We start from the raw sequence: 144,179 nt of genomic DNA, 5'->3' as shown, positions 1-144,179 counted from the left end.
AGCAAGGCTTTTGGAGATACTTGTATAACCCTTTCCAGCTTTATGCAAGTCAACAATTCTTAATCATAGGTCTTCTGAGAGCTCTTTTGTGCGAGGCATCATTCACATCAGGCAATGCTTCTTGTGAAAAGCAAACCCAGAACTGGTGTGTGTTTTTGATAGGGCAGAGTAGCAGTAACCAACACCTCCAATCTCATCTCATTAATTGGACTCCAGTTGGCTGACACCTCACTCCAAATAGCTCTTGGAGATATCATTAGTCTAGGGGTTCACATACTTTTTCCACCTGCACTGTAAATGTTTACATGGTGTTTTCAATAAAAACATGGTAACATTTAATTCTTTGTGTGTTATTAGTTTAAGCAGACAGTGATTGTCTATTGTTGTGACTTAGATGAAGATCAGATCACATTTTATGACCAATTTGTGCAGAAATCCATATCATTCCAAAGGGTTCACATACTTTTACTTGCAACTGTATCCATGCAAGTAATATCACTATTATTGTAGCAGCAGATACAAAGGAAACATGCAGCTGATGTAAAATCAGCTGTTTCTTTGGGTCTCAAGTGCTAGGCCTGTGGTTCTCATATTCTGTTATGGGGGTGTAAAGAGTGGAAGGTGCACTCTACAGATTCTTTGCATGGTGAAGAAATAAGGCAGGCGGAGGCACATACGCTACATTTTTGCAGCAATCAAAACTTTACTGTTATTTACACTTCACTCTACAGGAGTGCACATACTTGAGACATTGCATAATACATATTCATAAGGTTGTGGTTGCAGTCTCTTAAACGCACATCACTCTTTACGGTTACTAATTTCAAGGCACAGTCCTGGCAACTATGTACAGTCCGTATTAACAGTACATAACACTAATCCCAAGAGGGACCTCCCTGATCCAGAGGTGATGTTTGACCTGTAATCCTCAAGTGCCCTAGCTCGGGATGTCTGTCCCCTTTGTGTTCCCATGAACGGAGGCATTGACCAGGGAGTAGGGCTCCTCTTTGGCCTGTCTGCACTAACCCTTCTGTCTCTTAATGCACCTAGCTTTCTCACTTGGCACTTTGACAGGGAGAGATGCTCCCTCTCCTCCCACACTTGGTGCTACATTCGCATCTGAGGCCATCTCATGCAGCTATCACCTCTGCAGGACCATCTCATCTTTAGTGGCTAACCTTATGGACTCATGAACTCTGTTGGTCACCTTTGGCATCTGTGTCATTCTTTGGGTCACCACAGCTGCGGTGACTGTTCCTCTACTTCCTAGTTAAAGACTAATGCTTGGCCTGGTCTCTGACCCTCCTTGTGCAACCCTGGGGGGATGTCATTATATTCATGATTTCTGACTCTAGTGTGCCATTTTCCTAAATGCACATGTGGAATGGACTCTCCCATAATGAGTGCAAATTAGTGAAATTTGTGGTGGAAATGCACATTGCAAGTCAGTTTACAGAGTGGTGTTTTTCAATTCTGAGACAAGATCTTCAGTACATCCATCACTGATTTTTTCCAAAAATATCTCCAGCTGTTGTTGTCCTATTCACATTCTTCAACCCCCTTCACATGTATAGCATGAAGAAATATCTGCCATGTGTTAACGTATCTGTTATGCTGGATATCTCATAGGCAAGTGGGTTGTGTCATGACGAGGTGTGGGAGGGAACACCACACCAAACACAAGAGGGGTGTGGTATCTGGCCTAGAAGCTAGGGAGGGGAAAAGGTCACCACCTAATAGGGTTGGGCGATATACCAGTGTTCACGATATACCGCGATATTAAAAAAACGGCGATATGGCGATATCGGTGTTTCCTAATTACCACAGTATTTTGTGACATCATCGAATCGGTCAAGTGCGCTGACCGCTTCTAAATCTGCGTCTGCCCGCCCCTGCATCTTGCATAGCGCTGAGTACAAACACATTACTTCCACTCGCTCCTGGCTCCTTCTTGCTCCGCCTCCCTTATTCAAATCTCCAGACTCCACCCACCATCTGACATCACTGTCCGTCACACACCCGTGCCGGTTCTATTGTATGTGGCGAACTCTGTGTGAGTAGGGTGTCTCTGGAGAGACTTTTCCTGCGGCTGCCTCGCTTGTGTGCTCTGATGACGAAATTACAAACGTATTACTTCCCGCAGCGGGCCGCTTCCGGCTCTCCCTCCTCCTTGCTCCCATATTCAAATCTCCGCCCACCGACATCTCATGTCAGAATCAGAGCACACAAGCGAGGCAGCAGCGGGAAAAGTATATCGTAAAGTATTATTGTATGTATGGTGGCCTGTGGCCACAAGACTTTATTATAACATCTCCTTGTGGCCCCTGCCCCCTACAGTATAACATCTCCTTGTGGCCTCCATACAGTGTAACGTCTCCTTGTGGCCCCCCATACAGTATAACGTCTCCTTGTGGCCCCCCATACGGTATAATATCTCCTTGTGGCCCCCATACAATATAACGTCTCCTTGTGGCCCCCATACAGTATAACGTCTCCTTGTGGCTGCCCCCATACAGTTGTCACGGATGTAGTAGGGGAGAACACCAAAAGACAACAAGAAGGAAGGGAAAAGACACTAGGCCTCACCGCTAGGGAAGGAAAAGGGTCACACCTATAAAACCCTGTTCCTGGCCCTAATTCCTGTCCGTATGGGTAACTCTCGATGGTAGAGATGCCCATACACAGGAACCTAGAAAACCCTGGTGGCCCTCGGATGCCCTAATGGTAATGACAGGGCAGAGACTATCCGCTCCTCCCCTGGTGAAGGAACCAGCGTCTCGCTGAGGCCTAGTAAACAAGAAAGGTGGGGGGGAATACAAAATACAACAAACGGAACACTTAACTTCTGAGGCTGATGGATGAACAGGACTTCAACTAGAACCACACTCCAGCTCTTCCAAAAACCAAATGAAGCTATCCAGAGCAAGGAGTGATGGGTAAAGTCAGACTAAATAGGGGGAGGTAAAGGTCACATGATCCAGACCTGAACAGGAGGTGTGGACATACAAGCAACACACAGACAAAGTGAAACCAAAACCAAAAGAGGCTGTCAGATCACTAATGTGCAGATAATCTTTCAGACCTTCTAAAACCTGTCACCGGTGTGACAACAGTATAGTGTCTCTTTGTGGCTGCCCCCATACAGTATAACGTCTCCTTGTGGCTGCCCCCATACAGTATAACGTCTCCTTGTGGCTGCCCCCATACAGTATATCGTCTCCTTGTGGCTGCCCCCATACAGTATATCGTCTCCTTGTGGCTGACCCCATACAGTATAACGTCTCCTTGTGGCCCCCTACAGTATAACGTATCCTTGTGGCTGCCCCCATACAGTATAGTGTCTCCTTGTGGCTGCCCCCATACAGTATAACGTCTCCTTGTGGCCCCTTACAGTATAACGTCTCCTTGTGGCCCCCATACAGTGTAATGACTCCTTGTGGCCCCCATACAGTATAATATCTACTTGTGGCCCCCATACAGTATAATGTCTCCTTGAGGCCCCCCCTACAGTATAACATCTCCTTGAGGCCCCCCTACAGTATAACATCCCCTTGTGGCCCCCATACAGTGTAACATCTCCTTGTGGCCCCCCATACAGTATAACGTCTCCTTGTGGCCCCCCCATACAGTATAATATCTCCTTGTGGCCCCCATACAGTATAACGTCTCCTTGTAGCCCCCATACAGTGTAACATCTCCTTGTGGCCCCCCATACAGTATAACGTCTCCTTGTGGCCCCCCATACAGTATAATATCTCCTTGTGGCCCCCATACAGTATAACGTCTCCTTGTGGCCCCCATACAGTATAACGTCTCCTTGTGGCTGCCCCCATACAGTATAGTGTCTCTTTATGGCTGCCCCCATACAGTATAATATCTCCTTGTGGCTGCCCCCATACAGTATAGTGTCTCTTTGTGGCTGCCCCCATACAGTATATCGTCTCCTTGTGGCTGACCCCATACAGTATAACGTCTCCTTGTGGCTGCCCCCATACAGTATAGTGTCTCCTTGTGGCTGCCCGCATACAGTATAACGTCTCCTTGTGGCTGCCCGCATACAGTATAACGTCTCCTTGTGGCTGACCCCATACAGTATAACGTCTCCTTGTGGCCCCCATACAGTATAATATCTCCTTGTGGCCCCAATACAGTATAATGTCTCCTTGAGGCCCCCCTATAGTATAACGTCTCCTTGAGGCCCTCCTACAGTATAACGTCTCCTTGTGGCCCCCATACAGTATAACGTCTCCTTGTGGCTGCCCCGATACAGTATAGCGTCTCCTTGTGGCTGCCCCCATACAGTATAACGTCTCCTTGTGGCTGCCCCCATACAGTATAATGTCTCCTTGTGGCTGCCCCCATACAGTATAATGTCTCCTTGTGTTTTTTTCTTTTAAACGGGTATTTATCGTGATATATATCGTTATCGCGATAAATTTTTTAATATCGTTATCGTCTGAATATTTTTTATATCGCCCAACCGTACCACCTAATGAATCCTAACATTAGCCCTGGCGGCTGACTGAATGAACAGACCTCAGTGGTAGGACCGGTCATTCACTGGAACCTAAAGCCTGACTTACCCTGTAAAGCCCTGAGGTAGTGATAGGGCCCAAAGACGACCTGTTCCTTAAGCAGAAGGAACAGGGGTCTTGACTCAGACCAGATACCAAAAGGCAGGGGAAACAACACAAAACAAATACAAAGGAATGAGACACTTAACTCCTGAAGTAGAAGAAAGAGAAGGAACACCAGAGGAGACAACACACACCAGCTCTTCCACTTGCAAATGAATACACCACAAGGAGTGAAAGGAGTAGCCAGACTTAAATAGCAATGACCACTATGCTGCACCTGACTAGTGAAATTAAAAGAGGCTGTCAGATGACATCACGTGCAGACAGCCTGTCTGACCTTCTAACACCTAGCCTGGGAGTGACCGTGACAGGGTGAGTATCACATGATTTTTTTATTTTAGAAAATTGGGGGGTTGGCTGAGATTTTTAATTATCTCGGACAATTCCTATAAGTTAGCATTTTTAAAGAGTAAGACACGACAAAAATAAATAAAAAATGTTCAGGGAACCTGTGTAAAATTTTGGTGTCATTTTTGTTATTTTCTTGAGCTGAATTGTTACTGTAACAAGCAGAACACGTGTTTTTTTCTCTCTAAATATTATGACTTAATATAACCGAGACAATAATGGTGGGCGAGGCTGATTGAAGCCAGAAAGGAAAGAACAACGTCAGCTCTCAGTCAAGTCCCGTTCTAGTACAATGTCTGGCATAGTCTACCACATGTTCCCATATTTCACCACACAGCATGAGCTCATTTATAAAGTAAAGTATGCGGTGCCAGCGGTTTTTAAACTTCTTCACTGGGCCCTGGAGACAGGAAGCTTTCCTATGTTTGCACATCCCATCCATGGTCAGCAGAAGACCTTACACCGAAGAACTAGGGTAAGGATTTAGAATGTTATGTGACACAATACTACATTTTATTGCATTTTAGAAACTTAACTGTTATAGTTTTGGTTTTCTGGTTCAGGAAACATAAATACCTTAGTAAACAGAGGTAGTCCTCCTTTCAGGACCTTCATCTATAAGCCAGGGTAGAGAACATTTACAAAGAGCATCACTCCTGAGGACCAAGTGGGTCCATTTATTACACAAACAGGCAATTTATTTTTGAAACTGTGTGATGCTTCTAGCTCATGCTGATGGTGGGGCCATCCCTTTAATGAATGTATTTTGGTTTGTTTCAAAAATCCTGCATCTGGACCTCACAGGCTTCATGCTGGGCTCTACAGAAAATGTAGCCTTTCTGTACTGCTCCTTTTAGGTTCAACATAAGTGGTGCTGCAAGACTATTGTACTAAATGTTCAAATTAATGGGGACATAGAAAAAAATAGAATGTGTCGGCAGATAAGATCCATTTGGCCCATCTAGTCTGCCCAATATACTGAATACTATGGATAGCCCCTGGCCCTATCTTATATGAAGGATGGCCTTATGCCTATCCCATGCATGCTTAAACTCCTCCACTGTATTTGCAGCTACCACTTCTGCAGGAAGGCTATTCCATGCATCCACTACTCTCTCAGTAAAGTAATACTTCCTGATATTACTTTTAAACTTTTGCCCCTCTAATTTAAAACGATGTTCTCTTGTAGCACTTTTTCTTCTTTTAAATATTCTCTTCTCCTCTTTTACCTTGTTGATTCCCTTTATGTATTTAAAAGTTTCTATCATATCCCCTCTGTCTCGTCTTTCTTCCAAGCTATACATGTTAAGGTCCTTTAATCTTTCCTGGTAAGTTTTATCCTGCAATCCATGTACCAGTTTAGTAGCTCTTCTCTGAACTCTCTCCAAAGTATCAATATCCTTCTGGAGATATGGTCTCCAGTACTGAGCACAATACTCCAAATGAGGTCTCACTAGTGCTCTGTAGAGCGGCATGAGCACCTCCCTCTTTCTACTGGTAATGCCTCTCCCTATACACCCAAGCATTCTGCTAGCATCTGGTGATACTTGATAATTGAAGATTTTCTTGACAGTTAAACATGGCGGCTAAGACAGGTGCTTATTCAGTCACATGAGCATTAATGAGATCAGCTACTGATATCAATCCATAAGTCTTCACTTGCCAATTAAGCCCAAACCTATTCAGGGAGGTTGAGGTCAAAGCTTTGTTCATGGGGAAAACCAAAAAATGATCTAGAATGGGATTGTATAATGTAAAATTAATGGTATGGCCACGCGTGGATTTTCCCAAATCTCATCCACACATTTCAGAAAATGTTCACCCTGGAATCCACACATAACTTGCAGTGCATATTTTTAATTTGCAGCATATCAGTTTATGTTGCATGTATATGCTACAGATGTCACCTTTTTTCCAGTGCAGAGGGTGAAATCTGTAACAAACTGCAGCGTTACGCACCGAAATCTGCACAATTTGGTCAAGATTTTGATGCTGTTGGACTTGCTACTTGTAGCCATACCCTTAGCCTTAGTAACAAGTAAGTTTAGTAATGAGAAGGTGTGGCCCAAATTTGTTAAATTAGTTTGTGTGTAATATAAACATTATAAACTATTACAAATTCATTTCTGATTCTCTTATAGTAAAAAAAATGTAACAAAATCTATGACGTGTAAGTTTGGGCATCCTATCAGTCACAACTTGGAACCCCACAATGTGCCTTGTATCTGGTTAAGAGTCTTTAAGGGAAATTTATCACACCCTAAATTCTAGAATCCTCCTATATATTAGGCTTCCTGACAGATAACAGAATTTCTAGTCTTGGCCTGGCCTTCTCTTTAGTATTCACTACTTTCACAGCTGCGGCATGAAGATCTGGCCACCTGATCCGGCAAAAGTGTCGAGAATCATCCAGACACAAACCACAGCATGCAGTGGTTTGTGTCCGGCCTATTCTCAGCACGTTTGCTAGAATGCAGCCAGATCTCTGTCTGGACCCCATTATACTAAATGGGGCCGGGTGCATTCCATTTTGCATCTGGCAGTGCCGGATCCGGAGAATTTCGACAGGCCGTTCTCTGCCAGTGTGAAATTAGCCTTATTAAACCAATAACAGCTCCGGGTAGAGGATTTAAACCCATGTGCCAACATATCTTTGTGGCTGTAGATAAGACTTATCGTTTATGAGAAAACTAACTGTGATCCATTAGAGGGCTGACCTCTAGCCAGAGGTTTTTCTGAAAAACCTGTCCGATGCCAACCCCTTTGTCTACATGAATGCCTCCACCATTCAGCGACATCACTGTCCTTGTCATTGAAATCTGACTGCAGAGCATGCACAGTGATGACATCTGGCTGTGGCACGTGTACAGTATGTTTATAAGGCCACTGGCCCCACAGCAGGGACAGTGCCGCGCATGTGCACAGTTCATGCCTACAGCCAGATTTCATTACTGCTCACGCACTGCAGCCCAATTTCCATGGCGAGGATAGTGACACCACCAGACCCCCCAACCCCCATCGGTGTCAGATCAGACCCCCCCAACCTCTATTGGTCTAAGATCAGCCCCCACCAGATCCCCCAACCTCCATCAGTCTCAGATCAGACCCCCCAGGCTCAGAGCAGCCCCATTTTCAGATTGGACCCCCAATCATACCTCAGATCAGACATTTAAAAAAAAATATATTAAATAAACTTACCTCTCCAGCAAAGGACGGCACTGCCACTTGGCAGATTCACTCACCCTCTCTGGTCTTCTTCCCACCGCACTGTACTGTGACCTGACGGCACACAGCATAAGATCATAATGCATGCCGGATGCTGTACGTATCAGGACACAGAGAGGAGCCTGGAAGAAGAACAGGGAAGGTGAGTACAGCCAGCGCAGCGCTGTTCTCACCTTCCTGTACCTCTCTCATGCTAATGACTGCTTCCATAATGGAAGCGGTCATTAGCATTCTTACTATATGCTCTGGCAGGAAGTCGGGAGCCACATAAAATGATACGGCCTGCGGGCCGGAGGTTCCCCACCCCTACTCTAGACAGTGTTGAAGAAAATTGTGGGGGCATGGAATACCACAGTGCATGGCCTGTGTGCACCATAATTTGTGTCTTTTCAAGCTTCTCAACACTTTTTTTAAAGTGGCAAGAAAAGGGGGCAGGGCTTAGTGGGAGGGCGTGGCTTATCACTGCCCACCAGATTTACTATAGCTTACTCCAGTTATAGCTGAAGTGTACGTCCGCCCCTGGTGGGCGTAGACTTTAGTTTCTGGCGCACAGACTGCCAGAGATACGCCTAATTTATAAAGAGGCATCAGCCTTTTAATAAATTAGGTGCATCTCACTCAGGCTCAGATGGATCAAGACTGGCGTATGGGAACGCCAGTCTTGATAAATGTCCCTCATAGTGTTATTTATTAGTAGAATTACTGGGGCTTTGTGTGAGGGACTATTTGCTATGCACGGGAGGAAGAGCGTAGAAAGAGCTGCTTGTAATGCACTCCTGGGAGATGCAGCTGCTTGATGGTCAGATGTAATGAGCTGCTGCCCACCCATAGAAATGGAGAGACAAGAGCTAGAGAGGGTGGAAAAGGGTTAGTAAGGGTGAAAATTACACTGAAAAGCAGCATTTTAGGCATTGATATAGTTAAAATAATGGCATGCATTAATCCAGATATTTTTCTGTAATGTGGGTATTTTATTGTCTGTTACTGTCAGAATTCCCAGTCAGAGAGCAAATTTAATGAACTGATATTACAGCATTATATATGCTGTGACACAGTGAAAGGTCTGTTGGTTGATGGGAGGTATTTTCCTCCCAGCATATGCTACAAAGACTGAGGTCAAGCACCAGGACGGATTTCACTTGCCGATCCGGGCTTTGCAGACGCCCAACTCTCATTAAAGGCAGCTAGAGTGTGGGATATGTCTCTCTGTGTAAGAAACAGTCATGTAATGTCTCTAAGTTTCATTATCCTGGTAAACTGTGTTAAGATTTAATGTAAAATGCCTGCAGTATTTGTTTGGTCAGTAGATGGCAGCATAGGACCAATTTACATTGGAGTTTACCATAGAGAAAGTGTATTAGTGACGCTGGTTCTTTAAGGCAGCAGCTAATTGTTGAAGTGACACGCCCCTTATGATGTCAGCCTGCCTCAGTGTGAGCAGGAAGAAGGAGGAAGAGACTTGAACTGCAGCTGCCATATTGGCAAGATAGAAAACAAGTTCTGCGCTGTGTAAGACGTGTGTGGAGATACTAAAGGACTTCCCTGTACAGCCAAGCTGTGTGAACTTCGGTCTAGAGACGGATGGAGTACAAAGAAACCGTGCATTTAGTGAAGCCAAGTTAAAAGGACTGTGTGCAGCAACTAACCTGTGGAGCCGACATTGGGCTGTGTGGATTGCCCCAAACAGTAAAGAAACTCACAGTGCTGTCGAGGTACCGGACAGTAACTGTAATAATCCTGGATTATATTCAACTGGTTTTCCGGCCTGCTGAGGAGGACTTCTTTGTTGCGGATCCTGCGCTGATTAAAGAAAAGGACGACATCGGGCCCCACCATGCACTTCCACAAACTGTAAGCAGTCCACTTGGACCACTGGGATAAGGGGGGTGCGCACCCGCTTGAAAGTTAGGGTCAGTTAGGGATAGTTTCTCAGACTATTATTTCTTTGTGTCCGCACTGCAAATACGGACACAGCAAAGGCGAAAATTGTTGTAGTGTTTAACTTGTATTGTTTATACTGTTTTGAATATTTTGCTTGTCTTTACCTTTGTAACTGCATTGTTAACCTGCTTTTATTAATTTATAGTAAATGGAATTTTATTGATCTTGACTTCTGCGTACGCACTCTTTTTTGGTTGCGGAGTCAAACCACCTGCCTTGCTCTCGGTTCACAAATTGGCGTAGTCGGCAGGATCCGCCTACCAGAATGGACGGCGACGCACCCGTTAGGAGGGATGGAGCTGGAGGAAGAATGCCAGGAGGGGCTGTAATGAGTCAGTTAGCAAAGTTTGATGCCAATAATATGTCTGTGAGTGTTTGGGCAGAGCAGATACGAATGGTACAGCGCATGTACCAGACCGCACCAGAAGTACTAGTAGAGGTAGCCATATTGACGTTACAAGGAGATGCTAAGACTACAGTGATATTGCGGCCATTTGAACAAAGACAGACATTTGAGCAAGTTGTCCAGATTCTAGAAATTATCTATGGAGAAACCGCATTGCTGGGGTCCCTGCAGGCACGGTTCTTCCAGAGGGTACAAAAGGAGAATGAAAGTCTCCCTCAGTATGCAAATGCCCTACAAGAACTGCTCCGAGATATTAAAGGGAAGGAAAGAGGGGGCTCACCAGCCTTCTGTAACCCTGATCGGACACTCCCTGACCAGTTTATTCTGGGGATTCGTGATGGCAGTTTGACTGTTGCTATGCAGGACTTTATACGACGGGAAACTGATGCTAAATTTCATGACATACAGGTAGAGGCCATCTCACGTGCCAATAGTATGATTCAGAAGCCTCAGACCGCAGTTGGAGTTACATTGTCACAGGGGGCTAGCTCTGGCCCAGAAACAGTGGAAAAAGGGACAGTTAAAGAGATACTTACAGTAATGCAGAAATTGCAAGAGCAAATGGAACACCTACAAACCAGTTGTAATGAGAATTCTATGAGAATTGCAGGCCTCCAGACAACTAGAGACGAAGGGGTGGACCGTTCACACCAAGAAGGTCAGAATCACCCACAACCCCGTAGGATAGGACCTACCGAAGGGGTGCCAATAATGTAGTACAACTCTCAGGAGAGACCGATGGGGCTTACCGAAGGGGCCCAAACCGATGGCCAGAGCGACGGGAAATACGCTGCTAGGAGTGTGGACGCGTGGGCCACATTGCTGCTAGATGTCCAGAGCAGCGACAAGCTTATCAGAGACCGCCGTTAAACTGAAATCCCCTGCTGCAGTAGGGCGGGCAGTAGGGGAAACTGAGAAGGAGACTATGAGGGGAGAATGCCCTGAAGAGGACCTAATCGCTGCAAGTCCCATCATACAGATGGAATTGGAAGGTATTCCGGTTACCGGGATGATTGACACGGGTTCCCAAGTAACGACCCTGAGTAGAGACCGTTACGAAAGGTACTTTCAGCAACATGTGAAATATGATCCCCATACATTCATACGAGTGGTTGCAGCTAATCAGTTACCAGTACCGGTGGTGGGAGTGGCCTGGATGAATGTCAGATTATGTGGCCAAGATCTAGGCCAGAAAGGCATTGTGGTGGTACAGGAGTCACATGAAGTAAAGGTCCCTGTCATCTTGGGGATGAATGTGTTAAAAGAATTGGATCAGATTCTCTATGAAAAGAAAGGTCACGGTTATTGGAGAGAAACCACTAGCCATCGGCCTACTCAAACGGCCTTCCAGCGGCTGTACCGAACATGTGGCTTACAGAAAAGTTCAGATGCACAGTGTCCTCTTGCTCGAGTTTCAGTCCCTCTGCACACAAAAGTTACGTTGCCAACCAGACGGGAGATGATAGTGTCCATGCCTGTAGGCACCTGTTGGAAACTAGAGGGCATAGCTGAGTTGATAGAACCACTGCCGACAGCCGGAAGAAGTGTTGATCCACTAGTAGCCCATTCCTTGGCAGTAGTCCGCAATGGGAGAGTACCCCTCCGATGTGTGAACACCCAGGATCAGAGTGTAGACCTAGCCCCAGGAAGGCTGCTGGCTAACCTCTATGTGACTCCGGAGGAAGTGAGGAAAGCGACCCCGATGCAGTTGAGGCCGGCTGAACGAGGTGAATGGACCGTAACCATGTCTTTGGGGGAAGGCGAGAACCCCACCCCTAAATGGAATGGCGGTGCAATTCGAGAACAGATGAAGATAGAGACTTCTTCGTGTTCTCTGGAACAGATCCGGAAGGTAGATGAACTGTTATGGGAAAACCGCACAACCTTTGCATGTCATGCTGAAGATTTTGGATGTACAACAGGGATCTACCATGAGATTCCCACAGGAGACACCCCTCCAATCAGAGAGCGCTACCGACAAATTCCTCCACAGATGTATCAGGAGGTGAAAGAACTGTTGACCCAGATGCTGCAGAGTGGGATCATTCAAGAAAGCCAAAGTCCCTGGGCAGCTCCAGTGGTACTAGTAAGGAAGAAAGATGGGTCCATTCGGTTTTACGTAGACTATCGAAAGTTGAACACCTGCACCGTACGAGATTCCTTCCCCTTACCTCGGATTGAGGAGTCTCTTTCGGCACTAGGAAGAGCCCGGTACTTCTCCTCGCTAGATCTGGCTAGTGGGTATTGGCAGGTGCCAATGGCCGAGAAAGATAAGGAAAAGACAGCCTTTATCTTGCCCATGGGACTATACGAATTTAACCGGATGCCCTTTGGGTTGACAAATGCACCTGGAACGTTTCAACGATTGATGGAGAAATGTCTTGGTGACTTCAACTTTGAGTTCACTCTCATCTACTTGGATGACATTATAGTGTACTCTGCAACCTTTGAGGACCATCTCCACCAGTTGGGACAAGTGTTTCAATGATTGCAGGAACATGGGCTCAAACTGAAACCCAGTAAATGTCGGTTGTTCCAATCTGAAATTGATTACTTGGGTCATCGTGTATCAGGAGAAGGGGTAAGGCCGTCGAGGGACAAGATAGCGGCTGTTCAAGATTGGCTGACACCGACTACCCTGTGAGAGGTGAGAGCGTTCCTGGGAGTAGCCGGCTACTATCGACGGTTTATTAAGGACTTTGCTAGGGTAGCAGCACCACTTAATGCTCTCCTACGAGGCACCTCCGGGGGTCCGAAGAACCGGTCTGTGAAATAGGGCCCTGAACAGGAACACGCCTTCCAGGCATTGAAGGATGCTCTTACAACGGCCCCAATCCTGGCGTATGCTGATTACCACTTGCCCTTCCAGCTATATACGGATGCAAGCCTGTATGGTCTCGGAGCAGTGCTCTCTCAGTTCCAGGATGGCCAAGAGTGTGTCATAGCGTATGCCAGCCGATCTTTGCGAGATTCTGAAAGAAACCCTGACAATTATAGTTCATTTAAGTTAGAACTGTTGGCACTGGTATGGGCCATAACTGAGAAATTCTCTGAGTATTTGACCGGAGCTGAAGTCTTAGTACTGACTGACAACAACCCATTAGCCCACCTGGAAAATGCCAAGCTCGGGGCTTTGGAGCAGAGGTGGATAGCCCGAATGTCTAAATTCAATTACCGAATTAAGTATCGGTCCAAGACAGAGAACCAAAATGCCGATGGACTCTCTAGGGTAACTACCCAGGCCCCCAGCGGAGACGTGGATCATGAGTTAGAGCATGTGGAGGTGCCTGACTTCAGCAGATTTTCACAAGTCTTGGTCATTGCTATGCAGTGTGCAGTGGAAGGGACCGAAACAGCTCCTTTCTTTGGCCCTTCACGACAGGAATGGGTGCAAATACAGCAGGCCCATGAGGGGCTGGCGAAAATGATCTAGTGTGTTGAGAAAGGCAAGAAGCCCTGTAAAGAGGAAAGAGAACAACTGACACGTGAAATGCTATCAGTCCTGAGTCAGTGGGAAAAGTTAGAGATGAAAAATGGAGTGCTATGCCGAAAGGTATATCTACCTTCTGAAATCGACATTCGTTACCAAATCGTAGTGCCTAGTGAACTGGCTCAATCATTGGCTCTTGAGGCTCATAATAAGAATGGACATTTTGGTCATGAGAAGACCTTTCGTTGGCTACAGCAACTGATTTACTGCCCAGGCCTCCGTCAAATGGTCGAAGAAGTATGTCATAGATGTCGAACTTGTGAGATCCATAAGGCGATAGAACAAAGAGCTCGCCTGCAGACCATAGTGACCCAGGAACCTTTGGAGATCATCATGATAGACTACCTAATGGTGGGCCCATCCAACAGTGGGCACCAGTACTGACTCGTAATGATGGACCACTTTACCAAATTTGTGGTGGTGACCGCCACCAAGGACCAGACCGCTGAGTCGGCAGCTCGAGCCCTATGCCAAGATTTCATCCGAGTGTACGGGTGTCCACAACGCATCCACTCTGACCAAGGGGCTTGCTTTGAGGGACATGTAATGAAAGAAGTTCAACGTATCTACGGGATACGTTCACAGGCTCCGTTTCCATCCCCAAGGAAATGGAGCCTGTGAACGATTCAATAGAACTCTGCTACAGATGGTGCGGACTTTGGAGGAGAACAAAAAGTTACAGTGGCCTCAGTTCTTGTCTGAGATGGTGTGGGCCTATAACAATCAGGTCCATTCTACAACAGGGTATTCTCCTTATACTCTCCTCTTTGGACGGTCTGGGCGAAGTGTCGGAGAGTTATAGTTAAATGATGTGGATGGGTTCCCTCCAAGAGATCCAGCCTCCTGGGTGCGGGCACACCGGCAGAGACTTGAGACAGTTCATCGATTGATGCAGCAGCGTCTGCAAGAAAATTCTCATCCTGATAAGACCCCGGTGCAAAGGGAACCATTGCAGCCAGGTGACCTGGTGCTGGGGCGTGTCAAGAAGCCTCAAGGAAAATTGGAAAGCAGGTGGGAGGCTGTGCCATATCGTCTAGTTGCCCGCAAGTATGCAAATGGGCCAGTGTACGAAGTCCAGAAGGAAGGAACTGATTGTGTCCGAGTACTTCACAGAAATATGTTGCGCCTGTGTCAATCTGAAGAAGCAAATTGTGATGGAACTGATAATGTCAACAAGCTCCCACAGTCAGAGGAATGGGCTTACGATGATGAGGATGATTGTTGGCCAATCCCTACTCCTGAGGATGTTCCACCTGTGACTACTGAGCCCCCAGCCTGTGCCCCCTCGGGTGCGGAGTCTGCTGGTCCTTCTCAGCCTATGGATACAGCACCCCAGAGTATACCAGTGGTTCTCAGACGCACCACTAGACAAAATGCTGGCAATCCCCCTGTTCGGTATGCGCAAGATGAGTTTATTTGGCCTGCCATACAACGGTACATTACCACTCTATGTATAAGAGTACAGCCCTCTGGATATTCAGTCATTGGCAGGGACTGCCAATCTTAAAGTGGGGGGGAATATGTAAGAAACAGTCATGTAATGTCTCTAAGTTTCATTATTTTGGTAAACTGTGTTAAGATTTAATGTAAAATGCCTGCAGTATTTGTTTGGTCAGTAGATGGCAGCATAGGACCAATTTACATTGGAGTTTACCATAGAGAAAGTGTATTACTGTGATACTAGTTCTTTAAGGCAGCAGCTAAGTGTTGAAGTGACACGCCCCTTATGATGTCACCCTGCCTCAGTGTGAGCAGAAAGAAGGAGGAAGAGAGGACTTGAACTGCAGCTGCCATATTGGCAAGATAGAAAACAAGTTCTGTGTTGTGTAAGACGTGTGTGGAGATACTAAAGGACTTCGGTGTACAGCCAAGCTGTGTGAACTTCGGTCTAGAGACGGATGGAGTACAAAGAAACCGTGCATTTAGTGAAGCCAAGTTAAAAGGACTGTGTGCAGCAACTAACCTGTGGAGCCGACATTGGGCTGTGTGGATTGCCCCAAACAGTAAAGAGACTCACAGTGCTGTCGAGATATCGGACAGTAACTGTAATAATCCTGGATTATATTCAACTGGTTTTCCGGCCTGCTGAGGAGGACTTCTTTGTTGCGGATCCTGCGCTGATTAAAGAAAAGGACGACATCGGGCCCCACCGTGCACTTCCACAAACTGTAAGCGGTCCACTTGGACCACTGGGATAAGGGGGGTGCGCACCCGCTTGAAAGTTAGGGTCAGTTAGGGATAGTTTCTCGGACTATTATTTCTTAGTGTCCGCACTGCAAATACGGACACAGCAAAGGCGAAAATTGTTGCAGTGTTTAACTTGTATTGTTTATACTGTTTTGAATATTTTGCTTGTCTTTACCTTTGTAACTGCATTGTTAACCTGCTTTTATTAATTTATAGTAAATGCAATTTTATTGATCTTGACTTCTGCGTACGCACTCTTTTCTGGTTGCGGAGTCAAACCACCTGCCTTGCTCTCGGTTCACATCTGTGTTAAGGTATGAGGTCTGTGCCTGGATGAATGCTTGCGACCTGTTTGGGGAAGACAGGTCGACTAAATCCTGGACTTAAACTTTGGTGTGGACCTGTCTACAAAGTGTGAACACACGCCTCGACTGGGACTCTTTATGCAGGACCTGCAGCATGGCGTGAATGAACACCAGGACTTTCAACTAAGACGAAGTTGTTTGCTGAGATGTTAGACCAGCTTGTGTGAATAAAACACTGCGGTTTGAGCAAGATCTGTTTTTGATGCCTCTGTTCTGTGTCCGCTCACCCTGCCTACCAGAGCGAATCCCCACAATGCATATGGTCATGGTACTAACATTTGGGCAGGAATCGTGTCTGTAATACGGCTTCTGAAATGCCGCCACATTACGGCCATCTAAATAAGCCCTTATCTCGAGAGTGCTGTGGTGAGGTACAGGGGTGTAGTTATAAGGGGTGCAGGGAGGCATCTGCATCCTAAGGATGCAAATACAGTTGTAGAAACAAGACAGGGAACAGTCACCATAGCAATTCGCTATTCCCGGTGGCAGTCCCTTTAGTATCCCCAGGGCACACTTAGTAAGTCTATAATACAAAGAGAGGTCTTACATAATATACAGTTTTGGCTATATATACCGTCTCCTGGAGAGCATGAGACATTATATATACCATTATTTTAGTAAGGGTCTAGTACAGTGGCGGCGAACCTATGGCACGGGTGCCAGAGGCGGCACTCAGAGCCCTCTCTGTGGGCACCCGCACCCTAGAAAAAAGTCTAAATGTAACAATCTGCCTTAGACTTTTTCTGCCATTCATCAGCGCAGGGCGCACTATGAATGGCACAGGCAGCGCATTGAATGTGAGCAGACTCTTATAGCTACATGATAAAGTACATGGAACATATACTATGCACTTTGCGATAAATAAGGGTTTTGGGTTGCATTTTGGCCACTCGGTCTGCAAAAGGTTCGCTATCACTGGTCTAGTATATATTTACAACACAGAGGCCTGGGATTGGTTGCTATATGTTAATGTCACCCCAGCCTAAACCCACCCTCATACATGACAATACTGGTACTAATACTTTTGGGCATATAGAGTAGCCATGCTCCTGACACCAAGTAGGTGTGAACGTGGAAATGGCTTGCAACATATCAGAAATTATTCTAGCATTGGCTAACAGGAAAAGATGACAGATGAGGCTAATGTTACAGATGTACAGATTTAGGGATGGTGTCGGAGATACGATAGAAGCTTGGTGACTCACACCTCACTAAAATCAACATGGAGAAGACAAAAGTAGGTCACAGCAGCGAGAGCGAGCACAGCAACAGAGCCAATACTCCTTTTACTAAGTGACTCAGAAATCAGCAGGCCATTTGGATAAATATATACATTGCTAGTTCTTAGGCTGTGCGTATATGTGTCACGAGGAGGTATGTGTGCGAACCGAGCTTCGGATCAGAGGTCCAAAGTAGATTTGTTCAAACACTGTCTGTACAGCATTAAACTTCAAGAAACTTCTGTGAATTAATTCTGTATTCATTTCTGCATCTTTAAAAACATTTAAAATTAGAAAACCAAAGTCAGGTTTAAAGCATTAAAATCAAAGTGTTTGACCAAATCGATGATTCTCTCAACACTAGTCATGAGGATGAGATGCTAAGTTCATATCATACAGTATATATATATATATATTTTTTTTTTTAATGAAACATTTAAATAAAGAAAATTATATTATGTGAATGCATAAAAGTGGGTGCACATGAATTTAATACAGAGGTACATCATATGAAAATGTTGCCAGTGAGAGCAGCTGCAGAGGAGTAGGTATGAGGAGGAGGTGACAGGCATACGTTAGTGGCTGTAAAGACACTCGCTAAGGCCCTGTTCTCGTTATTTGAGAATGCTTGGCATATGTGCCAGGCAACATCTTGACGCACATGCTTAAAGTATCCATCGGGCCCCATTTATCCGACACATATGAAAAGAGTGTCCTTTTGACATACAATGGGCCTTTACTGGTATAACCTTTTTTTACTGTATACATAGTAACATATTTTGTAATTCCCAAAAAAGACATACATCCACCCAGTTCAGCCTGTTATCCTGCAAAGTTGGTGAAGTAGAAACCAATTTTCCTAATTTATCAAAAGAAAAAAAACTTTACTGACTCCCGATTTGGCAATCAGAATAACTCCCTGGATCAACGACCGATCTCAAGAAATCTATTAACTGATTTGTAATATTTCAACACTCCAGAAATACATCCATAACCTCTTTGAACTCATTTAGTGAGTGACCACCTCCTCAGGCAGAGAGTTCCATAGTCTCACTGCTCTTACAGTAAAGAATCTCCTGAAACCGTCTTTCCTCTAGACGCAGAAGATGTCCCCTTTTCACAGTCCTGGTTATAGATTGTTAATGTAAGTGATCCCTGTACTGCCCCCTGACAATATGGAACAGAAGACCGGCACTTCACAGGTGGAATCTTCAAACTTTTATTTCAGCATAGGAGGAAATAGCACAGATGCGACACGTGTTTCGGCTCAGGTGTGAGCCTTTGTCAAGCATAATGAACTATTGCATGAAACACATTTAAATAGGCCGCCTACATGGGCGTCGAACGTGATGAAGTCACATCACCATGGGAACGGAGATACAAATCATAAGGTGCAACAATTCTCTACATTGTTGCAACAAGGTACTATGCTGTATGTGATACAATTACATCTTTAAGAGTATTACAGAAAAGAGAAATCAATAGTAGACATGGGATACAATAAATCTAGAAATTACAATAAACATATTCAATGTAATGATAATAATAATCATCTGAGAACTAAATAACCCACTGGCTGTCTCAAAATATCAACATATTAAATCTTGCTGCTCTTTTTTCTTTTTTCAGATGCTTCATTATTTTCATTTTCTCTGTGACTGAATGAATAAAGAATATATATAGTACATTAAAAATGTAATTACAGTAGAATTTCCTATTGGATCTTACAGGAATGCACTCAAATCATATTCTCGATTTAAACCTTTCGGTTCAATGGTCTGCAGGGTGTGAATCCAAAAACTTTCACGTTTTTTATATGTGATTATTAGATCTGCTCTCAGATGTCTTTTTTCTAAGTTAAAGGGGACCTGCTCTTATGTCCAGAACTGGGCCCTGAAGTAAACGGAAAGCAAGCCACACATCCATAGTCACCCTCATGCACACGACCGTTGATTTTGTGTGGGTCAGATGCAGACCCATTCACTTCAATGGGGCCGCAAAAGATGCGGACAGCACAGGGTGTGCTGTATGCAACTGTTTGTCCGTTCCGTTACATCCGCAAAAATATAGAACATGTCCTATTATTATCCAAAAAATGCAGAAAGCACACGACCAGTATCCGTGTTTTGCGGACCGCAAAAACAGCTATGGCCCTGTGCATTAGCTCTAATAAAACACACCATGGGGGGGAAAACACAAAAAAGGGCATCAGGGGAAGGCTGCAGAAGAGCCCCATAGATGTCTATCAGTGCCACACTGTGGTTCTGTACAACTTTGTAAGACCGTGATGTGCATGAGGCCTTAGAAAAAAGTAGTAGAAAGATCTTCCTCCATGCCACCACACTACATTCCTACGCTGCAGTTTTTTTTATTAAAACCAGGGATGCTAAACCTGAGGCCCTCCGGCTGTTGCAAAACTACAACTCCCAGCATGCCCTAATAGCTGTAGGCTGTCCAGGCATACTGGGAGTTGTAGTTTTGCAAAAACTGGAGGGCCGCAGGTTGGGGCTTAGAAATCTTCCAAGAGGATCTTGAAAATGGAGAAAAAAAAAGTCTCCTAAAAGCCCGGGACAATGAAAACATGACTCAGCTGAAATGTCTTCTGCAGACTTCACTTGCACAGTCAGTGTCATCTGCGCTGTACAGGAATGTGATGTGTGTATTCAAAAATAACATGCAAAGCGGCTTGACCACATGGCGCCCAGCATGGAGCAGAACGTTCTTAGAGACTGCTCCAGCTGATCCTGTGGTCTAGATCGCAGCATTCGGAGGTGTACACTGAGATGTTCAATATGAAACATCTGCATAAACCGGTCAGTATGGACCCGCTCAACGGGGGCACAAGAGTTACTTTGCGGCAAAGGATTTTGGCATGGATACAAACTAAGCAATAGCATCAAGTGACATGAGGAGAAACTCCAATGGAATAAGAGTTTCCCCATTGTGTTCATTGTATTGTTACCATTGCATGTATTGATTACCAAGTCCCTCAGACTCCATTATCATAACTTTGATTTTTCTCTGCTGTGCTAGGCGGTGCCCGAGTATGTTTATCCAGTACAGCCGGAGCAGTGATCGCCAAACTCCTGTGAAATTACGGGTCGCCACCCGCCGGGCTGCAGAAATGCTGAAGGCACATTTATTGCTTGTGTTAAAAATAGCCTTATTTTAATTTAAAAGAAATGTATAGTATTAGTAAAATATGCAGTTTTCAAAAAGTTTCTGTGGAACTCCATTTTTAAGTAATCTGCTATACTATGTCACTAAGGGTGGATTAGCCACAGACCAGGGGGCTTCCCAAGCCCTCCATCTGATGCTCTCAGCATTAATGCTAGGAGCATCAGGTACTGTACTTATGCTGCACCTGGCTGGTGACCTGTCCTCAGGACAGCCATACAGTTGAATACTGTGGCAAGGGCAGCAATATAGTGTGCTGCTGTGTGGTATTTGGTTCTATGAGGCAATATTTTGTGCCACTTTGTGGTATTTGGTTCTGCTGGGGCGGTATTTTGTGCTGTACTGTCAGGGGTGGATTGGCCATAGACCTTACAGGAGAATTTCCTGGTGGGCCAATGCTCTTGACCACCTTACGGCCGGCCAGAGGAAGTTTGGGGCTGTATTTTATGCTGCTGGCAGAATTTTGTGATGGACTGTGGTATTTGTCACTGTTTAGGTGGTATAATGTGCCACAATATGGTATTGATGGCCCTGCCTTCCATCAATTTGGACCCAACTACAAAATGGGGCCACTTTTAGTATTTTTTCCCAGTCCGTCCCTGTGTACTGTGGTATTTGGTTCTGCTGGGGCAGTATTTTGTGCTTCACTGTGGTATTTGGTTCTGCTGGGGCTGTATTTTGTGCTATACGGTGCTTCTCAGGCAGTATTTTGTGTTCCATTGTGGTATTTGGTTCTGCTGGGGTGGTATTTTGTGTTGCACTATGGTATTTGGTTCTCCTAGGGCGGTATTTTGTGCTTTGGTGGTATTTGGGTCTCCTGGGGCGGTATTTTGTGCTTTGGTGGTATTTGGTTCTCCTGGGGCAGTATTTTGTGCTTTGGTGGTATTTGGTTCTTCTGTGACCACAGCATCTGGGAGCTAAAAAACCTTTGAGCTCCCGAGCGAGCAGCGGCTCCCCATAGCGGCGATCGGGGAGCCGGATACTGTGCGCAGCAGCCACAGTCCTCATGAATGATCTGAAGCTGGCGCAGATATGTTCCTACATTTTAAAAATATAAACAAATATAAAAATTCAAATCACCTACCTTTCCCCAAAATCAAAATAGATAATGAAAAAAATAAACATTAGAGGCATCACCGTATGTGAAAATGCCCATACTATTAAAATATAAAAATATTTATCCCATACGAGAAAAAAATAAAAAATAAAAATAAATTGCCCATTCGCCATTTTTTGGTCGCTTCACCTTCCCGAAAATTAAATAAAAAGTGATCAAAAAATCATACACACCTCAAAATGAAAAGTACAGATCGCCCCATAAAAAAATGAGCCCTCGCAGAACTCCACACCCATAACTACAAAAAAGTTATAGGGGTCAGAATATGGCAATGAAAAGAAAAAATTTACGTAGAGATGTCTGGTACAAAAAAAGTGTATATCTTGTTCTCAGCATGTGTGCCTATGGTGGATGGATGCCAGTTAGTAGCATCCGTTTTAAGGGTCTGTTTAGAAGATGTGCTGGAAGCTTTACCGGCACATACAGCAGACTGACACTCCAGACAGGGTTTGAAAACAGCCCCAGCCGCTGGGCCAGGCATGATGTCGGCATGAGGCAGATGAGTCTTCTTTGTCTGTAGTATTAGACTGTGAGATGAATTTTGAATATATTTTACTGTTCAAGGTTAATATAGACACCAAATGTGGACCAAAGGCGCCACCTACTTGCAGACCTGAATAGTTCCTGAAATAGCATAAAAGTACAGGAATTCCAAAGAATCTCTAAAATCATCTTTTCTATGGTGTCAACACTCCTTCCATTTGGCCCAGGTCTCAGTTTGTAGGTCCCGAGACCTCATGGAAAGGTGAGGGTTTGATATCTGTTCACATGGTGCGGTGCTGCATGGCGACTGTTGTTGCTGTGCTGCTGTGTCGGTGGGTTGGTGATGCCCAGTTCCATGGGTGATTAGTCTGAGATCAGGGGTGCTGTTGGACCGCTGGAATGTGCTGCCTGCTGGCGTGGTGTTGCAGCGGTGGTGGTCACCATGTAGCGCTGCACCCATTTAGAGTAGTCAACCAATATTAACCGGACAGAATAATATCAAAAACATCGGACCCCCAAGGAGTCATGATAATCACCAAAAAAATGAATAAAACTAACTTACATATGTATGAAGATCCAAAAAACTTTATTGTAAGTATATATAAACATATAAACAATACATACATATATAATAAAACAGGCAGCACAAGGCGGGACACACAGATGAGTAGCAGGACCCAAGGAGAGGCCGGGAGATCAGTGCACGAAATAACAGGGAAAAAAGAATGCTAGCTGAAAGAGCATACCTCAAAACCTCATAGCAGCAACGCCCCAAACAAAGTGCAAAGGAGGCAATTGTGGAGATTGAGGTTGGAATGAAAAGGACAAAGTATAAACATACCCTGACTGGTGCAAAGATCTCTCGGCCGACTCCTGACCCAACGCCGTTTCGCCAGTAGATCTGGCTTCTTCCGGGTATCTGGCTTCTTTTGTAACTGCATATAATAAAAAATTTAGTATAACCACTAAGCTCTTCAATAAAATGCATCTGTACTGCGTCACCTGCTGTTTATTCTTTTCCTTACTTTTTGCCCATCTCACTTTGCTGATCAATTGTGCTCAGTTTAAATCTTCAACTGCCACCAGCCATATGTTCTGTTAGACGCTGTGGCAGCTACAGGGAGAGAGCCGCAGCAGGAAGGACACACCCTCTGAGCTGCCAGGCTGAAAATATTTTAGCAGAGCAACTGGAGCAGTGAATGTGGAGATCTCGGGACCCATGTGTGGTACAGTTTGGGTTCTAGCTTTGTTAGAAAAGTATTCTCATGTAATATATAATGTCTGATTTTCATTTTTACATCAATCATGGCATAACCCCTTCAAATTGAGTCAATTTTACTTTCATGCATACCGGACAAGTGAGGAAAATTTTGAATTAAAAGCCTTGCACACTGACAAAACAATAACTATAAAACCAGCCCTACAAGGGGAGTGCTATAGTAATGGACACCAACTACTAGATTAAAGAGCTCTACATATGAACAGGTAATATACAATCCGACCCCCACGATTTTGATGAATATTTATAATTGATAAAAAAATATACACCTACTTACTGAAAAAGGGTCCAAACTTTTTGCTCACCACACTGGATGTAAACAGCCAGTATACATTGATAGGACATGACAAAGGCGATAGTAGACTTACTAGCAACTTCTACACTAGAGATGGCAGAACAGAACTTCTGCCTGGAGCTTTTAAAACTGGTCTTGCGTAAGAATTTTTACTTTTCGGTGATTATTATATTCAGAAAAAAAGGAGCTGCTATGGGCTCCAGTGTGGCGCCACCATATGCCAACTGCTTCATGCACATATAAAGAAAAGTCAGTGTATACAAATGCTTATAGAAATGATATATCGATAATATATTCTGCTTTTGGAGTGGGGACCTACAGTTGTTTGGAGAATTTTGTAACAACCTGAATTCAGTTGACAATCTGTTTACTGCCCATGGCAACACTTAATGCATTCATTTTTTGTATACATTCGTTTCTAAAAGTGAGATAGCTGAACTCTCCAGAGACACTGACCGCAATGGACGTCTACGGTATTATATAACAGTAACCTTCCCAGAGCGACCAGAAATTCTCCAGCACGATCGTAGTATAAAAGAGTTACCTGAATAGTCAGCAATGAGAAACTAAGATCAGAGATTATGTGACATGAACTGAAAGAGGATAACCGCATCATCTGCTTGCTAGAGTAAAAAACCGAAGCTAAGAGGGTACCTGACAATTATCCTCGCTTACCGTTTGCCACGTAGTATTTTACCACCAAAAATTCAGAACATTATCCCGAAACTTTGGCCCTTGTTGGACAAGTTGTATCCTGAGGTAGCAGAATGTAAAAGAAGAATCAGTATGGGCTATTAATACCCGAGAAATGTTAGGAATGCACTTGAGAAAGCGGATGTCAGGAGCCTCAACAATTTACTACACCAGACGAACATATCCATGTCTATGTTGTGTACATTGCTCTAGTGTGATGAAGGGTAAGGGACACTTTTGTGTTTCGCAGTGTTTTAAAGAGTTAATGGCCAATTCGTAGTGTTCTGGCCAGCTGAAGACTTCCTGTTGGGTTGTGGCCTCACATTCCTGCTCTAAAACTGGGCAAGGAGAGTGGAGGATTGTGGGACTGTTGGGCTCTATCTTGACTGTGTTTGAAGGGACTGAAAATGAGCATGGGACCATCTAGTTCCGATGACCTAAGGGACTGGCTGTAGGGCAGGACACATCTGATTGGGTAAAGGAAATATAGGGTATGTTTGCCCAGGGAAAGTTTTCAAACCCCACCTGGATATGTGTGGTTAAGAGTCTGTGTGAGTGGAGGTCTGCTATAACATCGCACCACAGCTCCCTAGATAAAGAACCACAGGAACTGAATGTCAAGCTCCACTAGCAGGAATACCTGAACTGCATAGTTTAGGGATGTGAGTTTAGTTTTTATATTTTAATCGTCTTTGTTTTACCCACCTATGTATCGCCTTTCTGTTAACAGTATGCACTGCTGTAAAATCATATTAAACCGTTAAGTTTAATAGCTGCTGTGTTGTCCTGTTGATGCAACCTGGTTATATTCTGTGTACAGCAGTGTATTAGATTAGGTGAGAATATTCCTAACATAGGTAGGAGTTCCAGCAGGTAAGAGTACTGTATCAGACAGCAAGAAAGCGGTCTTACATTTGGACTGACACAGGATACGCCAAAGTTATGCAGAGGCTCGCGCCTCTTCATAACTTCAGCGGATCCGCCGCTAGCTATAGGGGTTATTAAGAACGGCATCTAAAACCGGTCTTAATAAATGACCCCCTACATCTTTTGTGGTGTACCTTACCAAGTGGTCAGTATCAAGTGCATTTCTAAACATAAATGTACCATATGCTATGGGAAAATGGAATTGCTGATCTCTTATGTTTTAACACCTTTCAACACCATATAAGTCCATTACAATTCCAAGTACCGGTACCAAGAAGAGCAGGCAATTGAATACTCAACTTAAAAATAAATGTGACTCCTACTAGACCCATGAATTACAAACATTGCCATCACACTGCCTTAAATGGGAATTCGATATGTGTCTCTGATTGAAATTCTCAAACATGCTGATGGTTTCCACCTACTTGTGCTGCCCCAGTTTCCTGTTTTTTTTTTTTTTTTAGACACGTCAAATACTCCAGGTATTGAGTTTATTGCATGTACTTAATACATCTATGTAACCATTAACCCTGGACTGTGGATAGGTATGTACTGTTATTTACTACATAACCATGCTCATGGTAGGTATCCTTCTTGAAAGGACCAGGTGGACGCAGCTAGTTATTATGGTCCTGTATATATGTACATACATACTGTGGCCAGTGCTTATATATACTGGGATCACACATTTCAGGGACCAGGTTTATATAATGTACATTTTACAGTATCCTACACTGTATGTATCACCAATACAGCAAGTTTATGGGTGACATGTCTCTAGTACATGGCAGTGACCAATTGAAACCAAGTCTGCTCAAGATCTACATTGCACAGCTGTAGAAAGCTGCCATGTTGGGCTCCTGTGACTTGGGGTGTACATAGTACAGGCGCCAGACACTTGGCACGCTTGGCAAGCACTTCCCTGAAACTAGTATCTCTTCACCATAATAACTGTGCACTGTGCAAGCGCTGCTTATATGCGCAGTGATCATAAGATGCCGCTGACCCCTAATTCTCTTCCAGCCGCGCTACACATGCTCCTGTCTTGCAAATAAGGTAATGACTGTTTACCTGTACTCATGTCTGGAGTCAACATTTCATCTTTCTTATTATATGCACAATGTATGTTATGTATAGGCTGATAGTATACTCCAAATGTGGTAGTTTATCATCTATAGCCTGAGATATACTTGTGTGGTTTTTAGCTTTTATGGAGGAAGCTGATCGGTCACCATCTGGGATAGCTTTAACAGCCTTAAAGGGGTTGTCCGAGTTTTTTTTTTTGTTCTTTGGATGTTTCCAAAAAGAAACACACATACCTCCCAACCATCCTGGATCCGGCGGGACAGTCCAGGATTGCAGTGGCTGTCCCGGTATGGGGGAACTATGTCCCGCTTTCTGGCAGCTGTCTGCTTCCATAGGAAGCAGAGAAAGTTGCCTGTGTATTATGATGAAGCAGAGAGCCGGCATCAGCTCCGTGCTTCATCATTCTGCCGACTCTCCACACCTCTAGTATGTACGGGGGGCGGGGCCGGACGGCAGTCAGCTTTGGCTCCGCCTACTCCACGGACCAGAGCAGCCGATGTCCTGCTGCTGCTAGGAACAAGGTAAGTATGTGGTGTTTATTTTTTTTTTACTCTCTGTGAGGGGCACATAAAAGGCATATTACTGGGGGCACATAACAGGGCATATTATTGGGGGCATAGCTGGGCATATTACTAGGGGCACATCTGGGCATATTACTAGGGGCACATCTGGGCATATTACTAGGGGCACATCTGGGCATATTACTAGGGGCACATAACTTGGCATATTACTGGGGGCACATCTGGGCATATTAATGAGGGCACATAACTGGGCATATTACTGGGGGCACAGCTGGGCATAATTCTGTGAGGGGGCACAATATGGGCATAAATACTGTTTGGTGGCATAAAGGGGGAATAATTACTATGTGGGGGCATTAAGAGGACTGGTTGGCATAAGGTGTATAGTTATGTTTTGGGTGGATTTTTAAAGGTATGGCCTAGTGCAGAAAAAAATTGCACAATGTGTTCCTCTTTGTTCATTTAGAAAGTTGGGAGGTATGGACACAGGATCCTCTTCCTGCAGACAAACTGGAGGAGTACTGCAGAGCACTGCACAAGAACAGGTAGGGGGAAGATCCTGTATGTATCAGCAGTGTCATTGTACAGCTGGGACTTGTAGTCCTACACATACAACATGCTGCTAAGTATCCTAGCAGGCAGACCTGTCACTCAGGGCAGCACTTGTATTCACTCCCTTTGCAGAGCAGGGGAAGGGGCACAAATATTCATGAGGAAACCTCAGAGATTGTTGTTATTGCAGGTAATCAAAGGCCAGAAGAGAACCAGGGAAATTAGGAAATAGAATTGTTTTGCCTAAAACTTGCTTAGCTTAGTTACATATTGCTGACCATCAGATTTACAGTGCTATATTTTTTTTATTCACAACTCGGACAATCCCTTTAAATCTATTTAGATGGAAATAGCTTTGATAAGCTTCTCAGTATCGTATGTATATGTCTGTTATGTACATTACATCCACTGTTATCATTTGTATATTTACCTTGGTTGTCAACAAGGTCCAATAAGGGTCAAAACATTAGGTGAATATTGTGTGTTGCTGGATGGATGGATGAATGAATAAATAAAGGAAATGCATGTTGACTTAAAGGGGTTGTCTCACTTCAGCAAGTGGACTTTATCACGTAGAGAAGGTTAATACAAGGCCCTTACTAATGTATAGTGATTGTCCATATTGCTTCCTTTGCTGGCTGGAGTCATTTTTCCATCATTTAACACACTGCTCATATCCATGGGTTAAGACCATCCTGCAATCCAGCTGCGCTGGGCCGTGTTTGCACACTATAGGAAAAAGAGCCAGCCTCTCTGGCCAGGACCATGCGCAACAGCTCTGCTCCAGCCACCTCGTATCTGTGCTGCAGCGGTGGCTGTAACCCCTTGAAGCTTGGAGTGGATAATGCGATGGAAAAATGAATCAAGCCAGCAAAGGAAGCAATATGGACATACAATACACTTAATTAGAAACTGCCTTATATTAAATTTGTCTACATGATAAATGCCATTTGCTGAAGTAAGACAACCCCTTAAAGCATTTAATGGAGTGCTGTGGTTATTGCTACTAAATGTGGATTATATTCTACCCATTGAGCACCAGTTTATTTACCTAGTTTGCCGACCAAGACCCTGCATTTGTCACTAGGCCAGTCCAGAGATGTATTTTGATCTTCTCGGTCTGTTTAGATGTAGACTGGGGGGCACATTTATTAAGACCGGCGTTTTAGACACCCGTCTTAATAAGCCCTATACCAGCAGTGGATCTGCCGGAGTTATGAAGAGGCGCTGGCCTCTATATAACTTCAGTGGATCCTCCACCGCTTATAAATATAAGACAGCTGTCTTACATTTAGATAATTTGATACGCCTAAACTTGCTTAGAAATGGTCTAAGCAGGGAGAAGTCGCAGATTGCGTCGCAAAGGATCTTTGTGCCGCAATCTGCGCCAGAAATCCGCCTAATTTAGGAGTATTTCTGTGTGACAAATGACCCCCTTAGTTCTGCGCTTCGGTTGATGCACACCCTAGTGACATTTGTTGCAAAATTAAAGGCTGTATTAAGCCTCATTCACAAGTCAGTGTTTTGGTCATTGATTTCCATCAGTGATTGTGAGCCAAAACCAGGTTTGGAGCCTCCACAGACATAAGGTATAAAAGGGAAAGCTCTGCACCTGTTCTGTGATTAGAGCCGCACCTGGTTTTGGCTCAAAATCACCGACAGAACACTGACGTGTGAATGAGGCATTACACTGGCAGTCTGCCAGATCATCACTAACAAGCTTTCGTAGTAACACTCGTTAGCGATGATCTGGCAGTGTAATACTGTCGTTGATTCCCACTGTACAGTGATAAATTACTTAAATGTGTTTCAGAATAGATTCCTCTCAAAATGAACCTCCTGACATCATCCCCCGTAAATCGACAGTGCCGGCACTATGTAGTTAGTGTCAAGCACCATAAATGTATAGCATGGGGATGGTACGAAAGCTGACTCTGCTGCAGTGTCTGGGATCAGAGATAACTCCAATCCCAGCAGTTTAACCACTCAGATGGAGCGACTGCTGCATTTAAGAGGTCAGATACAGGGAGAGAGGGATTCCCCTTGTCACCCCATCGGGGCTCAGATTACACTGCCCACACACCGATAGACAACCTTCTCTGAAAGAAAAGTTGTCAAATCATCCTGGGTGGGCAGGGTAATCAGGACTCTCACCTTCTCTCCTAGGAGTCCTGTCAATATTCACTCAGTTTATTACTCAGAAATCATACCAAATCATATAAACTTATACATGTACAGGGTGGGCCATTTATATGGATACACCTTAATAAAATGGGAATGGTTGGTGATATTAACTTCATGTTTGTGGCACATTAGTATATGTGAGGGGGGAAACTTTTCAAGATGGGTGGTGACCATGGTGGCCATTTTGAAGTCGGCCATTTTGAATCCAACTTTTGTTTTTTCAATAGGAAAAGGGTCATTTGACACATCATTTTTTCTGCCCCCTGGAGTACCCCTGACTGCGGACCACTATATGGAGAGATCTCAGGATGGGATAAGTACAACATATACATGAGTTCTATCGTTATTACTCTGTCCATTCCTGTACTATTGTTATGGTCTACTAAAGTGGAACACCGCCTCGGGGTGCTCCAGCTATTTTGGTTCTTTTCTTTCATCTTTTTATGAAAAGGGCCATGTAGCCGCTTCATTCTAGCAGCAACTTATTTTCTTTTTACCTCTTAATACAGTCTCCTGATGAACCTTTTGAATTAAGGGGAAACGCGTTGAGACTTTGTATGGAGTGTTATACTCCATGTCATGAGATTTTTTACTGAGTGTAACAAACAATTTTTTGATAGAGAGTTACCCATTGGTATAATACGTCTTTATCATTCTATTGCACATTCAGCATTTTCTGACATGGTGGATTATCAATTTACACCACTGTGACTATCATTTCTGAGATTTTGAAATTGACTGCTGTAGAATAACCGTTGTTACTACATGTCTTTCTCCACCAATGTAAATGTATTGCCATCCATCTTGATTAAGTGTGCGTACATTGATTTTCAGCAATTGACGCGACAATCAGCCCTGGCGTGATTTTTTATCCACTGACTGCTGTTTGGTCGTTGCTCTTGCCTTGGAATAACCGTATCCTTCATATTCTTGTGTAACCAATGTTGATGTATGATCTGGATACTTACATGCTGTGAGAAATATCTTTACCTTGACCGCTGTAGAATAACCGTTACGTCTGCTTGTTTATTTTTAAACTACTTTTGATGCATGACCCGGACATCCATATGGGTCTTCTCGCTACAAGGGCCTTCTAAGGACAGACAGACTAGGCACGGGGACGGAGTGTTCCCACCATCAGGGTGCATCTCCGGGCTGAGAGAAGTCCAGGGACACCTTAGGGATACACCAGAGACCCAGATGGTTTGTCGTGTGGTTGTACTATCAATACGAGCCACCCTGTCTGTCACTTTCATCTGGCCTCCAGTGTTTGTTTGTGAGTGTTGTATGTTTATTAGTCCCCAGGTGAGGGATTGTGTAATATTTTAAACGTGATATTAAAAGTTATATTTTAGGTAGTTGGCCCCTGTGATTCGTTTTTCTATGTGCAACTACCCTTTACGCATTTAATTTAGCTTCGATCCTTTATTGGGAATTTCACAAGAAAAACAATGGTGTGCTTGGTTTTAACGTAACTTTATTCTTTCATGAGTTATTTACAAGTTTCTGACCACTTATAAAATGTGTTCAATGTGCTGCCCATTGTGTTGGATTGTAAATGCAACCCTCTTCTCCCACTCTTCACACACTGATAGCAACACTGCAGGAGAAATGCTAGCACAGGCTTCCAGTATCCGTAGTTTCAGGTGCTGCACATCTCGTATCTTCACAGCATAGACGATTGCCTTCAGATGATACGAGATGTGCAGCACCTGAAACTACGGATACTGGAAAACTGTGCTAGCATTTCTCCTGCGGTGTTGCTATCAGTGTGTGAAGAGTGGGAGAAGAGGGTTGCATTGACAATCCAACACAATCGGCAGCACATTGAACACATTTTATAAGTGGTCAGAAACTTGTAAATAACTCATGAAAGAATAAAGTTACGTTAAAACCAAGCACACCATTGTTTTTCTTGTGAAATTCCCAATAAGTTTGAGGTGTCAAATGACCCTCTTCCTATTGAAAAAACAAAAGTTGGATTCAAAATGGCCGACTTCAAAATGGCCGCCATGGTCACCACCCATCTTGAAAAGTTTCCCCCCTCACATATACTAATGTGCCACAAACAGGAAGTTAATATCACCAACCATTCCCATTTTATTAAGGTGTATCCATATAAATGGCCCACCCTGTATATCACAGATTGCAGGTTAGCTCTCAATCATATTCTGCTCTCAGGGCAGCAACAAAAAGCAAGTGTACAATTTGGAATTACCTGAATTAATGCATTGGTTGCTCCAATGGTCTGATTTTGATCAGAATAATAGCAAAAACAGTTGTACTGTTTATGTCTTTATCGGATGCATTGAATACTGCCCGGAGAAAAGAAGTGGACCCTTGAGCAGCTATCATTTCACCAAATGTTTCTATAGCTACAGATAGGAACTGCACAATGTTAATGACAAATTCTGGACTACTCTTCCCTGCAAACATGTTCCAGTTCAGCAAAATTTCTGAGTTGACCTGTGTGCACTGTGCTCCTCAGGTCATGGCACAGCGTCTCAATAGGGTTATGGTCAGGACTCTGCCTTGGCCATTTCAAGGCAATTCTTCTTCATTGTCAACCATTCTTTAGTTGATTTACTTGTGTGGTTTAGGTCATTGTGTTCTTACCACCCAATGTCTGTTCAGCTTGAGGTCATGGACTGCTGCCCAAGCATTCTCTGGTAAAAATGTTTTGATGCACCTTAGAATTAATTGTTCTCTCAATGATGGCTAGGCGTCCAGGCAGCAAACCAGACCTAAACCACTCCTATAAGACCCATAACACTCTCTGCACCATTCAGTCGGGATGAGATATTGGTGTTGGTGTTCTTTCTCCTCCAAATATAGCTTTGTGCATTTTGTCTCATCTGTCCACAGGACATTCCACAAGCCTTTTGGCACATCAAGGTGGTCTCAGGAAAACCTGACACAGGTCTTAAAGGGTTTCTGTCACCCCGCAAAACTCATTTTTTTTTTTTTGGATAGTTAGATTCCTCATAGTGCGATATAGGAGAATATAATAGTCTTACTTACTTTCATGCGGCCGATTCTTTATAAAACGAACTTTTATAATATGTAAATGAGGGCTCTACCAGCAAGTAGGGCATCTACTTGCTGGTAGCTGCTGCAGAAATCCCCCCACTCGCCGTGTTGATTGACAGGGCCAGCCGTGATCTCCTCCTCCGGCCGGCCCTGTCAGTAATTCAAAAATCGCGCGCCTCTGGTCATTCGGCGCAGGTGCTCTGAGATGAGGAGGCTCGTATCCTCAGCACTCCCTCAGTGCGCCTGCGCCGATGACATCACCGAAAGAGAAGACGTCATCGGCGCAGGCGCACTGAGGGAGTGCTGAGGAGACGAGCCTCCTCATCTCAGAGCGCCTGCGCTGAATGACCAGAGGCGCGCGATTTTTGAATTACTGACAGGGCCGGCCGGAGGAGGAGATCACGGCTGGCCCTGTCAATCAACACGGCGAGGGGGCGGATTTCTGCAGCAGCTACCAGCAAGTAGACGCCCTACTTGCTGGTAGAGCCCTCATTTACATATTATAAAAGTTCGTTTTATAAAGAATCGGCCGCATGAAAGTAAGTAAGACTATTATATTCTCCTATATCGCACTATGAGGAATCTAACTATCCCAAAAAAAAAAAATGAGTTTTGCGGGGTGACAGAAACCCTTTAATGTTATTTTTGGAAAGCAGTAGCTTCCTTCACGGTGTCATTTCATGAACACCATTTTTGTTTTTCTAATAGTGGACACATGAACAGACATTTTTCTTCTGTAGGTCTTTTGCTATTACCTTTCTTTTTCACCTCTTTTAGAACTGCTCTTGGAATGTTCCTAATAGGATGCCCACTTCTACAAAGAATAGCAAAAGTCCTGAATTTTCTCTTTTTGTACATAATTTGTCTATCGAAAGACTGATGTACAACCAGGTCTTAGCAATATTTTTGAAGCCATTTCCAGCTTAATGCATCTCTATAACACGTCTTGAGAAGATTGATCAGTCACTGTGCTTTATTTAAAGCGCCAATCAAACACACACTTAATTGAAAAACCTTTCGGAGAAGTCATTAGAGGAGTTCTTCGGGAATCATTTAAAATGGCCTCAAGTAACCTGTCCTACAACGTGAGCAGTATTATGCTAAATAACGGTGGAGCCCCAGTAATGAGTCTTCAACACAGTGAAAGCCAGATATCCCTCAAAGGAAGGAAAACCGAGCAAAGGGGTGTCCCCATTACAGAGATCACCAAATCCACCATATTAAGTGACCCCTATGTCAAGATCCCGCTCTTTTACAAGCTTTAAGGATGTGACGGGGAAGACCTAAGCCAGTTATCCATCCACAGACTCGGGGTGTTGCCCTTATCAGTGTGGAGTAGGATTCTGACTAACCGGGAGCAATGCCTTGGAGACTACTCAAACAAAACAATGGCTGATCTTAGGGAAACCAGCTACAGAAAACACTGTGGAGCCTCATTTAAGAGTCTCGACACAGCAATCCAAAGTGCAAAGCTCCCTGGGAAACAGTGATATGCAAAATAATTGTGGAGCCCCAGTTATGGGTCTTCAACACAGTGAAAGCCAGATATCCCTCAAAGGAAAGAAAACCGAGCAAAGGTGTGTCCCCATTACAGAGATCACCAAATCCACCATATTAACCCCTTAAGGACTTAGGACGTACCGGTACGCCATGTTTGCCGAGTCCTTAAGGACCCAGGACGTACCGGTACGTCCTAACTTTAAAACTACATTGCGGCGTGGCGGGGGTTAATTGGAACAGGATGTCCGCTGAAATCATTCAGCGGGCATCCTGTCACAACGCCGGGGGAAGGGGGGGGGGGGGGTCATGTGACCCCCCACATCGGCGATCGCCGCAAACCGCAGGTAAATTCAGACCTGCGGTTTGCGGCTTTTACCTGGTGCGGCGGCGGTGGTGCCATCGGGTCCCCATGGGGCTGTAGGGGGGACCCCATGGCATGGAAGGCAGCACGATGCCTTCCTGAGGCATCGCGCTGCCATTTCGGTGACGAGCCTGTGAGATCCAGCCCCCTGGATCTCACAGGCAGGAAGCTGTATGAGTAATACACACTGTATTACTCATACAGCCAATGCATTCCAATACAGAAGTATTGGAATGCATTGTAAAGGGGATTAGACCCCTAAAAGTCCCAAAGTGGGACAAAAAATAAAGTGAAAAAAAAAAGGTTTAAAAAATAAAGTTTTCCCCCCCAAAAATTAAGTTTCAAGTAAAAATAAAACAAAAACGTCATTTTCCCCAAATAAAAGTAAAAAAAAAAATTGATAAAAAATAGGGGAAAAAAAAAAGTATACATATTAGGTATCGCCGTGTCCGTATCGACCGGCTCTATAAACATATCACATGACCTAACCCCTCAGATGAACACCATAAAAAATAAAAACTATGCTAAATAAACCATAAACAGCAAGCGATCAAAAAGGCATTTGCCCACCAAAATAGTACCAATCTAACAGTCAACTCATTCTGCAAAAAATGAGCCTCTACCTGAGACAATCGCCCAAAAAATAAAAAAAACTATGGCTCAGAATATGGAGACACTAAAACATCATTATTTTGTTTTAAAAAAGCTGTTATTGTGTAAAACTTACATAAATAAAAAAAGTATACATATTAGGTATCACCGCGTCCGTATCGACCGGCTCTATAAAAATATCACATGACCTAACCCCTGAGATGAACACCGTAAAAAAAAAAAAAAAAAAAAGTAAAAACTGTGCTAAATAAAATAAAAAATTGTCACCTTACATCACAAAAAGTGTAATAGCAAGCGATCAAAAAGCCACACGCACCCCAAAATAGTGCCAATAAAACCGTCATATCATCCCGCAAAAATCATACCCTACCCAAGGTAATCGCCCAAAAACTGAAAAAAAATTATGGCTCTCAGACTATGGAAACACTAAAACATTATTTTTTTTGCTTCAAAAATTAAATCATTGTGTAAAACTTACATAAATAAAAAAAAAAAAAAGTATGCATATTCGGTATCGCAGCGTCCGTGACAACCTGGTCTATAAAAATACCACATGATCTAACCTGTCAGACGAATGTTGTAAATAACAAAAAATAAAAACTGTGCCAAAACAGCTATTTCTTGTTACCTTGCCTCACAAAAAGTGTAATATAGAGCAACCAAAAATCATATGTACCCTAAACTAGTACCAACAATACTGCCACCCTATCCCATAGTTTCTAAAATGGGGGTCAATTTTTTGGAGTTTCTACTCTAGGGGTGCATCAGGGGGGCTTCAAATGGGAAATGGTGTCAAAAAAAACAGTCCAGCAAAACCTGCCTTCCAAAAACCGTATGGCATTCCTTTCCTTCTGCGCCCTGCCGTGTGCCCGTACAGCGGTTTACAACCACATATGGGGTGTTTCTGTAAACTAAAGAATCAGGGCCATAAATATTGAGTTTGGTTTGGCTGTTAACCCTTGCTTTGTAACTGGAAAAAAATTATTAAAATGGAAAATCTGTCAAAAATTTGAAATTTTGAAATTGTATCTCCATTTTCCATTAATTCTTGTGGAACACCTAAAGGGTTAACAACGTTTGTAAAATCAGTTTTGAATACCTTGCGGAGTTTAGTTTATAGAATGGGGTCATTTTTTGGTGGTTTATATTATGTAAGCCTCGCAAAGTGACTTCAGACCTGAACTGGTCCCTAAAAATTGGGTTTTTGAAAATTTCTGAAAAATTTCAAGATTTGCTTCTAAACTTCTAAGCCTTGTAACATCCCCAAAAAATTAAATATCATTCCCAAAATGATCCAAACATGAAGTAGACATATGGGGAATGTAAAGTAATAACTCTTTTTGGAGGTATTACTATGTATTATAGAAGTAGAGAAATTGAAACTTGGAAATTTGCTATTTTTTTTATAAATTTATAAATTTTACCACTGTCATGAAGTACAATATGTGACGAAAAAACAGTCTCAGAATGGCCTGGATAAGTCAAAGCGTTTAAAGTTATCAGCACTTAAAGTGACACTGGTCAGATTTGCAAAAAATGGCCAAGTCCTTAAGGTGAAATAGGGCTGAGTCCTTGAGGGACTACGTCAAGATTCCCCTATGGCCCCTATATCAAGATTCCGCTCTTTTACAAGCTTTAAGGATGTGACGGGGAAGACCTAAGCCAGTTATCCATCCACAGACAGCTGTTTCGGGGTGTTGCCCCTCATCAGTGTGGAGTAGGATTCTGGCTAACAGTGAGCAGGACAGGTTGCCTCCACTTGCAGAGCTACCGAGGGAAGTGAGGGGATGGGGCCTCACTACATACTGTACCAATAGATGGTAAAGATAAGATCCTGCCTACAATATTCCATTATGGCTGAGCAGTCTAACATGAACGCTCACCAATGTTTAGCATTTGCAAGTGCCAGAGCATAATGGGTAGTGAGGCCCTGCCTCCTCACCCCCAAAGGAGGCTCTGCTAATGGAGGCAAGCAGTCCTGCTCACGTTCTAGGACAGGTTGCTTGCGGCCATTTTAAATTCCCAGAGAACTCCTTTAACACATACATTCACTTACTTTCCCTCCCTGCACTGTGGATGTTTATGCAATGTGTTCCATAAAAGACATGAATAGTACATGAATGTTCTTTACCCGTTCTTGCAATAGCATGTCCCCTGTTAGGCTCTATTTAAGGGGTTGAATAGCACAGCAAGAAAATATTTTTTCTTGTTTTCACGCTCACACTGGCTGTATGTAACCAATGTAGCATATTTATAAATGACAAAAAGTAAAATATTAACACAAACTCTAGCACAAATCAATGTGTAAACACGGTCCTCAACAAAACTGGTTTTATTTAAAGGACACTGGGATGTCAGTAAATAATTCCAATGGCAGGGCTTTCAGGCTGCTAGAACATTGTGTAAAATAAGACATCCTGGTTATGGTGGCACAGAGCAAGATGAGAAATGTTACTCAATAGTTCTATTAGTTAAAAAAAAACACTTTGCTAAAAAAAAGAATAGGAGAGAACATGAGCATTGATTAATTACAGAAAAACTAACTGGTGGCAATTTTGCAGATTTGGTTCCTCAAATATGTGCACAGTTGGTTCATCAAGTCTCTATTGTGCCCTTCCACCCAGTGCATCTCTACCAATACATTGGTGGCCTCCTTCTTAACATTCACTAAACATTTAAAAAGAAAGGCAGAGTTGCTGCTACAGGGTTGTGACGCTTCCATTGTGTTCTGGTGTTCATCAACGTCAGTGATCTGACCTAGGGCAGACGTGTCCTTCACTTCTTCTGGCAATTGCCTGGAGTCCTCCCCCATAGATTCAGAAATGGAGTCTTCAGGATTTGGAGGTAGTGCTGCAGCTTCATCGATACCAGAAGTAGAAACACTCTTCTCACTGGAGGATACCGTTTTCTCTGTGGTCTCTTCATCTTCAGCTTGTCTTTCATCTTTCTGAACTAGCAGAAAATTCTCATCAGGAGCTCGAGGTAGCTCTCTCAGTTGTCTCATTCGATCCCTCTTCTTTCTCCGAATGTGCACCCAGGAGTTCTCAATTGCTGTCAAAAATAAACTTTCTTCTCCGTTCCCACAGGGCACAGGTTTGTGTTGTACCTGTAGGAAAATAAGACAATCTTCTGAATTAAATAAAAACACACCAATGAAATACAAAGAAATACTGGAAATATAAAGTGATGCACTAGAACACTATGATCAAACCTAAGGACGCATCATAAATGTACAGTGGCCATTCCTCCAGACACTGAAAGACATGCATAAAAACTTTTAGACTGCATATTGATGGACTTTTTGTTATCATAAGAGGAGCTAGAAATATATCACAGCAAAAAGCTGAGCTGTCCTTAACTTTTGTCCTTTAAGATGTTAATATTCCAAATTGATTCTTTTTAATAGGTTTTCTCACTAAATGCATTGATCGGAATATTACTACTGAAGCTAGTGCAAGCAGAAAGATGGTCATAAGTTTTAGGTAACCTTTGTAAGACACCTTTGGTGGTGGCATGTCTCCTTGAGAACAAAAGGATTGGCCATGTTGAATTCCAAATACCAGGACCTTATTTCCCTTGACATCTGTCAATGTGGAAGAATTAGAATGCCCCCTTACACATTACATGGTCAGCTGGTCCTGGTGAAATGGTCATGTTCAGCAGACATTAGTCTATTGCCAGCTTAAGTAGCCCTGTGCTTCCAATTTGTTCTAGTGACAGAACCTCTATGTCTTTGGTGAGATGGCTTGAGCCAGGACAAGAAGTGCAGAGTAGCTTCCGGGAGTGTTACCGACATCCCCTGCGGCCAATGGGGATGCCAATGGGGATGCCAGTAACTGGTTTGAATGCCCTGGGTCTCGCTGAAGAGACCTAGAGTATTCAAACTGTAAATCTTATTTTGGCCACCAGATGGCAGGCCAACATAACAAATGGGCAATAGACAGTAAAAGTCATTTTAAAAGTACATGATTGTTCAAGATTAAAAATGTAAAAATAGATTTTTTTAGGCTCATATATGAGCTTCAAAATAATTACAATAAGTTTAAAAAATATATATATAAAAGTTTAAATCACCCCCTTCTGTATAATAAAAAAATACGCAAATAACCAAAAATATAAATATCATGGGTATCACCGCGACCGAAAACGCCCGTACTATTAAAATACAAAAATATTTTTCTAATACGGCAAATTGCGCAACGGAAAAAAGGGTCAAATTGGCCAATTTGCCATCTTTTCATTGCTTCTCTTACAAAAAAAAAAAATAAAAGTAATAAAATGTGATCAAAAAGTCACACACACTCCAAAATGGTATCATGGAAACTACAGATTGTCCAGCAGAAATTGAGCCACCACACAGCTCGGTAGATATAACTATAAAAAAGGTTATGGGGGTCAGAAAAAAAAAAGTTCAGTCTGTACCGAACCCAACTTCGGATTACAAATTTTAAATGTTTGTAAAGATGCAGAAATGAATGCCGAATTTTGGCTCCACGGAGGCAATACATTTTAATGCTGTACAGAGACAGCATTAAAATTTAAGCTTTTGAACTTATCAACTTTGGATTGACGATCTGAAGCTCGATTCGCTCAACACTATTCATGATCACCTGTTTAGTACAACTGGCTAATCATACACCTCACCATAATCCTCCAAAATCTATGACTTTGTGCAAGTGTACCTGGAAGAACTGATGCCGTTCTGAATGAAAAGGATGGTCACACCAAATATTGATTTAAAGGATAACTGTCATATTTTAACTCAAAATTTAATTTTCATATATGTTGTTGCTGCTGTGGTGATAATCCATAATCACAAATTATTGTGTTCACATACCACTTGTTTAATAAGATTCCACCCATAGCAACCGCTCCTCACAAGACTTCTTTCTGACTATCTTCTCAAGATGGCCGCCGATGCCCTTAGCCTGAGGCTAAGACCTCCCTCCCTAACTACCCAGAATTCATTCGGCTCATCTCGGGAACGCGCAGACTCACCCCAACCAATCTGCTTTCTCCAGACTTAAACACGCCCTCTTCCTGCTGAGTAGTTGATCGCGAATATTCTAATCACAAATTTTTATCGCGAATATCGGCACTATCGGGACGGCCCACTACTGCGTCCTCCGTCTTCTGTATATAGAAGATAGGAGACGGAGGACACCAGCAACGCCGGACCACTGAAAGGCCTGAGTGAGGAAAGAGCATGCTGCAATTACTAGGTAATTCAATACCTACACAAAAGTATTAACTAGGGAACTAAGGTAAACTTAGTCAGACCAATCCAATTGCATTAAAAAAAAAATTGTTACCCTTTAATTTAGTTTTCTCTTTTGTTCATTCACTTAGAATTTTTGTAATTGATAAAAATAAACCATTAACACTTCTATTTTGAAACATTCTTACTTTGAAGCATTTTTTACACACTTGCCTAAAACTTCTGCACATTACTGTATAGGGATCCTTGCTCTAACCATGCTCCCTGCCATTACTCCGCACTAATTAAGCATTACTGGCATCTCTTTCTAAAGACTAAGCATGCTTGGCTGTTTACTGTCAATTAACATTTTGCAAATTGTGTAAACTTGATATAATATTTCGCAAACTCATCTGTTCTTCCATCTGTCATTCTACATTTTCATATGGAAAAACACACATTTGGATTGTCGCTTAGCTCACATACTAAATAAGAGATGGGAGAAAGGGACTGCAAGAGCAAAAAGACACACGTTCTCCATCAGAGCAGATAAGACTACTTATCTATGAGGCAACAAGTTCATTTATATTATGGAAATCTATGCAAAAACCACAGAAACTGTGGCCATCTGATTTATACATGGGTTTTATACAGAGTTTTTTCTGATGCGTGGGTGACAAAAATAAAAAATAAAACAAAAAACATGGAAAGACAGGGAACCACTGGCGGTTAGCTAAACCTGGCGGCAGGCCCTCCAAACATCAAGGCGGCACATGACGCCACGGAGAGAAGTTGTATGTTTCGCAGTGCTCAGGGGGAAAGCAGGAGCGAAGTGTGGGAGCTGACAGCCTGCCACCTGCCTGGCCAAGTGACGCGCCTGTGGCCACTGCCCTGTGCGTCTCTGGCGACATAGTCTGGAGTCTGTGGAAGTGGACTAGTAAAGTACAGGCCACTAGTCTGTCCCCCAGTAATATGAACTGTTTTGGCTTCATAGGGCTGCATTTAAAACCAAAACCGTACTCAAGAGTTATCCCTGTGTTATCTGTGGTGTTACATAGGACTGCAGGTGACATCCACTACATTATCTGTACTCAGAGTTATCACTGTGTTATCTGTGGTGTTACATAGGGCTGCACTACAGACTCTGGTGCCAAGTTCCAGAAGCCAGCCCTTTGAAGGCAACCATAATGCCGATGTGGCCCTCAGTGAAAATGTGTTAGGACACCCCTGCTATACTGTATATACAGTAATCATTATATATTCTGGAAAACCACACTCCCTGGTTCAGAATGCCTTCTCACTCGCCGGTAGATGACTCATGTCCATAAAAAATGGCAGGAGATGGAGGGTCATGTGATTCTGCACATGCTGTAGTTTCTTGGAAGTCTAGGACCTATGTAGGAGTTTACTGTTTCCATGGGGCAGCCTGAGGTCATAGCTGCCTGCTCTTTTTACATGACTGTCCTTGACCAACATCTTCAAGAAACAGCTGGCCTCTGGTAGATATGTAGACCGGGTCTGATTAACAAACTAAGGGATGTATAGAAAGCTTGCCGCTCCACTTGTGTCACCATTTCTAGTATGCAATCCAAGAGCATGGCCCACCTTTCTTCCACCTGCAGTGTGTCCCCCATTGCTCAGAACAAGGGGTGGGGGAAATGTGCACTGCACAGTTGGCTCGCGGCATATCTAGGACAGAAGAGCGCACTTGGGTGAGGCTTCAGTTCAAAAGAGAAGCGCAAGCACAGAAGCCTCCATGCCAAGCGCCATCTGTACACCCTACTTCTCATAAGCTCTCTTTCTACCTAGTGCTGAATGATGAGGCTGGGCCAGTGACAGACTGAACAGAGGAGGACACATGGCAAGTGGCAGGGTCCATTCCATATGTACATTAGTTTGCTTGCTGGATCTTGTCTACATATCCACCAGAAAAGAGGGACAATAAGATGATAATGGCTGACTAGGTGCTGAACATGCAGCAAACAGATGCATGTACAGATTGTTCATGGATGTGTAGAATCACGTGTCCCCCTAATCTGCCATTTTATGGACTTTAGTGGTCTGCTGTTGAGAGAGAGGACAGCTCTGTACCGGGGTGTGGCTTTCCAGACCAAGAAAACGGAGCAGAACTTTTGATAGGCAAGTTATCCATTTTCATTCCCGCCCACACGTTAGAAAAGACTCAACATAAAGTGACCACCCCCTTTAAAGTTAGCGGTTTTCATACGTACAAGAAACAGCAATACCATTTTTTTTATTTTTATAAAACAAGGAAAACCTAAAATAATGTCCACAAGACCTACTAAACCTTATTACTGTTAGTTGCCCTATTTCCAATTTTTATTCCATTAGCAGGCTATGCTTTTTATAGTGGAGCTCTTCTCCTGGTGTACTTTGTCATGCGCCGCTCATTAATATTCCAAGAACTGTACATAGCGATCTGTACTTCTGCCACCCTGCACAAGGTTGCTAAAAATTTCTGGACAGTCTATAAAAATGGGCATTTTTTTTTTTTTGCCTTTGTGAAAAAAAAAAAGTACTGAAGCCGATGGGGTGTCCATCTTGTTTGAGCTTCTGTTAACAGCACTTATAGATACAGAATCCACATGAGCCATAAACACATTGGACAGGAGAGGAGTAGATATGTTTTGACAGTCACCTATTGTAAATGGTGGATCCTGCGTTATCTATGAAGAGGTGTTATCTATCAATGTTGTCCTGGCTGTAATGATAGTGAGCCGACTACTGAAAACTGATCTGTACAGAGCAGGAATACCAACATATTATAAGCCAGTATGAAGACTGAAGGCTTTTAGGATTATTTTTTTTTAATATACATATTGTCAAGTAACATATTATCAAAAATATGTTTAATATGTAAACTTGAATTAAAGGGGTTGTCCAAGATAATTAAAAATCTCTGGCAAGCCTCCTAATGGTCTAAAACAAAAATGTTATACTAATGTTAACCTCTTTCTCCAGCGCTATTCATGCGCTGCTGGCCCGATCCTCCTGTCTGCAGTGGTCAACTGCCATACAACCGCATGTCACCGCTGAAGCCAATCCTGGTCTTCAAGGGAGGACAGTGATTGGCTGCAGTGTTTACGTGCCGTATCTCAGACAACACCTTTAAACAATAGGCTATTTTCTAATGATATATTCAATTTAATGAAAAAAATACTAGTTTTATTAAATCTTTTAACATAAAGCTATATCGATCTGTTAAGCTCTCCTTAATGTACAACATGCTGGTTGCAGACAGCATTTTCATGATGACAGGTTTGCTTATAAGGGGTTGTCGAGCAGTTAAAAAAAAACTAAAAAGCAGCAAAAATGTCCTAAAATAATAATAAAAATAAAAGCAAAAGCAGAACTCTCCTCTCCAGTCCCCCACTGATCCAGTGCATATGACGTGCTTAGTGGCCTCAGTGGTCAGGTACTATACACAGTGGCATCAAGGCTCAACACTGAGCAGGCACCGGGGCATCTGTGCTGGATCACCAGGGGATTGAAGCGTCCCATGTATGATAGTCTTGACACCTACCTTCAGATCAGTAAGTATCTTTTTTAAGCAGTCCGTGACCACGGAGACATGTTCAGAGTCAACTGAACAGTCAAACTTGTCCATAAGCATCTTCACTGTTGTCTCCAACACAGAGAACATCATGGGCTTACGTGGCTTTTCCAATTTTCTTTTTTTCGAAGGGGGGTTCTAAATGATAAAAAAAATATAAATGCATTGAAAAAAATTCATAAGTCAGATTTAAAAATTCTAATATAGAGATTCTACCTGCATGCTGCTTATGGATGGAATAGTCTCTGTCCCACCAGCAACATGGTGAAGGTTACCATGCCCACCTTAAAAGGGTTCTTCAGGTTCACTGCTGAACCCAGACATATCCCCTTCTTCCCCCACTCAGCCCCTCGGACATGAGCATCTCATGCTCCGATTCTCTCCCTTGCCCTGTGCTGTATCGCGTAGGGCAAGAGCTTTTTTTTTAAGCTTCCACCTAGCAGCGTTCCCGATGATGGCACTGATGGGTGGGCTTTAGCCCTGCCTAACCGGATCTCCAGAAAAAGCCTGTTGCCCTGCACGATACAGCGCTGGGCAAGGGAGGGCATTGGAGCATGAAATGTTCTGACATGAGAATCGGAGGGGCTGAGTTGGGGAAGAAGGGGATATGTCGGGGTTCAGCTCCGACAACCCCTTTAAAATGGGGATTGTTGTTTTGCAGTGATGCTTTTATTAATATGTTTTTACCATTATGTGATTTTTGCATGTGGCAATGCTGCATCTGGAAGGACTCCAGGTATTAATTGGCCATTCAATTTTGCAATGGGGAAGTTTGGCCCCAGACGCCACTATTGATTGAGAAGACCACACTGGCCAGCCCAGATGCCAGCATGGGGATGCATGTGCGTTCATACTTCGTGTTGCCTACTTGGGCACATTTACCTGGGGCAATTATTAGCCGTACAAATGCTCAACTCCATCAATTGCCCTGAAGTGTGGAAAAGCAGATAGGCCAAATCTCACCACTAATAACCCAGTGGACTGGAGCTGAGTCACACAGAGACCAGTGAAAACTGGTGCCACCATTGTTTAGCACCAAAGTATTCAGTTGTATAGGCCAATCCCCAGGGGAATTCTGCCAAAAGTGAATTGGGTGTCTTTCTTCCAGTTTGCAAAGATAAGTTTGCTACCGCAAACCTTGCCTTGTATTACATATCAGAACCTGGCTACGTTACAAGCAATGCCTTTTTTCAGAAAATATGGTAAAATACTGTCATCAGTTGTAGTTGAGAAAACTTGTACAGTACCCCTCTAGTTCCCTGGGGATGAGTTCCAAACAGCACATTTCTTTAAGGATGCAATGTTTAAAAATTCGGTAGAACCACACTGAAGATTTAGGTGGGCATTGCAAAGTTGCAGTGATATTCTGCACAGTCTTTAAAGGAGTTGTCTGGCCTTTTGGAGGCACTACAGATATCACTTTATTTCTCTTGGAAGAGAGCTAATTTGCATATTAGGAGAAAGCTTTAAAAAAATAAAAAGTACTAACCTCACTGAACCCCTGTCACTCTCATACTAATGCCTACCAGGTCCCCGCCACCAGTCTCTTCTTCATGGTCCCTTTTGACACAGACATGTGACCACTGCTGCCAATCCCTGGCTGCAGAGGTAGCACACAACCCTAATACCTGATGGGAACACCTTTTAATAACTGTATTCTGCAACGTCCCAATATAGATTTAATATTGCAAATGTCACACTTATTAAGGGTTTTCTTCTGCCCTCTAAGAGGCGGTGTGGTCTACTGAAAATAGGTTGTGACCTTAGCAGGAAAGGGGGCGTGACTAAACATGCTACAATGTGCCAAAATTGTGCCAGAATTTAGGAGCAAAATAAACCAAAAGGGGCATTCCACTTAATGTTTGTGGCACATCTGTGTAGGTCTGCGCGCCAAAGTGGAGATCTACACCAGCATGGGAACTGGTGTAGATTTTCGTCATAACCTGTGCCAGGTTTTTAGGCGTACATTATAGTAAATGATGTGACAGGTTGCCTACAGAGGTCCCACACCACTCGCTACTTTAAAAAGTGGTGAGCAGTGCCTAGAAGTCGCAAAATTTTGTGCCCGTTTTCTGGCGCAGAGGGGTTGATAAATTTCCCCCCTTTAAGGGGTTCTGCAGTTTTTTTTAAACTGATGATCTATCCTCTGGATAGATCATCAGCATCTGATCGGCGGGGGTCCGACACCCGGGACCCTTGCCGATCAGCTGTTTGAGAAGGCAGCGGAGCTGGCAGTAGCGCCGCGGCCTTCTCGCTGTTTACCACAGGCCCAGTGACGTCACGACCAGTATCACTGGCCTGGGCGCGGCTAAGCTCTGTTCACTTGAATGGATAGATCATCAGTTTGAAAAGACTGCAGAACCCCTTTAAAATAAACAGTGTAACAGTGTGCCAGATTTACCATTCAGCATCGGCCACGGTGAGAACAATGGCACAACTTTAGACTGTCTAGTCTATGCTTGTACTGTCTAAATCTTAGCATTAAATCTGCCCCAATGTGTTTCCATTCCTTACTATATAAATGATCTCTGCTTGCTGCTAGTGAACTGAAACATTCCTGTTTATATCCAGAGGCTGAAACCCCATAGAAATGTAACACTGATCACAACAGCCGGTCTGCACTGATGAGCGAACATAAGCAGCACATACCACAATGTACAATCATGAATCTAGGTAAGGCTACTTTCACACCAGCGGTTTCCCTTTCCGCTATTGAGATCCGTCATAGGATCAGTTTTGTTCTGATTCATTGTTAATGGGGACAAAACTGAACTGAAGGGAACGGAGTACACCAGAATGCATTCCATTCCGTTTCACTGCATTCCCATGACGCACACAACAGCGCTGCAAACAGCCCTTTTGAGTGCGTCCTGGGATGCAGAGCAAGACAAATCAGTCATGACAATGTAAGTCAAAGGTGAAGGATCTGACAAAAAAGAAAACTGATCCATCACCCATTGACTTACAATGGTTTTAGAGACGGATCCGTCATTGCTATTTTAGAGATAATACAACCGGATCCGTTCATAATGGATGCAGACGGTTGGTTGTATTATCATGACGGAAAGTGTGAAAGTAGCCTAATAGTGAAGACTGCGCTGCTGACATGTTTAGCCCACGGAGGAAGGGCCGAGACCTTGAGGGTATGACTAAGATGCAACTGCTGTGTGTCTTTAACCGCGTGGCCATGCAAGTCATGGCGGTATTCAATTAACTCATTACAAACTGTATATTTAGTACTCACTGATGTTGGCCATGCAGTAACAGGCCAATAAAAATAAATTAATAATTAGTTACTAATTAGTTAGCTGAACATCACTGCGGCCTGCATGGCTGTGCTGTACAAGCCACTTGGCAGCGGCACCGTATGGCCGTACCCTAAAAATTTTAACAACCCTTTAATCAGCTGTTATACACATTATTTTTATTATTAATGTCCTACACAATCTGTGGATCACTAAGAAACCTAGACTAGAAACTATTAATTATTGTGGTAACACATCATGCACTCTTTCCACTCGATAATAAACGTTAGTTGTAGTGAAATTATTCGCGTATGGGTAAAGTTCCTTAAATCTGCCACTAGATGGCGGCACACAACCACAATACTTGTACAGGACTCCAGTTAAATCCACCCATTCGGTAATGTCTGCAGATGCCACATGGCACGGAGCTTTGTCCTCGATGTGACAGATATCACTAGATATGACACTAGGTCCCATAGAAGGTGCAACATGTGAATGGGTGAGGTTACTGCTCAGGCGATTTATCTCTACGCTATTGCACAAAGGCTAATACACCAGCCCACGTGTACCATTAGTCCTCGTACACAAAGCACAAGTGACAAAAGCCTGCACAGACCCAATCATGACAGCACTTACATCCTGATCCTTTACAATGCAGGTTCTACCCAACCCCAGCTCACTCATTAAGCAGTAGTCATCAATTCTGGAAAATAAGTCTATATGCTTACAAAAATTAAAACCGTATGTTGCGTGGAATGTCTGAAAGGACATCCAGCAGAACATAAATGCATACTTCTGGTTCCCCTTCCCCCTTGTGCAAACATACAGACGACAGGGGGTTTATTTTCAGATGGTTTCGCTGATAGGAGGTGGAATTTTGCTTTGTGGAATGAAGTAAACCTCAGATATGGACTCCACGCTCAGCATTCTGAGCTATGTGCTGCTATAGCACATTGTAACGCAGCTGGCATGGCGGTAAAGCATATTACACAGGTACTCGTCCCCAGGGCGTTTAGAGAAAATGTGCACATGGCATGATATTTTACTACTTCGTTATGTACAAAGGAACTTTTCATCTTCTGTACACTATTCCCACTGGGTTAAAACAAAAACATCACAATATGAAGTTAATCTGGACAAGAGAGGATGGCACACTTAGTATGGCACATACGGTACAATGAGGCAGAATCCATTGACTTTGGAGTCTATCCTGTCAGTAATGTAATATGTATGGGTATGATGCTGGAGGATTGCAACACACACTAACTCATCCCTGTGTAGACATAATATGTATTAAAGGGGTTGTGTCATTAAACATATTCTACATTTTTCAAACCAGCACCTGGATCTGAATGAATACTTTTGTAATTGCATGTAATTCAAAATTTAGTATAGCCAGTGAGCTATTCAACAAAATGTATCTGTACAGCGCCACCTGCTGTTTGTTCTTTTCCTTACTTTTTGTCCGTCTCACCGAGCTCGTCAAAACGTGCTCAGTTTAAATCTTCAACTGCCACCAGCCACATATTCTGGTAGAGAGCTGCAGCAGAAAGGACATAGAAACATAGAATGTGTTGGCAGATAAGAACCATTTGGCCCATCTAGTCTGCCCAATATACTGAATACTATGGATAGCCCCTGGCCCTATCTTATATGAAGGATGGCCTTATGCCTATCCCATGCATGCTTAAACTCCTTCACTGTATTTGCAGCTACCACTTCTGCAGGAAGGCTATTCCATGCATCCACTACTCTCTCAGTAAAGTAATACTTCCTGATATTACTTTTAAACCTTTGCCCCTCTAATTTAAAACTATGTCCTCTTGAAGCAGTTTTTCTTCTTTTAAATATCCTCTCCTCTTTTACCTTGTTGATTCCCTTTATGTATTTAAAAGTTTCTATCATATCCCCTCTGTCTCGTCTTTTCTTCCCAGCTATACATGTTAAGGTCCTTTAATCTTTCCTGGTAAGTTTTATCCTGCAATCCATGTACTAGTTTAGTAGCTCTTCTCTGAACTCTCTCCAAAGTATCGATATCCTTCTGGAGATATGGCCTCCAGTACTGAGCACAATACTCCAAATGAGGTCTCACTAGTGCTCTGTAGAGCGGCATGAGCACCTCCCTCTTTCTACTGGTAATGCCTCTCCCTATACACCCAAGTATTCTGCTATCATTTCCTGCTGCTCTATGACATTGTCTGCCTACCTTTAAGTCTTCTGAAATAATAACCCCTAAATCCCTTTCCTCAGATACTGAGGTTAGGACTGTATCACTGATTTTATATTCTGCTCTTGGGTTTTTACACCCCAGGTGCATTATCTTGCACTTATCAACATTAAATTTTAGTTGCCAGATTTTTGACCATTCCTCTAGTTTTCCAGAATTTTTTTCCATTTTGGTGTATCGCTCCAGGAACATCAACCCTGTTACAAATCTTTGTGTCATCAGCAAAAAGACACACCTTACCATCGAGGCCTTCTGCAATTTCGCTGATAAAAGATATCAAACAATATGGGTCCCAGAACAGATCCCTGAGGTACCCCACTGGTAACAAAACCATGGTCTGAATATACTCCATTGACTACAACCCTCTGTTGTCGGTCCCTCAGCCACTGCCTAATCCATTCAACAATATGGGAGTCCAAGCACAAAGACTGCAATTTATTGATAAGCCTTCTATGTGGGACAGTATCAAAAGCCTTACTAAAGTCTAGATAAGCGATGTCTACTGCACCTCCGCCATCTATTATTTTTGTCACCCAATCAAAAAAATCTATAAGATTAGTTTGACATGATCTCCCTGAAGTAAACCCATGCTGTTTTTCATCTTTCAATCCATGGGATTTTAGATGTTCCACAATCTTCTCCTTAAGTATGGTTTCCATTAATTTCCCCACTATTGATGTCAGGCTTAGTGGCTTATAGTGGCCAGATTCATCACTACTACCTTTCTTGTGAATGGGCACAACATTTGCTAATTTCCAATTCTGGGACGACTCCTGTTACCAGTGATTGGTTAAATAAATCTGTTAATGGTTTTGCTAGTTCGCTGCTGAGCTCTTTTAATAGCTTTGGGTGTATCCCATCAGGCCCTTGTGACTTATTTGTATTCATTTTAGACAGCTGACTTAGAACCTCTTCCTCTGTAAAGACACATGCATCAAAAGATTCATTAGTCTTCCTTCCTAACTGAGGTCCTTTTCCTTTGTAAAAACTGAACAGAAGTATTCATTGAGGCAGTCAGCTAGTTCTTTATCTTTTTCCATATACAGTGGGGGAAATAATTATTTGACCCCTCACTGATTTTGTAAGTTTGTCCAATGACAAAGAAATGAAAAGTCTCAGAACAGTATCATTTCAATGGTAGGTTTATTGTAACAGTGGCAGATAGCACATCAAAAGGAAAATCGAAAAAATAACTTTAAATAAAAGATAGCAACTGATTTGCATTTCATTGAGTGAAATAAGTATTTGAACCCTCTAACAAAAAAAGACTTAATACTTGGTGGAAAAACCCTTGTTTGCAAGCACAGAGGTCAAACGTTTCTTGTAATTGATGACCAAGTTTGCGCACATTTTAGGAGGAATGTTGGTCCACTCCTCTTTGCAGATCATCTCTAAATCCCTAAGGTTTCGAGGCTGTCTCTGTGCAACTCTGAGCTTGAGCTCCCTCCATAGGTTTTCGATTGGATTAAGGTCCGGAGACTGACTAGGCCACTCCATGACCTTAATGTGCTTCTTCTTGAGCCACTCCTTTGTTGCCTTTGCTGTATGTTTTGGGTCATTGTCGTGCTGGAACACCCATCCACGACCCATTTTCAGTTTCCTGGCAGAGGGAAGGAGGTTGTCGCTCAGGATTTCACGATCCATGGCTCCGTCCATTTTCCCGTTTATGCGAATAAGTTGTCCTGTGCCCTTAGCAGAAAAACACCCCCAAAGCAAAATGTTTCCACCCCCATGCTTGACGGTGGGGACGGTGTTTTGGGGGTCATAGGCAGCATTTTTCTTCCTCCAAACACAGCGAGTTGAGTTAATGCCAAAGAGCTCTATTTTGGTCTCATCAGACCACAGCACCTTCTCCCAGTCACTCTCTGAATCATTCAGGTGTTCATTGGCAAACTTCAGACGGGCCTGCACATGTGCCTTCCTGAGCAGGGGGACCTTGCGAGCCCTGCAGGATTTTAATCCATTGCGGTGTAATGTGTTTCCAATGGTTTTCTTGGTGACTGTGGTCCCTGCTAATTTGAGGTCATTAACTAACTCCTCCCGTGTAGTTCTAGGATGCTTTTTCACCTTTCTCAGAACCATTGACACCCCACGAGGTGAGATCTTGCGTGGAGCCCCAGAGCGAGGTCGATTGATGGTCATTTTGTGCTCCTTCCATTTTCGAACAATCGCACCAACAGTTGTCACCTTCTCTCCCAGCTTCTTGCTAATGGTTTTGTAGCCCATTCCAGCCTTGTGCAGGTCTACAATTTTGTCTCTGACATCCTTGGACAGCTCTTTGGTCTTTCCCATGTTGGAGAGTTTGGAGTCTGCTTGATTGATTGATTCTGTGGACAGGTGTCTTTTATACAGGTGACTAGTTAAGACAGGTGTCCTTAATGAGGGTGACTAATTGAGTAGAAGTGTCTAACCACTCTGTGGGAGCCAGAACTCTTAATGGTTGGTAGGGGTTCAAATACTTATTTCACTCAATGAAATGCAAATCAGTTGCTATCTTTTATTTAAAGTTATTTTTTCGATTTTCCTTTTGATGTGCTATCTGCCACTGTTACAATAAACCTACCATTGAAATGATACTGTTCTGAGACTTTTCATTTCTTTGTCATTGGACAAACTTACAAAATCAGTGAGGGGTCAAATAATTATTTCCCCCACTGTACCTTCCTTCTTTTGTTTTTAATTTGTTAATTCCTTGTTTTAGTTTCCTTTTTTCATTTATGTATCTGACTTTTTTCACTGACTGAGCTAATTTCTCTTCTGCCTGTGCTTTAGAAGCACTTATAACTTGTTTGGCCTCTCTCTGCGTAATCTTATAAATTTGCCTGCCATCCTCTTTTTTCTTCTTATTACTGACTTTTCTAAAATTAGATTAGTGGTATACGAGTCCCTATCAGATTAGAACAGTTTCAATCTAAAACTTTTGTTTTTGTGTGGTGTGACTCAGTCACTGTACTTATAGTAAACCACACTGACTGGTGATCACTAGATCCCAAGCTTTCCCCTACAGTAATATCAGATACCAAATTCCCATTTGTGAATACTAAATCTAAAATGGCCTCCTTCCGGGTTGGCTCCTCAACTACTTGCTGTAGAGATAATCCCAGTAGGAAATTTAGAATATCTGTACTTCTGGCAGAACTAGCTTTTTTGGTTTTCCAGTTTACATCAGGAAGATTAAAGTCTCCCATAATGAAAACTTCCCCTTTCAATGTCATTTTAGCTATTTCCTCAACTAGTAGATCATCTAATTCTTTGACTTGGCTAGGTGGCCTATATATCACACCTACACGAGTTACCTTATGATTATACAAGCTGCAAGGTAACCCAAACAAACTCTAAATTGGTCTTGATAACTTGTATTACATTAGATTTTATGCTATCTTTCACATGCAGGGCCACCTCTCCCCCTTTCTTGCCTTCTCTGTCTTTCCTATATAGAGAGAACCCTGGTATTGTTATATCCCAGTCATTACTCCCATTGAACCATGTCTCAGTAACAGCCACTAAATCTATATTCTCAGATGCCATTATAGACTCAAGTTCATTGATCTTATTCCCTAAACTGCGAGCATTTGTAGACAAGACTCTGAGCTTCTCATTTCTTAACCTATGTGCTATTGGCATCTTCTGGCATTGTTCCGGGGGGGCAGTCGGACTGCTGGGTTATCACCCTTTTGCCCCCCTTTCCTAGTTTAAATAGTAAATACTTTGAACTGCTCACTAAGGACATTCGTTCCCTTGAACGAAAGATGCAAACCATCTTTCTTGTACAGTTCTTTTCCATTCCAAGGAGAGCTAACATGAGACACAAAGCCACACCCTTGGTTTAGACACCATTCACCAAGCCATACATTGAATTCCTTAATGCGCATCTTCCTGTCATGCTGAAGGTTATGCACAGACAAAACTGCAGAGAATGAAACAGTTGACACGCCCCATGAGCTGAAGATAATCTAGCAGAGCAATTGGAGCAGTGAATGTAGAGATCTCTGGATCCATGTGAGGTACAGGGCTGGTTCTAGCTTTGTTAGAAAGTTATAGAATGTCTGGTTTTCATTTTTTTTTTCTTACATCAATCATGGCATAACCACTTTAAAGGAGGAGGAGGGAGGGGGGGGGGGGGGGTTTAACCTCCATCCAATAATGTGGACCGCTTTAGGCTAATGTTGGTGGGATCTGGACTTGCTCTGTTTTCTGAAATCCCTAGAATGCACATGTCAATTCCATTCTTGTGCCATTTGTTCCCACTGATTTCACATGGAAGAGAAAAATTACATGCAGCACCGCAATGGCGGACTTGCCAGCTTGAAGAAAGTTGAAAGTAAAACCACCTGGGTATATCATAATTCACAAAATATACAAAAAATAAATGGGTGAAAGGACAATAAATATAGACATTATTAATGAGAATAAAATCTATAGATAGAAACAAAGAAAATAAAAAAACACAAACACCTGAAGAAAAAAAAAAACACTAGTACAAAACTGGCAGATAAGTAGGGGTCATTCACCTCCTGGTTCTAATGCTGGCTACATGATATAGATGCTCCAAGCTTGTTTGATCTCCTCTATAGGCAGTTTAGTTAGGGTCTATTTACATGTCCGCAATTGTTTTGCGGTCCGCAAAACACAGACACCGGCGGACAGCACATGCCAGACACTTTAACCCCTTAAGGACACAGCCTTATTTCACCTTAAGGACCAGGCCATTTTTTGCAAATCTGACCAGTGTCACTTTAAGTGGTGATAACTTTAAAACGCTTTGACTTATCCAGGCCATTCTGAGATTGTTTTTTCGTCACATATTGTACTTCATGACACTGGTAAAATGAAGTCAAAATTTTTTATTTTTTTTTGCATAAAAAAAATACAAAATTTACCAAAAATTTGGAAAAATTTGCAAATATCAAAGTTTCAGTTTCTCTACTTCTGTAATACATAGTAATACCCCCAAAAATTGTGATGACTTACCATTCCCCATATGTCTACTTCATGTTTGAATTATTTTGGGAATGATATTTTATTTTTTGGGGATGTTACAAGGCTTAGAAGTTTAGAAGCAAATCTTGAAATTTTTCAGAAATTTACAAAAACCCAATTTTTAGGGACCACTACAGCTCTGAAGTCACTTTGCGAGGCTTACATATTAGAAACCACCCAAAAATGACCCCATTCTATAAACTACACCCCTCAAGGTATTCAAAACTGATTTGACAAACTTAGTTAACCCTTTAGGTGTTGCACAAGAGTTATTGGAAAATGGGGATAAAATTTGAGAATTTCAGTTTTTTGCCTAATTTTCCATTTTAACCAATTTTTTCCACTAACAAAGCAAGGGTTAACAGCCAAACAAGACTATCTTTATTGCCCTGACTCTGCCGTTTACAGAAACACCCAATATGTGGCCGTAAACTACTGTACGGCCACACAGCGGGGCGCAGAGTGAAAGGTGCACCGTTTGGTTTTTGGAAGGCAGATTTTGCTGGACTGTTTTTTTGACACCATGTCCCATTTGAAGCCCCCTGATGCACCCCTAGAGTAGAAACTCCATAAAAGTGACCCCATCTAAGAAACTACACCCCTCAAGGTATTCAAAACTGATTTTACAAACGTTGTTAACCCTTTAGGTGTTGCACAAGATTTAATGGAAAATAGAGATACAATTTCAAAATTTCACTTTTTTGGCAGATTTTCCATTTTAATATTTTTTTTCCAGTTACAAAGCAAGGGTTAACAGCCAGATAAAACTCATTATTTATGGCCCTGATTCTGTAGTTTACAGAAACACCCCATATGTGGTTGTAAACTGCTGTACGGGCACACGGCAGGGCGCAGAAGGAAAGGAATGCCATACGGTTTTTGGAAGGCAGATTTTGCTGGACTGGTTTTTTGACACCATGTCCCATTTGAAGCCCCCCTGATGCACCCCTAGAGTAGAAACTCCAGAAAAGTGACCCCATTTTAGAAACTACGGGATAGGGTGGCAGTTTTGTTGGTACTAGTTTAGGGTACATATGATTTTTGGTTGCTCTATATTACACTTTTTGTGCGGCAAGGTAACAAGAAATAGCTTTTTTGGCACCGTTTTATTTTTTTTGTTATTTACAACATTCATCTGACAGGTTAGATCATGTGGTAATTTCATAGAGCAGGTTGTCACGGACGCGGCGATACCTAATATGTATTCAATTTTTTTAATTTATGTAAGTTTTACCCAATGATTTCATTTTTAAAACAAAAAAAGTTTTAGTGTCTCCATAGTCTAAGAGCTATAGTTTTTTCAGTTTTTGGGCGATTATCTTATGTAGGGTCTCATTTTTTGCGGGATGAGATGACGGTTTAATGTGCACTATTTTGGGGTGCATATGACTTTTTGATCGCTTGCTATTACACTTTTTGTGACGTAAGATGACAAAAAATGGCTTTTTTTACACCGTTTTTATTTTTATTTTTTTTACGGTGGTCATCTGAGGGGTTAGGTCATGTGATATTTTTATAGAGTCGGTCGATACGGACGCGGCGATACCTAATATGTATACTTTTTTTTATTTATGTAAGTTTTACACAATGATTTCATTTTTGAAACAAAATAAATGATGTTTTAGACAGTGTTTCCATAGTCTAAGAGCCATAGTTTTTTCAGTTTTTGGGTGATTATCTTAAGTAGGGTCTCATTTTTTGCGGGATGAGATGACGGTTTGATTGTTACAATTTTGGCGTACATGCGACTTTTTTGATCACTTTTATTACCTTTTTTTGGGAAGTAAGGTGGGCAAAATTTCAATTTCATCATAGTTTTTTATTTTTATGGCGTTCACCGTTCGGGTAAAGTAACATGACCGTTTTATAGATCAGGTCGTTACGGACGCGGCGATACCAAACATGTGTAGGGAATTTTATTTTTTTAATTTTTAATCAGTGATAAATGTGTTTTTTGATTTTTACTTTTTTTTCACTTTTTAACTTTTTTTTTTACCTAGACCCACTTGGTTTTTGAAGATCCAGTGGGTCTGATGTCTGTATAATACAGTACAGTACAATATATAGGGTACTGCACTGTATTTTACTTACACTGAACAGATCTATGCTTTCAGCACAGATCTGTTCAGCACCATGGACAGCAGGACGCCTGAGACGGCGTCCTGTTGCCATGGGAACCTTCCCCGTCTGCCACAACTTCGCAGACGGGGAAGGGTAAGGACAGGGCTGGCGGGGGGCTGTCTGGGGGCTCTCTCCCTCTCCCATTGGGGGGCTGCAAAGGCACAGCAGCCCCCCGATCGGAGAGGGAGGGAGCTCCCTCTTACTGTTAACTTTTTCCATACAGCAGTCCGTACGAACCGCTGTATGGAAAGGGTTAAACGGCTGACATCGCATCACCGATGTCAGCCGTTTATAGCAGGGTGCCAGCGATGTGCTGGCACCCTGGTATACCCACTGTACACCAACGATTATTCAATGGGAGGCGGGCGGGGGATCGCGATCCCGCTTGCCGCACCGCCCGCCTCCCGCACCAACCCCACCGCCCGCAACACCCCCCTTGCACCTCCCACCGGGCTAAAATCATTCAGAGGTGCAGGGGGGGTGATAAATATATATTTTCGCCACACTAAAGTTTCTGATCGCCGCGGTCAGGGACCGCGGGGATCAGAAACTGCAGAAGTCGCAACAAACCGCAGGTCTGAATTGACCTGCGGTTTGTTGCGATCGCGGACATGGGGGGGTCACGGGACCCCCCCGCGCATTTAGCCGAGGTGCCTGCTCAATGATTTGAGCAGGCACCTTGTTCCGATCACAGCCGGCCGGGCGGCAGTGATCGGAACAACACATGACGTACCGGTACGTCATGTGTCCTTAAGGACTCGGGAAACATGCCGTACCGATACGTCATGTGTCCTTAAGGGGTTAAATAGAAATGCCTTTTCTTGTCTGTGTCTGCGGACAAGAATAGCACATTTCTATTTTTTTGTGGAACGGAAGTGCGGATGCGGACAGTGTTCGCATCTTTTCCGGCCCCATTGAAAATTAATAAATCCGCACCTGTTCCGCAAAATTGCGGAACGGATGCGGACCCATTCATGCGGACGTTTGAATGGACCCTAAGGCTGGACCTGCACATTACAAAGTACAGTACAGAGCAGGGTGCTGGCTGGCCAGATGAACTGTTGTAGATGAAGCTCGGGGGGTAGGGGTCCACTGTTCCTCTTTAAAGAGACACAATGGGTTAATTTACCAAAGTCTAGTGTTTCTATGGTGGTCTTTGATACTCCTGCACTGTGGGGGCCTAGAGGATGTGTCTAAAGACTCCTTTACACAGGACGACGTACCAGGAGATTGTCGGGAGGGAAGTGTTCCTTCCTGACAATCTGCTGCTCGCTGGTGGAGGAGACCGCTGCATTTACATGCAGAAATATTTTTGTGCTGCACTAAAGATCCAATTACATGATAAATTAGCGTTTCGCTCGTTCATCAGGTAATCGGCAGTACATTCATACAGTCAGATCATCGCTAACGAGTGTTCATAGTAACCTAGTAATCTTTTCAATTATTGGCCCTTAATTTGCACCTCGTCATAAATTCATGTGCCTGGGGTGAAATCTACTCAAGCCTCGGACAGGAGTAAATATCAAGCATCATTAACGTTTCGTAAATTTGCTGGGGCTGATGTCCCGACCCTTGGCACACCCCCACACCGCACCAATGTCGAAGGCGGTGTTAAAACATTACATGCAACAAAATATTGTCACATGGGAATTAAAAAGTTGCAAAACGAGGTCTTGCAACTTTTTCCCCCCCACCTAAAAGTGGCATAAGGACTGTCAGTAAATGACCCTCAATGTATGGAGATTTTTTATTTTTTTAAAGGAATTGCTCCCTGGGAAAAAGTATGCAAATTTGAACCAGCCAAACCAGAGACACCCATCTGTCATGCTCCTTTGAAAGGTGCTGAAGGTCAGCAGCAAATGGTCTAAATCGTCCTTCTGACCCTTCCAAAATCTCTTGTGCGTGGCCAGGTTTAGCATGTATAATAAAGAAGGCATACGTGAGCATACACATTTTCTGCAATACCTGAAGTAGTAGGTACACTGGTTCCGGCAGTAAGCCTGCCATGTGAGGATAAGCCGGGAGTCCAAATGCGAAGGAAAAGCTTAGTCATCTGCATGGAGGAACGGACGTGCCACCTGAACATGTTTCTCCAGTCAGATTTACAACATATGTCAGTATTATTCTCAGATTCCCTCTCGAAACAGATCTGTTTAAAGGGGTTTCCCACTAAAACTATTCATGTCCTATCTACTGTGGTGCTGTCTAGATTAGCCCCATCAAAGTGAATGGAGTGGACCTACATGCACACTGACATCATTCAGAGACTGGTCATGCCCCTAGTAACACTAATCTAGACCCTACTCTATCGCCCAATTAACAGACACCATAACTCTCTTTTGGGTGGGCAATTTCCAGTTTTACACACAGCATGCACTTTCTAACAAGCCCCGGGTCAGTAGTTTTGGGGGTGCAGCTCTTCAGTTAGTACTTTAGCACTCATTAGTGAAGATAACTCAGAGTGCTATGGGGCAGCACTCATTGTAAACCACTGAGCCATATAACTACTCTTCACTATGGAAGTGCTTCTGAAAAGTAACTGGGGCATAGAGACCCCAGCACAAGTGATTAGTGGGGGTCCCAACACCGGGGTCTCCAGCAATCCAATAGTTATAATCTATCCAGAGGAGAAGTGATAAATGTCATCAGTGGAAAACCATAAAGTTAAAACACCAGGAATACCCCATTCTTCATCCAGTCATCCACTCCCTCGTGTTACAAACTCTCTAGTCCCTTAGCACTACGGACTTGACCTTCTTCTGGATTTCCTCATTCCTCACAAACCGAATATTTAGCGTCTCATTTACAGATCTCCTCATCTCGCCCACTCACTGTTGATGTCCCTCAGGCCTTTGTCCAGGGATGGCTGATGTCTGATCCTCACAACAACTCCTCCTTTGCCCTACTCGAATTTGGTCTTCACACAATCGCCTCCAAAATTCCTGAAGTACATCACCATACCTGGCTGGCTACCCCAACACATTAGACGAACTGCTCAGAGAGCCTACACACTGCATAAACCACTACACTACCATCTAAGCAGCTTCTATTTTCACTTACTGTCATTTGTAGATTGTAAGCCATCGCGGGCAGGGTCCTCTGTCCCACAGAGTTCATGTTAATTGTACTGCTTTTTGTCTCGTTATGTACATAAAGAGGACCTGTCGCCTTTCCTGATATGCCTGTTATGGTAGCTATTTTCAATCCCCATGAAAGAATTCTGAAGCATCTCTTCATATAACTATATTGGGTCGTTTCTCTATTATTCCTGCTAGGAGTTTATAAATAAATACACAATTTGGAGTTACCAGTGTGTCACGGTCCCTCAGGTGACTGATGTCAGGAAATCAAGGAGATTGGCTGAGCGTGGAGGAATCTAACAGCCTCCTTGATTTCTCTTGATTCAGTGTTGATGGGGATAATGACCACTTCTCTTTTCTCAGCTGTTGCCCAGTGGTCATCACTTCTACCCTTTATAGTCTGACCCCACCCTTCTGACTATGCGGTACATAGCTTAATTTGGTTTGGCTGAGCTGGTGCAAGTTTGTCTCTGATGTTCCTGCTCGTCAGTCTCTACATAAGTTAAGTGTCGCGTTTGTTTGTGTTTGTTATATTCCCTGTTGTTTGTATCTGGGCCCGAGACAGACTTCTATTCCTCCATCTGGGGAGGAATGGGTTGTCTCTGGTCCTAACCTATTCCAGGGCCTTAAAGCCTAGGTATACTGCATATGAATATTCCTACCCGGATTAGGGTTGTCTAGGAGGTGACATGTTTCTTCCCTAGTTTCCAGGCCCAGTTACTGTTCCCCTTCCCTCCTGTGTTCAGTCTGGAGTTCCCCCCCCACACTGATTGTGACAGTGTGTCTCTTCACAGTGCGACACTGGCAGCACTGATTTGACAGTGGCAGACTGTGCTGGGACACCCTCTTACCAGCTGGTAACTCCCAGTTGTACATGTAGTCATAAACTTCTAGAAGGAATGATAGAGGAATGGCTTATCATACAGTCCTATGTTCCATAATGGTCACTTCATGTGGAATATAGTCATTAAAGGGGTTGTCTCATCTCATACATTGGTGGTATATAGCTAGGGTATGCTACCAACATCAGATAGGAGCGGATCCCCGAGGGTGGACCTATCTCCAGAATGGGCCCCCTAAAGTGAATGAGCGTGAGCTGCACAAGCATGGCCACCCCCCCCATTTACTTCTACGGGCACTGGCTAAGCTATCTCTGGTAGTCTCAGAGGTGAATGAAGAGGCGGCTGTGCAAGCGCAGGGCACTCTCATTCACTTTGTTCTGGAGACAGGACCGGGTCCCATAGATAGGACACGCACCTATCTGACATTGGTGGCATATCCTAGCCATACGCCAGCAGTGTATGAGATAACACAACTCCTTTACTTAAACCGAAATATCAGCAGTAGGGAGAGGTCTACAGCTCCCTGGAAATAATGGCACAAAATATAATACTAGTAATAATTAGCCAGAGCAGCTACAATACTTGTCTTTATAATGGAGGACCCAGCAAGGACAACGCATTGAATTCAAAGAGAACTGTCATAATTTCTCCTGCATCACGGTCGTGTGCTGTGTTCTCTACGGACAGAACACATATCCATTGATTTTAATGTGTTTATTTACATGTCAGTGATTTACCACTTATTGTGGGTAATAGCATGCACTACTTTGGTCTGTGATGTGAACCAAACACGGCCTTTGAAGTCTAAGGGACCGTAAAAACCACTGACACCACACGGATGGCGTCCAGACCATTGCTGGGAGATGCTCTGGAAATTAATTTTCAGCTGAGCCGTGTCTGTGGAATATGGAGGGCAAAAAACAGACATGCGGATCCTTCACGGATGAACCACTGACCATTTTAACGGATTTCATCACGGATATGGGTGTGTGAAAGAGGCCTTACAGTTTTCTGTCCAAGTGTTGGTGGTCATCATCGGGGGACTATTTTTACAAAACAGAATTTTGTAAAGTAGATAACTACTTTACGTTTTCCCTGTCGGTACATTGGGCGGCTGGAATTCTTATTTTGTCTTTTTCTTAAAGAGGAGTGTGATCTATAATTTTGACCCTAATTCCGTAATAATACTTACAGATACTGAGCCACACGATAATATTCACAGCTTCAGAAAATAAATATAAAACCATTGCTATAAATCTATAAAAGCTCTTTAACCCAGGGCAATAAAACGCATTAGCAGGTGCAGTTCTGAGGTCACCTTTCAAGATCCAAATTATTCTGTAAATCTCCAGTAATACTGTATTCCCTTTACTGAGAACTGCAGGGGTGCATCTCAAGGCAGCCGGCGTCTGTGTGGGGCTACAAAGCCGCAGTATTTCCTTTTTTTTTCTTTTCTCCTCCTTTAAAAGCTAAAACTGAACATGTTAAGATCTGACATGGCTAAGATTAAACAAATGAAGAAAAAAAAGTTATAAAAAAAAAAAAGGACAAATGTAGCGCTGCAGCTTTAAATGGCGAGACGGGCTGCACAAACAATCAATTTTATCAAGCCACGCTCGGCTTGAAATCACAGTTAGTCATCCTTTAAGACCTTTCACTGGCTGCTTACAATCATACCAATTTAATGCCAACCCTCTCAATTGTAATTGCCAGGCTAGACATCTGCAGTTAACCCCCGGGCTCACGTGAAGAAAACAAAAAAAAAAAAGCCTAAAAAAACCCCCCAAAAAACGACAGACAACATGCTTTCTAGCCTAGGCTACAAAAGGAGGTCTGACAGGTCGCCCAAGACACCACGGTACTTTCATTGTTTCCCACCAGCCCATGATTATGCGGATAGTGTGATAGAAGCTGTCAGCTAATGCCTTTTTAATTTGTTAAGCCCCCAAAAAATCAGTGTGCATGTCTAATCCTTCAGACAAATGTGCATTAGCAGGCAGGGCAGTCTGTCACAAGACGCCTCTACAAAAGGTAGTTATCAGACTCGTGGCAGGGAGCATGTTCACCCAGGGGCTATATGCAAGTATGGAGCGCAGGCGACACATCCTCACGAGTGTAAAGGTCGGCCCATGGAAAGCAGGCACCATCAGGGAAAAAATGCAGGGCAATGCTCTACAGTACCTATAGTATACTGCCAATAGAATTTTTGGTGATTTTTCTTTGTATTTTCAATTTTTTTTTTTATATATATAATCCTGCAGTTTTCACACTTGCCACTAGGCTTAATAATAAGTCATGAGCTCCTGTTCTGTGCCGGTAACGTCTCAGTAACTAATATCATCACCACCAGCAGAATTACAATGACAAGTACCACCTCTGTATAGCACAGGATCCACCATTCACAATAGGTGATATCACAGCTTATCTACTCCCTCCTGACCTCAGCACAGGTCACAGGGCATGGCTAGAAAACTCCCACACAAGTTAAAGGGGTCAGCTCCTGTCCATTGTGTCTATGGCCCATGTAGCTGCTCTGAAACGACAGGGGAGGATATTTTTAAAGGGTACTTTCCCACTAGCGGCAGGACGGATCCGACAGGCTGTTCACCCTGTCGGATCCGTCCTGCCGCTATTTCGCCGTGCCGCCGATCCGTCCCCATTGACTATAACGGGGACGGAGCTCCAGCGCAGCACGGCAGTTCGCGGTGAGAGGCCTTTCGCCGTGCACTGCCGCGCTGCGCCGGAGCTCCGCGCCGGAGCGGCGGCACGACGGATCCGACAGGGTGAACAGCCTGTCGGATCCGTCCTGTCGCTAGTGTGAAAACAGCCTTAGTCATTTATGTGATTTAAAGTCAGAGATTTTGTCGCAAGCTTTACCCCACCACATTTTTCTTTATTCACTCCAGAGGCTGTAAAGGTAGGGGGCTGCCGTAGATTTTAGGCTGTTGCACGCCTGCCGGGAAATGCGATAGTTTATGATAAGCCTGCGCCTCTACATAAATCAAGACCGGACGGAGAAAACACCAGTCTTGATAAATGTCCCACAGGAACTTTTAACATATTTTATATGTAGTAGCCAGTGTGAAAATTGCAGGATTATATACATTTTTGAATATAAATGGGAAAATTAAATAAAAAAATGTTTAACAAAAAAAACAACTATTTAAACAATAGGTCATTTCCTGATGACACATTCACTGTAAGGTTATGACAAAATGGATTCATTACAAACTACAGATCATTACCACTAAAACATTCTAACTTATATTGGGATAACAGATTCCATTACAGAACCCAAACTGGTTGTCACCCATCTTTCCACAGACACTGACTGGTATATTCAGTAAAGTCCTCATGCACACGACCATGTCCTTATTGTGGTCCGTAAACCACAGATCCACAAAATACGTATACTTTGTGTGCAGTTTGCATTTTTCTCACTCCTATCAATAGAAATGACTATTCTTATCCACAATACGGACCAGAATAGGACTATATTTCTATAATTTGTGGTACAGACGCAGAGTTGCAGACGCAGAGATGCGGTCTGGTAGACCCACAAAATGAATGGGTCCATGAGCAATACTCAAAAAATGCAGATCGGACGCATTTTGTGTGCATCAGACCTTAAAGGGAGTCTGTCACCTCCATATGGCCATATACAGTGCTTACATGGCTCTGTAGCACACCTATACAGGATTGTAACGGTACCTTTGTTCTTTTCTTTAGACTTGCACAAGCAGGAAAAAGTTTGATTCATATGCAAATGAGCACTTGCAAGTGCCCAGGGGCGGCGTTCAGTGTGTAGGTGCCCAGTCTGCTCTGCCTTCTTTTCACTTTACTCCTTCCCCAGTCTCTGCCTTTGACCGCCCTCCAAGTCTCTTGCCCCATCGATAGGTCCGGCCGAGGGCATGCGCACTAGGTGAATCGATGCAGTGCCCACAATGGGCTTCACCGTGCGCATGCCCCAGCCCGACGAAGCAGTGCACAGGCGTGGGATCTTGGCCGGACCTAGCGATGACGTAAAGGACTTGGAGGGCGGGCAAAGGAAGAGGCTGGGGGAGGAGTAAAGTGAAAAGAAGGCAGAGCAGCCTGGGCACCTACACACTGAACGCCGCACCTGGGCACTTGCTATTGTCTATTGCTATAGAGGTTTTCTTTCTTTAATATGCTTCCATTATAGGTGCAGTTTCTTCTTCACCGGCGTTGCGGAAGTGTTGACTCACCTCTTTATTCTGCATTCCCGGTCACTTGCAAGAACTTCTGCCGCACCTAACCCTACACGGGTCATACCGTTCAGATTGCTATGTTTTTGTTAATGTTGTTATTACAATGGCTATGTTATTTCATCCCGCTAACCTTTCTAATAGATTTTCAGACACATTATGTTGACTCTCCCAGGCAGTATCCCATCACTATAGAGCAGAGTAATATTGCATTATGGGATTTAAGATAGTATACCTGAATGCCATGGGGCTAAACTGTCCTCAAAAGAGGGCATTTGTATGGAGGGAAGCGTTGTCTCTAAAAGCTGACATTCTATGCGTCCAGGAATCACATCTCTTAGTAGCGCTGCCCCTCGGATGAAACACTGTCTGTTTCCTAACATTATCCACTCACACCACTCCAAAAAAGCTAGAAGTGTTTTCATTGCGATCAAAAATAGAGTCTCCTTTACACTCATATCCCATCAGGTGGACAAAAATGGAAGGTTTGTCATTCTGGTTTGCTCAATCAACAATATTGTGTACACCTTGGTTAACCTTTATGCGCCAAATTTCCTTCCTCTACAAAATAATGAGACTAGTACATTCTTGTAAACAAGGTAAATTGATCTTGTGTGGGGACAATTCTGTTATAGACCCCTCCCTAGATTCTACTAACACGTCGAGGCGTTCCTCAGGAGGCTTGGCATCCTTCATCAACTCTGAGGGCCTTATTGATCCTTGGCGTGCACAGCATAGTTTGGAGAGGGACTATACCTATTTCTCTCCATTCCATGAATCATACTCTCGCATAGACCTATTCCTAGTAGACCAAACTACACTCTTCCATACAGTATCGTCGGCAATTGGTCTTATCAGCAGCTCAGATCATGCTCCCATCTCTATCACTTTAGAAGATAAATATCAGACTAGCACAGCCCCTGTGTGGAGGAAGAACTCCTTCCTGTTCACCCTCCCTTCTTACCAGAAAGAAATCGCACAATCACTGCAGGAGTACTTTTTATTCAATGTAGGATCGGTTCCGAACCCTTTTGTAGTTTGGCAAGCACACAAGGCCTATATTAGAGGCCAACCTATGAAAATGAACCATATAGAGAAGAAAAGAAAGGAGAAGACAGCTAAAACACTATTCGAAAAAATATCTAAACTAGAAAAGACTAATAAACAGAATCCCTCCCCCCTTACCTCAAAAGAGCTGAGAATAGAAAGGGACAAACAGATTAGTACTGCAACAGGACTACGAAAAAGGCTTACTCAGACTAAGATCTACCTACTATGCGCAAGGTAACAAAGCCGGGCGACTATTAGCTAGACAACTCAAAATCCAGCAAGCTAAATCTAGGATCCCTTATATAACCCATCCTCAAACCCGGGCAAAATTATTAGATCCTAGAGATATTGCTTAACAATTTAGGCTCTTTTATATGAATCTCTACAATCTTAGGGACTCAACCCCTTTGCCGGAAAATTACTCCTCACTGGTCTCGGAATTCCTGGCAAAAGCAGCTCTGCCTTCACTCAGTCAGGCTCAACTAGAAGCTCTGAACTCCCCCACCCCCCTACTGATTTAGAGATTCAAACATTAATATTAGCCCTACCTGTAGGAAAATCCCCTGGGCCTGACTGCTTATCAAATAAATACTATAAGCAGTTCCGTTCTATATTATCCCCTCACCTCTTATCTATTTTTAAACAATGTATGTCAGGCACTCCTTTCCCAACAGATATGCGCCAGGCGTTGATTGTAACGATCCCTAAACCTGGCAAACCCAACGACGTCCCGCAAAACTTTAGACCGATTTCTTTATTAAATTCAGACATCAAAATATTTGCGAAATTTCTAGCCATTAGACTTTCCCCCAATCTCCCCTCGTTGATAGAAACGGACCAAACCGGCTTGATTAAGGGGCGCCTGGCTTCTGATAACATCCGTAGGGTGATGAACCTTTTTAACTATGCCGAGTCTCATAAATCCCCCTTACTGGCGTAAGAAGGCATTTGACCTCCTGCATTGGTCATTTGCCTTCTCTGTACTGGAGATGGGGTTTCGGTGTTGCATCTTGAATGCCATATCCAGCTTATATTCCACCCCAACGGCAAAGGTTTTCGTGAATGGCGTACTCTCGAACAGCTTTCCAATAACTAATGGATCCCGTCAGGGTTGCCCATTATCGCCCCTCCTTTTTATTTTAGCTTTAGAACCCCTAGCACAACATATCAGACATACAGCCGAGATTCAAGGATTTGTGGTGGGATCATCTACCTATACTAATCTCATTATATGCAGATGACATTATTCTCACCTCATCTAACCCAACGGAGTCCCTCGGTGTCGCATTAAAAGTTATATCTCATTTTGGGTCCTTATCCTACTACAAAGTAAATGAATCTAAAATGCAAGTACTTCCAATTAATATCCCCTTATCTGAGGTCAGACAACTAAGAGCTTTATATCATCTAGACTGGCAAACTTCAGAGCTGATGTACCTGGGCATTAAACTTACCTGTCCCTGTTCTTTCTTATATAAACAAAACTATGAACCCCTCTTGTCCACCTTAGCACAAGACCCTAATAGCTTCTCCATGAAGAACATATCTTGGGCTGGTAGAATAGCCTCATTTCAGATGATGACTCTGCCAAAACTAATTTATGTCTTTCGAGCCCTTTCTATTCCTATCCCAGAATCCTTCTTCAGAAGGGCACAAGCACTCCTGAATAAATTACTGTGGAAAGCTGGCCGCCCGCGGATAGCTAATAACCTGATGACTAGGAGGAGGGGAGCGGGAGGTATGGGCAGCGGGAGGTCTGGGCATTCCATCTATAAAAGACTACCACTGTGCAATTGGCCTATCATTCCTGAGAGAATGGTGGAGTGACACCTCTAAACCTTGGGTCCAGATTGAATCAGAATCCATAACAGGAAGCTCTTTAAGAGACTACCTGCTTCAACTGCTATGGAACCCCAGACCTCCTAAACCGACTTTACTTACTGTGGCTTTTGCAGGGTATGTGTTGTTAGGGGAGGTATGCTGCTTTCCTTTGAATTAATACAAGGCAGCTTCCCCATCCCTCATAGGGATTTTTACAATTACTTAAGAGTGAGACATTTTTACAATACCTTCCTAAAAGTACCATTGAGTTTAAATCCTGACATAATTAGACTCTTCCAAAACCCTTTATTACATAAAAAAAACATTGTACTAGGCATGTTTATGATCTGCTTAATGACAAAGCAACGTTTGTAAAATCTAATCCTATTTTAAAGTGGGAATCAGATTTAGGACAAATTTACTCGGAGGAGAAGTGGTCTCAAGCCATTGGTTTTATTTCCTCCAACTTTAAATGTGTCACGCATTATGAAGCAGGGGTGAAGACCCTACTGAGATGGTACTTCACTCCAGACAGGCTGAGCCAAATGTATCCGGGGGTGTTGGCCTGTTGTTGGAGAGAGTGTGGAAACACGGGCACTGTATACCACATTTTATGGTACTGCCCTAAACTGCATAACTACTGGCAACAAATTTTTTATTTGGTATCCCAGGTCTCTGCAGCTGCAGTTCTTCCCTCCCCAGGACTAGCCCTTTATTTATAGGCATTCATAGACTCCACCATGCCCACATTAATTTACTGAGTCACATACTACTTAGCGCCAAGCTAGTTATTACTAGGCATTAGAAGTCAGCAACACCTCCATGTATACAAGAAGTTATACTCGCTGTAAACACTACGTGTAGGTATGAAAAACGTCTTCCCCCCTCCATTATTGATCCTAGAAAGAGAAATAAAACTTGGGCCACATGGTTGTCACCTAAGACTCCCCTGAATGCTGATCTCTGCTTGAGAGGAAAACACCTTTTATCCCGGTTTACTTTATTTCCCCTTTAATTTGCATGTTTGTTCAATTTAAACTGAATGATGATACACTGCTTTCATGTCTAACTTTCACACTAGCGTTCGGGGCTCCGCTTGTGAGCTCCGTTTGAAGGGGCTCACAAGCGGCCCCGAACGCATCCGTACTGCCCTAATGCATTCTGAGTGGACGCGGATTCGCTCAGTATGCATCAGTCTGGCAGCGTTCAGCCTCTGCTCTGCTAGCGGACACCTGAACGCTGCTTGCAGCGTTCGGGTGTCCGCCTGGCCGTGCGGAGGCAAGCGGATCCATCCAGACTTACAATGTAAGTCAATGGGGACGGATCCGTTTGAAGATGACACAATATGGCTCAATCTTCAAACGGATCCGTCCCCCATTGGCTTTCAATGTAAAGTCTGGACGGATCCGTTCAGGCTACTTTCAGAATTAGAATTTTTTTTAAACTATAATGCAGACGGATCCGTTCTGAACGGATACAAACGTCTGCATTATAGGAGCGGATCCGTCTGTGCAGACATCAGACGGACCCGCTCTGAACGGTAATGTGAAAGTAGCCTTAGGGAGAGTGACTTTGGTGGCTTCCCCTTGGACGGCTTATGATTAAGTCACACTAACTGTCAGAGGTAACTCATAGGCATGTCTTTGTACTAATGGTATTTTTTATTACTCTGTGTACATGTATGATGCAAGTACTCTCTTTGTACCGAATGATACACTGTATTGTCCTCTGAACATCTCTGTGAAACTTAATAAAAATGATTATCCACAAAAGTTGAGGTCCCAGAGTTTAAAGTAAAAAAAAGAAAAGTAGACATATTAGGTATCGCCGTGTCCGTATCGACTGGCTCTATAAAAATATCACATGACCTAAATGCTCAGGTGAACACAGTCATAAAAATAAAATAAAAACTGTGCTAAAAAACCTTTTTTTTGTCACCTTACATCACTAAAACTGCAACACCAAGCGATCAAAAAGGCGTATGCCCCCCAAAATAGTACCAATCTGTCACATCATCCTGCAAAAAATTATCCCTTACCTAAGACAATCGCCCAAAAAATAAAAACTACGGCTCTAAGACTATGGAGACACTAAAACATGATTTATTTTTGTTTCAAAAATGATATTATTGTGTTAAATGTTAAAAATAAAATAAGTAGACATATTAGGTATTGCCACATCCGTAACGACCTGTTCTATAAAAATATCACATGACCTAACCCCTTTAGATGAACACCATAAAAAAGATAAAATAAAAACTGTCAGAAAAGCCATTTTTGTCACCTTACATCACAAAGTGTAATAGCAAGCGATCAGAAAGTCATAGGTCCCCCAAAATCATACCAATCAAAACGTCATCTCATACCGAAAAAATACTACCCTACCTAAGACAATCGCCCCAAAACTGAAAAAACTATGGCTCTTAGACTATGGAGACGTAAAACATGATTTTTTTAATTCAAAAATGCTGTTATTGTGTAAAAATTAAATAAATTAAAAAAAAGGATACATATTAGGTATTGCCACATCCGTAAGAACCTGCTGTATAAAAATATCACGTGATCCAACCCCTCAGGTGAACACTGTAAATTTATTTTTAAAATAAAGTGTGTCAAAAAAGGCATTACAAAAAGTGTAATACCAAGCGATTAAAAAGTCATACGCACCCTAAAATAGCACCAATCAAACCGTCATCTCATACCGAAAAAAAATGAGCCCCTATATAAAAGACAGTTGTCCAAAAAATGAAAAAAAACCTATGGCTTTCAGTATATGGAGACACTAAAAAATATTTTTTTTCAAAAATGCTTTTTATGTAAAACTGAAAACATATTTGGTATTGTTGCGTCTGTAACAACCTGCTCTATAAAAATACCACATGATCTAACCTGTCAGATGAACATTGTAAATAACAAAAAATTAAAACCGTGTAAACAGCTATTTTTTGTTACCATGCCTCACAAAAAGTGTAATATAGAGCAACCAAAAATCATATGTACCCTAAAATAGTACTAACAAAACTGCCACCTTATCCTGTAGTTTCCAAAATGTGGTCTTTTTTGGAGTTTCTACTCTAGGGGTGCATCAGGGGGTCTTCAAATGTGACATGGCAGCTTAAAATTATCCCAGTGAAATCTGCCTTCCAAAAACCATATGGTGTTCCTTTCCTACTGTGCCCTGCCGTGTGCCTGTACAACAGTTTACGACCACATATGGGGTGTTTCTGTAAACTATAGAATCAGGGCAATAAATATTACATTTTGTTTGGCTGTTAACCCTTGCTTTGTTAGTGGAAAAAAAATGATTAAAATGGAAAATTTGCCAAAAAAGTGAAATTTCATCTCCATTTTCTATTAATTCTTGTGGAACACCTAAAGGGTTAACATCAGTTTTGAGGGGTGTAGTGTCTAAAATGGGGTTATTTTTGGGTGGTTTCTATTATGTAAGCCCCACAAAGTGACTTCAGACCTGAACTGGTCCTTAAAAAGTGGGTTTTATAAATTTTCTGAAAAATTTCAAGATTTGCTTCTAAACTTCTAAGCCTTCTAACGTCCCCAATAAAATGGCATTTACAAAATTATCCTAACATGAAGTAGACATCTGGGGAATGTAAAGTAATAACTATTTTTGGGGGTATTACTATCTATTATAAAAGTAGAGAAATTGAAATGTGGAAATTTTTCAAAATTTTGGGTAAATTTGGTATTTTTTTCATAAATAAAAATGAAATATTTTGACACAATTTTACCACTGTCATGAAGTACAATATGTGACGAGAAAACAATCTCAGTATGGCCTGGATAAGTTAAAGCATTTTAAAGTTGTTACCACATAAAGTAACATGTCAGATTTGCTAAAAAAAAAAAAAGGCCTGGGCAGAAAGGTGAAAAATGGCTTGGTCCTGAAAGGGTTAAAAAGGATCCATCAGCTCCCCTTCTTTAGTAAATACTTGTATTCCTCTTAAAAATAACGGTGCTGGAGCACCTGTGCTGTTCCTCTGTTATTGGTCCTGGAAATATACAGATAATTTAAAAAGTTTTGCTCCTGTTCTGGTCTGTCTCTATACAGTCTGACACTATCATTGCTTACTATATATTGTTAGGTGCGTACAGCAAAACTCCAACCTTAACCTCCACGTGTCAGATTTGTCAAGTGCATGCTCTTGGACCTGTAACAAGTAAAGTTACAGAGGCACTCTTCTTACAATAGGAAGCTCTTAGAATGCGATAAAAGGAAATCTTTGGTATAAAAAGTTTGGCCCTTTTCTTCAAACTGAAATGTCTGAGTAGTTTAGAGGCTAAATATAATATTCTGGTCCATTCCTCTGGACAAACATTGTTGAACGGAGCTCATGGATCTACCAATTGTCAAATTTGGACATGGCTACTTGACACTGGATTCAGCCGGTCACAGTATGTCTACTATTAAAGGGGATATCCTACGAATTTAGAATTATTTTATTCACTTAACTGTAGGACTCTCTTTCCTTTCTGTGGGTGGGCAGCAGCTCATCAAGCACCTGCTTCTCCCAGGATACACTGCAATGAGCTCTTTTGAAATGCCTTTCTCCCCTGTATAGAAAACAGTCCCTTACATATAGTCCCGGAGATACACATGTAATGCTCCCAAAATTCCCTTCTCCACAGTCTAGAGTGAGATATAGCTATTTCTATAAATTTAGAAGGAAGGATGAAAGACCATTCTACTTGTAGACAGCTTTATAATTATACTACTTTGCCTAGTTAGTTGTATTGTATTATCAGTCTTTCATTAAAGGGTTTCTCCAGGAATTATTTTAAAATGGACGCCAGCAACTTGTCCTACAACGTGAGCAGGACTGGTTGCCACCACTTACACACTGGTGACCGTTCCTGTTAGGCTGCTCAGCCACGATTGCATATCATAGGCAGGATCCCATCATTACCATCTATTGTAGAGTGTGTAGTGAGTGTCAGGGCCACATTTACACTGCCTCATCGTGTAGAGCAGAGCCTCTAGGTGTAATGGCAACACCCCTGTTGCTCCTAGAGGCTCATTTGCTTTTATTAAAACATCATTTATCTCAGCAATGCAGGCACATATCAACATGGGACCGACACAGATGCCTTTAGCTGCCAAGCGCAGATGCAACAGGTCAGTCAGTTTCAAAAGGTACAAATCAGCCGACAGATGCAATACTGGATGAAGTGTCTCACTGTGTAGGTAGGTAAGGGGAGGTCAGGTTTGACAAATATTTTTTTCTTAGGCTTGTTTCACACTGCTGTTTTGAGATCAGTCAGGGAACAGCCTGCCAGATCTCTCTGCATTCCGGCACTGCCAGAAGCTACTGCATCTCCGTCCGGCCCCATTATAGTGAATGAGGCCGGAAGGTGTCAGGTAGCGTCCGGCACTGCCAGATCCAGAACAGCCTGCTGGAGATGTCACAACACTAGTTTTGAAACTAGCCGCTTTCACACCACCGCTATTGATTTCAGTAGTTCTGCTTCTTTATGGTACCAGAACAATGGAAATAACAGAAGATCTGGATTTGGCTCACAACAGACTCAAAGAAAAAAGTCCTGCAGGACTTCTCGCTGCTATTTTTGATGAAATCTAGGATGGAGGCCCCCACTGGAGATGTGACCAAGAATTTACACCGCGTATTGCTGCTTAAAGAGATTTATAAAACCCCCAAAATCCCCCCCCCCCCCAAATGCCTGGTGTTAGCTGATAGCAGGGTGGATGGGAACGAGCCTCCCTAGCATGCAGCGTCGGCTGTTGCGAGCATCAGAAAAGACGCGGGTGTTGGGGAGCGAGGTAAGTACAATCTGTGTGAGGGGCAAGGAGATTTGGGGGGGCCTTTTTGGGGTTGCTAACCCCTTTAATAAATTTCACCTGTTAGTGTTAAGCACATATTGTACGTTTTATACTTACCGGAATGGTCACATCATCATAAAAACTCCACGCCAGTGCCCAACGCATAGTACGCCCCTGGTAAAATTCAGTGTGTGCTACCTTTGGAACCTAGAATGTATTAGAGAACAAAAACAAACTCTCGTTAACTTATATCACAAAAATCAATCAAATATTTTCCTTAAAAGGGGTTCTCCAGGAAAAAATTAAATTTTGTATAAATTCACGTAGAGAGTCACTTTTTCTCCCTGTCACTTACATAGTATATCAGGTGTACATTAAATATTTCTGTCCTTAGGTTAAACAAATGCATAAACAAAAAAACAAAAAAATGAACTCGGTCATAAATGGGGCAGCTAGGTGACAACAATTGTTTTAGCAGACCTTGTGCCACTCACATAAACTGTGAAATCGACCTTTTAGTATAGCCACTTAGCTGTTCCATAAAATGTATCTCTATAGCGGCACCTACTGTTTGCTCTTTTTCTTATATCTCTGTCCACCTTGAGGAGGTGGACGCATATGCTCAGTTCCATCCTTCAACTGCTTCCTGAGCTGTGTTAGGGAGAGAATTACAGCAGAAGCGACATGCCCCCTCAGAAAGGACAAGCCTCCTGAGCTACCAGTTTGATATGAATCTAGCAGAGCAATGAATGGGGAGATCTCTGGATCCATGTGAGGTACAGGGCTGGTTCTGGCTTTGTTAGAAAGAGACTGGCATGTACTATATGATGTCTGATTTTCCTTTCTTACATTAATCATGGGATAATCCTTTTAACACATACAAAACTAGACCATCTCCTAGCCAATTTATTTCAACACATATCAGCTGTGAGCATTTCGGAGAAGATGTCGGGTGGTGCTGATGGACAAGTCGGTCTATCAAGAGGACCTGTCATCTATCAAGACATGTCGACTTTAGTAAGTTCTTATTTTCCTTAGAGCTCTATATTGTGCTGTCCTTCTGTTATTCCTCCTGGAAATGTATGAATCAAGTAACAGCTATGTTTTACCACTACTCTTGATAACTCGGTGTGTCTTATATTCTGAGACTATCCATTGACTGCGAACTGTGTCAGATTTCCCCCTCATTCTCAGGAGCCACAGCAGAGGTCTGCTAAAAAGCAGTGTATTCCTTGGATGTCCATTTATATGAATGACCACTACGTACTATTACATTTCCCCTGCAGAGTACATGGATATTCGCAGACATGATCTTATCACAAGACAGCTCCTTTAACCTTAAAGTTTATGGACTGGGGGAATTTTTTTTTTTTTTTTTTATTTTAATTTTTTTTGAGACTGGCATTTCTTACACAACCCGTCTTAATAAAAAAAATGTGCTGCTGTAAGATGTGCCAAAATTATTAAGAAGCACATGCCTCTTAATAACTGTGGCACATCTCGAGAGGCCTGTACACCAGTGTATGAAATCTACAGTAGCAAGGAGCTGGCAGAGATTTCTGTTGCTGGGCTGTGTCTCACCCACGCCGTACCCGATCCCACTTTTAGTAAAAAGGGAAAATGTGGCATAAAAAGGGAAAAAGGTTGTGCAAGATGGGACTCGGAATTAATGTGTAATAAACAAGAAAATGAGGAGTCTAATAATCATTGATGCTTGCTCTACATATATTGCAAGTCAAAATTATAGAGCTTTCTCTCTAACGACTGAACTATTGAATAGAATTAAAGGGATTGTCTCATCACTACGATACGCCACCAATATCAGATAGGTGCGGGTCCCACGTCTGTGACCTGCACCTATATCCAGAACGGGAACCCTGAAGTGTGCGGAGAGCAGCCGCGCATGCAAGGCCACCCTCCATTCATTTCTATGGGACTGTTGAAAATAGACGGATCCGTCTGACAAATGCATTGAACTACCGGATCCGTCTCTCCGGGGTCATCCGGAAAAATGTATCCGGTATTTATATATTTTTTAACAGATTTAAAGCTCTGCGCATGCGCGGACCGAAAGAACGGATCCGTCAACGCGGCAATTTTAATACATTTCTGTTAAGGGAGAATATTAATTACCAATATTTATGCAAATATCAATAATTAATATTCATAAATAGGAGAAATCATCTACTGATGACTCCGCCTATTTATACCTTAAATAAAGATATCACTATTACTTTGGCTTACACTAATCGCCAAACTAGCTGCATGCGCCTTACTGAACTAGCTACCGCTAATAACACACTACACAGTAGGTACAAATAACACACAATATTTATTGATACCTAGGGTACACTAAATATTGACGCATACAATACACTAACAGTACAGCACTAAAAATACAGTACTAACTACACTACACAAACCCAAATTCCACCCACAAACTTTAACTAACATACACACATACAAAAGCAGCCCACCCTTACTATCACTGGACTATCCCTAGGGGAAATAAGAAACACACACCTGCAGCAGTGAAGGGGTTATTGTACTGCCACAATGGCAATAGAGGGGTTAATACAAGGTGCAGGGGACTGCGGGTAGCAGGGCTTACTAGGACCTGCAAGGGTTATCGCAGGCCACATATACACCGGGCTGAGCAGGGGTTCAGGGTTGGATAAATGCAAGGATAATGTGGAGGGAGGTCAGGGGGTTAATAGTTGGGGGGATATTGGGTGGTGGTTATATGGGCAGATAGGAGTTAATAGTGGGATAGTGGGTGGAGGTAGGGAAATATGAATATGGGCAGGTAGGGGTTAATAGAGCATTGGTGGGATAGTGGTAGGGGTTAATAGCATTGGTGGGATAGTGGGTTAAGGTAGGGAAATATGGCCAAGTAGGGGTTAATAGCATTGATGGGATAGTGGGGTTAAATACTCAGCCCTCCAGGAGTATGCTCTTTGTCCAGGGGATGATTCTCAGGATGCTCGTCGTCCTGGGGATGATTCTCATGGGGGGGGGAGGGGGGGGGGCGGCTCGGCTCTGTTCCCTGAGTGCAGGGGCCGCCGGATATTTATATCCGGCAGCCCGCACTCCCGGGCCACCTGCGCTGTGGCGCGCGCCACAGGCAAGGGCATGTGGGCCGGCGCGGTGATATGACTTCACCGCACCAGCCCGCGCGTCCCTGCACGCGCTCGGCCGGGTCGCGCCGCTCGCTGCCAGGCGGGAGAAGCCTTTGATCTCCCGCCTGTAGCGACTTGCATTCCAGGCAGCGCAATAGTAATTGCGCTCCCGGAATGCGCATAATAGAAGGAGGGGAGGTTTCTCCCTGCTTTCTGCTATGCGTAATTATCTCCAGCAGCGCTGGAGATAATTAAAACAAAGGACTCCGATTCTGTTGAATCAGAGTTCTTTGTAGTCATCAGGATGACCGGACCCTTGTCCGGCCATTCTGATGCAATCAACCAGATTGCATCAGTGTGAATGCTTGGGGCACATTCACACCGATGCACCTGGTTCCAGTAATTATAGGAGGGGCCTATGGATATGTATTAGGGGGGACAATAAGGGGACACATATGTATTAAAGGGGGCATTATAAATAAGGGGACACCTAAGGGGACATATTCCCCACAGGGGCTGCAATGAGCCCCTGGGGGACACTAAGGACAGATATGCGCAGAAGCTGGGCACATCTGCGCACATCATAGTGTATGCACATATATTATATATGCATGTACGTGTTCGCATGTATGTATATATATATATATATATATATATATATATATATATATACACACACACACACACACACACACACACACACTGCGTGCAGAATTATTAGGCAAATGAGTATTTTGACCACATCATCCTCTTTATGCATGTTGTCTTACTCCAAGCTGTATAGGCTCGAAAGCCTACTACCAATTAAACATATTAGGTGATGTGCATCTCTGTAATGAGAAGGGGTGTGGTCTAATGACATCAACACCCTATATTAGGTGTGCATAATTATTAGGCAACTTCCTTTCCTTTGGCAAAATGGGTCAAAAGAAGGACTTGACAGGCTCAGAAAAGTCAAAAATAGTGAGATATCTTGCAGAGGGATGCAGCACTCTTAAAATTGCAAAGCTTCTGAAGCGTGATCATCGAACAATCAAGCGTTTCATTCAAAATAGTCAACAGGGTCGCAAGAAGCGTGTGGAAAAACCAAGGCGCAAAATAACTGCCCATGAACTGAGAAAAGTCAAGCGTGCAGCTGCCAAGATGCCACTTGCCACCAGTTTGGCCATATTTCAGAGCTGCAACATCACTGGAGTGCCCAAAAGCACAAGGTGTGCAATACTCAGAGACATGGCCAAGGTAAGAAAGGCTGAAAGACGACCACCACTGAACAAGACACACAAGCTGAAACGTCAAGACTGATTTTTCTAAGGTTTTATGGACTGATGAAATGAGAGTGAGTCTTGATGGGCCAGATGGATGGGCCCGTGGCTGGATTGGTAAAGGGCAGAGAGCTCCAGTCCGACTCAGACGCCAGCAAGGTGGAGGTGAAGTACTGGTTTGGGCTGGTATCATCAAAGATGAGCTTGTGGGGCCTTTTCGGGTTGAGGATGGAGTCAAGCTCAACTCCCAGTCCTACTGCCAGTTTCTGGAAGACACCTTCTTCAAGCAGTGGTACAGGAAGAAGTCTGCATCCTTCAAGAAAAACATGATTTTCATGCAGGACAATGCTCCATCACACGCGTCCAAGTACTCCACAGCGTGGCTGGCAAGAAAGGGTATAAAAGAAGAAAATCTAATGACATGGCCTCCTTGTTCACCTGATCTGAACCCCATTGAGAACCTGTGGTCCATCATCAAATGTGAGGTTTACAAGGAGGGAAAACAGTACACCTCTCTGAACAGTGTCTGGGAGGCTGTGGTTGCTGCTGCACGCAATGTTGATGGTGAACAGATCAAAACACTGACAGAATCCATGGATGGCAGGCTTTTGAGTGTCCTTGCAAAGAAAGGTGGCTATATTGGTCACTGATTTGTTTTTGAATGTCAGAAATGTATATTTGTGAATGTTGAGATGTTATATTGGTTTCACTGGTAAAAATAAATAATTGAAATGGGTATATATTTGTTTTTTGTTAAGTTGCCTAATAATTATGCACAGTAATAGTCACCTGCACACACAGATATCCCCCTAAAATAGCTAAAACTAAAAACAAACTAAAAACTACTTCCAAAAATATTCAGCTTTGATATTAATGAGTTTTTTGGGTTCATTGAGAACATGGTTGTTGTTCAATAATAAAATTAATCCTCAAAAATACAACTTGCCTAATAATTCTGCACTCCCTGTATATATATATATATATATATATATATATATATATATATATATATATATATATATACACATACACACACACACACATATACACACACACATATTTTTCAACCCTTCCTCAACAATTTCAATGGAAATTAATGCCGGATCCGGCGTCCGGAGAGAAAACTGCAGCACGCTGCCGTATTTTCTCCGGCCAAAGAACGTAAGAGGGACTGAACTGAAGCATCCTAAACGGAATGCTCTCCATTCAGAATGCATTAGGATAAAACTGATCAGTTTTACTAGAAAGAAAAAAACGCTAGTGTGAAAGTACCTTTAGAAACAGTTTTTCCTTTTCAATAGCAGAAGTGTAATAAAGCCTCTCCCAGCTGGCGGCACACTTCAAATCCATCATCAAATTCTAATTCAGCAGCAAAAATGGCAACGATGGAATAATAACTATAGGAATAAACCTTACCCCTTGTATTCGCAGCTCTTCCTTCAATGGAGCCAAACTGCACTTTTTACCCAGCATGCAGCTGTACCATCTAGAAAGAAATAACCGACAGGGTAAATAATAGGGGAGCCTTAAACCGCTGCAGGAAAATACATACGAGCCAAGGGCAGCCCAGCATCCCTTGTATTATGAATAAATTATTAGGTAGCGATTCAGACATCTTGACATTTCTCCTGCAACAGCACGAACATGGGAAGCACAATTTCTGATTTGTATTAATTAATCAATTTTAAGTCGCTCTGATGTCCCACTGTGGAAATGGGGCATGGGGTGATAATTGATTGCACGTTTTGCTAGACAAAGACCTCAGGTACCACAATTGGGGCTTTATAAAAAGCCAAAATCTAAGTAACAATCCAGATACACGTCCACGCTGTAGAGGATATTGGCTTCTTGTTTTCACGTTTGGCTTTTTTTTTTCCAGTCTGGTAAAGTAAGAGCTGAGACTTAGAACAGCGCCTCATTTGTCTATGGGCTGCGTATGGTATCAAAGCTTAGTCCAGTTTAAAGGTCTCATGCGTATATTTTGTATCTGTGTCTAATATGCTTATTTTGCGGATTGCACATGGACCGCATTTCTATGGCTCCGCAAAAAAATAAAATGGACAGCACATGAATGTCATCCCTGTGCTGTCTGCTGTCACATCGGTGACAGGTTTTAGAAGGTCTGAAAGATTATCTGCACATTAGTGATCTGACAGCCTCTTTTGGTTTTGGTTTCACTTTGTCTGTGTGTTGCTTGCATGTCCACACCTCCTGTTCAGGTCTGGATCATGTGAACTTTACCTCCCCCTATTTAGTCTGACTTTACCCATCACTCCTTGCTCTGGATAGCTTCATTTGGTTTTTGGAAGAGCTGGAGTGTGGTTCTAGTTGAAGTCCTGTTCATCCATCATCCATCAGCCTCCGAAGTTAGGTGTTCCGCTTGTTGTATTTTGTATTCCCCCCACCTTTGTTGTTTACTAGGCCTCAGCGAGACGCTGGTTCCTTCACCAGAGAAGGAGCGCGTTGTCTCTGCCCTGTCATTACCATTAGGGCATCCGAGGGCCACCAGGGTTTTCTAGGTTCCTGTGTATGGGCATCTCTACCATCGAGAGGTGCCCATACGGATAGGAGTTAGGGCCAGGAGCAGGGTTTTATAGGTGGCAGGGCCGGCGCCACCTGTAAGGCGACCTAGGCAGCCACCTAGGGCGCAATTTAGCAGGGGGTGCCGGCCTCGTGCGGTTTAAAAAAAAAAGCCTTGCCGCAAGTTTTTTTTTTTTTAAAGTACGGCGACGGGCCCTCCCCCGCATCGGGCGGCTGCCGCACTGCCCTGGCTGGTGCGTCTATGATTGTGCGCAGCCTGAAGAGAGGGACTGACAGGAGGGAAGCGCCTCTAATGTAGCGTGTAGCTTTTGTTTCCTGTACCCGGCCGGACTGACAGGAAGTGCTCACTTAGTGTGCACTTCTTTTCAGTCCGGCCGGGTACAGGAAACAAATGCTCCTGTACCGCGGACTGAACAGAGCTCGGCCACACTACACTAGAGGTGGGGGGGAATGAGTGTGACAAGGGAGGAGGGGGGGGGGGGAGTAAATGAGAGTGACAAGGGAGGAGGGGGGGGGGAGTAAATGAGAGTGACAAGGGAGGAGGGGGGGGGGGAGTAAATGAGAGTGACAAGGGAGGAGGGGGGGAGTAAATGAGAGTGACAAGGGGGGAGGGGGGGGGGGGAGTAAATGAGAGTGACAAGGGAGGGGGGGGGGGGAGTAAATGAGAGTGACAAGGGAGGAGGGGGGGGAGTAAATGAGAGTGACAAGGGAGGAGGGGGGGGGAGTAAATGAGAGTGACAAGGGAGGAGGGGGGGGGGAGTAAATGAGAGTGACAAGGGAGGAGGGGGGGGAGTAAATGAGAGTGACAAGGGAGGAGGGGGGGGAGGAGTAAATGAGAGTGACAAGGGAGGAGGGGGGGGGAGTAAATGAGAGTGACAAGGGAGGAGGGGGGGGGAGTAAATGAGAGTGACAAGGGAGGAGGGGGGGGAGTAAATGAGAGTGACAAGGGAGGAGGGGGGAGTAAATGAGAGTGACAAGGGAGTGGGGGGGAGTAAATGAGAGTGACAAGGGAGTGGGGGGGGGGGAGTAAATGAGAGTGACAAGGGAGTGGGGGGGGGGAGTAAATGAGAGTGACAAGGGAGTGGGGGGGGGGAGTAAATGAGAGTGACAAGGGAGTGGGGGGGGGGGGAGTAAATGAGAGTGACAAGGGAGTGGGGGGGAGTAAATGAGAGTGACAAGGGAGTGGAGGGGGGGAGTAAATGAGAGTGATAAGGGAGTGGGGGGGGGAGTAAATGAGAGTGACAAGGGAGTGGGGGGGGGGGAGTAAATGAGAGTGACAAGGGAGTGGGGGGGGGGGTAAATGAGAGTGACAAGAGGGGGGGGGGTGAGAGTGACAAGAGAGGGGGGGGGGGGAGAGTGACAAGAGAGGGGGGGAATGAGAGTGACAAGAGAGGGGGGGGGGGATGAGAGTGACAAGAGAGGGGGGGGAATGAGAGTGACAAGAGAGGGGGGGGGGAATGAGAGTGACAAGAGAGGGGGGGGAATGAGAGTGACAAGAGAGGGGGGGGAATGAGAGTGACAAGAGAGGGGGGGGAATGAGAGTGACAAGAGAGGGGGGGGAATGAGAGTGACAAGAGAGGGGGGGGGATAAGAGAGTGACAAGGGAGGGAGGGGGGAGAAGAGAGAAAACAAGGGAGGGAGGGGGGAGAAGAGAGAAAACAAGGGAGTCCCCAGAGCCAGACTGCAGCCAGAGACCAGATCATCTTATTGTCCTGGTGGTAAGTAGACTATGCAATATGTTTATTATTTAATTGTTTATTAATACTACATTGGAAACTAATTTACCTCACATTAAGGCTCCATTCACACGTCCGCAACGTGTTTTGTGGATATTCGGAGCCGCTGATCCGCAAAACACGGAAAGCAACAATGTGCGTTCCGCATTTTGCGGACCGCACATTGCCGGCACTAATAGAATATGCCTGTTCTTGTCCGCAATTGCGGACAAGAATAGGACATGTTCTATTTTTTTGCGGAACGGAAGTGCGTGTCCAGGCAGCACATCGTGCTGCCCCATAGGAATGAATGGGTCCGCAATTCCGTTCCGAAAAATGCAGAACGAAATTTCGGACGTGTGAATGGAGCCAAAAAGGACACTATAGTCCCAGAACCACTACAGTTTAATGTAGTGGTACTGGTGTCTATAGCCTGTTCCTGCAGAGAAAAGACCCTGTGCAGTACTGGTGGTAAAGGAGCACTATAGTGCCAGGAAAACAAACTCATTTTCCTGGCACTATATAGTTGTTAGGAGTGGGGCACCCTCGTGTCCCCCTCCCACTGGGCTGAAGGGGTTAAAACCCCTTCAGCCACTTACCTTTCTCCAGCTCCGGCACTGGGAACTTTTCTCCCCAATCCTCCTCTCAGCTGCGAATGCGCATGCATTCAAAACTATGTTCCGCGTCTTCCCACTGTAATTTTCACAGTGAGAATCGCGGAAGCACCTCTAGCGGCTGTCAGGGAGACGGCTACAAGAAGCTTGATTAACCCTAAGGGAAACATAGCAGTTCTTTTAATTTAAATGCTGAGAAAGGGGTGGAACATATGTGATGTCATGATATGGGCAGATCATCTGATTAAGGGGGGGGGGGGGGGCGGCAATTTTTATCTTGCCTACGGCGGCAAAAATCCTTGCACCGGCCCTGATAGGTGGTGACCCTTTTCCTTCCCTAGCGGTGAGGCCTAGTGTCTTTTCCCTTCCTTCTTGTTGTCTTTTGGTGTTCTCCCCTACTACATCCGTGACATTTGCACCCGTGTGTCTGTTCCGCAAATTATAGAATGGGTCCTATTCTTGTCTGTACCTGTACTGCTAACAAGAATAGTCATTTCCATGTGGATTGCACACGGAAAGTGCCCTTATTTTGCGGCTCCGTGGTTTGTGCGCGAGGCCAGAAGGAACGGGGCTGAGCTGCAATACCAAATACAACCAATGGACAAGAGTGAATCAGGTTTCTGAGAGTGCTGCTGTGCAGGTAAAAACTAGGAAGGGGCCATATCACTAAACCAGCAGTACAATCGCTTCTTCTGCAAGTTAGGTTTTGTGAACGTTGCGTTTAAGCCTTTCACTGGAGGCATATATCCGGAAAATTTCATACATCACATAACATATATCACTGTATAGTTCTACTTCAGGCATACCGCACGTCATGTTTTTGAGCTGGCATTCTGTATAGGAAAGCAAGGCCTGCTTCTATATTGTTGAAAACTGATGCACAGTAACCTATCAGAGGCCAAAAGAACGCTCCAGCAGCCTCTATCCAGGGAATACATATATATTTTTTTTTAAATGTGTTCTTAAAGGGGTTGTGTCACTTCAGCAAATGGCATTTATCATGTAGAGAAAGTTAAAAGGGTATTCCGATATTGTTTTTTTTACTGATGATCTATCCTCTGGATAGTGTGCAAGCACGGCCACCGCTGTTAGATTGCAGGGTGGTCATAACCGTGGAAACAAGCAGTGTATAATGTGATGGAAAAATGAATCCAGCCAGCAAAGGAGGCAATATGGACAATCACAATACATTAGTAAGTGCCTTGTATTAACTTTCTCTACGTGATAAATGCCATTTGGTGAAGTGAGTCAACCCCTTTAATGAAAAAGAAAAAGCTGTGGAATTAAAAAGGGCTGTGGGCCGCTTTCACAATGACTAAAGGCACATCCCTCTGCTTGGCCACCTTTAAGGGGTTGTCCGCTTATCCTATATTGATGACCTTTCCTCAGTTATAGGCCACCAATATCAGATCCGCGGGCCTGACTGCCGGACCCCCGCCAATCCTGAGCATAGCTCATCAATATAGGATAAGCGGACAACCCATTTAAAGTGGCTAGAAGCTGGCTGAACAGTGGTTCACAGACACAGCTATGCGTATCTTGGTCCATAAAAGACCTTTCTGGGAACATTCTTTCAAAGAAAGATCTTTCGTTCACAACAATCCTTTGCCCGACTAATCGGAAGAAAATATTAAACATGGCCGACTTCTTTTCAAACCATGATGGTCCATCATCGGTCGGCTAAAACGATCATTTGTTGTTAAATGTCACCCGACGAACGTTTGTTCTGGTTGAAATTGTCCATTTTGATCAACTTTAGACTAATGTGTATGGCCACCGTTACTGTCCCCTTCGGACACCCAGCTGCAGATAGAAGCGCATGTGACCAAAATATCATAAAGCCCCCTCCTCTGAAACACAGCGCCCGGTCGATGGTAAAACGTGACTACATTCTAGTCCAGCGATGTCGAACCGTTTAGAGACCGAGTGCCCAAACTGCAACCCAAAACCCACTTATTTATTGCAAAGTGCCAACACGGCAATTTAACCAGAATACTACAGTCCAATAGTATATCTTCCATGTACTTTATCACTTATCTATAATAGCCTGCCTACATCCAGTGCCCTGCCTGTGCTGTTCACAGTGCGCCCTGCGCTGATGAATGCCAGGAGCAGTCTAAGGCATATTGGTACACCATAGACTTTTTTCAGGGGCGGGTGCCCACAGAGAGGGCTCGGCGTGCCGCCTCTTGCACCCGTGCCATAGGTTCGCCACCACTGTTCTAGTCTAATTGTGTTCTGATATCTTTATAAATCAGCCTATGAATTCACAGGAACACAATGCTTTACAGTGAGGACGCCTCTGTCCTATGGCATATAGCTCCTACACAATACCAATTAGGCTTCACCAGCGCCTCTGCTGTATATCAGGTCCCGCCGATCGAGCTTTTGGCAGCAATGTAGGAGCACCAGGCAATGTGTTTTGGGCTGTTCATCTGAATAAAGATCCCTGCAGGATTTAGCTCTCTCTCTCTGTGCAGTCATGGCCAGGATTTAAGTCGGGGGACCCATCTGTTTACTAATCACATAGCATTGGCGTCACTTGTGTTCGCTGTCAATGTCAGGCACAAGACAGTCTTCTTAAATCATGCTTAATAGCGCACTTGACTGTTACAAGGGAAGATAAGAGTGGGGGGCACACAGGGCCTTGGGTTTAGCGGTAAGCAGAGAATACTGTCACAGTGGTGGGGCCAGATCAGCTGTCAAACTCTAGGATTTTCTTTGTAATTAAGCAGAAATACCACCCGCTGACACCCTATCAGCCAGACACAACATATTACACGTGAACAGTCAAGCAGAAGACATTTCCTTGTAACATGGAAGCGCTCTAGTAATGTAGCATGCAATAATATAGACAATGATCTAATATAATAGCGTTGGAAACTAAGAAGTAACCGATATGTTTATCCTCAGGTTAATGCAACCACAACTCTGGGAAAAAAAACGGCAATTGCCTGTTTTATGTGTTCATAGACTACATCATATAGATATATCATGGAGATGGATCCGCCAGTCTTGATGTCCCTGCGCTGGCGTGAGATGCGCCTGATTTGTTAAGAGGCAGAAGCCTATAAATAAATCAGGCGCATCTCTGCCCTGCCGTGTGCGCCAGAAACTGAAGTCTACGCCAGTTATAACTTCCACTACTTTTTGGCGAAAGTTATAGGTAAATGCGGCGGCAGGAATCCACGCCCCATTCCGCTAAGTCACACGCCTTTTTTCTTGGCACTTCAGAAAAGTGCTGAGAAGCTCAAAAAGTCGCAAGTTATGGTGCACCGATGCCGTACGCCATAATGTACGGCTTTTTTACGCCACAATTGTGGAGTAAAAGCATTGATAAATGTCTCCCGATTCTAAGGGTACGGCTACAAGATGACATAGGACGTGTGACAGCAAGACGCAGAAAAGTTGCACGATGTAAAAATGTATGCGACTTCTCTGCATCTTGCTGTTGTGCAACTATATCAGGACTGTGATTTGGCTGTGAAAACAAAACCAAGTCGCAGGTGAGTCGTGTGTGACTTCCATTTAAGCCAATGATCGAAAAGCTGCACGTGACCTGCGACATGTGACACAAAATCTGGATTCTTTGGGTATGTCAAATCGTAGTCCCATGTCACTTTGCCACACCATTGACAAATCATTAGAACAACTTTCATGCGACACGTCACTGTGTAGCGGTACCCTAATGGCCAGTGAAATGAGAATCTGAGGCGTCTATAAATTTCCTTAAAGGGGTTGTCCATAAAGGTCTATACCTAGGACAGACCATCACTATCTAATCGGCAGTGGTCTGACACTCTGCACCCCTGCTGATCAGCTTTCTGGGAGCAGTGCTGCAGTATACTGCTCTGTCCACTACACAGTGGTCAGAGCAATGTGGTTCAGACGCCGGAGCTACTGCGGACCAGCTGATTGGTGGGGGTGCAGAGTGTGAGACCCCAGCCAATCAGACTACACTGAGGATAGGTCATTACTTTTATAATCTTGGACAACTCCTGTAAGTATATATGGAGTGCCATCACAATTGAGAACAGTCATTTCCCGTGTTCTTACTGGTGAGGACTGGGACCTCGGGGCCCTGATTCTAGTGATTGGTGGGGTCCTCAGAAATCTAAGATTTAACCCGTTCGCTACCAGAGCCATACATGTACAGAGCTGGAGCGATAGGCAAACATGGCGCCCGCTCGCACGTGCAGCGGGCATCGTGGCCAGCAGGTCTCTGCTGTTTCAAACAGCAGAGATCTGCCGCTAAATACCGTGACCGGCAATAATGCCAATCCCGGTAATTAAAAGGCTATAGATGCCGTGATCAAGTGAGATCACGGCATCTAAAATGGTCAAAAACCTGGAAGCTTGCGCTTCCGGGCTTCCTACCGACAACCCCTGTGGCCAATGGGGATGTCCGTAGTTGCTTCTAATGCTGTGAGTCTCGCTGACGAGACTCACAGCATTCATGCTGCAATTCTTATTTTGGCAGGCCAACATAAGAAATGAGCAATTCACAGTAATAAAGTCATTTTAAAAATAAACGATGGTTCAAAATGATTAAAAAGATTTTATAGGCTCATATATGAGCTTCAAAATCATTACAAAAAATTTTAAAAAGTGAAAAAATATATAAAAAATATAAAAGTTTAACCAGCGCCGATGTGTAAACAAGACCCCCGCTGCACGTTTCAAACAGCAGAGACCTGCCGCTAATTACCGTGACCGGCAATAATGCCGATAGCGGTAATTAAATGCTTTAGATGCCGTGACCAAGTGAGGTCACGGCATCTAAATGCTGCAAAAACCCGGAAGCGCTTCCGAGCTTGCTACTGATGCCCCTGGTGGCCAAAATGGGCATCTGTAGTTGCGCTGAATACTTTCAGCCTCGCTGACGAAGCAGAAAGTATTAATGCTGCAAATCTTATTTTGGCCACCAGATGGCAGGCCAGGATAAGAAAGAGCAAAATAGGGTTTCAATATCAAATTAAAAATCCCTGTAGAACAAAATCAAAAAACATTATTTATAAGACCTTCAAAATGATCACAAAAAAAAAAAAAAGTAAAAAATAAAATAAATAAAAAGGTTTAAATCACCCCCCATTCCGTATAATTAAAAAATAAAATACCTAAATAACAATAAATACAAACATCACGGGTATCATCGCAACCAAAAAAGACCATACTATTAAAATATAAACAAATTTCAATACAGCGAATGGCGTAACGGAAGAAAGGGTCAAAATGGCCTATTCGCCATTTTTTCATCGCTTCTCTTACCCCAAAAAAAAGTTATAAAATGTCATCAAAAAGTCACGCACACTCCAAAATGGAATCAATAAAAACTACAGATTGTTCCGCAAAAAATGAGCCCCTAAACAGCTCAGTAGACAAGTATAAAAAAAGTTATGGGGGTCAGAATATGGTGATGCAAAAATGTATTTATTTTTTAATCAAAGTTTAAAGGGGTTCTGCAGTTTTTTTTAAACTGATAATCTGTCCTCTGGATAGATCAGCAGCATCTGATCAGCGGGGGTCCGACACCCGGGACCTCTGCCGATCAGCTGTTAGAGAAGGCAGTGGCGCCGCGGCCTTCTCGCTGTTTACCGCAGGCCCAGTTACATCACTACTAGATCAATGGCCTGGGCGCAGAAAAGCTCTGTTCACTTGAATAGAGCTTAGCTGCGCCCAGGCCAGTGATACTAGTTGTGACGTCACTGGGCCTGTGGAAAACAGGGAGAAGGCCATGGCGCTACTGCCAAAACCGCTGCCTTCTCAAACAGCTGATCGGCAGATGCTGACGATCTATCCAGAGGATAGAGCTGCAGTTTTAAAAAACTGCAGAACCCCTTTAAATGTATTTACACTATTCAGACATAAAAAACCTACACATATGTGGTATCATTGTAATCCTACTGACCCAGAGAATGAAGCGCATGGGTCAGTTTTGCGTAAACGAAACGCCGTGGGAACAAAACCTGTAAAAATGTGGAGAAATGGCAGTTTTTTTTCCAATTCCACCCCATTTGGAATTCTTTTACCGCTTCCCACTACATTTTATGCCATAATTAATGGTGGTAATAGAACGTACAACCTGTCCCACAAAAAATAAGCCCTCATACAGCTATGTGACCGGAAACATAAAAAAGTTATGGCTCACGGAAAATAGGGAAGAAAAATGAAACCGCTAAAACCTCCGGTATCCTAAGGGTTAATCACCTACTCTATGGATAGGCAAGTTTTGCTGTGGAAAAACACCAACTTTTTTTTCCCGCAACTGTATTTTTGGTCTCCTCCACCAAGTCCCTTCTCTCAGGAAGCAAGTGCTTCTTCCCACAGACAGATCTACCTGACACATTCATCTATTAGCAGATTCACCTTCAAGGTACATTCACACAACCGTGTGTAATTCTTTCTGTTTTGCCCGTGTGTCCGCATTTTGCGGACAATTGACTTACGTTTGTGTTCCGTATGTCTTCCGTTTTTTACAGTCCGCAAAAAATAAATAAATGCGGAAACACGGATGCGGACAACATACTGAACATTGTCCGCACATTTTATTCCCCCATAGGAATGAATGGATCCACATCTATTCCGCAAAATGCATAACGGATGCGGATCTGACGCGGATCAAATTATACGGTCGTGTGAATGTACCCTCATGCTGGAAAATATCACTATGCAATTTCATGTTCAAAATTTTCCCATACACGGGACAGATTCTCGGACCCTGTATGGCGTTCTTACAGCAAAGTAAAAAAAATACTGTAAAGCCCGTAGTACTCTTAGGGTCCATTCACACGTCCGTTGTTTCTTTCCTGATCTGTTCCGTTTTTTGCGGAACAGATCTGGACCAGATCTGGACACATTCATTTTCAATGGGTCCTGAAAAAAAACGGACAGCTCAATGTCTGATTTTTTTTCAGGACCCATTGAAAATGAATGGGTCCAGATCTGTTCCGCAAAAAACGGAACAGATCAGGAAAGAAACAACGGACGTGTGAATAAGGCCTTACACTGTGATCACTTACCTTTACATTATCCTGAAGGACACAGGCTCCTCTAGTAATATGAATGAACATAATGACCCAACTGACAATGGGACGCTCTAGGCATTTTCACATTACGTGGTCGTCCATTACATTACACGTGTCTTTTCTAAGCCACCCTAAAACGACTCACCTTAATCTCTTCTTCAGCTGAAGACTGTCATGGATGATTCTTTTTACGAACTCTAACTCTCCCCCCTCAGCCATGATCTCTGTAATGCCCCCAGTATTTACAGAGCTGGGGGGTGGCCTGCGGGGGTTTCTGGAGTTCACTCCCTGTGAGGGCAGATGAGGAATCCAATTTTACTATGGACAGTACACACAGAAATCATGTAGCTTTAAAAGGTAAATAAGTGAAATAAATGAAGTATGTAGAATATCTGATAATTTTAGCCAAGATTGTGTATCATCATTATAAAAGCAGAGGTCACCCCGGCATAGATAGAACTAACAAACTGGGGCAGATTTAAGGCAGGTATGACGGGCCGATTGTCGGGAAGGAAGCGTTCCTCCCCGACAGTTGGCAGCTCGCTCAGTGAAGGAGACCGCTGCATGTAAATGAGTCTCCTTCGCAGTATGGGGACGAGGGATCGCAATCATTGTTTCTGGGCGGGAGATTGCTGTTTAGACAGCACGATCTGCTGCCCAGGAACGATGATTGGAGTGCATGAACGAACGACAGGATGGCAGCACATTGAGATGTCGAGATTATCTGTAAAGAGCATTTGCAGGAACGTTCCCGATAATCTGGATGATTATGGTTTTGTCTAAATCCACCTTTACTATGAGAGTGTAAAAACTGCCAGAATTATCACAGTGGCTCATGCTGGATAATTAATATGGTGTATCTTTGGGCTAGCTGCACACGGGGGCAGGTAGACTTGCAGAAATGCCGCACAAAATTTCCAATAGGATTTCTGTGCATTTCCACAACAAATCCACATCAAAATCCACACGTGTTACTTGCAGATTTTGTTGTGGATTTCGCTGCAGGCTTTACCCTTTCATTTAAAAAGGGGGAAATCCGCACAAACAGTGGACATGCTGCATTTCCAAATCCGCACGGCTGGTCAATTACCGCCCGAAAGAAAAAAGCAAAGCGTACCTGAGATTTGTCCAATCGCAAACACTTTGCTGGTGCTGTAAAAGCTGTAGTACAGCAGGAGAATCGGAACGGAAAAACCCACAAAATCTGCATCACGTGCAATTATAGCCCTAGACATTTTTGCCTAACTTTACACCATCTTTTAAGTGAAGCCTGTTGTTTCCTGCGAAGCACACCCTTTGTCATGTGTCCAAAACTACATAATAAATATGTTGCAAGGCATTCTTACAAACTTAGCTTAGTATTTCCCTTTATATCGATGGTTAAAAGGGTATTCTCATCTCAGACATTGATGGCATAGCGCTAGGACATGCCATCAATGTCAGATAGGAGTGTCTCCCAGAACAGGTCCCCATCTTCAGAACAGGCCCCCTGAAGTGAACAAAGAGTAGGCGATTGCACGGCCACCTGTCCATTCACTGCTATGGGATTTCCAAAAATAGCTGAGCACTGGCTCTGCTATTTCCTGCAGTCCCATAGCGGTAAAAGGAGAGGTGGCCATGCACGAGTGGGGTGCTCCCATTCACCGCTATAGGGCTTCCAAAACAAGCCAAGTGTGCTTGCTTAGCTGTTTTCGAAAATTTCATTGCGGTAATTAGAGAGCACATACCGTATTCTTTGGAAGCCTTGTTTTAGAGATAGCAGCGGGTCCCAGGGGGTGGGACCTGCAACTATCTGACACTGATGGCACATCCTAGCGATCTGCATCAATGTCTGAGATGGGAATACCCCTTTAAAATAAAACTGGCTGGTGTACTGTTGTTAATCCTACCCAATTACCACCATTTTTTCATTCTGATGATCATTACAAATGAATTGATGGTTGAGGCCTTTGGCTCATCGCTCTCACTAATCGACCTAATACAATGATATGTCTTAACAGGGTAAATGCAACCCTTAGAACCATCTTGCCACTGAGTGGCACCCTGAATCCTCCAGAGTGGCGGTGTAAAAAGCAGGCTATATATGTAAATAACTGAGCCTCGGCCTCACTGATGTATCCTTTTCCCCCCAAATCTGCTGTACTTGCCACATAAAAATTCCATCAAATGAAGGTTATGCCACTATTCGGATGCATTTCCTCTGGTGACTGCGCCAACACGTTTAATCCATGAAAGTTCAGCCATGAAGACTATTCCAGGGCAGTTCAAAGTACAGAAACATTTCCGTTAATAAGAGCTGCCTTGGAAACCTCAGGAAGCGGAAATCAGCGAGGAGCATCTCGTGCAGCACAGTTCAGTGTGCACAGGAGATCTGGTATACGGAACAGATAAAAATGAGACAGATTTGGTCATGAATTCCTTCTGTGTTAATATGGTCCCCTGTATTTGGCTGCTGTACAGATACACTGATCAACCATGACATTAAAACACCAGCCTAAGGCCTCTTTCACACAGGCGTCGCGGGAAAAGATGCGGGTGCGTTGCAGGAAAATGTGCGATTTTTCCGCGCGAGTGCAAAGCATTTTAATGTTTGGTACCCAGACCCGAACTTCTTTGGGTTTGGGATCGGTGTTGTGTATATTTTATTATTTTCCATTATAACATGGTTAGAAGGGAAAATAATAGCATTCTTAATACAGAATGCTTAGTACAATAGGGCTGGAGGGGTGATGGATCATGTGATGGATCATGTGATGAGAGCAGTGATGTCACCAAAAGGTCCTTTTCCTCCCAGGTCCTCAAAGAAGAAAGAAGACAAGCAGGGCTGCGCAAACAAGTGGATGAGGTGAGTTTACATTATTATTTTATTTTTTTAAATTTACTTTGCATTCTGTATTAAGAATGCTATTTATTTCCCTTATAACCATGTTATAAGGAAAAATAATAATGATCGGGTCCCCATCCCGATCGTCGCCTAGCAACCATGCGTGAAAATCGCACCGCATCCGCACTTGCTTGCGGATGCTTGCTATTTTCACGCAGCCCCATTCACTTCTATGGGGCCTGCGTTGCGTAAAAAACGCACAATATAGAGCATGCTGCGATTTTCACGCAACGCACAAGAGATGCGTGAAAATCACCGCTCATGTGCACAGCCCCATTGAAATGAATGGGTCCGAATTCAGTGCGGGTGTGTAATGCGTTCACCTCACGCATTGCACCCGCGCGGAAAACACGCCCGTGTGAAAGAGGCCTAAGGGTGCATTCACACGACTGTATGTCGTTTACGGTCGGCAAATTGTGGATCCGCAAAAAATACAGATGAGTTCTGTGTGACGTCAGTGTTGCATCAGTTTTTTTTTGGAGACCCATTGTAACAATGCCTATCCTTGTCCGCAAAACAGACAAGAAAAGGACATGGTCTATCTTTTTAGCCGGGCTGCGGAACGGACATACGGATGCAGAAAGCATCCGTATGTCCGTTTTTATTTTTTGCAGACCCATAGAAATTAATGTGCAATGCACAAAAAATGCGTATCAGACGTGGACCAAAAATATTGTTGTGTGAATGGGGCCTAACACTGTGCAGATCCCCTTCATGCTGTATAAACAGCTCGGACCCGTCCAGGCATGGGACTGCACATGTCCTCTTGAGGTGCCCTCTGGTACCTGGCACCCCGCAGATCCTTTAAGTCTTGGAATTTGTGATGTGCCTCCATGGATCTAACTTCTATTTCCAGCACATAACACGGATGCTCTATTGGACATGGTTTTCAGAGGCCACTACATATGCCTATCCTGACTGTTATGGCTGGTCGATTTGTACTCCACTACTGCAGCCAATCTAGGCTACCCGGCCGTCTTTCTCTTGAAATTAAAAGCACAATTAGAGATGCAATGGAAAATGCTATGGACGCTGCAGGTGGACCACACATCAGGACAGCTAGACCTAGAAAATTCCCCCACATCCGTAACTGAATCAATGCAATATGATGCTGCTGTACCTGAGCTTCCATCTGATTGGCGAAAAAAGGAGGATTGCACATACAGAAGTCATAGATGATGCCAGATTCCTCTTTTAATGCATCCATCAGAAGTGTTTTCTGCGGGACTTTAACCACTGAAAGACATAAGCAAAATGCATTAGGCCTATTGCACACGACCGTATGGCTTTTTCAGTGTTTTGCGGTCCGTTTTTTGTTTCCGTTGTGTTTCCGTTTTTGTTCCGTTTTTCTGTTCCGTTTTTCCGTATGGCATATACAGTATACAGTAATTACATAGATAAAATTGGGCTGGGCATAACATTTTCAATAGATGGTTCAGCAAAAAACGGAACGGAAACGGAAGACATACGGATGCATTTCCGTATGTGTTCCGTTTTTTTTTGCGGACCCATTGACTTGAATGGAGCCACGGAACGTGATTTGCGGGCAATAATAGGACATGTTCTATGTTAAAACGGAACGGAAAAACGGAAATACGGAAACGGAATGCATACGGAGTACATTCCGTTTTTTTTTGCGGAACCATTGAAATGAATGGTTCCGTATACGGAACGCAAAAAACGTCCAGTAAACGGGAAAAAAAAACGTCCGTGTGCAGGAGGCCTTAGAGTGAGGCAAATTCGAACATTTCACTGGAAATGTATGTACTGCAGAAGATGATGGGGAAAGATCACTGCACAGTAGCATTCACCGACACTAAAATACCAATTAAAACCGAGCACCACCACAGCATTCTATTATTATGCCGCCAGCGCCCTGCTTCACCACTGTTCTGCCATCGGTGATTCAGTGCTGGCAGGTATGATGCGCTGAGCCACAGACACCACAAAGTGAAACGTCATTTTACAGGGACCACTTAAGGGGACATCACTTTGGGGGAGGGGGGTTCTGTCTTAAAGTGCATCACTCTGTGTGGAGGTACTTAAAGGGCATCACTGTGTGGGGACCACTTAAGGGGGCATGAATGTGTGCGTGAGACACTTAAAGGGGTATTCCGGTTCATACAAGTTATCCCCTATCCACACGACAGGGGATAACTTTAAGATCGGTGGGGGTCCTACTGCTGGGACCCCTACCATTCACGAGAACGGGAGCCCCGTCCCCCTGCAGCTCCCCTAAAATGACCGTAGCACCATTCATTTCTATGGGAGTTCTGCAGATAGCGGAGCTTTTCCAGCTTTTAGAGGATGAAGCACGCCTCCTGCTTCCAGAGAACATGTCACAACTATTTCCAGTAGTAGGAGTCCAGAGCCAGACATTGGTTAGGCCTCATGCACAGACACAACCATATGTATTTTGCAGCCGCAAAACGTGATCCGCAAAGCACAGATGACCTCCGTGTGATGTCCATGTTGTAAGCGTTTTTTTCCTGACCCATTGACTTCAATGGGTCAATAGTCCACATTTTGTGGCCAAGTATACCACGTGTTCTACTTTTTAAAAAAAACTGACGTCATCCCTATTTTGCGGATCCATGTTTTGTGAACTGCAAAATACATACGGTCACGTGCATGAGGCCTTATGGTGAGCTTTCCAATGGAGGACAGATGATTTTTAGATTCTTACGCAGTTTCATGTTAGCATTTGGTGGTCATGTGTGAACTAACTTTTCTGACTAAACTGCATTCCCAATAACAGCATTTATTGTTGACCACAGTAAATTTTAACCACTTCCTTACCGCCGTAGAGTCTTTAAACATGGAGCAGGAGATGACCAGGCCACAAAGCAGAGACCCAGAGCAAATGTCTCTGATCAGCGATAATGCAGACATTTAAACCCCTCAGATGCTGTGCTCAATTGTGACCACGGCATCCGAGAGGCTTTTCCCATGACCGCTGCACGCCAATTGCAATAGAAATTGCAGTGTATGGGAGAAGAGATCTCATGACTGCATGTTCAAGTCCCCTACGGGTAGTCTAAAAAAGTGAAAAAAAAAGTTAAAAAAAAAAAGTTTATTAAGTTTAGGAAAAGCTTTATAAAAAAATAAAATAAATTCAAAGCACCCCCTTTCCCCAACTTAAAAATACCGTAAATCATTTGCACCGCCACTTCCCAAACAAACGCCAGTACTATTAAAATATAAATGTATTTATCCTGTACTGTGAACACAGCCACACAAAAAAATAAAAAATAAATTAAAAAAAATCACCAATTCAGCCTTTTTTGTCACTTCATCTCCCCCCAAAAAACTGAATAAAAAGTGATCAAAAAGTCATACACACTCCAAAATGGTGTCAATAAAAGTACAGTATCGCCCTGAAAAATAAGCCCTCACACAGCTCCATATATGTAACTATTACTAGTTATGAAAACCAGAATATGGTCATGCAAATGAAAAATCATTTTTTCATTTTTTTTTTACTTTTTTAAAGTATTGAAAAGCATATACAAATGTGGTATTGCTGTAATCGTACTGAACGTCAGAATAGAGTGAACATATTTTTACAGCATAAAGAACACTGTAAAAACAAAACCCATCAAACTGTGGCGGAATTGCAATTTTTTTTCTCAACTCCACCCCATTAGTTTTTCCAGCTTCCCGCTACATCATATGCAATATTAAATGGTGCCATTAGAAATGACAAATTTATCCAGCAAAAAAAAAAAAGTTATAGCTCTGGAAAGGCGGGGAGTAGGGGTGAGCGAATAGACTTCGGATGATGCTCCGTACAGTATTAGAATGTATTGGCTCAGATGAGCCGAAGTTATTACTTTGTGAAGTCTTGCGTGACTTCGTTAATTTTTACTGTAAAAAAACTATTTCCTGAACTCGGGTTCGGTTCCAAGTGGTACCTTGGAACCGAACCAGAGTTCGGGAAGTGGTTTTTGGACCGAAGTTTTATGCGAATCGACTTTGGATGTTTCATCCGAAGTCGATTCGCTCATCCCTAGCGGGGAGTAATAGAAAATGAAAAATCGCTCGGTAATGAAGTGGTTAATGGGCCAAAATGGAGACAAATCAACTTCAGTGTCATATGAAAGTTCTGAATTGAAAGCCTCTAAACTTTTTTTTTTGACCCATTCTGCCAGTTTTTCCCTAAACAGACTGCATAGCCGATTCCTTCTTCACATGGAGAAAACACATCTGTAGAGAACTTTAAAGGGATTTTTTTTTTTTAATAAGCTACTTTATTGTGAAAAATATAAAAAGCAGAGGTAAGTTTGTAATCTAAACCTTTTATTCTATTGAGAAGTGCTCTGAATGCAGCCAGCGACCTAAACAATGGAGGTTTTCATTCTGTTTCCATGGTAACACCCAGGGCCACTTACCATATATTTCTAAATTAATTATAACTCTTAATATAACAAAAAGAAAAACATATATTTGTAGCATAACCTGCCATTCCGAGGACCGCATACAACGCACAATGCCTTTCTTTGTGGCATGATGTTGGTCCCATTGGGTCTTTTGATGCTTATTATAAAAAGATAATACCGAACATTAACGTGGTTCATTAATAGGGCCGTCTGCTTTGGACAAAAATCATTACAGGATAATAACTGATATCTATGGACTGTTCATGTAATGCATGGACATGTCTGGTCCTCCAGAGCGGGAGGGAGAAGACGCTCTTGCTAAAAGAGCAAATTTCCGAACGGGGGAGTAATTTCTACTAACTAAATAAGGGGCCTGTTGCCTCATTATTTCATGATACATTAACAGCTTAAAAAAAAAAAATAAAGAAGAAAAAACTTGCCATTTGAAAGCCCCTCCATTCAAGCACCAAGGTTCCCGTCCCTGGCAGATTGGATGCAAGTAAGTTGTCCGCTGGTGTTTAAACTGGGACTCCGATCGGAACTCTCCACTGCCACCAATGATGGGGAACGTGATTTTAACTAGGGGGGGGGGGGAGGGGAGGCTGCACTGGCCACCAATGAATATAATATTGGGGAGGGAGGGGGTCTGCCCCCTCCTGCCTGGCAGCACCTGGTCTCTTACAGGGGGCTATGATACGCACAATTAACCCTTTAGGTGCGGCACCTGAGGGGTTAATTGTGCGGATCACAGCCCCCTGTAAAAGATCGGGTGCTGCCAGGCAGCAGGGGGCAGTCATGTACACAGTTCGTAGGATATTCTAACTTGAAGCGTCCCCATCACTATGGGAACGCCTCTGTGTTAGAATATACTGTCGGATATGAGTTTCACGATCTAACTCAAATCCGATGGTATATTCTAACATAGAGGCGTTCCCATGGTGATGGAGAAAACTCAGATTCTATGGTATATTAACTCCTGACTTTACATTGAAAGTCAATGGGGGACGGATCCGTTTGCAATTGCACCATATTGTGTCAACGTCAAACGGATCCGTCCACATTGACTTGCATTGTAAGTCAGGACGGATCCGTTTGGCTCCGCTCGGCCAGGCAGACACCAAAACTACTTTTTTTTCATGTCCGTGGATCCTCCAAAAATTAAGGAAGACCCACGGACGAAAAAACGGTCACGGATCACGGACCAACAGAACCCCTTTTTGCGGACCGTGAAAAAATACTGTCGTGTGCATGAGGCCTAAAAGAAATAATGTTTCATATTGTAGCCTCCTGGGGGGTGGGGGCTAAAAAAAAAAAAAAGTAAAAAAACAACAAAAAAAACTTTGTGTCCCAAAACGCCAGTACTATTAAAACATAAAGATATTTATCCCATACAAATAGCGTAACGGGAAAAACATAAAAAATTGCCAATTCGTCTTTTTTTTTCATCGCGTCACGCCCCAAAAAAAAATTGTGTGACTTTTTGATCACATTTTATTCAATCTCCAAAATGGTATCAATAAAAACTACAGATTGTCCAGCAAAAAGTAAGCCCCTAAACAGCTCCGTAGACATAACACAACTATAAAAATGATATGGGGGTTAGAATATGGCAATGAAAAGAAAAAAAAATATATAATTTTTCCCCAGTATTAAAACTCAAGAAAAACGACGGTATATAATATGTTCTTGCAAATACCGCAGCAGCACAGTCAGATAGTGTGTACTGGGTGCAATTCCTCCAGGGAGGTCGGCTTCTCCTCCAAAGTATATAATTCCCAAAGAACGAGGCAGCACTTCCAGATTGGCGTGAAAGGGTGAAGACCCCAAACTTTAATTTCCCAGCAACGTTTTTGTTGTTTTTTTACTTTTTTTTTTTTTTAGCCCCCACCCCCCAGGAGGCTACAATATGAAACATTCTCATTTCTTTTAGGCCTCATGCACACGTGACCGTTTTTTCGTCCGTGGGTCTTCCTTGATTTTTGGAGGATCCACGGACATGAAAAAAAAGTCGTTTTGGTGTCCGCCTGGCCGTGCAGAGCCAAACGGATCCGTCCTGACTTACAATGCAAGTCAATGTGGATGGATCCGTTTGACGTTGACACAATATGGTGCAATTGCAAACGGATCCGTCCCTCATTGACTTTCAATGTAAAGTCAGGAGTTAATATACCATAGGATCGGAGTTTTCTCCAATCCGATGGTATATTTTAACTTGAAGCGTCCCCATCACCATGGGAACGCCTCTATGTTAGAATATACTGTCGGATATGAGTTAGATTGTGAAACTCATATCCGACAGTAAATTCTAACACAGAGGCGTTCCCATAGTGATGGGGACGTTTCAAGTTAGAATATCCTACGAACTGTGTACATGACTGACCCCTGCTGGGGGGGGAGAGGGGAGGCCGCACTGGCCACCAATGAATATAATATTGGGGAGGGAGGGGGTCTGCCCCCTCCTGCCTGGCAGCACCCGATCTCTTACAGGGGGCTGTGATCCGCACAATTAACCCCTCAGGTGCCGCACCTAAAGGGTTATTTGTGCTCATCATAGCCCCTTGTAAGAGATCAGGTGCTGCCAGGCAGGAGGGGGCAGACCCCCTCCCTCCCCAATATTATATTCATTGGTGGCCAGTGCGGCCTCCCCTCTCCCCCCCCCCCCCCCCCCCCTCAGTTAAAATCACATTCCGAATCCCCCATCATTGGTGCGGCCTCACATCTTCCGCCCCCCCCCCCCCCCTTGTTAAAATCACGTTCCGACGGGGCTGACTGTAGTACTCAGCGCAGGCGCATAGCGCAGAGGGAGACGCCAAACACTCGCGGCTGCACTGAGCCACTAATGGTATGCAATACTATTTTAATATATTAATGGGATACGGCTGTATCCTGTTTTGCAACAGATGGTTTTTAACCCCTTCACTACATGCACTAAGCACTTTTGTATATACACACTCTTAGATCTTTGGGATAGGAGAGGATATATGTATATCTACAACACTTATGTCTTGCACTGTATTTAATGATTTTACAGAACTATTGAATTTTCTAAGCAATTTTGTAACTAAATGGATTTATTGTAATGATTGTGATGTCATGTGACTGAGCACTTTTTTATACCATGTGATTTCACTAATTGTATCATGTGATTTGATTGCACTGGCTTTTGGGTATATATACCCTGTTATTGCACTGTTGTATAGCTTGACAAAGGCCTCATTGAGTAGGCCGAAACGTTGCTGGGAAATTAAAGTCTGGGGTCTTCACCCTTTCACGCCAATCTGGAAGTGCTGCCTCGTTCTTTGGGAAATATATATATAAATATATTTATATTTATATATATAACAGTGTAATCGTAATGACCCAGTATTACGGCATAGAGAACGACGCAGAGACAAAACCTGTAAAACTGGTGGAATTGTTTTTGGGTTTTTTTCAATTCCACCCCACTTGGAATTTTTTTTCCCGCTTCCCACTACACTGTAAGCCATATTAAATGGTGGCATTAGGAAGTACAACTTGTCCCATAAATAAAATTTATGGTTCCAGGGGAACAGGGAAGATAAAGGAAAACACAAAAATGAGAAAAAAAATCTCATATTCAAGGGGTTGTGTCACTTCAGTAAGTGGCATTTATCATGTACAGAAAGTTAATACAAGCCACTTACTAATGTATTGTGATTGTCCATATTGCTTCCTTTTTTCCATCACATTATACAATGCTCGTTTCCACGTTTACAGACCACCCTGCAATCCATCAGTGGTGGTCATGCTTGCACAATATAGGAGAAAGCGTCAGCCTCTCTGTTGGCCGTCCCGCATGGGAGCGCACATAGGCTGGTGCTTTTTCCTATAGTGTGCAAGCATGACCACCACTGATGGATTGCAGGGTGGTCTGTAACCATGGAAACAAGCAGTGTATAATGTGATGGGAAAATGAATCCAGCCAGCAAAGGAAGCAATAAGGAGAATCACAATACATTAGTAAGTGGCTTGTATTAACTTTCTCTACATGATAAATGCCACTTACTGAAGTAGGACAGTCCCCAAGGCAAATAAATGGAATATTCTTCAATGGCCAAGTCAGTCACGTCACCTGAGCCTCCTGTTTTTCACAAAACTGAAGTCTGAGAGAATCACAAACAAGCAGAGACTCATTCGGTGATGTCCAAGTGTTCCAGACTTCAGGAAGTCACTGACTGCAAAGCATCTGCATATGTGTCACTGACCAAATACGGACCATCTGAACGTTAGAAAGTCCCAATTTTTTTTAATTTTTTTTTACAAAAATGTATTTTCTTTAAAGGTGCAATTCAGATACAATTGCTCATAACTTCAGTTCCTAGAATAATAATTAAAGTGACTCCAAACTTTGAAAGTAAAGAAACTAAAAACACAAACCATTGTAAATGCGTGCACAGCCCCATGTTCATGAATGACTAGTGTGTAAGAGAAATGCAGACAAATAAGCCCATTACATATGTATCTTGCATTCAGTTATTCGACTTCCTCTGCACTACACCAATACATATTTTAACCTTTAAAATTGTACGAACACCATTTTCAGTGTTCGGTACTTTTGCAGTATTTATGATGAAGATCTGAAGTCCGTGATAAATACCTTTAATGAGATCCGCCAAATGATTCTGCTCTACATTTTTCTTGGCATAATTATAACAGATGTCATCCACTTCGGTGGCGAGGAAATACCAGCCATTCAGAGTGGCTCCTAGTAAAGGATATATGCAGGACGCACCGGTACCTGTGGACAAGAGAGCAGAACATGTCATGTTCTACTTGGGATCTCCTATTATAACGAATCTAAAGGTCTTAATGAAAAAGTGATACAATTTCTAATTAAGAACTATTAAACTTTAAAATTCATAAAAAACAAAACAAAGCTATTGTCTCATGAAGTTCGGTGTGTAAGCTTAGGCCTCGTTCACATTTCCGTGTCAGTTTGACGCCTATGTTTCATCCGTGAGGAACTGTTTGGTCCGCGTGTCTGTTTTTTGGCCCTCTGTGTGTCATTCATGGAAAGATCACGCGTGTCTATTTTTTGACCTCCGTGTGTCATTCATATTCCATGGACATTGCTAGGCTGAAAATTAAATTCCAGAGCGTCTCCTACCAACAGTCTGTGAGACAGAACGGATGTCGTCATAGGTGTCGTGACATAGTTTTCAATGGGCATGTTTGGTCCACATCACAGACCTAAGTGGTGCATGTCTGCGTGATCTTTCCACTGCCCCGCGGTGTGAATAATCACATTAAAACTCAATCATTAAGCGTTCTGTCCGTGGAATCTGTGATTGACTCAAGTGTGAACGAGGCCTTAGTGTATACTTCAGGAAAGTCTCCCAAAGTACATGCCATATTGTACATATCCACAGACTTCCATGGACTGGACGTAAACCAAAACAGTTTCATTTTGGTTTATAAACCTGGCCAGCATACAGTGCCATATAAATATACAATTTTTTTGCAATGGTTGTCTATGGCAGATATCTGCAACTGTAGCGGACGTGGTGTGAACAGTGCCTAATAAAAACGAAAAATAAAAATAAATTTCGGTGAATGTTTTTAAATCGTCTCAAATTTGCCTTCTTCTGGATAGAAGTATTGATGTGTAGAGTTCGATGTTTTGCGTATATAAAATTCAAATAAACTACTATTAAAACACTATGAACACAACATACGGTAGCTCTTACTTTATCTTTTTTCCAGATACATTGATCTCTCTGTTACAATGTTTTTGAGGCTCTGTTCACACTTGGATCATGGCTTTGGTTTATAAAAGAGCCACAAAGCTGGATCCCATTTCAAATGGTCAAACTCAATGGACCAAATTGACTTTAAAGGGGTCCGTTGAGGTTCAGGTATCTTTGATGTGGAAAAATAGTGCAGGAGACTGTGTTGTTCCTGCCATGAAAACCACCGGACAGCAGAGGCGTATCTATCACGAGGCAAACAAGGCATTTGCCTAGGGCAGCACTTGCCAATGGGGCGGCAAAATGCCTTGTTTGCAAAATGTGCCAAACTTTTTTTCCCCTTTGTCCGCTGCTTGCCGATCCGAATCCGATCCTTCACTATGCGAACTTGCGAACGGCATCGCCGGCGCCGCATAGTGAAGCAGGGACCCTCCTCCCGACCTCAAGTGTTCCGGAATTTTCAACTCCTGCGCCGAGCCGTCTTTTTCGCGCATGCACAGTGGGCCGGAATATTCACAACACAAGCGGCAGCCACGGGAAAAGTCTCTACATACCTCCCTCCTCACACAGTCACAGAACAGAGTTGGCCACATCGCCTGACTCCTGGCCTGCCCTGCGAGGAATGTCCAGGTCCAGTCCAGACAGAGGAACAGGAGTGAGTGAGACGAGAGTTAAAAAGAAAATAGTGCACTGTGAGAGTGAGACTAAATAAAGGTGGTATGTCAGACTGTATGGGGCAGCCTCAAGGAGAGGCCAGGGCTACCATAGACAGTCTGACACACATACCACCTTTATTTATGGGGGCAGTCACAAGGAGACACTAAATTGTATGGGGGCTGCCACAAGCAAATAGTGCACTCTGCACTGTGTCATAAATAAAGGTGGTATGTCAGACTGTCTATGGTGGCCCTGGCCTCTCCTTGAAGCTGCCCAATACAGACTGTATGGGGCAGCCTCAAGGAGAGGCCAGGGCCACCATAGACAGTCTGACACACATACCACCTTTATTTATGACACAGTGCAGAGCGCACTATTTGCTTGTGGCAGCCCCCATACAGTTTAGTGTCTCCTTGTGGCTGCCGCGGCCCCCGCCCCCCATACAGTATAATGTCTGCTTATGTCTGCCGCCATACAGTATGTATAATGTCTCCTTGTGGCTGCCCCCTGCCCCCATACAGTATGTATAATGTCTCCTTGTGGCTGCCCCCGCCCCCCATACAGTATAACGTCTCCTTGTGGCCCCTACAGTATAACGTCTCCTTGTGGCTGCCCCCCATACAGTATATAGTCTCCTTGAGGCTGCCCCCATATAGTATAACATCTCGTTGAGGCTGCCCCCATACAGTATAACGTCTCCTTGAGGCTGCCCCCATACAGTATAACGTCTCCTTGAGGCTGCCCCCATACAGTATATTGTCTCCTTGAGGCTGCCCCATACAGTATAACGTCTCCTTGAGGCTGCCCCATACAGTATAACGTCTCCTTGAGGCTGCCCCATACAGTTTAACGTCTCCTTGAGGCTGCCCCATACAGTTTAACGTCTCCTTGTGTTTTTTTTCTTTTAAACAGGTATTTATCGCGATAAATTTCTTAATATTGTTATGCAAAACTGGAAAGGGTGGAGCCTAAAGAGTAAGGGGTGGGGTTAACAGAGGAAGGGGTTTGGCCGTGACAGGAAGGGGTGGGTCAAATTTATATTAGGGGGGTGCCCGAGTTTAGTCTCGCCTAGGGCAGCACAAAACCAAGATACACCACTGCCGGACAGGCCAGTGGAACCTCAAACAAAGGCTCTAAATACAAATGTGAACATAACCTTATATATAAAACACACAAGAAAAATGTATAAAAATATATTAAAATGGTGAAAAGTAGAACAGTGGGGGAGATTTATTATCCTCTGTATGCCAGAAACGTGTGCCAAAAAGCCTGAAAAATTGGTGCACGCCATACTTGTGGAAAATTCAGCAACTTTTTGGATGTTTGGAGCCCGACTCTCCATTTTTCCAAAAAGTAGAGGTGGAGCGGGCCGGCAGCATTTGTTATAACCTAGGCTAAAGAAACTGGCATAGATTATAGCAGAAATCGGTGTGTACATTTCGGTTTTGGCACATGGACCTGCACAAATGCTCCACAATTATCAAGAGGCAGGCACTTCCTAATAATTGTGGCGCATGTGGTGCCAGCCGGGGACAGGTTAAGAACGGCATTTAAAGCAACGGTCTTAGTAAACGTCCAATATATCTTTTCATCGGTTCCTGCAGCAGGAGAAGACATTTTATTTCTGTCCTATTGATACAACCTACAGGATCATGAAAAGAATATACTGCCTCATGCAACGTCTTGGATGAAACATACAACTTCAGAATAGCCTCCTGCAATGGACAACCAAAAATGAGCTTAGAGGTACACATTAGACTTTGGACCCTTAGATTTCAGAGACAAAAGGAAAAGATTACTCTCCCTGGATTTCCCTTGTATCTTCGGCCTCTGTTCCAAGAAGGAAGCCCAGCATGCTGGAAACCTGCTCAATACGGTACATTAATCTGACTTCACGCTGACTGCGCCCCAGACAGCCGCGGCTTCTTTAACTCTCTGTTAATCACCACATTTTGGTAATTTAACATCTGATTATTAAGCAATTTCATTAGAACTTTTCGAAAAAGAGAAAAAAAAAACTAAACTATTCTGTTTGAGATAATAAGTCATAAAATGCATTAGATCTGAGCAAACGAAAGGATGTTCCCACAATTAATGAGCAAAAATCGATAGACAGCAGGGAGTGTGGGCTGAAAATCATCATAAACGAGTATATGGGAAGCAAAAAGCAGCTGCGGATTGTCCTTGAAAGGCCCAGGAAGGGCCCTCATTAGCTAATACAGCGCTCTATGATTAGGGTGGCTTCTTGAGAAAGATGAAACAAGGTCCAGACATCAATTCCTAATTTATAGCAAAAACACAATGCAATGTGTAACTAGACTTAACTCACCCATGGTGCAGCTACACGACGTCAGAAATATTTATAGGGTGTATGCACCATTAATCATCATCAGTCTTCACCGACATGTCAGAGGAGCCACAAATGGCAAGACCCCCATGGATCGCTAAAATGAAAGCGCTTGGCGGCTCTGGCAGAAGTCTAAAAGAACCGGACAGTGGTTCCAATTTTTAAAAAAAAAGGGAGGGGGGGGGGGGCGTGAAAATTTTTATCGGTTTCACTCAAAGAAATATCAGTGAAGCCTCAAGTAATGATGAGTAAGTCAGCACTGTGAAGAAGCCCCGAAGCTGACAAACTCAAAGCAAAGCGTGGCTTCTCAAGTGCAGCAGTCATTAAAAAGCCTCTGTCAGCATGATCAACCCTATCAAACCAGGCATATTTATCATGCTGATGAAAAAAAAAATAATCTTTCTTTTTTTCTGCAGCCTTGTGGAGATATCATTACTTTTAGATTAAGGCCTCATGCACACGACCGTATGTATTTTGCGGTCTGCAAAAAACCGATCCGCAAAAAATACGGATGACGTCCGGGTGCATTCTGGATTTTGCGGAACGGAACAGCTGGCCCCTAATAGCACAGTCCTATCCTTGTCCGTCATGCGGACAATAATAGGACATGTTCTATTATTTTGCGGAACGGACATGCGGAAACAGAATGCACACGGAGTACCTTCTGGTTTTTTTTGCGGACCCATTGAAATGAATAGTTCCGTATACAGTCCACAAAAAAAACGGAATGGACACGGAAAGAAAATACATTCATGTGCATGAGGCAAATTAGGTAGTTTGAGCACTGAGGCGCCAGTCATTGGTGGCAGTGTGTTTTAGCAAAATCATGCATTCCCCAAAGGAATATATGGTTTTGCTAATGCACCACGGCTAAAATGGAGGCATTCATTCAAAATAAGGTCTAATATGTAGGCCTTCAAGGGACAGCTCTGTGGGACAGAGAGAACACTTACCTTTCCATCCTCCCAACAGCGGTGCCTCTCTGCCGTGTGTGATGCCGTCAGTCCAGGTGGATTGACGTGCTGGCGGTTTCCAACACCTTATTTTGAATGAATGACTACATATTTTCCACAGCGCATAAAAAAATAAATAAAAAAATCATGCATTCCTAGGGTTTCATTGACTCAATATATAAAAGTAACATACCCCATCCAATTCCTTGCTGGAGCCCTCCACTGCTATAAGCTTCATATGAAAGCTGCTTTCAGTGTGTGACCCTATGGAGAACTGTAGCAGGGCAATATTAAAAAATTAACGACCTAATATCAGGAGTCAGAAAACCCGCTCACAAGGATTTCAGTATAAAAGCTGAGAATAACAATCAGGTTCATGTTAAATGGACTAAAAGGATTGTGTCCAGTCTCCTCCGGTTTAATCCCTTTTCTTGGTTGACACGGATAAACTCTGGGGTCTATTCGAATGAGAAAATACATGCGCAGCAATGTCACAAAAGATATTAGCAATGACTGATTTTGCCCTCAATGAATTCATTATATTTTTCTCCTATGGATCCGGTGGCACATGGCTTTCTAGGTAGACAATAGTCACTAAATAGCAGGGAAAAGGTAGGACACACTTGAAGACTATACAAACAGAAGTACATCATAGTAAAACACCTAGGGGGACATTTATTACGACCGACGATTTAGACGCTGTTCTTAAACCCTTTAAGCTGCCGGGGGATGCACCAAAGTTATGTTTGGCGCTTGCTACCGCTGGCCGTGCCACATGCTTTAATATACGCCAGCTCCCTTGCTGGCATAGTTTAAGGTAATTTTCCACACCAAAAACTGGCGGCCTACCCCCTTCCTTGCCCTTTTTTCAGCACTTTGCACAAGTGCCGTGAGCAGGGAAAAGTCGCAGATTTTGCCACAAAACACCTTTGCAACAAAATTTAATAATACATAAATACGCCAAAAAGTGGAATAAAAACATTAATAAATGACCCCCCTAATTAATAAAAATCCTGTAAAAAAATAAATAAAAATATACATACATATATACACACATATACATACACACACACGTAATAAAGTACAAGTGATAGCGGTAAATATGTGCACACTGTTGCTTGGTACAATCAATTATTAGCCTGCTCAAGGCATGCATATAAAAAAAATCAATTATCAGCCCACTTGTATTCAAGAGCTTTATAATTCTACAATTTCAGGTGTAATTACACATGTGATTGACATACGGTGCACAGAACGCAGCGTTTCTATAGATTAATCCTGTTACGCCTGAACCTGGGCTCTGTACGAGGAGAGGCTGTCTGCGGCGGAGGATATCCCTGCTTGGCTAGTCACCGGCTGCATCACTAATCACAGCCACTGTATTAAAAGGTAATCTCCATTGCTGGAGCACAGCCACCGCATTGGCAGAACCTATAACAATAGGCAGATGATTACAAGAGGCAAGACATTTACAAGAAGCACTTTCTTAATTGATATGACTACTCTAGTGTTTAGTGACATTCAGCGAGATTTATCATTCCTGCCTAACGCTTCACTGGAGCAAACTGTGCCAAATTTATCAAAATGGAGCACATGGCACAATGAATTAGCTGCTGTTCACTAGGCACGTTAGTTACTTTTGTCTTCCCTATGCCACCTAACAGTTTGGTACGTAATATTGGGGTAGATGTACACAAATATGCATTTGACCAATCCTTCTCCTTTTTCCTTTAAAATCGTCAAGGCGGGTGTCCCTGGCACACTTTCTCAGTAAGTCTCTCCCCACTATGCTCCACATTTTCAAATACACCTGTGTCATGTTTCAGGAGTCTGCTGGATCTCCGCTTGATGTTCACGAATGGACAAATGTATTGTTTACATGCAAAAGCTGCCCCGATCATGGGATGCTCTCAGAGCGGCAAGGTGAGGGTCATTTGGACATGATCACAACCCATTTTACAGTGTACCTCTATTGAACCTTCCCAATTAATAGAACCAGTGCATGATACTCGCCAGGGGTCATACAGCTGCCCTGGACTACTGCACCACCCACACTCAATATCAGATTGGATGTAAGAGCCTCAGTGAAGGTACACCAAACCTATGGATGTAAGCAGAGATGCTGACAATAGTCAGGAATTGAAACAAGGAATGTGAGTAGCAAAGCTTCAAGCTTTTTACCCAATACCTGAAAAGCCCTTTAAAGGGATTCTCCGAGACCGGGACCCCTGCTTCATCTGACCAGGTAGGGTACAGGGGATAAAATAAATAAAATAAATCTAACCTGTCACCGAAGAAACAGTTCCAGTATCAGGGTCCCCTATGGACCAGACGTGTGGCATGCAGTCTACATGCACATCACCTCTGGTGGCCAATCAATGGCCTCAACAGTGGCATCGGGGACAAAAGTGGAGAAAAAGGGAGCTTGATGCCAGAATCGGACAACTGGTGATGGGCGAGTTTTTTGTTTTTTTTAAACCTCTTTATGAAAAAGGGGGGTCCCAGCTTCAAAGAACCCCTCCGGCTGCTCAGATTTTCATAAGCACAACATTTCACGTAGGTCACCTTTCCGTCCCCAATAGACTTCAAACCTCAGACTATAAAAATAATACGTAAAATCCACAGTTTACATATCCAGCACCACAATGAGTTTTCCCACAGCAGTTTATTTCTTTGATCTAGCAGTTTTGCCGCGGTTGATGTGTTGTCAATGTGGTGCCGTATCTCTACAGCGACCCCTACACAGTAGGAGGCATCAGAACTAACTAACTGCTATGAGCAACGGCTCCATTTTTCATTTGCGCTAGGTCTTACGTCTACATTTTTGCCTATGGAAAATCTGACATGTTTATTAATGATCCCTGGCAGAAATCTGAGTCTGACACTGATACCTGTTGTGTATCTGCAGTGTTGCACTGCGGACCTGCCCCATTCATTGCTGGTTCTTCCGCAGATTTGCAGCACAGACAACAATCCATGCAGATTATTTTCCGGATCATGTGAACTGGGGCAAAAATAAAAAAAATAAAAAAATGCATTCACATAAATTGCAGGTGGACGGTCATCAGATGGACTCTTACACTTGAGGTGTAGTCTAATATTACACCGGTTATTGTTAGCATGATGATAACTGCTTGTAATACTGCGTAACATGACGCACAGACCGACAATGCGACAAAAACACTATTACATGTCCCTTATGAGTGAAATATTGTTGTAAATTATTAACCAGATTCTTTCTAATTCCACTATGCTGAATTATAAAGAAAAGTAAGTGCCCCGGTTCCATTTGTGATGTGGTCAGAAGAGGAGAGGGCGGAGGGGGCTGCCGTCTGTATGCTGTAACACCCCCCTATCCAGCCTCATCATACAATGACATTCGGTTTCATTTCTATCCTGCAAGGAATAGCTGTGGGAAGCAGCGGGCAGGGAGCCAAATGAAGTAGACAAGCAGGAGAAGGAAGGAATCTGATGCCAGATGGATTATGCGGAGACCTCAGCCATGAAACAAAAATGAGAAGTATCATGGGGGGATTCTACCACCAAATTCCTAGGAAAGGGGAGTAAATTGATCGAAATCAATAAGCAGGAACAAATCTGTAAAACCAGGATACAGATGCCAAATGAAGTGTAAAACGGAATAATAGTGACCACTCTCTCTCTCATGAGCTGCCCCATTATTACCCTGACTACAAGGCTATGAGAAGAGGTTCTGTGCTCTCACACACTCTAGTGCACAAGCTTTCTTCTAATATGCATTGGCACCGATAGAGGGTTCTTTATCTACACTAGATCAGCCATACCAACAGCTCCACATAGACAAAAATATAGACATTTATTGCATTCATACCAACATTTCAGTTGTTAAAATGGGGGCATATAAGCCTTGCCCCCCAGGAACGCCCTAAAACAACCACATATAGGCAGGGTTTGTGTCAGCCCCTCCCGTTTTCAGCCCAGGACAGAGTGAATTTGCCAGAACGGTCTCTGAAAATCAGGGACCGTCCCAGCTAATTCAGGACAGTTGGCAACTATGCTACTCTCTTTAGTGCGCAAATGCAATTTTGTGGGGAGATACTGTATACTTGCAATGAGCAGAAGAGACAATCTTTCCCTTCAGCACTATTCCCACACAGGTCTGAACCCAGGAGACGTCTTAACCAATAAAATGTTGCTATTATCCACTTAAAGGCTATGAATATCTGCAATTGTCATTCGTTTATTGTTTTTCAGAACCCTGATGTGCATTTTCCAGCTGGATTTGTGTGTCCAGGATGCTGCAACCTTTACTCGTTTTCACGTATCAGCACAGCTTCATTACTGGACTGATTTCTCCTTCTACAGCTCATGAGAGATCTCTTCTCCCTTGTGCTGACAAACTCTGATGCTTAGGCGTGTGCGACCCTACTCCTCCTGAAGAATTTGCAGGCCATGCTCTACTTTCTAAACATATACACAGCCTGCATCATTCATCCCTTCCACCTTCAGACTGCCTTGTGTAAGCACCGTATCTACACTGTGATACAATGGACAACCTGTAGGAGGAGAGCAGAGAGAGCTGTCAGAGTTAGGAGCAGTTCTCTTTTAAATCTAGGTCGGAAGCTGCAGGACAGCCAGCTATGTGAAGAAGTTACACAGACATTACAACAACAAAATCTTAGGGAATTTTAATGGACAATTTAGAAGCAAATAAACAATTAAAGACAATTCCATGCAAAAGTGTCCTTCCCCTTATCCTGGCTGCCATAATGGCCATTTGTGGAATTAAAGGGGTTGTCAGCTTTATTTATATTGATGACCTATCCTCGGGATAGGTTATCAATATCAGATCAGCTGGGGCCGACTCCTGGCACCCCGCCCATCAGATGTTTTAAGAGAAGGCCGCGCTCTGTGAAAATGCTGCCTTCTCTTCATTGTTTACCGGCTTGCTGTTGCAACCGCAGCGGTAAGCAAGTGTAATTACAAGTAAGCCGTCCCATTCACTTTTAGGAGACCGCTGCTTACGATGACGGAGCTGTCCTATTGAAGTAATTGGACGGCTTGTAATTACACCTGCTCACCACAGCGGTTGCGAAGGCGAGCAGGTAAACAATAAAGAGAAGTCTTCTCTTCAAAGTCGGCCCCCATGCGTATCTGATACTGATGACTTATCCGGAGTTCAGACTACTGGGAATTCAGAAAAGCATTTTCTACCACTTCTCCGACTTCACATACACAGTGCAAATGCATTGGTCCTAGGGGTTAGATGATTGTTAGGACGCTGGTATAAATAGGTGGCTGATAGATCAGTACTGGGTTTAGACCTAACAAGGACAATTCTCACTGCAACAGGAATGCTTCTCCTTCTTAGGCTACTTTCACACTGGCGTTTCTAGGTCCGCTTATGAGATCCGTTTTTAGGGCTCTCACAAGCGGCCCAAAAACGGATCAGTTTAGCCCCAATGCATTCTGAATGGATAAGGATCTGTTCAGAATGCACCAGTTTGCCTCCGTTCAGCCTCCATTCCGCTCTGGAGGCCGACGCCAAAACGCTGCTTGCAGCGTTTTGGTGTCCGTCTGATGAGACGGAGCCAAACGGATCCGTCCTGACTTACAATGAAAGTCAACGGGGACGGATCCGTTTTCACTGACACAATATGGTGCAATTGAAAACGGATCCGCCTCCCATTGACATTCAGTGTAAGTCAAAACGGATCCGTTTGCATTATCATGAAAAAATTGTAATTATCATGAATTATCATGGTAATGAACGGATACAAGCGTTTGCATTATAGGCGCGGACCCGTCTGTGCAGATACCAGACGGATCTGCACCTAACGCAGGTGTGAAAGTAGCCTGAGGTTTCAGTGGTACATGGGCAAAGCATAGAGCTATAAAATATACTTAAAATATACTACAGACCATTGAGATACAGACTATAATAATAATAATAATAATAATAATAATAATAAAAAACATAGTAGAGCTAACCCTTAGGGCACATGCGCACGAACGTAGTTTGTTTCGGTGTCTGTTTTGTTTTATTTGCCAATAGGATGCGGACCTGTTCATTTCAATGCAAGAAATGCGGACAGCACACCGTGTGCTGTCCACATCCGTATGTCCGTTCCGTGGGCCCGCAAAAAAGATAGAACATGTCCTATTCTTGTCCGTTTTGCGGATAAGGATACGCATTGTTACAATGGATCCGCAAAAATAACAGATTGAACACAGATGTCACATGGAAGTCTCCAGTATATAAAAATAAATTATTTACCAAAAAGCAAAAAAAATAAAAATACTGCTTAAAAAAAAAAAAAAAAAAATCAGACAAGATTTCTTTTTATTCTGCTAGACATGAGCTGGTTGCCATCCCTGCAATGGAACAGTTCTGGTCTGAAAGAACAGATCAATGATATCAGAATTGTTAATTGTGCAATCAGTTATTTTCAGTAGACAGGGACGCATTAATTTATTCACAGACGCAGCCGATGTGGTGACACAACAAATGGGATGAGACATAGGAGTCACATACACCAGGCGCTCGCCACAGATGCACAACCTGGATGATTTTCACACATGGCTGCTTGTGCTATGGGGGACCGCTGCCCTGTAGCTGATCTCATTGCTTCGGCACAGGCACTGAACTGTGAGGTTTGGAAGCCAAATGCTGCATCTAACACTCTGTACAGCAGGAAAGACGGCAAGACTATGCAAATTAAACACACAGCTCTACGTGCTCCTCACACAGCGTATGCTGTAAAATAGCGCTGGGATCACCGGAAGACCAGACCTCACACACCATGACAGAACCTGCACATCACTAGATGTATTCTCACCAGCTACACTGCCTGTCAATCTGCTCTACATAGGCTAACTTTCAGGGATCTTTATATGTGCAGAAAATCACTGCCATTTTTTGACAAGAATAAGAAAAAAAAAGTTTTAAAACAAACACAAAATAAAGTTAGAATATGGTGATGCAAAAAACATAGCTCCGATGGTGTAAAAGTAATAAAACATAATAAATTCTGTAGCAGAACATATAATAATTTTATCAAGTAGAAGAATAAAGTTATCATGTTATTTACCCAACATGGTGAACCAGATAAAAAAAAAAAAAAAAAAGACAGAATTAGGCCTCATGCACACGACAGTATTTTTTCACGGTCAGCAAAACGGGGTTCCGTTGTTCCGTGATCCGTTTCCGTTTTTGTTTCCGTGTGTCTTCCTTGATTTTTGGAGGATCACCAGACATGAAAAGTGAAAAAAAAATCTAAGTCAAGTTTGCCTTGAAAATGATAGGAAAAAAACGGACACGGATCACAGACGACAATCTTGTGTGCCTCCGTGTTTTTTCACGGACCCATTGACTTGAATGGGTCCGCGAACCATTGTCCGTGAAAAAAATAGGACAGGTCATATTTTTTTGACGGACTGGAAACACGGAAGCGGATGACAAACGGTGCATTTTCCGAGTTTTCAATGGACCCATTGAAAGTCAATGGGTCCGCAGAAAATAACGGAAAACGGAACAACGGACACGGAACACAACAACGGTCGTGTTCATGAGGCCTAAGGCTGAGTTCACATCAGCGTTCAGCCTTTCCGTTCTCCTGCTCCGTTATAGGAGCAGGAGAACGGAAAGGACGGATTCGGCACATAGCTGAGCCGAACGGAGCCTACGGACCCCAAAGACTATAATGGGGTGCGTTAGGTTTCCGCTCAGAAGATGATTTTGGAGCGGAGACAAAAGTTGTGCGCGCAGGACTTTTGTCTCCGCTCCAAAATCATCTTCTGAGCCGAAACCTAACGGACCCCATTATAAAGGAAAACCAAAAAAGGGGGTCAGTCAGCACATACCAAACCACAGAAGCACATTGCTATGGCAGGACCCCATTATAGTCAACAGGGACGGAGCGGCAGTACGGCGGAACGGCGAAATAGCGGCAGGACGGATCCGACAGGGTGAACAGCCTGTCGGATCCGTCCTGCTGCTAGTGTGAAAGTAGCCTTAGTCCTATGAAAACCTGAAATGGTGCCGAGAAAGTATCCTAAAAATGGAGGCCCCCAAATCCACAAGGTGCAGCTTCATATATAAGGCTGGAATTTGAGTCACACTAAACTACTGAAACAGGGTAATAAATGTTGAACCGGTTAAAGAGGTTTTCTGAGAGTAGAACATTGATCACCTACCCTCCGGATAGGCCATCAATATCTGATTGTGGGGGTGCGAACCCCAGTACCTCTGCTGATCAGCTGTTTAAAGAGGCAGTGGTGCTCCAGCAGAGCTTACCAAGTACAGCGCAGTGCATTGTACAGTGACCTTGGTATTGCAACCCAGGGCCATTCCCTTAAAGGGGGCTGAGCTGCATATCAGCCACAGCACTGAATTGGTCCCTAAAGAAATGTGTCAATTTTTATCACTTCTGTCTTAAAAGGGAATGTGTCACCGAAAAAAAATTCTGCTAGTTAAAACCAGATAGCGATACATATCCTTTTTCTAATTTATTTTTGTTTCCTGATTGTAGATTTTTTAATTCTGTTACCTGCACATGATTATGGGGCAGCCATCTTGCCTAAGAGATATGCTTTACAGCAGCCACAGTGGGCTATAGTCACAATGGTCTGGAGGGGATCTCAATGACTTCTAACGGAGAGATTTCTAGGTATGCTCTGTGATCTGTGCAGAGGTCAGGAATGAGCTGACAAGCTGTGATATCATCTATTGTGAATGGTGGATCTGGTGTCCCCGAAGCGACAGAGGTGCCCTTGAGGTTATGGGTATTAGGTGTAATGAAGGCAGGGTCCCTAATGTTCGTGACATCAGTACCCTTCGGTGCAAATAGATAGAACAACATAGAGAAGAGTTTAGTTGGGACAGCTATAATCCATACAAGACGAATTCCCACCCAGGATGGTGCTGCCTCCCATTATAACAGGTCTGGGTAGGATCTTTACTAAATTTCAGTGCTCTGGAGTGGTCACATTAATGTTCCTTTGACTTCAGGCTGACACATACTATCTCCAGGTGTAGAGTATACTATACCCTATAAAATCACATGGCCGGTACACATATGTCTTGCGCTTCTCAAATTACATACAATTTCCATTAATATTGTCCACATTGTCCAAGGAGGAATGTGGCTCCAAATATAGCTTTGCGCTAAACTGTAGATTGTGAATAGGCACTGTAGGCTACTCCACTCCCCAAATGATAGTAGATTGCATAGATTGAACTACCACTCATCTCCACTAGCGTCATCTCCGAGGCAGATGGCAGAAGGCCACAGCACGGAGGCCCCATTCCAGCTGCTGACTGTTTCAGACGCACTGAGGCGCGATCCTGCTGAACTCCATTAAGGAACAGCGGATCTAAGCACCATGAACCCATAGCCGTTCATAGTGAGGCAACCACCAGCTGCATTACCCACTTTATCAGGGTTAGGAGCAAGCCAGGGGAACTCCACATAAGAGGTACTGGCATAGCCACTTACAGGGAAGGAAGGATGAGGATGAACCCAAATGATCGAACCCAGGCCATCAGAGAACCCACCTATAGGCTCGGACTCTGCCAGGTGGGTTCCGGGCTGCTAAGGGACCTCTACCCTGAGAGGTGTTAGCAAGGCTGTTCGAGACCTGGAAGGAGAGGCAGGACACCCCCTGATCCTAGTCCCAGCCTTAGGCCCTAAAAGTTCTTGTAAAATCTCTTCAACCCTAGAGCAGGGAACCTCTCTGCATCTATCCCCTGTAGGGACAGGAAGAACACTGGTGGGTGGAGGTGGGAGGGACCTTTTAACCTCTCTGTTTCCTGTCCCAAGAAGGTCAAAGGGGAACAACCTCCTGTTGTGCGGTCATGAGGGATGAGATGGAAAATGGGGCTCTGGCGTTTGATAATATGGCTTTGGCTGGAAGGAGTTAAGAACAGATTTATCCCATTTGATAAAATATTGTTTAGTCTCGTTAGTCAGTAAATGTTATATAACTACTGAAGCAAAGATCATGCTTCCCCGAAGCTCAGATTATCCCAAAACAGCAGGCCTGGTAATATAATGACATGAAAATCACACAACTATAAAGCTTAATAGCAAAAAAAAAAATCCAAATATTCAGACCCAGCAAACATATCGGTGCCGCTAATCATCAATTAGAAGAGTTACAGCAACAACTGTCGACTCAACAAAAGCAACAGCGATCCACAGTTTCCTCTCCTGCAGCAGATGGTGGAAGTAGAAGCAAGTAGAAGCATCAGCAACCCAGTGTAGACAGCACAGCAGGACGGCGCATGAATGAAAGTCACTATGGATAGGCCAAATGAGCACAACAAAAAGATCCATTCGCTGGAAAACTGGGAAAAGTGAGCAAAGCCCCAAATGACTGCAAAGCTCAAATTACCCAGTGGTCATCTATTAGAAAGTGAGCTATTGTTAAAGGGGTTATCCAATGTCATGAACAGCCCCCCATCTGCTGGGCCCCTCACACGGAATATACTTACCCCACGCCGCTCCTGGTCCCCGCACCGCCGCTGCTGCTTCTCCCTGTACACGGATGAAAACATCCAGTGTCGGGGGGGGAGCAGCCAATGGCAGGCGGGGACGAGCCCCCCTAGCATCATGTTCATGACATTGGATAACCCCTTTAATGTGTTCAATTCTAAGACAGCACAAGTTTATTCTCAGTTCTATCTAAGCACCACATTACCTATGTCAATCCCTCGTCGGACTGTTGTTTTGTCAGAATCATGGAAGTTGATCAGATCTTCCACCCAGTGAATGTAGTTTAGCCTGAGTGGTACCGTGGGAATGAGTCTCTCAAGGGGTATGTCGATAGTCAAACCAAAGTCTTCCTTCAGTAGGGTGCAGGTCAATGCACGGACAGCTCCAGGGTCTTTGAAGTTCAAGCTAAATTTAAAAATGAGAAAAAAATTAATAATTGTAAATGAAAGTATAGTGCTATGATTTTCAATGTATTTTAGTAAATCAGTTTCAAACTGTAAGCAGATAATATAGACACATACACAGTCAAGTCACATTATTATGACCACCATCTAATATCCAGAGTAACCGCTGTGTGCAGCACAGACAACAGCTTGACAGGCTGGAAGGTCCTGGTAGGTTGTCACAGGTATTTGTGCCATGCTGACTGCAGTGTATCCTACAGCTGCTGGAGGGGGCATGGTGGCGAACACGATTAAGGTGACCACACAGATGCTGAATTGGGTTCAAGCCCGGGGAATTGGGGGGCCAGAGTAGTACTTGGAAGTCATGGTCATGCTCTTCCAACCAATGTCGGCCATTTCTAGCTGTGTGACATGTTACATTGTCTTGCTGGAAGTTCCCATCCACTCCAGGGAAGATAACTAGCATGTATGGGTGTACTTGATCTGCAAGGATGGATTCATATCCAAAATCGGTTGAGTGAGCCTTCCAAGTAGATGAGTGGGCCCAGAGAATGCCACAAAAAGATTCCCCAGACGATAACACTGCCACCATCAGGAATGGCTTCTGATGTTTATCGCCTGATATGACAACTTCTATCAGTTCAATAAAGCAGGATCGTGAATTATAGGGGAAGGCAAACCTTTGCCAATCAGTGAAAGTCCAATTCTGATACCGCTGTGACAATTGAAGCCTTTTCTGCTGATGCAACCTTGTCAGCAGAGGTGCAGTGACCATCTGTCTGCTTATTAGGCCTCATGCACACGACCGTTGTTGTGGTCCGCATCCGAGCCGCAGTTTTTGCAGCTCGGGTACGGACCCATTCACTTCAATAAGGCCGCAAAAGATGCGGACAGCACAAGGGCAGCTTCTGTGTTTTGTGGATCTGCAATTTGTGGACCGCAGAAAACGGAACGGTCGTGTGCATGAGGCCTTAGCCTCATACACAGTAGGGTGTGAATGGGGCTGAGAGCGATACCAAGCACAGCCGCTATACAATGTATGGCGCCACTGCCTTCTCAAAATAGCTGATCAGCGGGGGTCCCGGGTATCAGACCTCCTCCAATCAGATACTGATGACCTAGGTCAACAGTTAAAACCCCTTTTAAAACGACATCTTCTCTGCAGTGGCCACAGCAAGGGAAAGGAGCAGCCGACTGCAAATTTCATGTTAAATGAGTCGTCTGTTATGGAAAAACGGACTTGAAAGGGACTGTACAAGAATGGGGAGCTTCTGGGGTGTCCACCGTATGAGCGTTTCCAAATGGAGGAATATGGAGCACTGTGCATTGGAAATATTATTTCTGAGTACACTCAGTGACAAAAGCAATCTCTTCTCCCATGTACCAATCTGGAGGGGAGGTCTACACACGTACCCAACTTTTCCAGACAGGCCGACATCGACATGCTGCTTAAATTCAGGATACTTGGAAGCCAAAAAGGCAAAGTCAGGAGGTTTATCCTTGTAGCGGTTTCTTGGGTGCATCGATTTGTTAAGGGCCATTCCTTATCTGAAATGACAGAATATGAAATATGGTTACATAGGTCAGTAAAATGGCTGAATATGAACCGTTGATCAGACCTGCGTCTGTCAGCTTTATGGCTATTTACAGCACAATTAAAGGGTGTGTAGCAAGGTATTTTAGTGGTTCTTTCCCCTTTAATTCCTTGTAATGTAGTTGGTTAGTGGTACATGGTCACGTTACTGTGGCCTGAAGTAACTGTACATGCGTACTGAACACTGAAAACCTTTAGGAGGGGCGAGAAGGCCAGTGAGCTAGTTATGTAACAAAAACCTTAGCTCCATTGAACACATCATCAGGGTAAGTGTCCTGTTACTGCTACCTCTCTTATTATCACATGGGCATTGGCCATGTGCCATGTTGGGGAGCTGGCTCATTTGTTCACGTCTTTGGTTACTGTTACTTACTTTATTTTGTACGTTATCTTTTGTATATATCCTTTATCATAGTTTAGTAGACTTTTTATGCACCTAAGTCTTGTTAAGCCTATTTATTCCTGGTTCTCAGAATTCACTGTAATACAAAGGGGTTATCTGACTCCTTGTAACTGATGACCTACCCTCAATAGGTCATCAGCATCTGATGGGTGGGGTCCGACACACAGGATCCTGCCAATCAACTGTGTTAGCAGGCCCTGTGTGCTGCAGCCTTGTCACTGCTTACGCTAGGCCAGTGTCATCATGACCAACGGTCACGTGGCCTAGGCCCCATGGGGCTGAGCTGTGCTTAGGCCACCTGATTGATATTCATGGCGTCACTGGCCGAGGGTCAGCAGTAAGAAGGCCGTGGAGCTCAGGGACTTCTCAAACAGCTGATAGACGGGGGATCCTGGGTTTCAGACCCCCACCCATGAGATGCTGGTGACCTATGCAGAGGAAAAGTCACTGTTACAAAGAGTCAGATAACCCCTTTATTTGTTCCATCGCCGTCTTCATTGCACTTTTGTCGCTACCTGCATGTAAACTTTTTAGCATGGATGGGGTCACGTGTACTGCTGCAGTCAATGGGTGGCCACAGCAGTCATGTACCGCTTGTGGGCCACATCACTGCTGCGGCCAATCATTGGCTTATCTATGCTTGAAGTTTACATGCGAGGACTGAAGTGCAGAGCAGGCAGCGGTGGACCCAGGGAGTCAGAACTAGACGACAGAAAGCAGGAAAGTATGCTTCCCTTTACAGGACCGGCAGGAAGTGGATTTAAAAAAAGAAGGCAATCCTTGACTTGCATTTTTAAAGGGGTTGTACTAGAATGGGGTTAGGGGGAGTTTTGGCAACCCCCTGCCCCACTTGGCCGGACCTGTAAAGGTGCTGGCTCCCCGTTCCTTCTCCTCAATGGCCTGGACTTCCTCGATGCAAACATCTGGTTTGACATTATTGCAGCCAATCACTGGCCGCGGCAGTGACCGGCTCCCCTTACGATAGGACAAATGGTCACATGAAGCATGGGGATCCGGTCTCTGCTACAGCCAGTGATTGGCTGCAGTAATGTCAAACGGGATGTTTTCAGTGTGGGAGCCCGAGCTGGGAGGTGAAGGAGCAGGGAGCCAGTGCCAGGAAGCAGGTAAGGAAGATTCCCTTTACAGGTCTGGCCTAGTGAGTTGCCCAAAAAACCCATTTGTTCACAACCACTTTAACCCCTTAAGGACGCAGGGCGTATCGGTACGCCCTATTTCCCGAGTCCTTAAGGACTCAGGGCGTACCGGTACGTCCTAGCTTGAACTCAGTATTCCGGCGCCCGAGGGGTTAAACGGAACGGGATTTCGGCTGAAATCCTTCAGCCGGCATCCTGTGACAACGCCAGGGGGGGTCATGTGACCCCCCCGTGTCGGCGATCGCAGCAAACCGCAGGTCAATTCAGACCTGCGGTTTGCTGCGCTTTTTGCAGTTTCTGATGCCCGCGGTCCCTGACCGCGGGGATCAGAAACTTTTGAGTGCCTATAATCAATATTTTTCACCCCCCCCTGCACGATTTTATGCCGGCGGGTGGTGCGGGGGGGGTGTCGCATGCGGTGGGGGCGGTGCGGGAGGCGGGCGGTGCGGCAGGCGGGATCGCTATCCCCCGCCCGCCTCCCCATGAATGATCGTTGGCTTCTAGTGGTTATACCAGGGTGCCAGCACATTGCTGGCACCCTGGTATAAACGGCTGACATCTGTGCAGATGTCAGCCGTTTAACCCTTTCCATACCGCGGTCCGTACGGACCGCTGTATGGAAAAAGTTAACTGTCGTCGGTCAGGGAGCTCCCTCCCTCTCCATCGGGGGGCTGCTGTGCCTTTGCAGCCCCCCGATGGAGAGGGAGAGAGCCCCCAGAGAGCCCCCCTCAGCCCTGTGCTTACCCTTCCCCGTCTGCGAAGTTCTGAGCAGACGGGGAAGGTTCCCATGGCAACAGGACGCCTGCTCAGGCGTCCTGCTGTCCATGGTGCTGAACAGATCTATGCTGAAAGCATAGATCTGTTCAGTGTAATAAAATACAGTATAGAACAATATATATTGTACTGTACTGTATTATACAGACATCAGACCCACTGGATCTTCCAGAACCAAGTGGGTCTGGGTCAAAAAAAAAGTTGAAAAAAGTGAAAAAAGTTAAGATTAAAAAAAAAAACATTCATCACTGAATAAAAAAAAATAAAAATAAAAATACACTACACATATTAGGTATCGCCGCGTCCGTAACGACCTGATCTATAAAACGGTCATGTTACTTTCCCCGCACGGTGAACACCATAAAAATAAAAAAATAAAAACTATGAGAAAATTGAAATTTTGCCCACCTTACTTCCCAAAAAAGGTAATAAAAGTGATCAAAAAAGTCACATGTACGCCAAAATAGTACCAATCAAACCGTCATCTCATCCCGCAAAAATCATACCTTACCCAAGATAATCGCCCAAAAACTGAAAAAACTATGGCTCTCAGACTAAAGAAACACTAAAACATGATTTTTTTTGTTTCAAAAATGAAATCATTGTGTAAAACTTACATAAATAAAAATAAAGTATACATATTAGGTATCGCCGCGTCCGTATCGACCGGCTCTATAAGAATATCACATGATCTAACCCCTCAGGTGACCACCGTAAAAAATAAAAAATAAAAACTGTGTAAAAAAAGCCATTTTTTGTCATCTTACGTCACAAAAAGTGTAATAACAAGCGATCAAAAAGTCATATGCACCCCAAAATAGTGCCAATTAAACCGTCATCTCATCCCGCAAAAAATGAGACCCTACTCAAGATAATCGCCCAAAAACTGAAAAAACTATGGCTCTTAGACTATGGAGACACTAAAACTTTTTTTGGTTTTAAAAATGAAGTTATTGTATAAAACTTACATAAATAAAAAAAAGGTATACATATTAGGTATCACCGCGTCCGTGACAACCTGCTCTATAAAATTACCACATGATCTAACCTGTCAGATGAATGTTGTAAATAACAAAAAAAAAAAAAAAACGTGCCAAAAAAGCTATTTCTTGTTACCTTGCCGCACAAAAAGTGTAATATAGAGCAACCAAAAATCATATGTACCCTAAACTAGTACCAACAAAGCTGCCACCTTATTCCGTACTTTCTAAAATGGGGTCACTTTTTTGGAGTTTCTACTCTAGGGGTGCATCAGGGGGGCTTCAAATGGGACATGGTGTCAAAAAAACCAGTCCAGCAAAACCTGCCTTCCAAAAACCGTATGGCATTCCTTTCCTTCTGCGCCCTGCCGTGTGCCCGTACAGCGGTTTACGACCACATATGGGGTGTTTCTGTAAACTACAGAATAAGGGCCATAAATAATGAGTTTTGTTTGGCTGTTAACCCTTGCTTTGTTACTGGAAAAAAAATATTAAAATGGAAAATCTGCCAAAAAAGTGAAATTTTGAAATTGTATCTCTATTTTCCATTAAATCTTGTGCAACACCTAAAGGGTTAACAAAGTTTGTAAAATCAGTTTTGAATACCTTGAGGGGTGTAGTTTCTTAGATGGGGTCACTTTTATGGAGTTTCTACTCTAGGGGTGCATCAGGGGGGCTTCAAATGGGACATGGTGTCAAAAAAACAGTCCAGCAAAATCTGGCTTCCAAAAACCATACGGCGCATCTTTCACTCTACGCCCCGCTGTGTGGCCGTACAGTAGTTTACGACCACATATGGGGTGTTTCTGTAAACGGCAGAGTCAGGGCAATAAAGATACAGTCTTGTTTGGCTGTTAACCCTTGCTTTGTTAGTGGAAAAAATGGGTTAAAATGGAAAATTAGGCAAAAAAATGAAATTCTCAAATTTCATCCCCATTTGCCAATAACTCTTGTGCAACACCTAAAGGGTTAACACAGGGCTTGACAAATTTCCTTGGAATCTAGGAGCCAGCTAAAAAAGTTAGGAGCCAGGCGGAGCAGTGTCATAAAGCCCCTAGTAGGTGCCCCCATAGTGCCCCCCCCCCACTTCTCCATAGAGCCCCCCCAATAATGCTGTACCATGTTACATATACCGCCGCTCCGTCCCCTATTGACTATAATGGGGACGGGGGCGGAGCTCCGGCGCAGCACGGCAGTTCGCGGTGAGAGGCCGCCGGACTAAAGTTGGACATGCAGTACTTTTAGTCCGGCGGCCTTTCACCATGCACTGCCGTGCTGCGCCAGAGCTCTGCCCCCATTATAGTCAATGGGGACAGAGCTGCGGTCCGGCGAAACAGCGGAAGGACGGATCCGACAGGGTGAACAGCCTGCCAGATCCATCCTGCCGCAAGTGTGAAAGTACCCTTAGTTCTATAGCTACTGAATGAGACAGAAGGGGGGATGCCTTTAACATATAGATCTCCTTGAGAAGCCAATTTGATCCTAAAGGGTTAATTCAAACTAATCTAAACTGTGTCCTGTCACTTCTCCCATATCTCTGCTCCTGTCCCTTAATCTTATCACTGCTGCGAAAGCATCAGCCACAGCCTCAGTGTAACCTGTTCTACAGTCTGACTCCCGGCTCTTTTAACTCAAAGAATCGAATGAGTCACTAACTGAGTCGGATCTTTAGATTCTTAACCTGTGACTCATTCGATTCCCTGTACTTGTGTCAGTGACTCAGAGCTGCTGGTGCTTGCATTGCCTCAGCTCTGATTGGTTGGTGGGCGGGGAGGGGAGGGGCTGGCAGAAGCAGCTTCCACTCTAGGATCAGATTACACTCCTCCCGAGTCCCTCCCTCAGGCTCCTGCTGCCAGCGTCTCTGCTATTGTGTGCTGTGACGGAGCTGTTTCACACGGTGCTGCCTCCGGACAGAACGGCAGCTCCGCACCCATCGCCCGGGCACCTTTGAAAACGGGCTGACAAATACCCAAGCGCCAGGACTAAATTCCTGGTCGCCATGGCGACCTGGCGCCTGGGATTTGTCGAGCCCTGGGTTAACAAAGTTTGTAAAATCAGTTTTGAATACCTTGAGGGGTGTAGTTTCTTAGATGGGGTCACTTTTATGGAGTTTCTACTCTAGGGGTGCATCAGGGGGCTTCAAATGGGACATGGTGTCAAAAAAACAGTCCAGCAAAATCTGGCTTCCAAAAACCATACGGCGCATCTTTCACTCTACGCCCCGCTGTGTGGCCGTACAGTAGTTTACGACCACATATGGGGTGTTTCTGTAAACGGCAGAGTCAGGGCAATAAAGATACAGTCTTGTTTGGCTGTTAACCCTTGCTTTGTTAGTGGAAAAAATGGGTTAAAATGGAAAATTAGGCAAAAAAATGAAATTCTCAAATTTCATCCCCATTTGCCAATAACTCTTGTGCAACACCTAAAGGGTTAACACAGGGCTTGACAAATTTCCTTGGAATCTAGGAGCCAGCTAAAAAAGTTAGGAGCCAGGCGGAGCAGTGTCATAAAGCCCCTAGTAGGTGCCCCCATAGTGCCCCCCCCCCCCCCCCACTTCTCCATAGAGCCCCCCCAATAATGCTGTACCATGTTACATATACCGCCGCTCCGTCCCCTATTGACTATAATGGGGACGGGGGCGGAGCTCCGGCGCAGCACGGCAGTTCGCGGTGAGAGGCCGCCGGACTAAAGTTGGACATGCAGTACTTTTAGTCCGGCGGCCTTTCACCATGCACTGCCGTGCTGCGCCAGAGCTCTGCCCCCATTATAGTCAATGGGGACAGAGCTGCGGTCCGGCGAAACAGCGGAAGGACGGATCCGACAGGGTGAACAGCCTGCCAGATCCATCCTGCCGCAAGTGTGAAAGTACCCTTAGTTCTATAGCTACTGAATGAGACAGAAGGGGGGATGCCTTTAACATATAGATCTCCTTGAGAAGCCAATTTGATCCTAAAGGGTTAATTCAAACTAATCTAAACTGTGTCCTGTCACTTCTCCCATATCTCTGCTCCTGTCCCTTAATCTTATCACTGCTGCGAAAGCATCAGCCACAGCCTCAGTGTAACCTGTTCTACAGTCTGACTCCCGGCTCTTTTAACTCAAAGAATCGAATGAGTCACTAACTGAGTCGGATCTTTAGATTCTTAACCTGTGACTCATTCGATTCCCTGTACTTGTGTCAGTGACTCAGACTCAGAGCTGCTGGTGCTTGCATTGCCTCAGCTCTGATTGGTTGGTGGGCGGGGAGGGGAGGGGCTAGCAGAAGCAGCTTCCACTCTAGGATCAGATTACACTCCTCCCGAGTCCCTCCCTCAGGCTCCTGCTGCCAGCGTCTCTGCTATTGTGTGCTGTGACGGAGCTGTTTCACACGGTGCTGCCTCCGGACAGAACGGCAGCTCCGCACCCATCGCCCGGGCACCTTTGAAAACGGGCTGACAAATACCCAAGCGCCAGGACTAAATTCCTGGTCGCCATGGCGACCTGGCGCCTGGGATTTGTCGAGCCCTGGGTTAACAAAGTTTGTAAAATCAGTTTTGAATACCTTGAGGGGTGTAGTTTCTTAGATGGGGTCACTTTTATGGAGTTTCTACTCTAGGGGTGCATCAGGGGGCTTCAAATGGGACATGGTGTCAAAAAAACAGTCCAGCAAAATCAGCCCTCCAAAAACCAAACGGCGCACCTTTCACTCTACGCCCTACTGTGTGCCCGTACAGTAGTTTACGGCCACATATTGGGTGTTTCTGTAAACGGCAGAGTCAGGGCAATAAAGATACAGTCTTGTTTAGCTGTTAACCCTTGCTTTGTTAGTGGAAAAAATGGGTTAAAATGGAAAATTAGGCAAAAAAATGAAATTCTCAAATTTCATCCCCATTTGCCAATAACTCTTGTGCAATACCTAAAGGGTTAACAAAGCTTGTAAAATCAGTTTTGAATACCTTGAGGGGTGTAGTTCATAGAATGGGGTCATTTTTGGGCGGTTTCTATTATGTAAGCCTCGCAAAGTGACTTCAGACCTGTAGTGGTCCCTAAAAATTTGGTTTTTGTAAATTTCTGAAAAATTTCAAGATTTGCTTCTAAACTTCTAAGCCTTATAACATCCCCAAAAAATAAAATATCAATCCCAAAATGCTACAAACATGAAGTAGACATATGGGGAATGTAAAGTCATCAAAATTTTTGGGGGTATTACTATGTATTACAGAAGTAGAGAAACTGAAACTTTGAAATTTGCAAATTTTTCAAAATTTTTGGTAAATATGGTATTTTTTATGCAAAAAAATTAACTTTTTTGACCCAATTTTAGCAGTGTCATGAAGTACAATATGTGACGAAAAAACAATCTCAGAACGGCCTGGATAAGTCAAAGCGTTTTAAAGTTATCAGCACTTAAAGTGACACTGGTCAGATTTGCAAAAAATGGCCAAGTCCTTAAGGTGAAATAGGGCTGAGTCCTTAAGGGGTTAAAGAGGACCTTTCACCCCTCCTGACATTCCTGTTTTAATAGCTACATGCATTCCCCATGTAATAACAATTCTGGAGCCTCTATTCTTATGGCTCTATGTTGTGCCGTTCCTTTATAATTCCTACTAGAAGTTATGAATGAATTGCTAGCAGTCTTCAGTAAGGGTACAGAGGGGAGGTAACTAGGTACCTGCACAGTCTGAAAATGGCAGCGCTGATTGGATAGAGTGAGACTGTTCAGGTACACCCCCTCCCCCCCCAAACTGATTACCTCCCCTCTGTACCCTTACTGCAGACTGCTAGCAATTAATTCATAACTTCTAGCAGGAATAATAAAGGAATGACACAACATAGAGCCATAAGAATAGATGCTCCAGAATTGTTATTACATGAGGAATACATGAAGCTAACGAAACAGGAATGTCAGGATGGGTGATGGGTCCTCTTTAAGGGCTTGTCCTGTGGCAGAAAACTTTGTATACCATTTATGAACTGTAACAGAGACATTTACTATGTGCTTTATTACACAGGCTATGCTGTAGATATGACTTTTTCAGCGGACGCTGGGACAGACGGGGGTTTAGCTACAGAACCGAGACAGCAAGACCCTCCATCACGTCATCCACAAACCCTGTCATTATGAACGGAGATGTGGAGGCTCCAGCACCAGAAGACGGCGTCTGAAATGGGATGATCCAAGCACACTTAATAAATAAAGGTCATTAGTACATTTATTAATGTTTTAGATTTCATAAACAATAGTTGGATTTTCCTGCCGCTGGACAACCCCTTTAAGTATACCCCAATATTCACCACTCTTCGGGGGGGGGGAAGTGGCAGCTGCTGACATAACAGCAGACACAATTAAGACATGGATTTGTTTTGCCCCCAATGAACACATTCGCGCCATTATTATTATTTTTAAACCCAGCTTGGAGCAGCTGGAGACCCCCCTATACATCACCCGCCCCTTTGGCTTTTTGCATTATAAGCACAACTAACCCGAAGTATAAAAACAATTCTGCAAGAGCAGTTGCCCATAGCAACCAATCACCTCGCTGCTGTCATGATGTAACCTGCACTGAAATGATAAAAGGCCTCTGATTGGTTACTTTACGTGCAACTACTTCACTTCCGGACGGCATTAGTGTTGTACATGACCCAGACTGTCGGCGGAGGACACCGGAGAGCATGACGCAGCCGGCGGATACGGTACACACTCACATCACTTGTACAACTCTCTCCCGTCTCCGCGCTGTGCTCTGCCAGCTCCACGTGTGCGGCTAAACTGCTCGCAGCAGGCTCGGTCCGATCACATGACCAGGAGGGTACTGTACGGCGCGAAATTTGGGACAAACGTCCTCATACCGCGTTCTTTCAGGCGTTGCATCAGCATATGAGTATCTACAGCTGTAATTTTCCATCCTGAAGCAATGCATTAGCAGACTTTTAGCTTAGATAGGCAGTTTGGTCAGAAGTGAAATGCAATGATATCTGCAAACTAATCATCAGTATCTCAAGTCTTCAACTTTTTCCGTGTGTGACAGGAACATTATTTTTTTTTCCAAATGCGTAATAAAAAAATTATCCGCCATCCCTCCCAACTTTTAAATAACATAAAGAGGGATAATATGTGCGGCGCGCCGCAGCAATATTTTTCGTACTAGGCCATGCTTCTACCTCCGCCCACAGCATAACTATACGCACCCAGTCCCTTTAATGCTCCCACATAGTACAGTGGTCCCTCAAGTTACAATATGGATTGGTTCCAGTACGACCATTGTATGTTGAAACCATTGTAAGTTGAGTAATTGGTTCTAAAGCCCCAAAATGTTATTCAAGATGAGAGAAAATGAAGATTTAAGAGAAATAAGCAGATAACTAAAACGGGCGTAGCTAGAAATGACTGGGCCCCATAGCAAAAAAAATTATGCCACCCCCACATACCTCTCGGACCTCGCCGCCACATCCGCACCTCCTCATGCACTTGCGACGGTTACGCGTAGGACTGAGCACAGACGGTTGGTCACTGGCAGCGCATTTGTGCCAGTGTAGGAAATGTATGAATCTAAATGTCTGTGTATTAAAGAAGATTGTTAAATTGTCAGGGGTCTGTAACACAAGCAGGTGAAAGTACATATCGTGGGGTGTGTATGTGTATTAGACAGAAGGTTCTTCACCTACACGTGTATCAGCACTAGATATATACCCCTTACTCTCCCTAATACCCAAACTACACAAGATACATATCCCTACCCTCTGTCTTAGGCCTCATGAACACGACCGTTGTTTTATTCCGTGTCCGTTGTTCCGTTTTTCGTGATTTTCTGCGGACCCATTGACTTTCAATAGGTCCGTTGAAAACTCTGCTAGTGCACCGTTTGTCATCCGCGTCCGTGATCCATGGTTCCAGTCCGTCAAAAAAATATAACCTGTCCTATTTTTTTAACGGAAACCGGTTCGCAGACCCATTCAAGTCAATGGGACCGTGAAAAAACGCGGAGGCACACAAGATTGTCACCCGCTTCCGTCTGTTTCCTATCATTTGCATGGCAAACCTGTCTTAGATTTTTTTTTGACTTTCCTTCATGTCTGGTGATCCTCCAAAAATAAAGGAAGACACACGGAAACAAAAACGGAAAAGGATCACGGAACAACGGAACCCCATTTTGCGGAACGGAACACAACAACGGCCGTGTGCATGAGGTCTAATACACATACACACCCCACGATATGTACTTTTCACCTTCTTGTGTTACAGACCCCTGTACAATTTAACAATCTTCTTTAATACACAGACATTTAGATTCATACATTTCCTACACTGGCACAAATGTACTAACCATCTGTTAGCTATCTTCAGAAATAAACAGCTCAGGAACGGCTCCGGTAAATCAGGTTATGAGCTGCTGGGGACTACACCCCGGTCTTGAGGAGCGAGAGGGAGACGCCGCCGGCCGTGCTGAAACAGGAGCAGCCAGTGACAGTGACGGTCGAGATGTGGAACTGAGCAGAACGGCGACCACCGTGAAACAACGGGAAGAACGGAAGGGGACTCTGCGCAAGGTGAAGATAGGTGGCTGTGTCTTTGCCATCAACCACACTATTAAATAATGCAGCTGCCAGCTGGTATCCTGGCTAAATACCGTACATGGCCTTCGGACATACCACTACAGTCCCCACTCCCCAGCCAGAGTCAGCCGGAGCCAGCCCTCACCTCAGCCACTTGAACCGTACGTCTGTGCGCCAGCCGCCCACGCTCCGAGTCCGCCTCCTCCACTTCCGGCCAGTAGGACTAGTCAGAACTGCCTCCCAGACTGCGGGACCACTCCCTCTCTGCCTCCGGCCGCCCCCTATCGCACCGCCACTCGCCACATGAATTCTATATTTTTTAAATCCTCAGCCGGCGGCCCAGGCCCCCAGTGGTGTAGGGCCCCATAGCCATTGCTATGGCTGCTATGGCGATCCTTACGCCACTGAACTAAAACATAAAGCAAGTCCTTACATATAACAGTCAGGAATAGCTGCTAACTAGCAACTAATACAGCCATTTACAAGAGAAGTGGTCTTGATTGGTTGTGAGTCTCGGGCATTGTATGTTGAGTCTAGTTTCAACTTACGATGGGTCAGAAAAGACCATTGTATGTTAAAAAATATTGTATCCTGAGGCCATTGTATCTTGAGGGACCATTGTAATTATTCCCTCTTTGTGCCAGCATACAGTAGCAATGCCCACACTGTGCCCCTTACAGTAGTGATGCCCAGATATGTGCCCCCTCACAGTAGTTTTACCCACATTGTGCCCCCTTCACAGTAGTTATGGCCAGATAATTGCCCCCTCACAGTAGTTATGCCCAGATAATTGCCCCCTCACAGTAGTTATGGGCAGATATGTGCCCCCTCACAGTAGTTATGGGCAGATATGTGCCCCCTCACAGTAGTTATGGGCAGATATGTGCCCCATCACAGTAGTTATGGGCAGATATGTGCCCCATCACAGTAGTTATGTCCAGACATGTGCCCCCTTTAGATGAAGTAAAAAAAGTAAATATTCACCTAGTTCCTCTGATGCACATCACAGCTCAGCTGCTGGCGCTCCCCAGCAGGATACTGTCACACATCACGCTGCTGTGTAGGAGGAGGAGGAGCACAGAGGCTCATTCCACCGCTCCTCCTATATAGTCTGGCAGCGCGATGTGTGAGGGCATCCCTCTACTGCTGGTGAGTGCCTGCAGCTGAATGGTGAAGCAAGGAGCGGACAGCGGAGAGCTAATTTGATACTAAAGTGCCACATACATGTTCAATATGTTTTTGGATCCTACCAATTTCTAAGGATTCCCCTAACAAACTAGCAGCTTAAAGGGTTTCTACCACCACATTTTGACCTAATTAGCTGTCAGACACTAGCGATCTGCTAGTGTCTGCTCTACCTAACCATGCTATTGTAATCCCTTTCTCTGCAGCGGTTACCCTAAAAAACTTAGTTTTATTGGTATGCAAATGAGCCTCTAGGTGCTATGGGGGCGTCTTTTCAGCACCTAGAGGCTCTGTCCACTCACCATTTCTGCCGCCCAGCGCGCTCCAGCCCGCCCCTCTCCTCTAGATTGACAGCCTACTCGCGCCTGCGCTGTGTACTTCTGTATTCGGCGCAGGTGCAGTGACTGTCTCCCTTCGCTTACGGCGCAGGGAGCAGTCCAAGTGCTGCGTTGATTTTCTATGAATATACAAGCCTGTTGTCAAAGGCGAGACGCTTGCACCGGATAATCTCTAAAGTGAGTGCTGCCGGAATTCACATTATATATATATAAAAAAATAACAAAAAGGGCAGCACTCCAGGAAGTAAAAAATGAAAAAATACTTTATTTACCCATATGGGACAAGCGACGTTTCGGCTCAGTATACGAGCCTTTCTCAAGCAGTGAGTACAGACAAAATGCTGGATATATATACCAGTGGGGTGAATACAATCAATATGTGATACAGGTGTGATCAATTCATAATAAACACATTAATTAGGTTAAAAATACACTACATGTGTCACATTTACAGTACATCTCATTGTGAGCCTCAGTGCATAATCATATAATAAACAATCAATTATAAAAATGGATATATCATCCTGTGAAATACACAAATGTATACAAAGATTCATAATTATCAATCATCTAGTGAAGAATGTCAGCTGTGCGTGCTGATAAAGTGCTTAATGCTTACTGCGTAGGTCAAGCAGACGGAGGGTGAAGGAGGATGTATAGCGTGGACGGCTGTCATAATCCATGCGGTTCGGCGTTCCTGTAGCGCAACTGCGCATGTCTCCATGACGTATATTGCGTACTTCCGGGTTACGATATCCCTGTAATACCGCAACTGCGTGTTGATCTTCTGATGTATCTTACGCCATCTTGTTTAAGGACAACGTCCCTTTGTTGCCAGATACTTCTGATATAAACAGCCGGTGTGTAACAAAGTAAGGTAATGGCACATATTAGTGCTCTATGGCCTATACTGGTGACTGGGTGAGTTCGGATCCGGGATGCCACAATATCAAAGCTGCAGCCCACATCCGTGGCCAAAGATCAGTTGCGCACCAACACGTTAGTGTAGGGTCACACTGTATCCATGGTCAAAATCCACCCATTGTCATCTAATAGGGAGGGATCTCCTCGTGGATACCTGCCATTGTACACAACGGACTGTAATTACAGAAGTACCAAATTCATACAGAAGCAAACAAAAATAAAAAGATTTGTGCTGTGGATAGAAGACAATCCTTATATGAACATGCCGTCCATAAATGTAACTCCATATTTCCTCACTTCATACTCCGTGGCCCACCTACTGCAGGGTTTCTACCACCACATTTTGACCTAATTAGCTGTCAGACACTAGCGATCTGCTAGTGTCTGCTCTACCTAACCATGCTATTGTAATCCCTTTCTCTGCAGCGGTTACCCTAAAAAACGTAGTTTTATTGGTATGCAAATGAGCCTCTAGGTGCTATGGGGGCGTCTTTTCAGCCCCTAGAGGCTCTGTCCACTCACCATTTCTGCCGCCCAGCGCGCTCCAGCCCGCCCCTCTCCTCTAGATTGACAGCCTACTCGCGCCTGCGCTGTGTACTTCTGTATTCGGCGCAGGTGCAGTGACTGTCTCCCTTCGCTTACGGCGCAGGGAGCAGTCCAAGTGCTGCGTTGATTTTCTATAAATATACAAGCCTGTTGTCAAAGGCGAGACGCTTGCACCGGATAATCTCTAAAGTGAGTGCTGCCGGAATTCACATAATTATATATATATATATATACACACACACAAACCTAGTACAAGAAAGTCGTTCCGAGGAGATAAAGCTATGTAGAGAATAGAGGTTGTGACAGTGCCACTACCACTGCTGCCAGTCATCAGGTAACGTCATCACCAAGAGATGCTTATAAAGATATTATTGTAACAAATGTCACTGTAACAAGGCTGTTTTTCCCTATAATTGGGGCTCCAGGGGCAGCTCCACTTACAGTGGACATATACAGTGTAAAAAATGAATAATCATAATGTTGACTTGATTGTTATTTAGATATCATTTATTTTACACATACAAATCAGAATGACAAAACCTTAAAATAATAAAATAGAACTGTCTAAAATGACACAATGCATGAAGCAAAGGCCTGAATGCAAACTGTACCAAGGCCCCCAACTATGATGTGACTTGTATCACAGGATCCCAGTCAGACAAATCTCGCACCATGTATATTCTGTAAGTAATGTTTTACTTTCACACATAAAATAGAAGAAATAACACAGACAAAGCATAGAATATAAAAAATGTATCTTTTATATGTATCTTTTATATGTGCTGGTCACCTCCCATCACTCAGGAAGAGCGTACAGCAGCACTCAGGACAGGGAAACCATGGCTGCTGTGCCGCCCTCCCTCCGGACATACTGAGGGAGGTTACCGCTATAACATAAGTTTTGGTGTGTGTTTGTGTATGTAGTGATTGTGTGTATGGGTGTAGTGACTTTGTGTATTTGTGTGTGTTTTTGGATATATAACTGTAAAGGATATATTTCCTCTTTCTCCAGCTCTTCATCCTTCATGTCTTCTAGATGTTCTTCTCCTTGAAGGTCCGGCAGCTATGGTACACATCTGGACAGCAGTACATCTAAGGTTTGAATATAAATAGTTTATTATAAGAGAAACATGTTTATTATAGGAAAGAACAGATCAGTGTTATCAAGCTCTTATATATGATCTTCTCATGTAGAGGTATTCCAATCTAGGAATGTTTTGGCATCTGTAGGATATGCATAGTATTCTCAGTCATGTGAGCCCAACGTCCAGACTGGGGAATGAAGGAACAGGTGACCCTTCAGCATTTCTTTTTTTTTAAAACCTTTTTGCCACACAATGTTACACTGACTAAAAATGTTTGTTAGGCCTCATGCACACGACCGTTGTTTTGGTCCACATCCGAGCCACAGTTTTTGCGGCTTGGATGCGGACCCACTTACTTCAATGGAGCCACAAAAGATGCGGACAGCATCCGTTGCTCCGTTCCGTGGTCTGCAAAAAAAATATAACCTGTCCTATTCTTGTCCGTTTTGCGGGCAAGAATAGGTAGTTATATCAATGGCTGTCCGTACCATTCCGCAAATTGCGGAACGCACACGGACGCCATCCGTGTTTTGCGGATCCGCAATTTGCGGACCGCAAAACACACCGGTCGTGTGCATGAGGCCTTAGGCTACTTTCACACTTGCGTTCGGGGTTCCGCTTGTGAGTTCCGTTTGAAGGCTCTCACAAGCAGCCCCGAACAGATCCGTACAGCCCCAATGCATTCTGAGTGGATAAGGATCCGCTCAGAATGCATCACTTTGGCTCCATTACGCTCAGGAAGTGGACACCCGAACGCAGCTTGCAGCGTTCGGGTTTCCGCCTGGCCGTGCGGAGCCAAACGGATCCGTCCAGACTTACAATGTAAGTCAATGGGGACGGATCCGTTTGACGTTGACACAATATGGTGCAATTTCAAACGGATCCGTCCCCCATTGACTTTCAATGCAAAGTCAGGACGGATCCGTCTGACTAACAATTAGACTTAGATTTTTTTCTGAAATATAATGCAGACAGATCCGTTCTGAACGGATACCATTGTTTGCATTATAGGTGCGGATCCGTCTGTGCAGATACCAGACAGATCCGCCCCGAACGCAAGTGTGAAAGTAGCCTTAGGCCCCTTTCACACGGGCGTTGCGGGAAAATGTGCGGGTGCGTTGCGGGAACACCCACGATTTTTCCGCGCGAGTGCAAAACATTGTAATGCGTTTTGCACTCGCGTGAGAAAAATTACGCATGTTTGGTACCCAAACCTGAACTTCTTCACAGAAGTTCGGGCTTGGGTTCGGTGTTGTGTAGATGTTATTATTTTCCCTTATAACATGGTTATAAGGGAAAATAATAGCATTCTGAATACAGAATGCTTAGTAGGTGATCAATTGAGGGTTAAAAAAAAATAAAAAAATTAACTCACCTTCTCCTCTTGTTTGCGTAGTTCCCGGTCTCTTCTTTACTTCTTTAATGATGAGCTGTGGGCTAAAGGACCTTTGGTGACGTCAGATCACATGTGATTGGAGCATGTGATCTGACGTCACCACAGGTCCTAGCCGGTAGTTCATCTTTTAAGAAGTAAAGAAGAGACCGGGAACTATGCAAACAAGAGGAGAAGGTGAGTTAATTTTTTTTATTTTTTTTTTTAACCCTCAATTGATCACCTACTAAGCCTTCTGTATTCAGAATGCTATTATTTTCCCTTATAACCATGTTATAAGGGAAAATAATACAGTGAATAGACTGTCACCTAGCAACCATGCGTGAAAATCGCACTGCATCCGCACTTGCTTGCGGATGCTTGCGATTTTCACGCAACCCCATTCACTTCTATGGGGCCTGCGTCGCGTGAAAAACGCAGAATATAGAGCATGCTGCGATTTTCACGCAACGCACAAGTGCTGCGTGAAAATCACCGCTCATGTGAACAGCCCCATAGAAATAAATGGGTCGGTATTCAGTGCGGGTGCAATGCGTTCACCTCACGCATCGCATCCGCACGGAATACTCGCCCGTGTGAAAGTAGCCTTAGTCTGCTATTCCAGGTTCCTCCTCTGTGTCTGCCTGGCAATGGATGTTGATGGAGAATGGTGTTACACAGAGAGCAGGAGAAAGGGCTGATCCATGGACCTCTCATGCTAATCTCTTCATCATCGCTCCTGAACCAGCGTACTGCCCAGCTATGATGGACTGCTCTGTTTCTCTTCCATGCCCAGTGGTCAGAGTCTTGTGCCATGATCTAGAGATATACATTATATAAATTATTATAATCAACACAGACTTTTAATAACAGTTCTTGTCTCTTTTATGTTCCTCACCAGATCACAGGTGGCTTGGTCCACCCAAGCTCTGAATCCCATCCTGAGGAGCAATGGGGTCGCGTTAATGCAGCAGCTGTCTCTTTGTCATAGTCCACTTCCATGCAGGGGCCCAGGGGTAGATCTCCTATCGAAATGGGACATCCCCTTCATACTGGTTAGCTAAGAACCTGGAAGAAAAAAATGAAATATATATGATATATGAATAAGGGATAGTGTATTAGGTTGCTCAACCAAAATGTAGAATGATAAAGGTGCTAACTGCTGAAGACACAGCCAGTCTAATAAGTAAATGTAATTTAGAATATTAGCAGGCACTCATGCAAATGGAGTAACGTATTTATTATTTAATACTAAAATATTAATATATTAAATCTTTGTAAAATGCACACACGTAAAATGGTTCAAAGATTGGACAGTAGCAGCATAGATAGATTGATAATGCGCATTATCTAGTTATTAATTTTCCAAATCCAGGTGAATCAGCAGAATATTAGTCATTCCTAAAAAAATATAAAATAGAGTAACTGATGTCAATGGGACCACTGTAAACGTAGCGAAATATGCAACAGCGGTACCGAAGGCAAAAACAATAATGAGATAGTAGGAAATGTCAATGAGACCACTCAGTTCAGGGTCACTATGTCCAATACAACCAGCGCGGTTTAAAAATTTGGCACCAAGATTCAAAAGAATAATATGAAGGACTTACATGCAGGGGTAAGTAGGTTTCTGGCCGGTGTACCTGGACGCGGCGTCCTACGTGTTCTTTGGTACTTTACGGCGCTTACCTTTCAATGTATTGGTATTCCCCCTTCGCAGTCCCATATATGTCGTCCGCTGTATGCGCTGGATGTGTCTGTGCACCAGTCTCCGGCGTCCCATGTGGAGTGAGGTAGTGCGCGTCGTCTCTATTGGTGAGATAATATAAAGATAATGTGCATTATCAATCTATGCTGCTACTGTCCAACCTTTGAACCATTTTACATGTGTGCATTTTACAAAGATTTTGAATATATTAATATTTTAGTATTCAATAATAAATACGTTACTCCATTTGCATGAGTGCCTACTAATATTCTAAATTACAAGTGCTGATATATTTCGTTAATGGTAATATTACAGGGTAGACTATTTAGTTAAGTAGACAAAAAGAAACTTGCAGACATGGAAAGAAAAAGGTGCTATATTCCTCCGTACTTAGTCTTGCTCTTCTGTAGTATGTGAGAACCATGGCCAGGAGATACTGGTGGGATGAGAAGCTTCTAATTAGATTTCTTACCTAAATACATGATATTAGACAGTGTGTGTGTGTGTGTGTGTGTGTGTGTATATATATATATATATATATATATATATATATATATATATATATATATATATATATATATAATGTATGTATGTGTGTTTATTATATTCCTGCATGATGCCACTAGGTCAAGTTGTGCAGAAATCTGGAAAATGTTATATTCTTTCCCTCAATATAATAATACCTTGTCCGATATCTTAAAACAGCTGTCCCTGGCTAGGAATAACTTCATGTGTTCATCTTCTACGAAAATAACAGACATAAGATTATTTACATTTAATCTATTGAATTATTACATTCCTAAATAACCATATTAATTTAATTTTAAAATACATAGTAAAAGAGCAATTTATTTTACAATGTGTGTATACTGTTACTGGCACATTGTATACTATATACCTGTTTTGCTTAGAGGGGTTTTCCACATTGTTAAAAAATTTGCCCAAGGGGAAGGGGTGCGAGAAGGTCTGCTCATTGGTTAATTCTCCCATGGTTCCACCCCTGCCACTCCAGTCCTTATATCTGCTGCCAACCACTGGCCCCAACAGTATACAGGACCGTGTGGGGGTATACAGCTACATAACCACTGCAGCCAGGACTGGAGTGGCAGCACTAGAGCCATGGGGGATTTAACCGGTCAGTAAATGTTTTTTTTATCATCTAATAACTCTGCTGAAAACCCCTTTAATAGAACTAAAAAGGCTTACTATTTTGAGGAACTCGCAAACTATGTCTAGCCTTTTAAATAGTAGACGATATGTCTCTCATCACGTTGTAGACTTTTAAATATTAAATGGATTAATTTATAATGTTTTGTGATAAATGTGATAGGTTCGATTTCATTAAATTTCACCAAGGAGTCTGAAGAAAGCAGCCCGTTGTCATCCATCTTCTTGGAGTCTTCTTGGATGGCAGACAGTGAAATCATGACCATATTACAGTCCATTCAGATTGCAAAAGGCCATAATATGGCACCCATGATAGTATAATGAACCATACTGTACCACAATCTGCCTATAATTTCATATGGAGACATATGAAGGTTTTCTTTTTACTCCGGGATATAAAATCTAAGAGAGAAAAAAAAAATAGTGCCATATTCAGATGCCCTATTAAATGGGTTGTTTGGTTTTCTGATATTGATAGTCTATCAATATCAGATTGGCGGGGTCCAATTTCCAGCACGCCTGCCCATCAGCTGTTTGAAGGGTTATGATGCTCATGCGAGCACCATGTTCTCTTCAATGTCTACCTGTAAGGCTACTTTCACACCTGCGTTAGGTGCGGATCCGTCTGGTATCTGCACAGACTGATCCGCACCTATAATGCAAACGCTTAGATCCGTTCAGAACGGATCCGTTTGCATTACCATGAACAAAAAAAAATATATATTTTTTTTTTTTGTTCATGATAATGCAAACGGATCAGTTTTGACTTTACATTGAAAGTCAATGGGGGACGGATCCGTTTGAAAATTGAGCCATATTGTGTCGACTTCAAACGGATCCGTCCCCATTGACTTACATTGTAAGTCTGGACGGATCCGTTTGCCTCCGCACGGCCAGGCGGACACCCGAACGCTGCAAGCTGCGTTCAGGTGTCCGCCTGCTGAGCGGAGGACAAATGGTGCCAGACTGATGCATTCTGTGCAGATCCGCGTCCACTCAGAATGCATTAGGGCTGGACGGATGCGTTCGGGGCCGCTTGTGAGAGCCTTCAAACGGAACTCACAAGCGGAGCCCCGAACGCTAGTGTGAAAGTAGCCTAAGCCGTCAACATTTTAGTGGGGGTGCAGTGTGATTACAACCACTCCTCCCATTCACTTGAATGTCAGCAGTGTGACACATTCATCCTGATAGGATGTTCTCCTGATAGTAGTGAATCCAATCTAATAGTAGTTCTGCGTCGTAAATCTGAAAACGCGTGCAGTATAGAGTCCTAATGCTAAGCATGGATTTTCTGGTGTATATGGTAAAGGGTTATCTGAGATTGCAGCGTGGGTCTGATTTTCTCCCCATAATTGGAGGTACAGTTATCTGACTGACGAGTCTGGTATTTTAGCTCAGCCCTACTCAAGTGAAGGAGATTTAGCTACAATATGTGACACAGCCCATGGACTGGTGTGGCGCTGTTTGTGGAAGAGAAATCAGAACCGTTACTCCAGTCCAAGACAAACCCAAGAAGGGATGTAGTGAGGAACATTCCTGCACTTACGTCTCCTCTTCATAAAGGGCAATCGGTTCCCTCTTCCTCATTTCGTTCCTTGAAGAGAAAACAATATAAATATGTGGGAATGTGATAATGTATCTGTACATGTGTGATGTCTGTCTGTTATCCATCCAGTCTATCTACTTAGCAGCCATTAAAGGGGTTGTGCAAGAATCCCCTATTGGCCCTCGCCGCTCTTTCCTCTCCTGGCTTTCTTCTCCAGTTTGACATCGTCTGCAGCCAATCACACTGAATGGTCACATGATGCAAGGGGATCCGGTCTTCGCGCCAGCCAGTGATTGGCTGCAGCCATGTTAAACCGGATGTTTTCCGTGAGGGAGCCCAGTGGAGGCTGGGAGGAGAAGGAGTGGGGAGCCGCTGCTGGGAAGCAGGTACGTCATCTTCTATACAAGTAGGAATATCCACGGCACTCCAATTTAAGGTATATGCAATTCTTTTTAATAATCAAAGAAAGTGTTCACATCACTTATTATTCCATACAGTGTTGTTCATATCCAGGAGTAGAAAAAATGTATTAGCCATATAGTATTCCCCAGACATTTTGGTCTGAATTAGACCTTTATCAGTGGAATCTGTAAACAATATATTGTATCTTAAATATTAGTCTGGTATATACTGTACAGAAAAATAAAGTATTAAAGACCAGAAATATAGGTGGGGGTCCATAAAAAAGGAATAAAAATGTTCTTTATATTTTTTTCAATTTTTTTATTTTTATTTCATCATTTATTCTCTTTTTCATCATTTAATTTTTCTTCCAATTGATTATGTTTTTAGGGAACCTGTCACCTCCCAAAAGCATCCCAAGCCGCCAGCAGTACCGGGGATGCTTTTGGGAGGTGACAGGTTCCCTTTAAGATTTCCTTTTATCATCATAATTATTACTTCATTATTTTCCTTTATATTACCACATTACTATAATTGATTTACAATACTGGATCTATTAGTGTTTCCTATTTCCATTTATTATACTCAGCCTTTATATAACTCTTCATTATGTCACAATATCATTCCCAATTACCATATTGTCTCTCATTACGGCTATCATTATTATACCTCTCTTTCCTAGACCTATTTCCTCCTCTTAAGTCCACCTACACCACACATTTCTTTCTTGCATGTGCATACACATCCTGTCCTTGTCTTGCCCACCTCTTTCTACTTTACACCCACCATTTTGATTCATTTTTTCTGGACCCCCACCTACAGTATATTCTTTGTCTTTAATACTTAATTTTTCTGTACAGTATATACTAGATCAATATTTAAGATACAATATATTGTTTACAGATCCCGCTGATAAAGGTCTAACTTAGACCGAAACGTCCGGGGAATACTATGTGGCTAAGGCCTCTTGCACACGAACGTGTGCACTCTGTGGCTGTATTTCAGCCCGCAAATTGTGGGCCGCAATGCACGAACACCCACCTTGGGGCAGCCGCAGCAGATCGCGGACCCATTCACTTTAACGGGTCCGCAATCCTGCCGTTCCGCAAAAAGATGTTCTATCTTTTTGCGAAAAGGAAGTACGGGACGAAACCCCACGGAAGCACTCCGTAGTGCTTCCGTAGGGTTCCGTTCCGTGCTTCCGTTCCGCATCATTCCGCAACTACGGATTTGCGGACACATTGAAGTGAATGGGTCCACATCCGTGATGCAGAATGCACACGGAACGGTGCCCTTGTATTGCGGATCCGCAATACGCCCACGGAGCGCACACGTTCGTGTCCAATAAGCCTAATACTTTTTTTCTACTCCTGGATATGAACACTGTATGGAATAATAAGTGATGTGAACACTTTCTTTGATTATTTAAAAGAATTGCATATACCTTAAATTGGAGTGCTGTGGATATTCCTACTCGCAAAATAGTCTTCTCTCACGAGCACCCAAACCACCAAATTGGAGTGCAGATCACATATCCACATAATCTTCTCTTTATAGGCTGGCCAAGTGCAAAACCCCTTTAGGCCTATTGCACACGACCGTATGGCTTTTTCAGTGTTTTGCGGTCCGTTTTAAACGGATCCGTTGTTCCGTTTTTTGTTTCCGTTGTGTTTCCGTTTCCGTTCCGTTTTTCCGTTCCGTTTTTCCGTATGGCAAATACAGTATACAGTAATTTCATATCAAAAATTGGGCTGGGCATAACATTTTCAATAGATGGATCCGCAAAAAACGGAACGGATACGGAAGACATACGGATGCACTTCCGTATGCATTCCGTTTTTTTGCGGACCCATAGACTTTAATGGAGCCACGGAACGTGATTTGCGGCCAAATATAGGACATGTTCTATGTTAAAACGGAACGGAAAAACGGAAAAACGGAAACGGAATGCATACGGAACACATTCCGTTTTTTTTGCGGACCCATTGAAATCAATGGTTCCGTATACGGACCGTATACGGACCGCAAAAAACGGCCAGTAAACGGGAAAAAAAAACGGCCGTGTGAAAGAGGCCTTAAAGGGAGTTTTGATTGAATTTAAAGGGAAAGTACATGCTGTTAGAGTCGTCTTTACAGTTCTCACCCTTTATTCTTCTAGTGTCACTTGTGAAAGCTGCCATGTTGTTCCTCCAGTACAATATGTCGTACAGTCATAATCTTATATCTGTAGGTTAAGTTAGCTGAATAGGATTTGTGACGGACCGCTTGGCACCCCGACTGGGTGTCTCCGCCAATCGATGCCTCCTAGTGCTCACCAAGTACTTCCAAGCACTCCACCGGACACCATCAGCACTGTAGTCCCCACTTCCAGCGTTACAGCTTGGCTGGGGTCTCGCTGTCCTCCACCCACCCTGGGCCCAAGACCAGGATCCAGCTTCCAGTGGGTAGAACCGAGTTATAATCCCAGGGGAGTATAATACTGATAGCAGTCCCCAGAGTAAATATAGCTGCAACCGCTGCTCCTCATTGGGGAGACTCTCGCCCCGCCGACGCTGTACGTCCTCCAGGGCCTCGTGCCAGACGCCTTTCCGGACTACATCCATCCAGTCCGGGTCATCCTCCTCCTCGTAGTGGAACGCTGTTCGGGAACTAGCTGATTCCATATTGCTGTAGCCAGAGGAGCTGTATGGGTACTAGCGTTGCCCCAAATATAAATCCATGAACTGTGTCTCCATGCTTCTATACTCCTAGGAAGCCATCCCACTGCTGCCACCAATGTGATGGACCGCTTGGCACCCAGAATGGGTGCCTCCGCCAATCGATGCTTCCTAGTGCTCACCGAGTACTTCCAAGCACTCCAACGGACACCATCAGCACTGTATGAGCATCATAACCCCACTTCCAGCGTTACAGCTTGGCTGGGGTCTCGCTGTCCTCCACCCACCCTGGGCCCAAGACCAGGATCCAGCTTCCAGTGGGTAGAACCGAGTTGTAATCCCAGGGGAGTATAATACAGATAGCAGTCCCCAGAGTAAATACACTGCGTGCAGAATTATTAGGCAAATGAGTATTTTGACCACATCATCCTCTTTATGCATGTTGTCTTACTCCAAGCTGTATAGGCTCGAAAGCCTACTACCAATTAAGCATATTAGGTGATGTGCATCTCTGTAATGAGAAGGGGTGTGGTCTAATGACATCCACACCCTATATTAGGTGTGCATAATTATTAGGCAACTTCCTTTGCTTTGGCAAAATGGGTCAAAAGAAGGACTTGACAGGCTCAGAAAAGTAAAAAATAGTGAGATATCTTGCAGAGGGATGCAGCACTCTTAAAATTGCAAAGCTTCTGAAGCGTGATCATCGAACAATCAAGCGTTTCATTCAAAATAGTCAACAGGGTCGCAAGAAGCGTGTGGAAAAACCAAGGCGCAAAATAACTGCCCATGAACTGAGAAAAGTCAAGCGTGCAGCTGCCAAGATGCCACTTGCCACCAGTTTGGCCATATTTCAGAGCTGCAACATCACTGGAGTGCCCAAAAGCACAAGGTGTGCAATACTCAGAGACATGGCCAAGGTAAGAAAGGCTG

General features: G+C 43.7%; 1 protein-coding gene and 1 long non-coding RNA gene across 3 annotated transcripts; one reads left to right on the top strand and one right to left on the bottom strand.

Annotated features, from left to right (window-relative positions):
* The first annotated feature begins 5,553 nt into the window (after positions 1–5,553).
* On the top strand, positions 5,554–15,233 carry LOC120994721. Its single transcript, XR_005777459.1, has 3 exons — positions 5,554–5,565; positions 11,946–11,952; positions 15,059–15,233. It is a non-coding gene; the product is annotated as an uncharacterized LOC120994721 (long non-coding RNA).
* Positions 15,234–37,931: 22,698 nt separating this feature from the next.
* On the bottom strand, positions 37,932–128,577 carry METTL16 (methyltransferase like 16). 2 transcript variants are annotated; one of them, XM_040423498.1, is made up of 11 exons: positions 128,299–128,458; positions 119,292–119,426; positions 117,680–117,879; positions 101,953–102,093; positions 94,076–94,191; positions 90,217–90,359; positions 79,593–79,662; positions 73,913–74,002; positions 44,378–44,545; positions 38,138–38,742; positions 37,932–38,050 (listed from the first exon to the last, which is right to left on the bottom strand). In XM_040423498.1, the coding sequence occupies exons 2-10, from the start codon at positions 119,417–119,419 to the stop codon at positions 38,176–38,178; spliced, it is 1,623 nt and encodes a 540-aa protein (XP_040279432.1). In that variant the 5' UTR covers positions 119,420–119,426; positions 128,299–128,458; the 3' UTR covers positions 37,932–38,050; positions 38,138–38,175. The 2 variants fall into 2 exon arrangements, with proteins under 2 accessions (XP_040279432.1, XP_040279431.1); XM_040423497.1 differs by lacking the exon at positions 128,299–128,458 and adding an exon at positions 128,469–128,577 and having other exon boundaries at positions 37,954–38,742.
* Positions 128,578–144,179: the final 15,602 nt, after the last annotated feature.

This window comes from Bufo bufo, chromosome 3 (genome assembly GCF_905171765.1).
Source record: "Bufo bufo chromosome 3, aBufBuf1.1, whole genome shotgun sequence".
Classification (NCBI taxonomy): domain Eukaryota; kingdom Metazoa; phylum Chordata; class Amphibia; order Anura; family Bufonidae; genus Bufo; species Bufo bufo.
The sequence above is the reverse complement of the archived record's forward strand: the minus strand, read 5'-3'. Positions and strand labels throughout refer to the sequence as shown.

Excerpts from the sequence above, each read along its gene's own strand:
- METTL16 (XM_040423497.1), bottom strand. The coding sequence starts at position 119,419 with ATGGCCCTTAACAAATCGATGCACCCAAGAAACCGCTACAAGGATAAA. Across the intron at positions 117,880-119,291 it reads GGCCTGTCTGGAAAAGTTGG|CTTGAACTTCAAAGACCCTG; the intron begins GTACGTGTGTAG and ends TTTTAAATTTAG. Across the intron at positions 74,003-79,592 it reads AAGAGCTGCGAATACAAGGG|GTTCCAAAGGTAGCACACAC; the intron begins GTAAGGTTTATT and ends AATACATTCTAG.